The sequence below is a fragment of the Molossus molossus genome, unplaced genomic scaffold (genome assembly GCF_014108415.1).
Source record: "Molossus molossus isolate mMolMol1 unplaced genomic scaffold, mMolMol1.p scaffold_m16_p_2, whole genome shotgun sequence".
Taxonomy (NCBI): Eukaryota; Metazoa; Chordata; class Mammalia; order Chiroptera; family Molossidae; genus Molossus; species Molossus molossus.
Genome location: NW_023425355.1, coordinates 140606746 through 140722134, shown reverse-complemented (window position 1 = coordinate 140722134; position 115389 = coordinate 140606746). Strand labels below are relative to the sequence as shown.

The 115389-nt window shown below is 40.4% G+C and overlaps 4 protein-coding genes and 2 non-coding genes across 19 annotated transcripts; 3 read left to right on the top strand and 3 right to left on the bottom strand.

Moving 5' to 3' along the window:
* The first annotated feature begins 9323 nt into the window (after positions 1–9323).
* On the top strand, positions 9324–18325 carry TCEANC (transcription elongation factor A N-terminal and central domain containing). Its single transcript, XM_036271144.1, has 4 exons — positions 9324–9377; positions 11229–11349; positions 13823–13942; positions 17239–18325. Exon 4 carries the CDS (start codon positions 17247–17249, stop codon positions 18303–18305), a length of 1059 nt encoding a protein of 352 aa, XP_036127037.1. The 5' UTR covers positions 9324–9377; positions 11229–11349; positions 13823–13942; positions 17239–17246; the 3' UTR covers positions 18306–18325.
* Positions 18326–39185: 20860 nt separating this feature from the next.
* Positions 39186–69946, top strand: RAB9A (RAB9A, member RAS oncogene family). 9 transcript variants are annotated; one of them, XM_036270421.1, is made up of 9 exons: positions 39186–39322; positions 56363–56456; positions 57099–57129; positions 60321–61609; positions 64070–64184; positions 65310–65357; positions 65750–65861; positions 68547–68599; positions 69895–69921. In XM_036270421.1, the coding sequence occupies exon 4, from the start codon at positions 60352–60354 to the stop codon at positions 60955–60957; it is 606 nt and encodes a 201-aa protein (XP_036126314.1). In that variant the 5' UTR covers positions 39186–39322; positions 56363–56456; positions 57099–57129; positions 60321–60351; the 3' UTR covers positions 60958–61609; positions 64070–64184; positions 65310–65357; positions 65750–65861; positions 68547–68599; positions 69895–69921. The 9 variants fall into 9 exon arrangements, with proteins under 9 accessions (XP_036126314.1, XP_036126316.1, XP_036126317.1 ...); XM_036270423.1 differs by lacking the exon at positions 65750–65861 and having other exon boundaries at positions 69895–69946; XM_036270424.1 differs by lacking the exon at positions 65310–65357 and having other exon boundaries at positions 65784–65861.
* On the bottom strand, positions 42991–43098 carry LOC118636753. The gene has a single exon (XR_004960738.1). It is a non-coding gene; the product is annotated as a U6 spliceosomal RNA (small nuclear RNA).
* On the bottom strand, positions 66010–78017 carry TRAPPC2 (trafficking protein particle complex 2). 4 transcript variants are annotated; one of them, XM_036270428.1, is made up of 7 exons: positions 77932–77995; positions 75250–75288; positions 72249–72318; positions 71259–71369; positions 67880–68024; positions 67429–67514; positions 66010–66206 (listed from the first exon to the last, which is right to left on the bottom strand). In XM_036270428.1, exons 2-7 carry the CDS (start codon positions 75264–75266, stop codon positions 66108–66110), a joined length of 528 nt encoding a protein of 175 aa, XP_036126321.1. In that variant the 5' UTR covers positions 75267–75288; positions 77932–77995; the 3' UTR covers positions 66010–66107. The 4 variants fall into 4 exon arrangements, with proteins under 4 accessions (XP_036126321.1, XP_036126322.1, XP_036126324.1 ...); XM_036270429.1 differs by lacking the exon at positions 75250–75288 and having other exon boundaries at positions 77932–78017; XM_036270431.1 differs by lacking the exon at positions 72249–72318.
* Positions 78018–78095: 78 nt separating this feature from the next.
* Positions 78096–114968, top strand: OFD1 (OFD1 centriole and centriolar satellite protein). Of its 3 annotated transcripts, XM_036270416.1 has the most exons (22): positions 78513–78760; positions 82658–82858; positions 84597–84665; positions 84752–84782; positions 91902–92009; positions 93583–93719; positions 94040–94213; positions 96317–96423; positions 98257–98376; positions 100013–100086; positions 101832–101923; positions 102306–102495; positions 103471–103601; positions 104328–104439; positions 106108–106680; positions 107210–107333; positions 108950–109050; positions 110079–110198; positions 112857–113005; positions 113746–113898; positions 114480–114547; positions 114839–114968. In XM_036270416.1, the coding sequence occupies exons 1-22, from the start codon at positions 78668–78670 to the stop codon at positions 114879–114881; spliced, it is 2970 nt and encodes a 989-aa protein (XP_036126309.1). In that variant the 5' UTR covers positions 78513–78667; the 3' UTR covers positions 114882–114968. The 3 variants fall into 3 exon arrangements, with proteins under 3 accessions (XP_036126310.1, XP_036126309.1, XP_036126308.1); XM_036270417.1 differs by lacking the exons at positions 78513–78760; positions 114839–114968 and adding an exon at positions 78096–78250 and having other exon boundaries at positions 114480–114777; XM_036270415.1 differs by lacking the exon at positions 114839–114968 and having other exon boundaries at positions 114480–114778.
* Positions 85422–85555, bottom strand: LOC118636841. Its single transcript, XR_004960810.1, has one exon. It is a non-coding gene; the product is annotated as a U11 spliceosomal RNA (small nuclear RNA).
* Positions 114969–115389: the final 421 nt, after the last annotated feature.

Here is a 115389-nt window from a genome sequence, read left to right as displayed (position 1 = left end):
AGGTGGTTTGTTACACAGCAAGGGCTAACTGATACATATGGTTTCAAATACTGTGGTAGAATCTGAAGATTTCCTGTCCATTCAGTGACCAAGGAAATTTGAGACCATAGTTGTGGCTTAGAATAAAGAAAGATAGGGGGGAAACTTGTAATAAAGGACAGTGTCCCAGTGATCCAGATTAAAGGAAGAGATGTTGAACCAAAAATGAAATAGGGAGGCCTGGGAATCATGTTTTCCATAGATAAAAAAAAATCAATGCATAAAGCTTAGCTAAACTGAATTGAATACTATTTCTTATTTCTCTAATATCTGTTGCAGAGACTTCTAGTTACCTAACCAGTATCCATTCTCACTGTTTTCTTTACAATATAACTATATATAAATATAAATGGGGAGGGGAGAGGGCAATGTACTCAACTAAAACACTGCATTTTTCAAAATCTCTTTCAGTTGGAGGAGGCCACTGAAACATTGGTGGGGCTTTCAGGAAGAATCATTAAAGAGGGTTTTTGACTGGCCAGTATGGCTTTGTGGTTGAGGGTCAACCCATGCACCAAGAGGTCGCTGATTCGATTCCAGGCCAGGGCACATACACAGGTTGTAGGCCAAATCCCCAATGGGGAGCATGCAGGAGGTGGCCGATCGATGTTCTCTCTCCTCGATGTTTCTCTCTCTCTCCCTCCCTCTCCCTTTCTTTCTCTCTAAAAAATAATAAAGAAAAAATATTTTTAAAAAGAGGGCTCTCAGCTGGCAGCCCACTTTTGTCATTTATCTTTCTCTTTCTTCCTGCCTTCATTGTGGTTGTGAAGGCAGGAGCTCAATGAGCTACTTTGTGATCATGAGGGCAAGGATCACACCCTATGAAGGAGTGCATAGCTGAAGGAAGCCTGGGTCACTGATGACATTATGGCATCTCTACCCCTGACCCAGACTGGTCACGGCTCAATATTTTATTAAGTGAAAGAAAAATAAATCCTTTCTTGGCCTACCTAGGATTTTAAACAAAGCACAATCCAGACTCAGGTGACTACTCCCCCTGATCCCTGGGGGCTGCTTCTGCCATTTCCACCACAAGACCATAGTTTTGGGGACTAATTTCTTAGACCCTTAAATACCAACATATTGTTTTAAATTCCAAACAACAGCCTGTAGTGTCATGGAGTTCTAGCCTGCACCAGCACTGGATCATATTTTGCTTCCTGTGGGGAAACCTAAGGTCAGCTCATTTAGCCATGACTCCCTTACCTGTTGACCCTGGCCATCATCCAGTGTGCAAACCCCCTATGTCATCCATCCTCTCCCACTATCTCATTCCCACAGTGTTGTAAGCTTCCTGTTCTGGACACTAACTCTCACCGTTTCTGCCCTCTCCCCCATCACTTATACTCCATGGTCTGGTAAACAAACTCTGCTCCATCTTAATCCATGCCAATGATGTCTTCCTCCATCTCTCAACCTTAGCTGAAGTGACCTCTCTCTCAGAACCACTTCTACCCCTGTAGCTTGATCAAATGACTATCATTCATCTTCTACACTGCACACATATCAGGGTCTGGAGTTGAATGTGGCATCCTCTTTTCCCTACTACAATGTCTCATTTCTTGATATCCATGTAAAAGCCACTGTTCAGCCCTGGCCGGTTTGGCTCAGCGGTTAGAGCATCGGCCTGTGGTCTGGAGAGACCCGGGTTCGGTTCCCGCTAAGGGCACGTACCTTGGTTGCAGTTTGTCCCCAGCCCTGGTTGGGTCGTGTGGGTGGCAACCACTCGATGTGTCGCTTTCACATTGATGTTTCTCTCTCTCTCTCTCCCTCTCACTCTATCTGAACAAAATATCGAAAAATGTCCTCGGGTGAGGATAAAAAAAAAAAAAAAAAAAAAAAAAGCCACTGTTCATTGGAAGTGTCATTAAATAGCTTTACAGACCTCTGTCCTTCCTAGCCATTGTCATCAATCTGTGCAAATGACATCTATGCAAATGACCCATCCAATGTCCTGGTCTCACAAGTCTTTGACCTCCTCTATTCCAACTACCATCACCTCCTTGCTGTCACTGTTCTTAGCTGCTGTCACACAACTCTCCTGCTGAATGTGAGACACTTTCCACTTGCACCATTCATTATTCAGACCCTTTCTCAGAGTTCCAGCAGTGCCCCCTTGTGGCAAACTATATGCATATGTGTGTGGTTGCCACCAGGCAAACAGCTAAAGGGACTGTCTTCAGCCTCTCCTGATTCATTTCTCCCTTCTCCCTTCTCTGGTGTCTTGTGAACTCATGCTTCTTTATGGGTACCATAACCTTAGAATTCAGTCACCCCTGAGATCTTGAAGAAGCCAGTATTTCAGAGCTTTCATTCTTTCTTATCAATGCTTACTGGTTCTATGTCCTGTTCACTTTTCTCTGACAAGTGAGGGGAGGCTACCCTTAAAAGATAACTCAAGTATCGGAAAGAAACAGCTACAAGTACAACCTTTACTAACTATTTTTTTTTCTTTTATCCTCACCCAAGGACATTTTTTGTTCAAGTAGAGTGGGAGGGAGAGAGAGGAAGAGAGAGAGAGAGAGAGAAACATCGATGTGAAAGGGACACATCGAATGGCTGCCACCCGCACGACCGACCAGGGCCAGGGACAAACTGCAACCAAGGTACGTGCCCTTAGCGGGAACCGAACCTGGGTCTCTCAGGACCGCAGGCTGATGCTCTAACCGCTGAGCCAAACCGGCCAGGGCCTTTACTAACTATTATTTTGTGTTTTATAATAGTAGCTTCCAATGCCTTCATACATGAGTAAGAAATGAGTAAGAAGGCAATTTCAGCACCATGGTAAGATCGGGGATTCTCTTCCGATGGCCCTCAAATCTCACAGCTACATTAAGATGAGCGCTGTGTCAGTTTGTGTTTTCTGGTAACAAGCAACAGAAACAGATCTCAGCTAACTTACATTAAAAGGAAGTTGTAGTGAAGAAGCAGGACTGTGCGGGCAGGTGGAAAGACCAGTGATCCAGGCTTGGAAATGGGCTGCAGGGCTAGAAGCAGAACTATGGAAAAAAGTCATTGCTGGAACTTATATGCATGTATGCATGAATAGTGGACATGGACAACAAAGCTGGGGATAGAACAGGGAGGAAGGGAGAGGGGGGAATCAGTGGGGGAAAAAGGAGAAACATCTGTAACAAAAAATAATTAATAAAAAAAATTCATTGCTGGTCAGGATGCCACAATTGCCAGAATGACCTCACACCATGTTAGTCTCCACATTACTCTGCCCAAAATTCACATTTCGGGTAGGGTGTGCAATTGGACCAGCCTGGGTCATGTGGCTGCCCCCTGCTAGGGCAGATCAGGGTAACTAGCTTTTCAGAAAGTGGGCTGATGGCTGCTGGCCTAAACCCACCAAAGTCTACGATGTGGACCCTATCGTGGAAAAGCTGAGACTGAATACATGTAATTGTCCCAGCCAACATACCAATCTAAATGATGTACTCTTTTCATAACAAAGCAGTTGATGCCTTCATTCTCTTCAGCAACCAGAAACCTAGGTGATATTTTGGTCAGGTTTGAAACTAAGAACGACAAATAAAAACTATTATATGAGCTAAATGATGCAGCAAGTACAATGTGTTAAGTTGTTATGGAGGGGAAATGAGGCTGAAATAGAAAAATGCTTCTCTTGCTCACCATAAATCAGAACAGTACATTTCTAGCCAAATGTGTCTCCCCTCTGAAGCCTTAGAAGACCTGGAATGAAAATGGTTATCCTTTATATTGTCTTTTTTTGTGTGCATGTAGTTTTTTCAAAATTAAATTTATTGGGGTGGCATTGGTTAATAAAATTAGGTGTCAGGGGTACACTTCTATAATACATCATCTGTATATTGTATTGTGTGTTCACCACCCCAAGTGAAGCCTTCCATCACCATTTATCCCCTCCTTTACCTTCTTCTACCTCCCCCACCCCCTTTCCCTTTGGTAATCACCATACCGTAATCTGTGTCTGTGAGTTGTTGTTTTCTTAATTCCATCACCTTTTTCACCCAGCCTTCTAACTCCCCTCTCCTCTGACAGTTGTCAGTTCTGTTCTCTGTATCTGAGTCTGTTTCTATTTTGTTAGTTTATTTTGTTCATTAGATTTCACATATGAGTGAAATCATATGGTACTTGTCTTTCTCTGACTGGCTTATTTCACTTAGCATGATATTCTCCATGTCCATCCATGCTATCACAAAAGATAAGATTTCCTTCCTTTTTTAACACCTGAGTAGTATTCTATTGTGTAAATGTACCATAGTTTTGTTTTGTTTTTTATCCACTCTTCTACTGATAGACATCTGGGCTGCTTCCAAACCTTGGCAATTGTAAATAACACTGCAATGAACATAGAAGTGCATATATTCTTTCAAATAGTGTTTCAGGTTTTTCCAAATATATTCCCAGAAGTGGAATCACTGGGTCATAAGGCAGTTCCATTTTTAATTTTTTGAGGTAACTCCATACTTTTTTCCACAGTGGCTGCACCATTCTGCATTTCCTCCAACAGTGCACTAGGGTTCTCATTTCTTTACATTCTCACCAGCACTTGTTTGTTGATTTATTGATAATAGCCACTCTGACAGATATGAGGTGATAGCTCATTGTGGTTTTAATTTGCATTTCTCTGATGATTAGTGACATTGAGCATCTTTTCATATGTCTACTGGCCATCTGTATGTCCTCTTTGGAGAAGTGTCTATTCAGGTCCTTTGCCCATTTTTTAATTGGATTGTTTATTTTTTGGTGTTGAGTTGTATAAACTCTTTATAAATGTTGAATATTAACCTCTTATCAGATGTATCATTGGCAAATATGTTCTCTCATTCAGTGGGTTGTCTTTTCATTTTGTTGATCTTTTACTTTGCTGTGCAAAACCTTTTTAGTTTGATGTAGTCCCACTTGTTTATTTTTCTTTTGTTTCCCTTGCCCAAGGAGATAAATCAGAAAAAATATTGCTATGAGAAATGCCTAAGATTTTACTGCCTGTATTTTCTTCTAGGATTTTTATGGTTTCAAGTCTAACATTAGTCTTTAATCCATTTTGAGTTTATTTTTGTGTGTGGTGCAAGAAAGTGATCTAGTTTCATTTTTTTGCACACATCTGTTCAATTTTCCTAACACCATTTATTGAATAGACTATCTTTACCCCATTGTATGTTCTTGCCTCCTTTGTCAAATATTAATTTACTATAAAGCTGTGGGTTTATTTTGTGGCTCTCTATTCTTTTCCATTGGTCTATATGTCTGTTTTTATGCCAGTACCATACTGTTTGGTTAGTATGGACTTGTAGTATAGTTTGATATTAGGTAGTGTGATTCCTCCAACTTTGTTCTTCTTTCCCAAATTTGCTGTGGCTATTTGGGGTCTTTTGTGGTTCCATAGAAATTTTTGGAATATTTGTTCTGATTTTGTGAAATACACCAGTGTTGTCTTGATAGGAATTATGTTGAATCTATGGATTGCTTTGGGTGGTAAGGACATTTTAATGATGTTAATTCTTTCTATCCATGAACATGATATATACTTCTACTTGTTTCTATTTTCTTAGTTTCTTTCTTCATTGTCCTATAGTTTTCCAAGTATAGGTCTTTTTCACCCCTGGTTAAATTTATTTCTAGGTATTTTTTGTTGATATAATTATAAATGGGCCCGATTGCTGTGGTTCAGTGGTTGAGCATTGACCCATGCACCAAGAGGTCACCAGTTCCATTCCTGGTCAGGACACATGCCCAAGTTGTGGGCCCAATCCTCAGTGGGGGGCATGCAGGAGGCAGCCAATCTATGCTCTCTTTCATCGATGTTTCTATTTCTCTCTCCCTCTCCCTTCTTCTCTCTCTAAAATCAATAAAGAAAAAAATTAAAGACTAATAAATGGGATTGTTTTCTTACTTTCCCTTTCTGATAGTTCATTATTGCTGTATACAAATGCAATTGATTTCTGGATATTTATTTTATATCTTGCTACCTTATTGGATTCATTTATCAGTTCTAGTAGTTTTTTGGTGGAGTCTTTAGGGTTTTCTATATACAGTATCATGTCACCTGCTATATTGCCTTTTTTAATGAATCATTCCTTCTGGCAGCATGCCCAGGTTATAATATCATGAAAGGAGGGCTGCGAATGGGGTGTACAGAGTCAGTCCACAAGAATGAGACTTGAAGCTACACGGTACAAGAACAAAAGACAAGGAAGCAGCATGGACTATTAATTTTTAGTTCAGTGCTTATGTTTTGCTACTCCAATGAACTGCTGAGAACCAAAATGAAGTGACTTATTTCACAGAGCAGTCCACACATCAGGATCACTGGCAGACTGCACTCCTCCTGACAAAAGCCACTCTGACAAAATGAAATTTCAGTGGTGTGCTTCAGCTCAGATTTCTTAACAGCAATGCAAAAGGCAATTGAGTAGGCAGGTCTTTGAATAGAGTTGGCATCCTTTTGTCTTATTTCTTTTTGTACTTTTTCTATATTTTTCTTATTAAATGTAATTTTGAAGCATCCCCAGTAACCAAGTAGTATAAATATTGTTTCATTGCCTCTAAATTTCCATCTTATGATCTGCACCAAGAACTGATTAAAGCCAGATGTTCTGGTCCTTCATTTCTCTGGTAATTTGTTTCCATGAATCTATGGTAGAATAATCCACATTCTAGAGAAATGACAAAATGGACTAATGGTGTCAGAAAGGTGAACAAGATGTATGAAATGACCTAAAGATTACTACAGGTACAAGAGGGCATTAAATGGGACTCTTCCTGACTTGGAGTTTCACCCAAGATCCCAAAGCTGAGCACACTGTTAAGTACCCACTGATTCTAAAGAGACATGCTAGACCATCTACACAGGGCTAAGTGGAGAGCCCAAACTACTTCTGCCATCTATGGCTTCTTACCCCTCTTCAGCTTATGTAAAAGAGAAGGCAAGAGTAAAAGAGGGCTGTTAGAATTCTGGAAGCTTCCTCCCACCTTCCAGGCAAGTGGAGGGGACTTTGAGAGAACCACTCAGAAAGATTGACAGGTTCCTCTGTCATGAAAGGGCATAAGAAATGGTGCTTGACTCTCCCAAAAAACTCAACATGTGAGAAGCTAGCTGGGGCTGCCTAAGACTACCTATGGCAGCAAAGAGAGTGGCTGTAGAGGGATTAGTAGGGGTCAGAGCTGCTGGGGTTTTCCAATGGGCGAAGCATGCATCAAGCAAGTAGCGGGGCTTAGACTTTTTTGGAAGGATGCTGCCTAAGAGGCTCATCTGCAAATAAGGTGACCAAACAGAAAAAGGCTGGGTGGGACTTATGGCCAAAAGCAGGAGCTAGTAGTCAACCAGAGAGCATATCATCTGAACCAGAGAATGCTTGGGAAAGGGCCCCCAGCAATGGGGGGGTCTCCAAAAACTGAGCCCATAAAAAGAACAAAAGAGGCAGCCTTTGGACATTAGCACACACAGAGTTCCAATACCAGGTAACAAAATCATTCATCATATTAGTTTCCTGTGGCTGCCATAACTGGGTGGCTTAAAACAACAGAAATTTATTCTGTCACAGTTCTGGAGCCAGAAGTCCAACTTCAAGGGGTTGGCAGGACAACATTCCCTCCAAAAGCTCTAAGGGAAAAATCCCTCATTGCTTCTTCCAGCTTCTGGTGGCTCCAGGAGTTCCTTGGTTCATGGCTGCATAACTCCAATGTCCACCTTTGTCTTCATGTGGCCTTCTCCTCTGTCTCTGCATTTGTTCCTTTTCTGTCTCTTCTAAGGACACTTGTCATTGTGTGATCCAGGATGATCTCATCTTGAGATCCTTAACTTAATTATATCTTCAAAGACCCCCTTTCCCCCCAAAAAATAAGGTCACATTCACAAGTTCTGAGGGTTAGGAAGTATACATATCTATCTTTGGGGAGGGGGAACACCATTCAACCTACAAGACTAATCAAATAAGACCTTTTTTTTTATCACTCCTTTCTCCTCTTCTACACTACACTGCAATAAGCAGAAACAGGGTGCAATAAGGTGAATGAAAAAATTGGCCCATATGTCTTTCCCTTTGCCGTTCCAAAGTTACAAACCACACCTGAGCTGAGGGAAGGTCAGAGCTTAGAATTGGATGAGTACTTGATTTTTTTATATTAGGTTAGAATGGATTTTAATAACCTAAAAAATAAGATGATTTATTTATACCTGTAAGTAATTGGAAAAGTTGTGGGGTTTGCTCAGGCCTCAAGGTCCAGTCCTGGAGGAGCCATCGGGAAGGGGAGAGAGCCTACAGAGTTTATTTCAAGGCAATGGTGGGAAAAAAATATTTAGTCTTACAGACACCCTACAGAGCCCAGCCCATTCAATAAATTAGATTTATAGGTGTCTCACTTTGTTCTTGTGACAGAAACAATCTTATAGTAATAAACTTTTTTTTTCAATTTTTATTAATTTATTTTTGTTACAGATGTTTCTCCTTTTTCTCCCTAGACAACCTCCTCCCCATTCCACCCTTTTGAAATGAAAGTCTCTTAGGTTACGTCCAGAATGGACCTGCAGTATTTCAACAGTTTTTAAAACTGAGTCACTGCGGGGGTTTTTTGTAGTTGTTTTGTTTTTGGTTCTGGGTTTTTTTGTTTGTTTGTTTTTTACTAATTACAGATTTAGTCTTGGTCTTGTCTTCCCTCCTTCTAGGTAAGGTTTATTACATTGCTTCATCATAGAATCACCCTGCTTCCCACAGCATTTAATCCAGAGCAAAGATCTGCTACCTTGAGCCTTCCCCCAAGTTGCCTTATAGGAGATCTGCAAAGAAGGCTGCCACATTTTCTACTCCTACCATCACTTTGGTTTTATTGGACCCTTGCAGGGAAAGATGTGTACAGGTGATTAGTGCAGGATACACATGGCTACTTAATGAATATCTACTGCTTTCACATCAACTGATGCATACTAGGGGTACAATACTTGTGGAATTAATTACTGCAGTAAATAGATAATTAACTTTTCGTCCAAAGTTTTGTCAATATTTAGCTGAGAACTGTCTTGACTGGAAGCAGAAATGGCACGTTGTAGAGTAGTTCCGCAAACACTGCTGCTCAAAAACAACGCCCGCGCTACTTTTCTCAATCCAAGCCCAGATGCTGGACTATTGGCCCGAGGCGGACCTCCTCCAGCGCGATGCTCAGAGAGGGTCCCAAGGTCGCTGATCGCTCTGCGCAAGCGCCATTTCCCTAGCACGCACGCGCTGAATCCGAGCTGTGTTTTCTAATCTGCGGGCCTTGATTGGTTGAGCCTTTGTGGTCCCGCCCTGGAAACCCGGAGACCTGTCTAGACACGGAGTCCACCGAGGGCTTCCCAGCTTCTCCTGCGTTTCTTGGTGAGCCACGCCCTGGTTCGCCTGGGCCTCTGCCCACCTGCTAGGGGAGGGTCTGGAGGGTGTCGCCGGGCGAGGTAGACCTGGGAGTTTCTTTATCCCCTCCTCTCCTCCAGCCGAGGTTGCAAGGGTGGGCAGATCCCTCGGGACCGCCGCTGCTTCTGTGTTGGGTGCCAGGCTGTCACCCCCGGACGATTACAGCAGGCTCTGCTTGTCGCTCCACTCCACTCACTGGAACCCGAACTTGGGCCACAGCGGGCCCTTGGGCTGGTCCCTTCCACTCACTGCACCTTTGCTAGGGATCATCTTAACGTGAGAGGGCCCTAGCGCAGTATTGAGTGACAGTTCAGAAAATCCTGCGGACATTTTGCATTTCTCTCCACAGAGCAAGGGACACCCTGTGTAGCTGGATTCGATTTTAGGGCGATCTAAAGGTCTAAACGGATTCGAGTTACTGCTGATTTGTTACCAACTTTTGGAAATTTTTCTTTGATCTTTCCCCTCTTTTGAGTTTAGGCCAGATGTGTGCGCCTATGTTGTCGTATTAGTCCATAAGTACAAGCTTTTATATGCATTCAGTCAACAGATATTTAGGGCATATCTTGCTGGCGCTGTATAAACTCCTTTTTTAATACGTACGCAGGAGCTCGGGGTATAGGTGTGTGTCTAAGCATTATCTATATTAACATATGCTCTAGAACTGTTGTCCAATATGGTAGCCACTAGCTACATAAGGCTACTGAGTACTTGAAATGCACCTAGCCTGAATTGAGTTGTGCAGTAAATATAAAACAAAAAATTTTGAGAATTTGTATGAAAAAATATCAAGTATCTCAATAATTTTTATATCTAGTACATGTTGAAATGGCAGTATTTTGGATACACTGGGTTAAATAAAATGTACTATTAATTTTACTTGTTTTCTAACGTGGCTGCTAGACAGTGTTAAATCCTGTGGCTTGCATTATATTTCTATTGGACAGCAATGCTCTAGAAGGGGTCCACAAACTATGACCTGCAGCCGAATCCAGCCTGCCTGTCTTTGAAAAAAAAGATTTATTAGAGCAGAGCCATGGTTGTTGTTGCTGCTACAAGAGCAGCAGTGTTGACTAGTGCATACAGAGATCAGATGGCCTGGGAAGCCTGAAATATTTACTATTTGGCATTTTAAAGAAAAAGTTTGCCAACCTCCTATTCTAGAACAATGCCTGGTATGGTAGATATATGTAAACCTTTTCATCGTAGTCCTGTGTAATTGTCAGTCAGGCTTACTGTGTGACAGGCCTAGTGCTAAGAACTTTATAAGGACTATCTAGTTTAATTCTCATATTAATCCTAGGATGTTGGATTTTCTCCATTTAGTAGATGAGGAAAATGAAGCACAGAATGGTCATGAAGCTTACCCAGTATGCTCAACACACCTCACTTTTGGGAACTGTACCTTCTTGACCTTCCTTATCCCCAAATGGAGCCCACTGGATAAGCCCACAGTAGACACCATGCTTCTTTTTTTTTTTTTTTTTTTTAACTAGAATTTCTGCTAATGAGTTTTTTATACTAGAATTGAGATGAGGTTGGTCTCTCGTTGAAGAAGCCGAAGGTGCCCTGAGCTTAGATGCAGTAGGTACAAGCAAGGTGGTCTGTAGTGAAAAGAATGAAGCTCACAAGCAGAGAGGAGGATACATGCTGAATTTAACAAAAAAATATTTGTCGAGTAATGGTGAGCACTGGTCAGGTGTTTATCAGTGAATTAAATAAACGTCATTCTTATGGTCCTGTGGGCAGGACAGACTATAAAAAAATTAATGTGATAGGCACCATGAAAAAACAGTGTTTACTCGATGTTTTTAACAGGTTTCCTCATCTGTAAGATGGAGATTAGCCTGTCTCGGTTATTGTGAGGATTGAGATGACATGAGTGTTTGTGGCATGTAGAGTTGCTCAATAAATATATATTGCCTTCTGCTGTTAAGAGGTAAGTGAGGGAATGAATATGGGGAATTGGGTGCATCATGACACTTAAAACATGGCAGTCACCATTTGTAATTTGTAGAGAAGGTTCTCAGATTAATTGTGTACAGCAGGTGTTTTTAATATTTCCTGATTTAATGGGGCTCATCTAGAAAAATCACAGAGGTTCTGGGCGTTCAGTCTAGGAGCAGGACAGGAGCTGTCTTTTGGTCTAATAGCAGCATCCCTGGGACGGTCCTGACTCGGGAAGGGAGTTGTGCCTGTGCAGAGGTGGCCGCTCTGGTTTAAATCAGAATCACCTGAAGAGCTGGAAAAATACTCAGGCCTACCTTCAGAGGGTCTAATTCATTCTGATCTATTCTATCAAATAATGGCCTGGCATGTTTGTTTTTGTTTTTGCTGCTCAAGTTGGAATTTGCAGTGAGGCTTGAGAACCAGGCTCAGGGAGCTACCAGAGCAAAGGCCCAGAGGTGTGAAGTGGACAGCACCTGTTGGTGGTTCAGCTGGGACACAGAGGAGGCTGGAAGGGGGTTTTTCGATACCTGGTCAAGGACCTCAGCTCCAGCCTAAGAGCAGAAGGGAACCCCTGAAGGGCTCTAAGTGGGAAAATGAGGGAATATCTTGCTAGGATCTGTAGTAGAGGATGACCCCTCTAACAAAGTGCTGTGAAGGCAGTGAAGAAGCAGTTGGAGCTGGCCAGATGACGGCAAGTCCAGATTTGGTTTCAGTATTCCTCCTGTGTGTGTCCCCTAGTGGGTGGTATCTGTCCTTGTGGAGCATAATTGGCTATTTTATTGATTGTATTCCTTCCACTGGATTGGCAACTCCTTCAAAGCAGAGACTGTTTCTTTAGGCTCAGCATCTATCATGTACTCGATACATGATAAATATTTATTGAATTAACTATGTAGAACTTTAAACGGGATACACAGATTACTTTGTCTTTTTATGAAAGTTCTCAAAATTTTGTATCCCAGTTGCTTCCACACTATACCCTCCTATGGTAATAAGTGTTTTATATTCACATGATTGTCCCGTAGGGGGAATAGAAAGTTTGACGGGATTTAAATGCAGTTAAAAATATGGAGGAGAATGAAAAACAGTATGGCAGATCCTTGAAAAATTAAAAATAGAACTACCATATGATCTAGCAATCCTACTTCTGGGTATTTACCCAAAATAAGTGAAAGCGGGGCCTCGAAGAGGTATTTGTACCCCTGTATTTATAGCATCTCTGTTCACAAGAGCCAAAGGCTAGAAGCAACCCAAGTGTCCGTCAACAGATGAATGGATAAGCAAAATGTGGTCTCTTCGTTCAGTGGAATATTATTCAGCCCTAAAAAGGAAGGAAATCCTGACACATGCTACAACATGGATGAAACTTGGTGATATTATGCTAAGAGAAATAAGCCAGTTATGAAAAGATAAATACTGTATGATTCCCCTTATATGAGATATCTAAAGTAGTGAAATTCACAGAGATAGAAAGTAGAATGATGGTTGCCCAGGGCTGTGGGGAAGGAGGAGAGAAAGGAATGGGGAGTTAGTGTTTAATGTGTACAAAGTTTGTTTTGCAAGATGAAAAAGAGTTCTGGCCTGGCTGGTGTGGCTCAGTGGATTGAGGTTTGTCCCATGGACTGAGAGGTCCCGGTTCGATTCCTGGTCCAGGCATATGCCCAGGTTGTGGGCCAAACTCTCAGTGGGGGGCATGCAGGAGGCAGCCAATTGATGTTCTGTCTCATCAATGTTTCTATTTCTCTCTCCATTCCTCTCTCTAAAATCAATAAAGAAAAAAAAATAAAATAAAAACATTTTAAAAAAATGGCCCTGGCTGGGGTGGCTTAGTGGTTGGAGTGTCAGCCTGCGCACTGAAGGGTTGTGAGTTCCATTCTCAGTCAAGGGCATGTACCTGGGTTGCAGGTTCAATTCCCAGCCCCGTCAGGGTGCGTATGGGAGGGAACCAATCGATGTTATTCTCTCTCTCTCTCTCTCTCTCTCTCTCTCTCTCTCTCTCTTTGTCTCTCTCTCCCTCCCTTCCACTCTCTCTAAAAGTCAATAGAAAAAATATCCTCTGATGAGGATTAACAAACAAAAATTTGAAAATGAATGAATACAGAGGAGAGGTAAATAGAGAGATGTATGGAGTGAAGAGCAAAGTGCTTACACGTGAATGCATTAACTTCTGTGGGTTTGCGTAAGAAACAACTTTTGCTGGGATGCCAGACTGCTACTCTCATGACATTGACGCCCTGAAGCTACAGTTAAATTCCCCTTCAGCATCTCCTTGAGACTCTGACCCTTCATTGAGAAATTCTGACCTGAGTTAAATATTGCCTAATCTCCTTGTGGGCACTCTGGACCTGTTTCCTATTAACCAGCTTGCTAACATCCAGCAAACTTCAATCCTGATTTCTTTGGTATTAATGCATATAGAATGAATATTGAATGCAGGCAGGATGAATTTTCTTCTTTGTTAGGAAACTTTCCAGCAAGTGGGGGAGGGCTTGAGACCTCATCATCATAACATGGCCGCTTGAGTTCCTCCAGATCCCAAGATGTCAGGCGAACAATTTTGAAACAGATATCCAGCAATTGAGGTGTGTATTTTTTTATTTTTCTTTGATATCTTGCCTGTTCTTTGTTTACTGAGCCTTTTATTTGGAGGAGGTAGAATCTTAAAAAGGAAAACAATGATCTTGAAGTACTGAATCAATAATTAGAAAAATAGCCACTTAAGATCATGAATTGATGGCCCATTCAGTGACTGTTAAATGACTTTAAAAAAAAAAAAAAAAAAAGACTGCCCAGGTTGTGTATTTACACTGCCATTTTTCAGTAGACACGTCTTACATGTATATAAAGTTTATCATGAAATTATATTAGACTAATAACTTTTCTGATTTTGAAAATAATACATAGTCATCATAGAAAATACAGAAAGCAGTAAGAGACCAAACAATAATCACCTAAATCTTACCATTCAGAACATGCCAGTCTAAAATTTTGTATATCTGTTTTCGGCCTTTTCACATGTGATTTTTAAGTAACTTTTAGTTTAGACTCTATATGTTGTTTTTATTTTTTTAATCCTCACCTGAGGATATTTTTTCCATTGATTTTTTTAGATAAAATGGAAGGGAGGGAGTGAAAGAGAGAAAAACATCGATGTGAGAGAGAGACATTGATTGGTTGTCTCCTGCACAATCCCTGCTGGGACTGGGATTGAACCTGAAACCCACGCACATGCCCTTGACTGGAAATCAAACCTGCAACATTTCGGTCTGCAGGCCAGGGCTCTATATGTTGTTTTTAATTAGCAGCTTTATTCAGATATAATTTGTATACCATATAATTCCCCTATTTAAAATGTACACTGCCCTGGACTGGTGTGACTCAGTTGATTGAGCATTGCCCCATGTACTGTGCACTGAAAGATCACTGGTTCGATTCCTGGCCAAGGCACATACCCAGATTGTGGGTTTGATCCCTGATTGAGGTGTGTACTGGAGGCAACTGATCAATGTTTCTCACATCAGTGTTTCTCTCCCTCTCTAAAAATCGATAAAAATATATTTTAAAAAATAAGCTGTACATTTTAGTGTACAAGATGAAAAGTTCTTGAAGTTGGTTACACAACACTGAATGTACTTACCATTACTGAACTATACACTTGAAAAGGGTTAAGATGGTTAATTTTAATGGTATGTGTGGTTTTTAGTATATTGACAGTTGTACAACTCGCCACCACAATCAACTTTAGAGATTTTTCACTTCCCCCAAGAAAAACTATGTACCCATTAACAGCTATTCCCCTTTTCATTCAACCCACTGGTCCCACCACCTTCCAGCCCTAGCCAACCATCAATTTACTTTGTATCTCTATGGATTTACCTATTCTGGGCATTTCATAGAAATGGAATCATACAATATGTGGTTGTGGTCTTCTGTGCCGTTTTTTTTTTTCTTTCTTTTCCAATATTTTGTTCAGATAGAGTGGGAGGGAGGGAGGGAGGGAGAGAGAGAGAGAGAGAGAGAGAGAGAGAGAGAGAGAGAGAAACATCAGTGTGAAAGGGACACATGAGTGGTTGCCACCCACACGACCCAACCAGGGCTGGAGACAAACTGCAACCGAGGCACGCACCCTTAGTGGGAACCAAACCCAGGTCTCTCTGGACAGCAGGCCAATGCTCTGACCACTGAGGCAAACCGGCCAGGGCTCTTCTGTGCCTTTAACGTAGCATAGTGTTTTCAAGGTTTATCCATGTTGTAGTATGTATCAGAATCTCGTTTCTTTTCATTGACAAATAACATTCCATTATATGGATATATTACATTTTGTGTATTCATTCATCATTTGATGGACATTTGGGTCATTTCTACTTTTTGTCTATTATGAACAATGCTGCTATGGACACTCATGTGGAAGTTTAACTACTTGGGACCTTCTAGTTTCTTCTCAGTTTGAAGAAAATTCTTACATAGACAACCCCTACATCTGTCGTTTCCTTAAAGTAAATTTATAGAAGTAGATTTGCTGCCTAAAGGACATTACATTTTACAGCACTTGTCAGATGGCTTTTGGGAAGACTACATTCATTCTCTCTGTAACTGCTTCATGTTGTTAGCCTGTGTATTTTTAGTGATGGTTATTTAAAACCAAGTGCTGTAAAATGGGAGTCCATGAACTTTTAAAAGACAGGGTTCCTGCCATCAAGATGCTTAGGTTCTCATTTAGACCAGATGGGCACATCTAGATCCACAGGTATCAGTAGGCAAGATTATGTACAGTATGAGGAGAGAAAAATAGACTGGTAAGGTAAACATTTGCCTGCCTAGGATAAGATTCACACAGACATAACCATTTTACACCCAGAAGTTACAAAAAAAAAAGAAAAAGGGCCCTGGCCGGTTTGGCTCAGCGGTTAGAGGATTGGCCTGCGGTCTACAGAGACCCGGGTTCGGTTCCCGCTAAGGGCATGTACCTCGGCTGCAGTTTGTCCCCGGCCCTGGTCAGGTCGTGCGGGTGGCGGCCACTCGATGTGTCCCTTTCTCGTCGATGTTTCTCTCTCTCTCTTCCTCTCTCTCCCTCCCACTCTATCTGAACAAAATATCGAAAAATGTCCTCGGGTGAGGATAAAAAAAAAAAAAGAAAAAGAAAAAAGTTAACAGAACCAAACTCTGGCCTAAGGACCAGTTAGTCCAATGTCATAAATCCTCTGGATCGCTTAGTCTGGACCTTTACTCCTTTGTTCAGAAGACTCAGTTGTTAGCACAGTGGGGCTCATCAGACCTGGCTCCAGTGCCTCCTAACCTGTGCTAGCTCACGACTTCTTTAAATTCCTTGGGATATCTCAATAGCATCCCCTTTTGCCCTGTTTCTCATTCTTTTATATTCAGAAAAGTACCACATATAGATTATAAAATCAGCAAGTAGTTCCATTATATAGCTGAAATGGGAGGAAGTAGTCCAGCCTTGCTCAGCCGTACCCTGTTGATGTTGACACTGGCATGATTTCATCCCCAACATGACCGCCAGATTCCGTGCAAAGGAACTGACGAGTCTTGAGTCATGAAGCTCACTGATTTGTAAAATTAGAGGTGACAAAAGTTATAGCAGATATTCCAGCAAGCTTCCTTTAAGCAGCTATTAATGCAGAAGCTATTTTCGGGGCTGATTTTTTTTTTTTTTTTAACTACTGAGAATCAAATATTTGAAACTAAACCATGGCACCCTGAAGATCTCATTTTCTAACATGTCACACCCATTTTTATTACCTAACGCCTTTAGAAAACACCATGTAGGTAACTGGCAAAAAGTGCCATGCTACTCTCAGGAAGCTGTGACTGGCAAACGCAAGCCTAAGAAAATGGAAAACTCTTTTTTTCTTTGTAGCTGTGAAAATGTCTGACAAGATCGAGATAGCTGCCAGAGCTTCCCTTATTGAGCAACTGATGTCTGAGAGAAACTTTGAGGATCTTGGCAACCACCTCATGGAGCTAGAAAGTCTGCATGTAACTAAGGAGCACCTCCAGCAGACAGATGTGGTCAGGGCTGTGTACCGGGTCCTCAAAAACTGTCCCACAGTGGCTTTGAAAAAGAAAGCCAAGTGTTTGCTGTCAGAATGGAAAGCTCTTTATAAGGATCCTCATTTCAAACCAAGGGACAGGCCCAAATTCTTCCCTGTGGGTGGAAAGGACAAAAATTCAGGACTTTCCGATGACTCAAGTCAAGATGAGACCTTGGGCAGCTCCAGTTCTGATTCTCTGCTATCGTCCCAAGATGTTATGGCAAAAGCCACTGAAAAGAGCATGCTTGAAAATAGTTCTAGTCGAATGGTACCTAAGGAAGAGTATGTCAAGGGTGGTGACCCTAAATCCACTGACAAGGGATCAGGTGAGTTGCTGGATCCTGCAGTTCCCGTGAGAATGAAATGCTCAGAGCTTCTTTATGAAGCTTTAACTGGTTCTTCCACAGAGCAGCCCAAAGCCGAATTGTGGCAAAACTTCGCAAGAGAAATTGAAGAGCACATTTTTACCCTTTATTCAAAGAACCTCAAAAAATATAAAACTTGTATCAGAAGCAAAGTCGCCAATCTGAAAAACCCCCAAAATTCTCACTTACAACAAAACTTGCTCTCTGGGACTATGTCGCCAAGAGAATTTGCTGAAATGACTGTCATGGAAATGGCAAGCAAGGAACTAAAACAGTTGAGAGCTTCCTACACGAAATCTGGCATACAGGAGCACTGCCTTCCCCAAATGATCGAGGGTACACAGACAAAGAAAATAAAATGCAGACGCTGTGAGAAGTTCAATTGCAAGGTTACTGTAATCGCCAGAGGAACACTTTTCCTTCCAAGCTGGGTGCGGAATTCAAACCCAGATGAAGAAATGATGACCTATGTAATCTGTAATGAATGTGGGGAGCAGTGGTATCATAGCAATTGGGTGTGCTTGTGATTGTAAATAAATGTTCTGGCCCTGGCCGTTGTGGCTCAGTTGGTTGGGCATCCTCCCATGCATGCTCAAGTTGCAGGCTTGATCCCCTGGTAGGTAGGGGGCGTGCATGCAGGAGGCAGCCAATCGATGTTCCATTCTCACATCAATGTTTCTCTCTCTCTCTCTCTCTCTCTCTCTCTCTCTCTCTCTCTCTCTCTCCCCCCCTCCCTTCCTCTTTCTCTAAAAAGCAATAAAAACATTAAAAAATAAATAAATAAATATTCTAAACAACAGACAACTGGAGTGATACCTTTTATTTGAATCATACTTTTATGCTTGTTTTTAAAATATTGTACACACTGTTCTTAAAACAACTCTAAGAAGAAGGAAAGAAAGTCATTTGCTGAAGTTCACATCATTATCACTAAAAGTTGGTAGTTAGGCGAGAAAGTGGGTGACTGCATTGTGCTTTGTGGCCACATTGTACTTTGCTATCCTCAGAGTGTTGAGAGCACCTCAACATAACCCACAAGCCTGTTAGAAATACAGACTCTCAGGCCCCAAGCTACTGACTCTGAATCTTAATTTTAGCAGGATCCCCAAGTGATCCTGTCCAAGATAGTTTGAGAAGTACTACTTTAGCAATAGGCAATTTATTCTCAGCTGTGGCTAGATATTATGATCATTTGGGGAGCTTTAAACACTGCCAAGGCTGAGGGCTAACCCGAGAACAATTATATCTGAATCTGTGGGCTGCAACCCAGGCATCAACATTTCTTTTTTAATTCCTCAAGTTATTTTGAGATGCCACCAGAGCTCAGAACTGCACATACCTAGGCTCTCACTTGATCGTTTTCACAGTTCTAAGCCAAGACTGTTATTCTGTATACTTGACAGATGATGAAACAGGTCCACAGAGGTGCCGAGACTTGCCCAAGCTACACAACTATAGATAGCCCAACTCAAACTACTCCCAGATTTTCTTCTTCCAAATTCACTGTTGGAGACTGCCGCAATATTGACTTCATTATTTATTTTTTTAATCCTCACTTAAGGACATGTTTCTCATTGATTTTTAGAGATGGGAAGGGGGGCAGAGAGAAAGACAAATCGATGTGAGAGAGAAACATCAATTGTTTGTCTCCCATACGTACCTGACTGGGGATCGAACCTGCAACCCAGCTATGTGCCCTGACCAGGAGACAAACCCGCAACCCAGGACAATGCTCCAACCAACTGAGCTACACTGGCCAGGGCAATATTGGCTTCTGAGAAATGTGTTCCTGGAGATGTAGGACTAGATGAATAGTGCCTTTTAGGCTCTAACATTGAGTAACTAGAACTTTTGTTATTTTCCTCTCACTTTTCTCACTTTACAGGCCTCCCTTAAGCCACAAAAATTACCCTAAAACTAATCCCACAGTATTTTGTTTTGAGTCCTTGATTAGTTGAAGGAGTTACTTTTGTTCTCTTTGCAGAGTTCTCCAGGCTATATAAACTCTTCCACTATGACATGGGTTTCTGATGTTAGGGAGTCTTCATGTTCTCAAGGGCACGTGTTTTAGGTCTGTAGGGGAGGACAAAAACCCTCCTAGGCTCTGTACCTGGGAGGCTTCAAATTCTACTGACAAAAGACAGATTAACAAGAGAACATTTGCTACATGATTGATTAACATTTGCTACATTATACCCGCAGGAGAAACTCAGTGATGGGTAACTCAAAGGGGTGGTTAGAACTTGGGCTTATATGGTATCTTAACAAAGAATAATAACTTTGTAGAGAATTAACAAGACAAAGGAAAGGGGCTTTAGGCTTCTAGGGGAAGCAAGCTGGGGAAGTAAGTATTTGGGGGACCTAATGGAAGATAATGGTTAGTCAGGTTTGTTCGTGTAGACTCTTCTCAGTGCCATCTCAGCTCCAGATAAGGTTGTTACCCCCTTCCTGGTATGGAATTCATGAGGGGAATTTATGTTCTGCTTTCAGGGAGAGTAGGGAGTTAATCCTGTCTCTGCTTTTTCTCATTTGCTTTCAGCTCAGAATGATCCTTATGCCAGGATGGCATATCTTGGGGTGGCATACATTGAACCCCTCTAGGTCTGAAGTTCCAAATCTACTTATGTAAAAACAGGAATTATTCAGAGGAAGTCCATAGCTTCAGCCTTTGAATCTAGCAACATTTCTCTAATAAATGAATTGAAGAGGAAATGACTTATTTGAGGCCTTGCAAACAGTGTTTAAGCAATCCGTATAATTGTTTAAACACAACAAGCCTTCTGTGTGATTACAGCTGATTTTTTTCTCTTTTAAACATTCATAGAATGTTCCTTGTCACAATTTAAACACGTTTACATCTGAGTTATCTGCAAACCAGATACACATTTTCACAAGTCCCTTTCTCCTAACTTTCTTAACTTGCTCTGCCAGAACCCTGAAGTTCTCATGACAGAATTTCCCCAAAGGTGCACAAAACTAAAATATCTTTGTGCTTTCAAATGGTTTTGAAGAAATTGGCTTGAGGCCATAAAGTATGGATTCTACTTTGGCCTCTTTTCTCCCTCTGACTTCCCAGGGCTGTTTATTGTGATGTGACATGTTAGTCTTTTAAAGAGAAACTTTTGCCCTGGCTGGTTTGGCTCAGCGGTTAGAGCGTCGGCCTGCGGTCCTGAGAGACTTGGGTTCGGTTGCCGCTAAGGGCGCGTACCTCGGTTGCAGTTTGTCCCCGGCCCTGGTCGGTTGTGCGGGTGGCAGCCACTCGATGTGTTCCTTTCACATCGATGTTTCTCTCTCTCTCTCTGTTCCTCTCTCTCCCTCCCACTCTACCTGAACAAAAAATGGAAAAATGTCCTCGGGTGAGGATTAAAAAAAATAAAATAAAAATAAAGAGAAACTTTTGCAAAGTCACCTACAACTAAAGGTTTCACAGAGTATGGTTTTGTGTGACTTAGAATGATCTTAAAAACCATTTAGTGGGTATAAAAGAGCACAGTATGTGAAAACTAAGTGTGATTAATTTATTCACTGTTTGCTTTTTGATGTGTGTGTGTGTGTGTGTGTGTGTGTGTGTGTGTGTTGGGGTTTGGGATTTTGGGGGGTAGTTTTCATTTATACTAGAATTTTGCAAACTAAATTTATAGACAAAAGAACCTGAAATGGAAATTCCTTCACTCTCCAAGACATAAAATCTGACTATTCTTCCTCATTTTGTATTAACTTTTGTAACTCAAATCAGGAAAATAGTAATCTGGGGTTTTTTTGTGTTTTTTTTTTCTTTTAACCAGTGAGATAACATTATGTTTTCTATGCATAGGTAATTTTTTTTTCACATCCTGTGTCTTATTCCCTAAAAATAAAGGTTTTTAAAATTTGCTTATGGGGTAAAGGATTTTTCACTTATTTTAAAATCATTTTTAGCCCATACGGTGTGGCTCATTGGATTGAGCATAGTCCCATGGACTGAGAGGTCCTGTTTTGATTCCTGGTCAGGGCACCTGCCCAGGTTGCAGGCTTGATTCCCAGTAGGGGGTGTGCAGGAGGCAGCCGATTGATGTTTCTCTCTCACATCAATATTTCTGTCTCTCTCTCTCTAAAAAAAATTAATAAAAGTATTAATAAAAAACAAAAGAAAATTATTTTTACAGGAAAAGGCCCCAAGACGGGAGGGTGCCTATCACAGACAAGGTACAGCAAGGATCCACTGGGCCTGAGGTGTCATGGCAAAGGGAAGGATGGTGAGAGGTGGATTCAAAGAGCCATTGGGTTCATGAAGGTCTGGTCGGTCATGATGAGGACTTTGGGTTTTTCCCAAGCCTGACGGGAAGCCATGGAAGCAGGGAGGTGTTAGTGATGAAATCTGAATGACCTTTAGGATGGACCCCTCTGGCTGCTATGTTAAGTTAGATGGAGAGGGAAGCAAGGACAGATGCAGGGACACCAGGTAAGTGACCATAGCAATGGTTCAAATTTCATTTACCTGGATTCAAACATGAGTACACAAAGACAGGTCTCCCTCTATCCTTATGGTTGATCAAGACCTTGGACAGGGTTCACGACATGCTATCCTAACATATGGCACATTGGCATATTGGATATTTTAAGCTGAAGGAATTTGAGAAATGGTAGGTGCAGGAAGGACTCTCTGATCTCCCCCTTCTCCCCTGAGGCAGGTCATAGGACCCTCAAGGGACAGGTGCCCACTCTACATCCAAGGAAAAGACCATTCTTATGTCTACAGATGGAGATACACTGAGAGGAATCTGAATGAACAGGCCTCACTTGGTTTTCCTCAGATTACTACCCTTGGCTCATAACCTTTGTCCTATCACATTTTCTCAGGACTTTCTGCTCTTCATCAAAGCAAGTATAAAGACACTCAGGTTGAACTGTTTCTTTGGGTATTTATTTCCTTATGAAGGCTCCCATGTCACGTAAAACTTATGTTAAATAAATGTGTATGCTTTCCTCTTGTTAATTTGTCTTTTGTTACAGAGTCCCAGCCAATAACCTAGATGGGTAGAAGAGAAACGATTTTACCCCCCCTACAGTGGCAATATTGCAAACGGATGTTTCATAAAATACAACCAATGCCAAATTCCGTACCTGTGGCCCATAATGAAAGAATAAAAACAGCACAGAAACTCCTCACAATGCAAGTGTAGCCTGGATCCTGGTTGCCACGGTTACGGGGAGTAGCTCTGCATTGGGCACAAACATCAGTTGTTATACCTGAATGCAGAAAGGCTCTCTTCATGGATTTTCCCACATCACTCTCCTTTTGTCCATGTCACTTCTTTTAGGTCAAAAGTTGGTACAATTGCAGCTCTGTCTCTTCCCCAGCCCTTCCTGTGATCAGAGGCTCTTTTCATTCCCTATTTCCATTTCCAAGGACCAGTCAGGAAGCCTGCGACTGGCAGCGCTCCACTGCCTTTGCAAGGGCCGGCCCTTCATCTTTTTAGGTCAGATTGCTCTGTTATTTATAACTTACCAGTAAATGCAAAATATTCAATTCAGATATTTTTCTGTCTATCAGTGGTATTTACTGTAAGGGCCTAGAATATAGAAGGCACCTTCTTGCTTTCAGAAGAGCCTGCAGTCTGAAGGGAGAACCCGTGACAACATCCTATAATCTCACTTGCAATATTATTTAAAATTAGGTTTCCAGAGATGTCACTCTGTGTTGCCAGAGAGGCTATGCAGTGACGATTGCACATTGCTTTATGCTTTGCCAGGTGCTGGGGGTAAAGAGATGACCAAGACACTATCCCAGGCCTCGGGACCCACAAATGCAGGCGAAGCACCAATGCCATGTAGCCAACAGTCATTTTACATTGTAAGAGACTGAAGAGGTAGGGGTGCAGGGCACCCCAGGGGAATCGGGGGGGGGGGCTTCACAGAAGCTGTGACCCTTCAGGCAAATCTTGAAGTTAGCCAGGCAGAGGAAGGGTGAAGGCTATTTTATCACCATATTTGCTAGATTCCTGGCACCTTATATAAAGCATTTCATTTAATCTTCACAACCACCCTGCCAGCATTTTAGAAGTGAGAAGACTGAAGCTGAGAGAGATTGTTAATTTGCCCAAGGATACACAGAGACAAAGCCAGGACTATCTCACAAAACACGTGGGGGTTTCTTTGACATATCAGTTTGCTTCTAGAAATGGTCAGGCATCCTGTTAATCCCACACAAGTTTCAACTCTTTTTTAAAAATTGTGGTTTGGGCCCAGCTGGTGTGGCTCAGTGGACTGAGCATCATCCCATGGACTAAGAGGTCCGGTTCAATTCCTGCTCAGGGCACATGCCCCGTTTTGGGCTTGATCCCCATTAGGGGGCATGCAGGAGGCAGCCAATGGATGTTGATGCTTCTCTTTCTCATCGATGTTTCTATCTCTCTCTCCCTCTCTCCCTTCCTCTCTCTCTAAAATATCAATAAAAAACATTAAAATAAATAAATAAAATTGTGATTTTGTTTTTCAATGACAGGAGTGTATGGTTTATAGACTCCACCTTGTCTGTGTATTCCTCCCTCTGATGGAGAGATCAGCCAGGAACACCTGGCATGGGATGCCCCTTCCTAAACCTTCTTGTGGTACCCATATGGTTTTATCTGATTTTCTGAAAAGGAGGTGATTTTTTAAATACTTAAAATTTAAAATATAAAAACAAGTAGCTTTTAAAGGGACATTTATATGTTTATAGTTTTTATGAATTTGAAGACTATAGGTATATAAATATAGTTTCAAATACCATTTCCTATAAAATATAGTGAACTTTATATCTTCATTCTCTGTCTGTATGACCCAGGGAAAAAAATTAACATAGATAACAATAATGATGAAATAGCCAACCTGTCTTTCATCCTTTGTTAAATTATTGCAAGTGTCCTACAGGACAGTAAAAAAAGAGAAGAATTAAAATTAATATGTTGGACATATTCTTGCTTGCTTTTCAAATATAAACAAGGTACAAATAGGAGTAGATTCCAGATAGTCATTAATATTTTCTAATGATGAGCCGTATTTTTTTTTTTTTTTTTTTAATCCTCACCCGAGGATATTTTTCCATTTCTTGTACAGATAAAGTGGGAGGGAGAGAGAGGAAGGGAGAGAGAGAGAGAGAAACATCGACGTGAAGGGACACATCGAGTGGCTGCCACCCACACGACCAACCAGGGCTGGGGACAAACTGCAACCGAAGTACGTGCCCTTAGCGGGAACCGAACCCGGGTCTCTCCGGACCGCAGGCCGACGCTCTAACCGCTGAGCCAAACCGGCCAGGGCTGATGAGCCGTATTTTTAAAAAAATCTAAAACATTCATATAAAATGTATTGATCTAATTAATAAGTAAATTAAACTATTGGTCATTCAGTCCTGGCCGGTTTGGCTCAGCGGTTGGAGCGTTGGCCTATGGACCAGAGAGTCCCAGGTTCAGTTCCTGCTGGGGGCATGTACCAAAAAAAAAAAAAAAATTGATCACTCGAAATGTTCTTATTATTGCCCTAGCCGGTTTGGCTCAGTGGTTAGAGCGTTGGCCTGCGGACCAGAGAGTCCCGGGTTCAGTTCCTGCTAAGGGCATGTACCTTGGTTGCAGTTTGTCCCTGGCCCTGGTTGGGTCGTGCGGGTGGCAGCCACTCGATGTGTCCCTTTCACATCAATGTTTCTCTCTCTCTCTCCCCCCCTCCCACTCTATCTGAACAAAAAATGAAAAAATGTCCTCGGGTGAGGATAAAAAAAATGTTGTTATTATTTTTAGAATATATTCATTTTCAAAATGTATGTAAATATAGACATAGAGAGCTCCCCAGCAGCTGCTTTTATTTATTTTATTAAAAATTGTTTTCAATTATAGTTTATATTCAATATTGTTTTGTATTAGTTTCAGGTGTACAGTATAGTGGTTAGACAATAATATACTATACAGAGTGTTCCGACCTGATATTTCCAGTATCCACCTGGCACCATACATAGTTATTACAATATTACTTACTATATTCCCTATGCTGTAATTTATCCCCCAGTACTATTTTGTCACTACCAATCAGTACTTCTCAATCCCTTCACCTTTTTCACCCAGTCCCCTAACCCCCTCCCTCCTGGCAACCATCAGTCTGTTCTCTGTGTCTATGACTCTGTTTCTTTTTTTTTGTTCATTTATATTTTTCTTTAGATTCCCCATATAAGTGAAATAACATGATATTAGCATAATGCCCTCGAGATCCATCAATGCTGTCACAAATGGTAAGATTTCATTCTTTTTTTTTTTTAATCCTCACCTGAGGATGCTTTTCCATTTATCTTCAGATAGAGTGGGGGGGAGAGGGAGAGAGAGAGAAACATTGATTGGTTGCCTCCCACACGACCCTGACCAGGGCCGGGGATCAAACCACAACCAAGGTACGTGCCCTTGACTGGAATCGAACCTGCGACTCTTTGTTCCATGGGCCAATGCTCTAACCACTGAGCCAAACCATCCAGGGCAAGATTCCATTCTTTTTTTATGGCCAAGTAATAGTCCATTGTATATATATCACAGCATTTTTATCCACTCGTCTGTTGATGCTTCCATACACAGCAGCTGCTCTTAAACCATCACAATGATATCATAATTTGCCAAATTCACCTTTGTAGATGGAAACAAAAAACTAAGACATTTCTAAGGGTGCTCAGTGAAGCCTGAGTCATCTGGCTAGATCCCACCTAACATGCCTATTGGTCAATGACTGAAAACACAGAGCTGCAAACCAGTTTCCATCTCCTTTCCCCACTCACAAGGCTTGTCCCCAACCAGGGCTTGTCCAGCCAGTGTTCCACTGAGCTCTTGCCCACAGTGGGGGGACCACATGCCCCTCTATCAGGATGAGCTGAAGTGCATGTTTACCATGTCTTACAGGGAAGAACTCCCAGGTTGAGGTGGACGCTGTGTGGGCATCTCTGAGTGCCCCAGGCTAGCTTGTGTTGCCTTTAGTGTCTTCTCACACTGAGAACTTCCATCTCTGCAGTTGTGTTTTCATGCAACAAATGGACTTTTATTCCCCTCCCCCCAGCTGTATGAAATCTCACACATTGCTCAGCCTTTTAGTGGATTTTGATATTTAAAAATGAGACAGCGGCTGAAGAGTGTGGGCATTTCTTTTGGGGATATGAAAATGTTCAAAAACTGGTTGTGGTAGTGGTTGGTTGCATGGCTCTGTGAATAAACACCATTGAATTAATCGCTTTGAATGGGTGAATTGTATGGTCTATAAAGCTATTATGAAAAAATCAAATGAACTGAGAGAGGGAACTGGAGACAGGACCTCTAGTGGATATTTATCTCAGTGAGTCATTCTGAATCTTTCTGTATAATTCAGTGTCCCACTTTCCTCATACCTATAATGGAGGAATACGGCAGTCTTCTTCAAAGGGACCTCCCAGGAGGTGCCCCGGCCAGTTCCACTGACAGCAGAGGAGTCAGCTGGCATCCAGTGGCCTCTGTCCAGGCAGTTTACTGTGCCCTGGCCTTTGCATTTCTGCATAGAAAGACCCTTCTTTCAAACTGGGCCAAAGCTTCGATCCACAATCATTGCTTCCCATTTCTCTCTGTTTCTTCCCCATTTCTCAAGCCACAGATTTGAGCTGCACTGTCAATGATATGAAGCCCCTGGTACTAAAATCTTCTAGAATCAACCCAGAGCAGTTGCCACATACACCCCTGGTTAGATCTGTACTCAGAAAAGAAACTGCAGATAAAATCAGCCCTACACTCTCGCTACTCACAGTGAACTCCTGGGAGCAACAGTATGAGCATCACCTGGGAGCAAATACAGAAACGGGGGCCCCCTCTAGACCTATTGAATCAGAATCCCCCTTGTCACAAAGCCCTCAATGAGTCCTATGCATGTTACAGTTTGCAAAATGCTGTCCTGTCCACAAAAATTGGACCTGTGAACTCTGCCTCTCACTTACACCTTTGGATGAAATGCCCGGATTCCTAGCTAGCACTGTTCTCTACACTGGTCTGGGTCACAACCATCTCCACCCTCCACACTGCTAAATACAAGAGACAGTTCTCAACAATGAAACCTATCAGCAGCATTTATACCCTTGCTTCCTTCCTGAAAACACTTTTTTCCACGTGGCTTCCAGTAGGTCACTGACCTCCTTGCTGGTCCTTGACTGTGCCAGGCACACATCTGCTACAGGACCTTTGCGCTGATTATTGCTTCTGCCTGGAATGCTGTTATCCCAGATTCCCAACGACTTAACTTATCTCTCTCAAACCCTAGCTCAGATATCATCTTGGGCAGTGAGGCTTTCCCTGGCTATTTACTATGTCCCCAAGTACCCTTTCTGATTTTTTTTTTTGATAGAGCTTATTCACTATTTAGATACAATGTTTCACTTATTTATATTGTTTATTGTCTGTCTCCCACCCCACCCCCCTTCACTAAATTGTGAACTCCATAGGGCCAGGGATTTTGTCTTTTTGGTTCACAGCTTATCCCCAGCCCCTACAGTTCCTGACACATAGAAAGCCTTCAATAAATATTTGTTGAATTAATGCACTTAAGAAAACCAGAATAGCCAGAAATATTATATATCGATACAAATGTACATTTATGTAAAGGATTAAAAACAAGTTTAGAGGGAGTGATTGTACCTTAGTACAGGCAAAACAATCTGAGAGTAGAAAGAATGGAGAATTTGAAAAGAGAAAACATGTTTTTCCCAAAATATTTTTGAGCTTTTCTTGCCGATGTAGTATCTTTGAGTGAGCATCAAATATAAGTCTTGGGCCATGTATGCTCAAACGCGAGGGTATAGATAATTTTCCAGTTATTCTATGGCCTTTCTTTTCTCTGCATTGTTTTCCATTTCAGTATTTAGTACCATTTTCGCCAGAAACAAATAAGGAAAAGGAGGTCAACATAAAATTCTATTTGTTCATTGTTTTACTTGCCAGAAGACCCTGCAAGTATTTAATAAGAAATATAGTTGAAAGAGTTGGTTGGTGATTTTGTTGTTGTTGTTGACTTAATTATATATGCATTACAGACTAAACTTGTCTATATGTCGGTGAATCAAAAGTGGCTCTTTGAAAATAATCATCCCCAAATCATATATACCTATACACACTGTTTACAACTAATTAGTTTTTTAAGCTTATGTGCATTTACTTATATTTGTTACAATTCAGTGGTTTTTAATGTATTCACACAGTTATGTAACCATCACTGTTATCTAATTTCAGAACACTTTCATCATCCCAAAAAGAAACCTAGTCCCCATTAGCACTCATTCCCCATCCCTCCCTCCCCCCAGCCCCTGGCAGCTACTCATCCACTTTCTGTCTCTATGGATTTGCTTACTCCAGACATTTCATATAAATGGAATCATACAATATGTGGTCTTGCGTGTCTGGTTTCTTTCACATGAGTAGTTTTTTTAAAAAACTCAAACAGTAAACCATGTTTTACTAACTAACCAAAGGAACTGTACCGACCTTTATTTAAAGTGCAGCTTTAACTGAATTTACGTAAATAATTTAACATTTACACCTGTCACAATTACACTTCTTCAAAATTTTGTGTAATTATTTTTGGTTAACCACATGCAAAACTTGACATATTGAATGCAGAAAAACTCAACTCTTATTTACAAGATAAAGGTTATACGATTTTTTTTTTCTTTAAGAAAAAGGAAATATGGATGTTTCCCCTCATTTCTTAATTTAGTTGGCAAAGATGAGTTCAATCAAATTTCATCACTATAACTGCCTTTAGTAAGGACTTATTGTGTTTAGTGAGGACTAAAGTTTGGAATTCTTAGCAACATGTAGGATCAGGTTTTCCTCCCCTGCATATCCTTCTAAACAGACATATCCACTGACATAAAATTATTGTGCTTTTGAATTGTATGGCTTGTTGTAAAGTAGTCCCTTCCTCACATAATTCCATTACATCACTAGGCTGAAGGATTTCACACTTAGCTCATCCGATGAATTATCTGGATTCTATCTCTTCCCTATTTTATCACTGTTTTATATTATTTGTGGACATGTTTTTTTTTTTCCTTTTAATTGTCCATCAAGTTATGTTTGTATCCCACAAAGCCCCAAGGTTAACTCTGGGCAAGGTGGATGCTTACTGCAATTTTGTGAAGTCATTTTTTACTTCAAGTGGGAGTGGAATTTCAATGAGTTCATAGGTGTTTCTGACCTGCATATTTCACCCCATGCTTTGGAAGCACTGCATATAACTTTAATAAACTGGATCAAGTGTTACTATTATAAATGGTTCAAGCCCAATCTCCAGAAAAAATAATTTACTCCAAATCAATTTATTTCATTCATGTTATGGAATTTGAAACTTACCAAATTAATAAAACAAAGCCCTGAGTCATAAGAGCTGGGTCGTTAGATTGTATTATTGATCAAGTATTTGATGACCCTTCCAGTGGGACAATTCTAGAGCATCATAGCACTCAGATCCGATTGGCCATGTGACTTGCAGCCCCCCCCCCCCCCCTTAGAAGGATTGAACATCATAATGTGAAACTTGCTTTGGCCAATGACATATAGGTGGACATGATGGATGTCACTTCTGGGTGGAAGCTTTAAGAGCCAGCAGGGGTATTATTTGGGTCTCTTTCTCTCAGCCAATGAGACCTGCAATATATCAGAGAAGGTTTGCTTCATTTGTTCAAGTTCATCAGCCTGGGTTCAGAGGGAAGATGACATGGAACAAACCACAGCTGACCCATATGGACATTAAGGTGAGAAATAAATCTTCATGTGTGTGTTTTTTTGTTTTTTTTAAGTCACTGAAATTTGGGGAGAGGGGGCGTGATTTTCTTTTTCTACCACAGCATGGCCTAGCCTAAGCTGACTGATATGAAGTGTTAAGAGAGGTGTAATGCCATTTGCCTATATTTACATTATGAATCACAGAAAGCTTGCACTAGATAAGCTATAGGGTACATTCTAACTTTGTACCATTCAGAGTTTGTGGTTGTAAATAAAAACATCAACTCCTTCTGACTTAGAAAGGGAATTTCTTGGGGGAGATAAATGGGTAGCTCTTAAAGGCAATGCTGAAGCACTGAGTTTGTTCAGTAGCAGAAACAACAGGAATCCAGAACAGGATTGGCCTGATTAAGATGCTGTCACTGCTAAGTACTAACTAAATACTGCCACTGGCATCACCACCACTGGTGCCATCCATGGTCACTACATACCAGAGGCCACAATTACCCATGCCAGCATGAACTCTGAGCTGTTCCAGCATCCCTGTGTTGCTTGCCCAAGACTCAGATCTTCAAAGAGAGCATCTGATTGGCCAGTGCTGGGTCCCATGCCTACATCTTTGCTGCCAGGGTTCCAGAAGAGCAAGTATCAAAATATCTGGCCTTTGGGGCTTTTATAAAGAAAAGACTCACAAAATAGTTGGTTCCCTGACTGTCAGAGAGGCCTTCAGATGCTAAGCAAAACCCCTTAGTCCCTCAAAAGACAACCCCCAAACTCTTAGAAGATAAGAAAACTTTACAGCTCCTAATCTGTATTTCTTACTAAGTCGTGCTTCCCTTTATGGGGGTATAACATAAGCAGTGTTAAATGATCATATTCTAATTGAAAATTTATGAGATGAAGGGACATATTCTAGTCCAACACTGTCCAATAGAATTTCCTGTGATGGTGGAAATATTCCGTATCTACACCATCTAGTGGGGTAACCACATGTGGCTACTGGGCACTGGAGATTAGGTTTATGTGATTAAGGAACTGAATCCTGAATGCTGTTTAATTTTAATGGATTTATATTTCAGTTGAAGTAAGCACAGGTAGCTAGTAGCTACATTAGCCAGCACAGTTCTAGTCCTTTGAGACACCACACCTAATTTTCCCCATAAAGCTCTTCACATTTTTTTTGTGTTAGATTTGTTCTTAAATATTTTGTAACTTTGTTAGTGAAACTGGTATATTTTTAAATTTATGTTTACTGTGTTCATTGGTTATAATTTATTTTTGTTAACCATTTTTTAATCTAGTCACTGTCTTAGTCTATTCGGGCTGCTATAACAAAATACCATTAACTGGGTGGCTTATAAATAACAGAAATTTATGTCTCACTGTTCTGGATGCTGGAAGTCCAAGATCAAGTTGCCAGCAGATTTAGTGTCTGGTGAAGGCCCACTTCCAGGTTAATGAATGACCTGCCTTTTGCTGTGTCCTCAGGTAGTGGAAGAGGAGGAGGTGAGACAGCTCTGTGAGGTTTCTTTTATAAGGGCACTATGCCATCGTGAAGGCTCCACCCTCATGACTCAATCATTCCCAAAGGCCCACACTTCCTGGTACCATCATAATGGGGGTTAGGATTTCAACACTGGAATTTGGTGGGGGACACAATCAGTCTACAGCAAGCCACCTTGTTAAACTCTTTGAATAAGTTTTCTATGGAATCCTTTGGATTTTCTAAGCATATCATCTGTGATAAATAGTTTTGTTTCCCCCTTTGCAATCCTTATACTTGATTTTTCTTTTACTACTGTGTGGTAGGACCTCTAATGTTGAAGAGAGTGGTCACAGCAGAATACTTATCTTTTCTTGTTCTAAAACACATACTTATAGATTTTTAACTATTAAGAATGATATTTGGGCCCAGCTGGTGTGGCTCAGTGCATTGACCATCATCCCAGAGACTGAGAGGTCCCAGTTCGATTCCCAGTCAGGGCACATACCCGGGTTGTGGGCTCAAGCCCAGTAGAGGGTGTGCAGGAGGCGAATGATCAATGTATCTCTCTCACATTGATGTTTCTACCTCTCTCTCCCTCCCTCTCTCTCTAAAAAAATCAATAAAAACATATTTTTTTAAAAAAAGAATGATGTTTGGTATATGTTTTTAGTAGCTATTTTTTTTATGAGGTTAAGGAACTTTCCTTCTATTCCTGATTTGCTGACATGATTTATCATGAATGGGTGTTGAATTTTACTTAACATGTTTTTTCTTCATCTGTTGAGTTGACTATATGTTTTTTCCCCTTTCAACTGGTAATGTTGAATTATCCTTGCATTCCTGACATATATCCAAATTGTCATGACATTTTAATTCTATTGTTTTGTTTTCTCTTGATTAGTAGTTATTTTTTGCTGCATCTTCACATGCCTAGTTTTTTGTTGCATACTGGACATTGTGTATAAATGAAACACAAATGCTCCAGATAATACCTCCCACCACTGAGGGTTCCTTCCCTCTGTCCTCTGTTAGGCAGATAAAGTAAGGATTTTTATCACTTAATCCAATCAGGAACTGAGTTTATGATGAGCCTGGCTGCAGCTTGGCCAGGAGTCTGCATCAGCTTGGATTATTTATGCCTATATGGATGGTGGTGATGGGCAGAGAGGAGAGGATGAGAAATTGGTTATGTGAGCATCATAGTGGTTCTAACTCTTACACTAAAAGATCAAGAAAGCTGCTCATGGGCATTAGGTACTAGCACATGGCAACTGGGATGGGGAAGAGCAACACTTGAGCATCACTGTCCTCAGTTCTAGGAGCAGTAGGACATTTTGGATGAGTCTGTGTGGGTTTGGGAGGACTCTAAAGGAAAGAGTTGCTAAGATGACTGTATTTTTGTCTTGCTCTAACCATTGTAGCCTAAGGCAAGGATACATTTGAATGCCATATAAAGTATTTCTAAAGATTGCTTAAAACTTCTTTGTTACAGAGCATTTGAGATCTTGCTTCCTGACATATGTTGTCACTTTGACTCAAATAAACTCTTATAAAAATTCTCTACCGCCCTGGCCAGGTAACTCAGTTGGTTAGAATGTCCTCCCCATACACTGAGATTGTGAGTTTGATTCCTGGTCGGGGTAGATACAAGAATCAATCAATGAATTCATGAATAAGTGGAACAACAAATTGATTCTTCTCTCTTTCTCTCCCTTCCTCCCTCTCTCCAAATCAATGAATCAATAAGATTTTTTAAAAAAACTTATGTTCACACAAAAACCTGCACACAGATGTTTATAGAAGTTTAAAAAGAAAAAAAAAATTCTCTAAAAAAACTTTATTAAAAACATTTTTATTTTTTGCCAGGTGGGTACTGGAAATATTAGGAGGAACACTTTGTAAAGTATATGATTGTCTAACCACTATACTGTACATCTGAAACTAATACAAAATACTACTGAATGTAAACTGTAATTAAAAAATTTAAAAAATGTTTCACTTATTGCCCAAAAGAATATTGTAACATGGAATTTAAAATTTAAATTAAAATTACCCAGAATCCTGGTGCCCAAACAATACAACTGTTTCTATTCTTTTTTTAAAATAAACACTCATATGCACAAACGCCCACACAAATACGAGGTGGGCAAAAATAGGTTTACAGTTGTTCATATGGAAAGACATGCAGATTATGATTATAATAATACAAGAATAAACTGTGTTTTGCATACTCACAACTGTAAACCTAATTTTGTCCACCCCTGTATTGCATGGATATTCTTGTATAGCTATACTAAGAAGGGAGAAAAGCATAAAAAATAACTCCAAACCCATTATATTATATTTTAAGGTAAAGTCAGAGTGAAAATAGATAATGACATATAATGTTCAGTGAAAAAAGATGTTACCAAATAGTATATGGAGGAAATTCCCAATTTGGTGAAGGAAATATTTCTTATATAATTTTTCAGTATATATCGAAATATTTATCAAATATACAGAGCGGGGCAATAGTAGATTTACAGTTGTTCAAATGGAAACTAATACAATAATTAATAAAACAATCTGCATAAAAAAACAATCGACATACCACAGAGACATATCTTGGGGTGACTCAGTCTGAACCTCCACAGTTGACATGATAAGGAGAGCCAAGAATTCTAGGAAACAAAAAGATAAGGGAAGAAAGCACCAACAGGGTACCACTAAAGGGAAGAGAATGAAGCCATTTCTGGCAGTTTTGTCCAACAAGACCTCAGGCAAGATATGGGAACACTCAGCACAATTGGGGAAGTTCCTGCCCAAAGGTTAGAATGGCGATTTAATCAGGACGTGTGTAGGAGAAAAGAAAAGGGTCCATCCTGAACATGTACTGATCTCCTAATGTATTTTTAATCTGCTTTTTAGAATTGTGTACAGGAAGGATTCAGAAGTAATTAGAAATGTTGGGTCCATACCTCCCACAGTCCTTAATGCATGATTGAACAATTTAAAATATATGGAGAAGGACCGAGTTCTGGACTGAGAATCAAAAGAACTGAATATTTGATGGCAGCATAGCCCATAGCTTCTTCCCTTTGTGCAGCCCATTCACCAGTCTGAGCTTTGTTTACTCCATGTCTAAAATAATGACGTGGTACCACGGAGCCTGTGCTATTTCTACAGTAGCCTATTATGGTCAGGATACAGCCTTGTTCTGTGGTCTGGAAATGCATGCCCAGTGCAGGGTCTCCTGGAAGCCTTCCATGGGGTCATGCATGGGGTCATAAGGGGTTCAAGACCACTTAGCCCTGATCTAGCACTGACCCACCTACTTCTAGTCCAATAGACCACCATCTCTCCTCTACTACTATTCCAACCCACTGCCGTGCTCTCCACTGTATATGCATTACTGGAACTCAGAATACAACTCTCCCAGTGATGTTTGACATTCAAATAAACAAACAAACAAACAAGAATAAACTCTGTTTCTTGTATTCTCAACGGTAAACTTAATTTTGTCCCACTCTGTATTTAGAACAAATCTCTTATTTTGGCCAATGATAGCTTGGGAAAAGTATCAAATTTCTGATTATTTAGATATGTCATTTAATAGTCAAATTACCTCCCACTGAGTTCTGTGTTTTCCTTGTATGTCAAAAGTGTAGAGGCTGGCCTGGGAGATATTGTCGGTGGTTCAAGACCACTGCAATAAAGTTGAGTATCACAGTACAGAAAGTAGTAATCTTTTTTTGGTGGAGAGGCTTGCCTTCCATCTGTAAAACACACATTTGTGAAGTGCAATAAAACAGGTCTGCCTGTAATCATTTTAATTTTAAGTATTATATCTGAATCTGGGGCCCACTTGTAGCTTTTCATCAGAGATACCAGAGGTGATTTCTTTCAGACTCTGGCTTGAAATGGGGTATTAACTCCCAGTGCTCATATACAAATAAGTAGGTGTCATTTAAGGAAAGGAATCATTAATGCCTAGCAACCTTGACCTTTTTCCTCTATGAGTGATGCATTAGGTGTTTACAGGGTATAAAGATAAAAAATCCTAATTAGATGAAGGGAGTCAAACAAGGTCAGTCCTTAAATGCTTTTCTTCAGTCAACAAGTTCATGAAACCAGAGAGATAGAGATCATCTACGTATAAAGTGTGTCAGCTTGCCAACCATACACATTCCACCACAAACCCCCCAAACTTGCCCTCCAGGTAAAATCTTTTGATCCACCCTCTACTCTTGCACTGTAAGATCAGTTAGCTAAAGAAGTGAATGGTGGAAGAGAATATATGAGAATTCTTTTTCCCCCTACATAAACACCAGTTCTATTCCAAATAATCACAAAAATTTAAGAATTTTTCTAAAATAGTTAAAAAATAACCCCAGTGTCATTAATTCTGGAAATTGTTTTGCACATTAGTACTACCTTAGTTGAACTGTAACATTCCAAAAATTCCAGCACTTCTATAGATTTTATTTTTAAAGTTAAAAAAATTTCTATTTAAAAAAATGTTCTTTTTTATTTTTCATGATAAATGATGCTACTGAAAACTTTACTTGGTAGACCTTTAGTTACTTTCATGATCTTTGCAATCTTACAAATAAGCAACACGTATATAATATTTATAAAATAATAATAAGCCTGTCTAATGGCTTGCATTGAAGGCCAGGGAGTTGCATTTTGTTAAACCCAAATTGAACAGAGTTGAATTTAGTTTAATACAGGAAAAGAAATGCTCTGGATGTGTTGTCCTTTATATTTCCTGAAGCACCAGATGAAGTGTAAAAAGTTCAAAGAGCTTCTTATTATTCTTGATTTTAGAAAGTTTCTGTAGAATAACACTGAACTTTTCTAGTATTTGAAGATCAAGCTTAGGGGTTCCAAGCAGCTGCAGAGCAAGTACCAAAAAAAAATCAAGTGTTGCTACAGGCTTCCAGGAAAGGCTGCAAGGGTTTAGATTCCACTGTTATCTGGAGCAAACTATCAATGACATTGGCTAAGAGTCCTTTACTGGATATTCTTAGATGATTTAATATTACTGCCCCAGGCTGGGCAGGGCAGGGCTCAGGGAAGTCCCCCTTGGAGTTGTTCTCCACCTCAGCTCCAGCTTTATCTTCCAGCTGAGGAGTCTCTAGACTGTTCCACTCCAACCTGGGGTCCACAATAGGCCACCCTGGGGAAACACGGGTAATCCCCCACACCAAATTTCTGATTCCGGACTGAGAGGACCCTGGAAGCCCAGCCAGGTCAGAGGGTCAATTCAGCCTGGCTCTGGCCCTCCTGGCCCATTGCCTCCACCACCCGGTGTGGGTGAGGGAGAAGTCGGAAGTCAGGTATCCCCGCCATGGGAACGAGGGCACCCCAAGCTGGGGGCCTGGTAAAAAAAAAAAATGAGTATTCTGAAGTGTCAGTTGGCTGGTGCCCAAGTAATAGTTATTTCAGAAAAAGTAACTTTCCTCATTCTTCAGGTGCTGACTATAAACTACACTCAGCTATGTTGCATGTTTCACTTACATTTTGAAAAAGCCTAAGAATCACTTGTAGGACCTGCTTAGAACCCTTTTTTGAAAACTCTTGGGTTTCCCAAGGCTTACTTTAAGCCAAAATACAATAATTTCGTAAGAGCACTTGTTAATAGCTGGTTGGTATTAGCAGTTGCAGAGAGAAATTTCTATGCCATCACTCCTTGATTATGATTTTGATATACGATTTTCAGGTACCATTTCCTTAATGACCATGTGCACTGCTCCTTGCAATTTAGTCCAAAGTACATGACATGTTTGTTTCTTTTAAAAACAATTAATTGCAGTGCTCTTATATGTTTTATTGTGTAGCTTTAATTGTTATGTGTTTTACAATAAGACCCTCCCTATTTTCAACAGATTTGAATTTTATAAACCTTTACTTATATTTTTCTTGGGGAAATATCCTGCATGGGTAAAAAATTAGATTTTTTTCTATAAAAGAAAAATTCATTTAAACTCAAAGTTGAACTCAATCTTTTTTACATGCCTCATTTTCACAAGTGTTCTAAAACTGTCTTTCATACTTGTGAAAAACTCAAACATAACCTGAATGAAAAAACTACATTGGATTCATTGCCTGAAAATGACTCCCTAAAGAGCCAGAGGTTATTTAATGATAACCCAGCAAACCACAAAAGTGAGAGCTTTCTCCTGGGAAACAACCGAAATCTACCAAACAAAATATATTGAAAGGTCACTAAAAAGCCCCTCCGGTCTCCAGGACTCAGCGTGGTTAAGACAGGCTAACTCCACTAAAGTGAGTAATTAAGAAGAGCTTCCCCAATACCCTCCTTTTCCACTACTGCTTTCTATTTAGAGACAACAGAGACAGTATTTTAACAAGATAAAGAAAAAATTTAAATCTAATTCCTGTTATTCCACAATATTCCAGCTGTTTTAATTAATTAACTAAAATTTTTAGAGAGGAAGGGAGCGAGAGATAGAAGAAACATCCATGTGAGAAACACCAGTTGGCCGCCTCCCGCATACGCCCCACTGGGGATCCAGCTTGCAAACCAGGCATACGTCTTGACCTGAATCAAACCAGGACCTTTCAGTCCATGGGACAACGCTCAAGCCACTGAGCCACACCAGCTGGGCCCAGCCGGTTCAATTTAAAATTTTTTTAAAAAAAAATCTCACCTAAGGATATATTTTTATTGATTTTGAGACAGAGAGAGAATCATCGACGTGAGATGAAACATCCATCAATTGCCTCCCCAACGGCCCGACCATAGATGGAACCCGAAACCTAGGTGTGTACCCTGACCCGGTTCCCGCAACCTTTTGGTGTGCGGGCCCACGTTGCAACCAGCAGAGCAACCCGGCCAGGGCGCAGCTGTTTTCGTTTTTCATCTGCCCATTTGATCTTTGCCTCTTCGCTTTCTCATCGAATCCACAACATCTCGTGACGGTGCTTATGTGATCTGTTTATTCCCACATTACGTAAACGTTTGAAGGTAACTATTATGTCGTGTCCTCTCTGGCCCGAACGCAGCTGGAGGACACGAGAAACAGCCGACCCCAAGAAATCCCTTGACTTAACCAGCAGCCCAGGAGTGGGCGAGGCGGGGGCGGGGGCGGGGGCGGGGGCGGCCGTCTACTTCAAGGCCCCTATTTTCCAGGCCCCGCCCCTATTCCCCGGCCCCGCCCCTGCCCGTCGCCATGTTGTTCCCTCGGCGCTGGGCGGGAGCAACTGGAGTCGGACTCAGGCAGCTCTTCAGCCGCCGCGTCCCGCCCGCCGGGTCCAGGTCCCTCTCTTTCTCTTCATTGTCCCTGGCCAGGCCAGAGCTCCCGGACGTTCCCCGTGTGGCCGCGAGGTGAGCAGGGCGCGGACTCCCTGGGGGTGGGCCGGGGCCGGGGGCTGCGTCGTCAGGGTCTGAGCGCGCGCGGGCCGCCAGTGCTGGGCCTCGGGCTGCTGGGGCAGGGGGCGCGCGGGGCCTGCGCGGGTCACTCACCGCCCCGGGAGGGGGGCGGCTTGTTTCCCCCTGCCTCCTGTTGACTGACGCAGCAGGAAAGACGGGTTCCCATACCCACACACCCGGGGACAGGCACACACACAACCCGCGGGACACATACAGACCCTAGCCTTTCCCCCAACCACTCGGGGCACGCATCCACACACCCTAGCCCACCCAAACCACATCTGCCCCCGAATGGTTCGTGTGGAGAAAGCAAAGGCGCTCGCACGATTTGATGGTGGCCACTTGGGACGCGCTCCCTAGGTGAACCCTTGCGAACGGGTCATGAGCACTGTGGTGAGGAATTTGGAATGTAAAGCCAGTTCTGGGGCTGCAGGCGGTTTGGGGTGTTATCTGATTGAGACTGGCTAAGATTTCAGGATCGTGTTCCTTACTTTCTTCCAACTTAGTACGGAAAGTGATGAGATGAGAATTGTGAGTGCGGACCAAATAGTGGTGGTGGTATTGGCTTTGTTGTTTCTTTATAAGTGATGACACATCCCGTGACCATGGTTCTTTTGAGGAATGACTCTTTTTGCTAGTTTCCAAATCATCACGTGACTAGTCGTTTTATAGGCTTTCAGAGTCCCGATGAAACCAATTGACAGAATTTGATTGCTTTCTTGAGAATCAAAAAAAAATTTTTTTTTTAACTTGACTGCCTTTCAGTCTCTGCCACGATGGTAATGGAAAATCCCTAAATTGCCTGTAATCTCAAAAACCAGTTCGTGGAGCTAAACTGTAGACCTGAAGGAAGCCCAGAACTTTTCAGTCAGCGACTTTTAAGAAGACTGTTCTTAGGTTCTCGTTTAGAAGCTTATGTTGAAGTTATCACTACTTGTCTAGAACTCAGTATCTTATTTAGATTTCCAGATCGAAGACAATGGTGTGGCAGTCTGCTGCTTTCAGTATTTTTGTGTAGACACCATAGTAAATTACTCTTGCTTATACTAGAACATTTCTGGCTTGGTGATTTACTTATTTTGGAGAGTTTTATGATGTGTGGATAATTTTGGTTTATCATTTGTGAGGGTAAAGTGGACCAACACAACTAATTAGAACATCTTTGGCCTTGATTCCAACCCCGGTTCTTGGAAATTAGGAACATACTGTAGTGCTGTGCTCTTTCCCAACCTCTCTCTTCTCTTCATTTCATTCTATCTCATCCATTTCTTCCATCTAGATTACGTTACTCTGGAGGCCTGAAGATAAGTTCCTTTGGTTTTAGAGATTAAATTTTAGCCCCCCCCCCCCCTCAATTCTTGGGCAGCTGCTCTGGCACTGGATGTTCTCTGTGTGTAAGTCCTGTACATGCATCATTTTATTTTCACAGCATTTCTGTGTTATTAGCTCCATTTTACAGATGAGGAGTTTGCTGAGGAATTTGGTGATTAGTCTGCTTCCCTTGGTCACAAAGGGCAGAGCCAGGATTCTGAGCAGGTCTGTGTGAGGTTAGAGTGGTAGTTCTCAATTGGGGACTTTGATACTGTCTGTGGGCAGTTTTGGTTCACACCTGAGAGAGAGTGCTGCTGCTATTCAGTGGGTAGAGGCCAGGGATGCTGATCAGTGTTCTACAATGCACAGGGTAGGCCCCACAACAGAGACTTTTCTGGCTCAAAATATAGCTAGTGCAGGTGTGGAGAAACCCTGCTCTACAGCAGTCTATATAACTTCAGAGCTCATGTTTCAGCACTTCTGTAGTTTTTCTAATGCAGTGGTGGTTTCCTACTTAGATACCTCCTTCTCACTTTAAGAAAGAGCAGGGAGGAAGGACCCTGACCGGTTTGGCTCAGCGGTTAGAGCGTTGGCCCACGGACCAGAGAGACACGGGTTCGATTCCCGGTAAGGGCACGTACTTCCTTTGCGGTTTGTCCCCGGCCCCCAGTTGGGGTCATGTGGGTGGCAGCCAGTCGATGTGTCTCTCTCACATCGATGTTTCACTCTCTCTCTTCCTCCCTCTCTCCCTCCCACTCTATCTGAAAATAAATGCAAAAATGTCCTCAGATAAGGATTAAAAAAAAAAAGAAAGAGCAGGGAAGAAATTTGAGACCTTGAAGAGATTTCCCTTGACTAAGAGACATATACATTCATTTGAAAGATTAAGGAATGAGCAAATAACTTCTGATAACAGAATCCATTTTTTTAAGGCAAAAGTGACAAAAGGAGCTTGAGAGCCATTCAGATTCGTAGACTTAGGGTTTTTGTATTATTCCAGTTGTCCAAAAGCATTTTCTGAGTAGCCTGTCATCCACTGATAGGTGCTGCTATGCAGGGGAGCTTACAGTCTAATCACAATCATGAGATCAGGGTTTTACTTGTCTTAGAACCAAATTTATTGCCTGGGTTGCTCAAGGTCAGGGGCCAGGTATCATTAAAAAAATAGACAAACACGCCCTGGCCTGGTAGCTCAATTGGTTGGACAATAGTCCTGTACACCAAAAAGGTTGCAGGTTTGATTCCTGGTCAGGGCACATACCCAAGTTGCAGGTTCGATCCCTGGTTTGGGGTGCATACCACAGGCAACCTCGATGTTTCTTTCTCTCTCTATCTCTCTCTATCTCTCTCTTCTCTCTCTTCCTCTCTCCCCCTAGTCCCGTCTCCCCTTTCCCCCCTCTCTTCTCCCCGTTCCCCCCTTATTCTCTCTCTAAAAGAAAATCAATAAAATCATATCTTCTGGTGGGGATTAAAAATAAACACAACAGATGCACACCCCCACACAGGTACCTGTATTATGGTATTTACTGTGCATGGACTTAGGTGAAATGAGGAAAAATTGATGTGCTTTTGATAGCTTTGTAGGTTGACCACACGTGAATATTTACAGGAATCAAATTGGGTAGCCATTGTTGAGCATAAAATTTCTTTTTAAAAAATATGTTTTTATTATTATTTTTAGAGAGAGAGTCAGAGAGAGAGAAACATCTATGTGAGAGAGAAAAATCCATCAACTGCCTGCCGCACACCCCCTGCTGGGGATTGAGCCTGCAACCTGGGCATGTGCCCCAACCGGGAATCGAACCAGGACCTCTCAGTCCATGGGACAATGCTCAATCCACTGAGCCACACCAGCTGGGCAAGCATAAAATTTCTTAAATTTAGCCTCAGTAAACAGTAGTTATGCATACATTTTATCACTGAAATCAAGAAATAAATGGTGAAAAAATATTTTTTTAAATGATCTCAGCATCATTTTTCAGCCTGTTTTCACCATGCCTATCTAAGACTAGGCCCATCAGTATATATACTGCTTCATTCTGGTGGTAGGTGTAACTTTTAGGTGAACTTAAAGGGCTGGTTCTTGTTTTAGGAATCGGTGAAAGTGTTATTCATGCAGTCAACATGGCATCTTTTGTGGGTAGCTTTGCTTTTTGACTCATGCTGATGGACAGCATGTTCTTTGCTAATGGATAGATTTCCATGCCTCTCATCAGGAGTTGTCTGCTGTGGGGTAGAAGGGATGCTAAATTATACACCTAAAATGATTGCTATCTCATGGGATCTAACAAAGGAATGTGTGTTCTTTTTTTTTTAATATGGAATGCTTCATGAATTTGCACGTCATCCTTACGCAGGGGCCATGCTAATCTTCTCTGTATCGTTCCAATTTTTAGTATACATGCTGCCTAAGCGAGCACTGTGTGTCCTTTTCTTACTGGAGGGGTTTTATTCTGGGAAGGGTCAGGATGAATTGGTGCATTGGCCTCTGAGGAATGAGTCTTGCTGGATCTGTATGTAGTTGGCTTGCTGCTCTGGCCAGGTTAGGTCACCACATTTCTTCTTCTTTTTTTTAATCCTCACCCGAGGATATTTTTCATTTATCTTCAGATAGAGTGGAAGGGAGGGAGAGAGAAAGATCGATGTGAGAGAGACACATCTACTGGCTGCCTCCGGCAGGACCCCAACCAGGGCCAGGGACAAACTGCATCCGAAGTACATGCTCTTGACCCGAACCAAACCCATGACTCATTGGTCTGCGGGTCGACACTCTAATCGCTGAGCCAAACCAGCCAGGGCAGTAGTCTTCTTCTTTTTAAAAAAAAAAATGTTTTTATTGATGTTTTAGAGAGAGAGAGAAACATTGATGAGAGAGAAACATCAATAGGTTGCCTCCTGCATGCCCCCTACTTGGATATCAAGCCCACAGCATGTACCCTGACTAGAATCGAATATGCGACCTCTTGGCGCATAGGAAGATGCTCAACCTACTGAGACACATTTTTAAAAAATGAGATTACATGACACCAAGTAGAGACATCAGATTATTGGTTTCTAAGTAGTTCTGCCCCAGGCAATTTGCTGGTTATGCAGCAGGAGGAAATAAGCCAAATGGAAGTGTGTGTGTGTAAAATGTGTCTCACTTGAAAGCTAGCTAGGTAATAAATTTGTTAGTCAAAACCAAGGACAAGAAAATAGGGCTTGTGATTAAGTAGGTCATCAACAGAGACTATTTATTAAGCATTTAGGGGGGAGGGTTGAACTCACAAAATGCCTCAGGGAGTTTGGAAAGCTGTGATGCAAATGAAAGGTCAGAATACTTGAGGGAGGAGCCTTGGGAGACTGGTGTGCCCTTGGAGGGAAGCTTGGCTGCTTTCTGCTGGGGCGGCAGGCTGGAGGTAGTTCCAGGCAGTGTTTACCAGGGAGCCTGGGGGCACCTGGGCTTTTTCCATAACCTGGAGAAGAAATCTGTTTTCCCAAGTGCATCTTGATATTGTACATGTTGTGAAGTTGTGCTCTGGGTATTTCTACAGTCTGGATTATTCCATTACTTTTTGTTTTTTGATCATGGCATGTCCAGGTTTCGAAATGCTGTAGCTTACGAACATGGAGGGGATGATTAGATGTAAATTAATGTAAGGTAACAGCTACATCAGCATGGGGTGAAGATAGACTGCTGTATGTTCTGGAAGAAATGTAGAAGTGAAGCAGGCATTTGGGGCTTTACTGAACCCCGCTCATTTAATCGTGGGGAGTCTGAACACAGACTTCAATTTCGTCCCAGGCCTGATGCCTTACGAATGTATGCTATTGTTTGACAAGGGATGGAGAAACAGTATGGCACAACCTGACACATTCATTCCATGGCCATATTCATTATCTAAGTGTGAAGGCTAGCAGAGAAATGTAAACAGACAAACTGAACAGCTCAGTGTAAACAGAACTAAAAGTTTTAATTCCAAGTTCTTATGCATTGTATTAGGCTTTTGGGTACAGAGGCTAAGGTAGTTTTTAGAAGGTTAGTTCTCATAAGAATGGTTGTGTTATCAGTGTATGAGAAGCCTGAAAAAAACCTTACAGGTTTCTGTTTCTAGAACTTGCTATGTAAAACTCTAATAGAGGAATGTTTAAATGATGTAACATCTCAAAAAACTTAGAACTCACTGGGCTGTATATGCTGTAAGGCGACTGTGCTAGTCTGTCTTAGCAGCTTCAGGTTTGTGTAATCAGAGCAGTGATTAGATGAACATGCCTTAAAATGCATACATGGTTTAGTTGGAAGTCACAACAGAACAACAGAAGAACTGCTTGAGGATCATATGTTGGTAAATGCAGGGCATTCTCTGAGATAAGTTCCAGTCTTCTTCTTTTTTTTTTTTGAGTTTCTGTCTTTCTTAAATGAAATTCTTTTAATAGTTGTTTTGAATCAAACAGCTGTCACCCTCATATCCTGTTCCACATTCATATTTGCGCAGTACTGGAGCTTTTATCACACCAACCCTGGAAAACCAGCTTTGCAAAGATATGATGTCATCGAAAGGAATGTGGTACAATCTAATGTTGAAACTGCAAACTCCCTCGATTGCCAGTTTGCATGGTGTCCTGAAAATGTCCAGTACCTCTGTGGTTCCCTCAGAAATTTAAAGCAGCTTGCCCTGCCCCTGTTTCCTGTACAGACTGTCCCTTAACCATTCATAGTGTTTCATTCCCATTTTCTGCTGCTCACACTTCTTTAGGAAGTAGATCTGGTTGAGAAAGGAGCCTCTGAGTACAGGGGTGGTCATGGCATCTCCGGCCTTTCAGAAAAACCTTTGCACTTCCATTCAGCCCTGGCTGGCCTGTCTCAATAAGCGTCAAGTGCATTAGATTTCCTTGTCTCTTCAATTGAACTCTAGTGGACCATTTGTTTTCCATCCTTTCAATTTTGTTGCTGTCTCATCTATAGTTCACTCTTGTTGTTCTTTTTGGGTTTGTACATTTTTTAGTCCTTTCTGTCATTTGGTGGGAGTGAAGGTAGCACATATTTGACCTGCCCTGTTTAATTAGACTGGGGACATTGTTTAACATTTGTGAACTTGCATTTATCGATCTATAAAACATGGGTGATAGTGTCCAACTTGCAGGTGATTTGAAGGTGCTGTGTGCCTATCAGATGCAGTAGAACCTTGGAACCTTGGTTCTTGAACTTATTTAATCCAGAAGGCTTTTCAAGAAGCGATTTGTTTGAAAACCAAATCCTTTTTTCCCATTAGAAATCATGTAAATTGAATTAATTAGTTTCAGACTCCCAAATGATTCCATTTTAACCTTTCTTTTTTAAAAAAATATTTTTTTCTTTTTTATTGATTTTAGAGAGAGAGGAAAGGAGAGGGAGAGAGATAGAAACATTGAAGAGAAAGAACATCAATTGGCTGCCTCCTGCATGCCCCTGACCAGGAATCAACCAGCGATCACCTCTTGGTGCATGAGTCCATGCTCAACCACTGAGCCACACCTACCAGGCTTAACCTTTTCTATATACAGTACATGTCTCATGTACTGTTTAATCTATAAACAAACACTTCTTTTTTAAAATTTATTGAACCACCTCCTACTAGACTTAAACCAGTCACTTTCAGCACTGTTTCAGGGTTGTCTTTCAGGATGCGCATCTTCTCTTTTTCACATATCATTACCTCTGAAATGCTGTCACTGGCTAACTGCTTTTCCTTTATTCAAATCAACATCAGGTTTTCTACCTCTTCAGTTGCCCATGATCATTGTTTCTTTTACACTCTTAGCAACATTAGCACTCTTGACAGCCTCTTTATGTTTTATTATTATTATTTTTTAATCCTCACCTGAGGATATTTTTCCATTTTTTTGTACAGATAGAGTGGGAGGGAGGGAGAGGAAGGGAGAGAGAGAGAGAAACATCGACGTGAAGGGACACATCGAGTGGCTGCCACCCGCACGACCAACCAGGGCCGGGGACAAACTGCAACCGAAGTACGTGCCCTTAGCGGGAACCGAACCTGGGTCTCTCCGGACCGCAGGCCGACGCTCTAACCGCTGAGCCAAACTGGCCAGGGCTCTTTATGTTTTAAATTGTGCTAATTGTCCATCTCCCAGCAACAAAAGCAAAAAACAAAACAAAACCAAAAATATTCACAGTACAATTTCCTGAGATGTTAACAAGGCGAGGTTTAGCTGTAAACTGACTCATACTAGCACTTTCTCTCCTTTATTTGTGACCTGAGAGACACTTTTTGTCATGCTGATGTAACAGCATGAAAGAGTTGTCCAGTCAGTTTTTTCCAGGAAAAACTTGGTGGAGAACTGAGTTGTTAGTGATGGAGATGTTGGGAGAACTGAGGTTTGACTGTATTTAGTAAACAGCGGTGTGTAATGTTATTCCAGTCATAGCATTTGTTATTTGAGCAAACATGACAATAGCAATAGGTAGGGAAGTGGACACATTTCTTGTTTTGGTGAATGAAGTGGGTAAGACAGAAGAAGCAAGAATGGGAAAAATAATTAGCTTGGTTTTAGATATGTTGAATTTGAACTGCCAGCAGGGTGCCAGATGAACATATAAAAGGGATTGGAATTCTTCTTGTCTGGCCCCCAAGGGGTGGGTGGGTGGAGGTGGACTTGAGTTTAGAAATCACTGGGTTTTATATCTCAGGGAGATATGGTTTGGGAAGAGGTAAGGGCTTCATTCAGCCTTGCCATTTAACAACAAAAGCTTGTTAGAAAAGGGAGCCACCTAGATTGCTGAAAGCTAAGGGGTGAAAGGGAGAGAAGGCAGAACCTTTTGTCTAGGGTAGTTTTTTAATCATTATTAATTTGTTTTTCTTACAGATGTTTCTCCTTTTTTCCCCCATTGACACCCTCCTCCCCTTCCCCGCTGCCCCATCCCCAGCTTTGTTGTCTATGTCCATTGGTCATGCATACATGCATATAAGTTTTGTGGTTTACCTATTCCCCCAAACCCCCTCCTCTGAGGCTTGTCAGTCTGTACCCCACTTCTATGTTTCTGGGTCAGTTTTGTTCATCAGTTTGTTTAGTTCATTATATTCCACATATAAGTGAGACCATGTGATATTTGTCTTTCTCTGCTTGGCTTGTTTTGCTTAGTATACTACTCTCCAGGTCCTTCCATGCCATCTCAAAGGATACAAAAATCTTTCTTTTTTTTACAGCTGCATAGTATTCCATGGTGTACATGTACCACAGCTTTTTTATCCACTTATCTACTGATGGACATTTGGGTTGTTTCCAGATCTTAGCTATTGTAAATAGTGTTGCTATGAACATAGGGGTACATATATTCTTTCTGATTGGTGTTTCAGGTTTCTTAGGCTATATTCCTAGAAGTGGGATTACTGGGTCAAATGGCAGTTCAATTTTTAACTTTTTGAGGTAACCATAGTGTTTTCCGCAGTGGCTGCATGAGTCTGCATTCCCACCAGCAGTGTACTAGAATCCCCTTTTCTCCACACCCTCTCCAACACTTATTGTTTGATGATTTGTTGATGGCGGCCATTCTGACAGGTATGAGGTGATACCTCATTGTTGTTTTAATTTGTATCTCTCTGATGATTAGTGATGCTGAGCATTTCTTCATATGTCTCTTGGCCATTTTTGTGTCCTTTCTGGAGAGGTGTCTATTTAGGTCCTCTGCCCATTTTTTAATTGGGTTCTTTGTCTTCCTTTTGTGGAGTTGTATGAGCACTCTATATATTTTGGAAATTAACCCCTTATCTGATGCATCATTGGCAGTTATGGTCTCCCATATAGTGGGATCCCTTTCCGTTTTGATGGTTGTTTCTTTTGCTGTGCAGAAGCATTTTTTTGAGTTTGATGTAGTCCCATGTGTTCATTTTTTCCTTTGTTTCTCTTGCCTTAGGTGTTGTATCAGTGAAAATTCTGCTGTGTATGGTGTGTGAAATTTTGTTGCCTGCATTTTCTTCTGGAATTTTTACAGATTCACGAGTTACATTTAAGTCTTTCATCCATTTTGAGTTTATTCTTGTGTATGGTGTAAGTTGGTGGTCTAGCTTCATTTTTTTGCAAGTAGCTGTCCAATTTTTCCAACACCATTTAGACTGTCTTGACTCCACTGTATGCTCTTGCCACCTTTGTCAAATATTAATTGAGCATATTGTCTTGGGTCAATTTCTGGGTTCTCTCTTCTGTTCCATTGATCTATCTGCCTGTTCTTGTGCCAGGCTTTGTAGTATAACTTGAAATCTGGTAATGTGATCCCTCCTACTTTGTTCTTCTTTTTCAAGACTGCTGTGGCTATTTGGGGTCTTTTTTGGTTCCATATAAACTTTTGGAGTGTTTTTTTCTAGTTCTGTGAAATATGTTGTTGGTATTTTGATGGGGATTGCATTGAATCTGTAGATTGCTTTGGGTAGTATGTACATTTTAATGATGTTAATTCTTCCAATCCATGAACAAGGTATATGCTTCCACTTTTTTATATCTTCCTCTGTTTCTTTGTCTAGGGTAGTTTTATGGACAATTAAGTAGGAAGCATTTTCAAGGTCACTGCCAGGCTGTGGCTGAGTCCTGGCTGACTCAAAGAAGGTCTTATGCTTCCAGGTAGAGGTGTGAAATTTTGCAAGACTCTTTTCCAGTTGGGCCTCCATTGCCTTATTTGTTTAAAAAAAATGTTTACTGCCCAGCCGGTGTGACTCACTGGTTGAGCGTCGACCCATGCACCAAGAGGTCGCTGGTTTGATTCCCGGTCAGGGCACGTGCCCAGGCTGTGGGCCCGATCCCCAGTGGGGGGCATGCAGGGGCGGCCAGTCGATGTTCTCTCTCTCATTGATGTTTCTATCTCTCTCTCCTCCTCCCTCTTCCTTCTTCTCTCTCTAAAATCAATAAAGAAAAAAATATTTTAAAAAAATGTTTACTTAGGGGCTTTGGGATGTGGTTGTTGGCAGTACATTTTATGGTGGGGTCTTAAATTCAATGATAAAATTTAAATTAAAACAAGCAAAAAGTAACAGGTTTCTTTACTTTCACTAAACAGGCAATTGAAATACATGGTACAAAAAATGGTAAGATTATTGTGAATCAAAATGGATAGAATAAGTATTCAGTTTAATTTTCTATCTATGATAATTTCACAATAAAATCATAGTTTACTTTGTAAAAAATAAGCAAGCAAAAAAAAATGCCTGAGCACCCTTTTGAGATTTTATATCATGTACATCCAGATACATGACTACATCTGAGAGAATTCACTGTCTACTATGTGGACCTCAGGTGGGGACACTGGTTAAGCATGAGGGTGTTTTCTAGAAGCATACACTCTGCAGTCCTAAGAGAAGCACTTTTTTCTTTATTCACTTTAGGGGTACATATGCCATAGGCCATTTAAGATGACTGGGGGAAAGTCTTTGGATTGGCCATTAAGCGTTGTTGGGGGACTTTTGCATATATAGGAGTGGGGAGGATGAAATAGGGAGCCTATGTGTAATGAGCAGAGTGGAGGGTTGATCAGGCATAGACGTGAAATGGGTAGTGATGACCCAGCAAGTTCAGGTTTGGAATGTTTTTTGTAAGCAAAGTCAGCCTCGTTACCTTGGTGGGGGCAAACAGGCATCCTTGATGGAGAAGTTTGATGAAGTGAACTTTCTGGGAAGCTACCTGCAGCATTGTTATGTTCTTCTCATTTTGACTTGGTGACAACTTCCCTGCAGAATGGTGGCCTTTAATCTAGCTGAGTCCTATGTGCCAGACATAGCTGTCCTCTTCAACTATATCTTCTTGGGAAATTTCCATTTTCCTTACTTAATTTCTCTGATAGTCAAGAAGTTCCCCTTGGCTGTGGCTTCATGCTTCGTGGGCGGTGTTTGTATACTAACTCGTCCCTGAGTTTATTTGGAAGTTCTCCAGACATCTGGTTTCTTATCTAACTTGAGAGGGGTCAGAACTGATGTTTCCTTAAGTTACAGCAGACTTTGCAGATCATGTTTAATTTGTGTTTAGCTGTTTTAATGTATTGTTCTAACATGCATATTCAAATTCATTTCTTTTATAATGCAGTCTTCTTGAAATAACCATCCTAATTCCCAGTACTATATCCCTATTCTGTGATCTGTATCTATTTCTTTTATTTTAATTCTGTCCCCCAAAATGAAACCTTAAACTACCCCACTCTTTTCTTTATTGTCAAGCCTTTTAAGTGCCTATTATGGGTACTGTCTTAATACAGGTAGATACATTTATGCTGGTTTCTGTTAAGGACCTCAGTTAAACACAACAAAGAATAAAACATTGTCTTCACTTCCAGAATTAGCAGTTTCCCGTAAGTCTGTTCACTGAGCCATCACGGTTCATGGTTGTAATATTAATAACATCTCATGATTGAGGGAGAGAACATGAACTAGTGATGCCTAGTAAAGATGAAAGTCTTGAGAGTGTTATGAGTTACACAAATGGATCACATGTAATGTACGAATGATGCAGACATGTATTGATCATTTCTTGATTCCAAGTTCCTTTTAGAATCTGCTGAAACTTTTTTTCACTCTTTCCAGAGAAAAGCTCAAGCTCACATGCTTCCATCCATGCACTCATCCTTATTTCACATGTGATTCTACGTGCATTTTCCCCCTGCAGCTCCTTCATGGACTCCCAAGCACACTCTATGTGTACACTGTCTGATGCAGTACTCATGTAGCAATTTAAATGTAAATCACTGAAATGAAATAAAAGAAAATATTCAGTTCCTCAGTTGGACTAGCCACATTTCAAGTGCTCAGTAGCCACTTGTGGTTAGTGACTACCATATTGGACAGCACAAGTTGGTGTATTCCTTGGTGTTTTGCTTAATTCTTCTTTTTATGTTTCCTGGTAGACCTCTTGTAATAGAGATAGACTTAATGACTTCCTTGATTTGCCTTTTACTTATACATTTTAGGAAGACTAGAAACAAAGAGTGGAACTAATTAGGTAAGTTAGACACCTATATTAAGATACTGTAGGGAAATAAATATAGCTCCAGTAAAAATTGAAATAATTTAGAGATTATCCATGCTTTTATTCATTGGTTAGTTTCTTTGAGCCTCAGTTTCTCAAGCCATGAAATGAAATAAGTGGTATGCCTCTAATTAGGACATTCAGGGTGAATGCAACAGGTATGTGTGATTTCGGGGAGAAAAAACCCAAAACAAAAACAACAACATTCTTACATTTAAACCAAGAATGATAAATTCACTTAAGTGTTTGGAAGTGAGAACTAGTCAAGGGATCACAGAGCATGTGTTTCAAACTCTGAAATTTTGAGAAAAGCATTTTACAAACCCAATCCATTCTCCCTTTAGGTGTTTGTTAGAAGAATGTTTTTTTTTTTTTCAACCACCAGTTCCCTGTTGTAGTCAATAAATAGTACTTATTTTAAAGTGGTTTTCTCATTAGACTTGCAAGTAAGAATCAATTTTTTTGTCCCTTACCATGTATTTTAATAGACCTCAAAAATAGAATGGGGGAAGAACTGATTGATTAGAGAAACAAAGAATTGTAAGTATGGAAAATACAAATAGAAAAATAAGAATCGAATAACAGGAATAAAGGAGGAGGTAATTTACTTTCTGGTACCTCACCATATGTAAAGATTTTATAAGATGTTGCAGAACAGAAAAAGGACAAATGAATGATGGCATTAGGTGTGGTGTGTCCCTCCAGGGAGTTGAAGAGACTCACGCAGCTGACTGGTTAGAGTGTAAGTGAATGAGAGCTGTAATAGAGGTGGAAATGATTAGAGCAAAGAGAAAGATTAGGAAGGTGAGGCATAGAAGTGTTCTTGGATGAGGGATCTAAATTATTAGCCTTTGGATGACTAAGCTGTCCAGGTGTAGGAAGGAGCCTCTGAGGCCAAGATAAGGGCCTGAGCAACGGCTGGACGGTAAATGCCTGTAATAGGTTTGGGGATGGTGACTTGTAGAGATATAATTGGGACAGGCTTGTAAGCATGGTTGGATAGCTCTTTGAACTCCATGCTCAAAATCCTATGTAATAGAAATAATGAAGAAATAAGTGGGTTTAGTTATCTGTAAGAATGGAGACCATTAGTTCCATGACCAATAAAAATGTCTACCCTTAATTAAACATTCCTGTTAGAGATTTATATTCTCCATGCTTGAGTCTGACTCCCTCTTGGTTTATTGCAAGGAGTTGGAGAAGGCCAGAGAATAGGCTACTACTGGTAAAACTATCCATAAACAATTGATAGTGCAAGATCAAAGTCCACAATGGAAGAGCTGCAAAAATAGTATTATAAAAAGGAAAGGGTTGACATACATTTAGTTTTGAGCTATCTGCTGAAAACATGGTTCACTTTCTTTCTTGCCAGTGACCTACTTAATCCAGATCTATTTTCTGTCTATGGATTTGCCTATTCTGAACATTTCATATAAATAGAATCATAGATGTGGCCTTTCATGTTTGTCATCTTTCACTTATAATGTATTTGGGGTTTATCCATGTTATATGTCCTAGTACTTCATTACTTTTTATGACTGATTAATCTTCCATTATATAGATATGCCTATTTTATTATCCATTCATCAGTTGATGGACATTTGAGTTGTTTCTACTTTGGGGTATTATGAATAATAGTGCTATTTTTTATTTTTTATTATTGGGTTATTTGTTTTTTATTGATGAGTTGTAAGAGTTCTTTATATATTCTGGATATATGCTTCTTATCAGATATTTGGTTTCCAAATATTTTCTCCTATTCTGTGTTGTCTTTTCACTTTCTTGACAGTGTCTTTTTAAGCACAAGTGTTGTTTTTTACTTTATTGATTTGAGAGAGAGAGAGGAGGGGAGAGGGAGAGATAGAAACATCGATGAGAGAGAACATCAATTGGCCACCTCCCGCATACCTCACACTGGGGATTGGGCCCACAACCTGGGCATGTGCCCTGACCAGGGATCGAACCGGTGACCTCTTGGTGCATGGGTTGACGCTCAACCACTGAGCAACAGCGGCTGCGTTTTTAATTTTGGTCAAGTTCAATTTACTTATTTTTTGTGTTGTTGCTTTTATATTTTTGGTGTTATATTGAGCTATTTTTAATATAATCAGAGTTACAGAAATTTAGGAAGCAGTTGTCCTTGAGGCCTGGTGGATAGCAGTATTTAAAGAAAATTTAAAACATGATTTTAATTTCACTTAAGTGCCAAGCTGGACTTTAAGTGAAAATGAAGCTTTTGATTGATTTATATACTTTTGATATTTAAAAAAGTATGACTTTGTAACCACATCAGAACTTTGAAGATTGAACTTGGTATTGATTATTCTAGTAGGTTTTCTTACAGACTTTAATATAAATCTGTAAGCTTTTACACAGCGTGATCACGGTGTGTTACTATTTGGGTTTATCACTCAGTATATTTCTACAGTCCTATGTCTCCAGTTAGGCATTTAGGTAATTTCCAGAAATCCTTCCTTAGCTTATATGGCCCTGCCTGTTCTAGGCTTCTCTCCAGTCCCATCTGCATAGAACCCTCTTCTCTTTCTGGACTCCAGCTCTTGGGTCTACCTTGGACGCTCCCATTACATTCCAGGCTGTGTTGACAGGGCCATGGTTTGGACTGGTCCCTCTCCCTGGTTCCCTCCTCTCTTCTGTTTTCTCCTGCCGAGCTTAGCTTGTGGTCAAACCCACTTGCCCTAGGTCAAATCCACCTGTAGTGGAAGCCGACCTTGGTGAGGCTGTATGCTAAGGACAGAATACAGGTAAAATGATCATTGAGACATTGCTTTGGAACAGCCCACACTGGAAACTGGTAGATTGTCTCGTACCAACACTGTTGACACAGCCAGTTTTCCTCTGGCCCTAGAAGTTTTCTTTAACCTAGCTGCAGGTGAAGTAGCTGGCTGTGTTACAGAATCATGGTGTGTGAAATTGATGTCCCCCTGGTGGCTGGAGTTACACACAGCTCTGAGCTACCCTGAGATGCTCACACAATGGTCCTAGGACTGACTGTGAGAGCCGCAGGCTTACCCATCACATGTCTCACCAGGGGAGATGCTACACTGTTGAAGTTATTTTTGGTTTTTTGTTGAATACAAATAGTTGTATTCTTAATTTTTTATTCATCCTTACCCGAGGATATTTTTCCATTCATTTTAGATAGAGCGGAAAGGAGGGAGGGGAAGAGAGAGAGAAAGAAACATCCATGTGAGAGAGACACCTTGATTGGCACGACCCCGACCAGGGCCAGGGATCAAACCTGCAACCCAGGTATGTGCCTTTGACTAGGAATCAAACCCTGTCTGTGGGCCAACTCTCTAACCGCTGAGCTAAACCAACTAGTACTGAATAGTTGTATTCTATACCAAGTATAGACTCTCATTTGTAGGACTTACCACATTGGATTTGCATGGCTTGTCACCTCCCCCATCTACCAGCTCCATGAGACGGGATGTGGCTTGTATCCTCAGCATCTGGCACACAATAGGCACTCACTAACTGCTTGTTGAAAAACTGCTTTCCCACCCAGTCCACTGAACGCTAGGCTTCTGGGGTGGTGCTTTTAAGTCTGCAAACATTTGCTTTATGTTTCATTTAAAATATGTTTAAGCTATTGAAACTCTAATAAAACAGGCACACTCAGATGTTACTGCTACTTCTGTCAGGTTAACTTGGTTTTGTGCAGATCTTGAAATAAAGTGAGCATTCAAAAGACTCTCACATTGCAACTGCGTGTTTTCATTATACCCACGGCAGCAACAGGAAAACCCTCAGAAATAAATGCAAAGGCAGCTGAGCCTACTGGTTAAGGGCTGGGGTTTAAAGTAGCCTGCTCCATTTTTACCTCATTTCCATCTTTTGCTAGTTATGTGCCCTTGACCAAGGAAGGTACATAACCACTCTGAGACAGTGTCCTCATCTGCAGTATAGGGATAGAAGACTTGTGAGGAGTGAATGAAGTGCAGCAGAGTAAATGGCTTACCAGGGCTCAGTCAATGTTGGTGTTGTTATTACAAGCATACCTAATTTTATTTCATTTTGCCTTATTGTACTTTGAAGATATTGCAGTTTTTTACAAAATGAAGATTTGTGGCAACTACTTGCAAAAAAAAATTATGACTTGCTGAAGGCTCAGAAAATAGCATTTATTAGCAATAAAATATTTTTAAATTAAAGTATGTGCATTGTTTTTTTAGACATATGACATTGCACACCTAATAGACTACCGTATAGTGTAGACATAACATGCACGGGGAAACTAAAAAAATTTGTGTGACTTGATCTGTGATATTTACTTTATTGTCGTGGTCTGGAACTGAACCCCCAATATTTCTGAGATATGCCTGTATTATTACTATTTTATCTTTAACTACAAAATGTCAAGGTTTTGAAGAGTCTCATTAAGTTAAGAACTGCTATATGTAAGTGCCACAAAAATGACCTTCACTTTAAGGGGGACAGGGGTTTGAAATCATTGGTTGAGAAAGAGAGGCTAGTACTTGAGCACAGCTCCACATTCATCACTGGGAAACTTTCACATTGAATTTGATCTCTAGGGCTAGTATCCTTTGTCTTCCTATTGTCTGCCTGCGTAATTATCTTTTTTCTGCCCATAACTCCTACTGAAATTTGACTGAAGAAATGGCCATAAAAGAAGCCTTTCTGTAATATTGCCCATAAAGACTTCTTGTATTCATTCCACAGAAACTTCCTACACTCCTGTGATGAGCCTGGTGCAGTGGTGAATCACTTCCCCCTGTTGTCCACGTCTGAGTGAATCTTCCCAAGAGTCCGAGGGGTAGGTACTATTGTCACAGTTGTCCGGTGAGCTTCAAGATGTCAAGTAGCTTGCCAGTTGGTCTGCATTCTTGGCTTTCGACACCAGGAACCAGTTCTCCTTCCTCACAGTGGGCTTTTATTTGGTCACAAGAAAGTTTTCACCTTGACCTTGGCTGCCTGGAAAGAAGCCTCATGACACTCTTTGCTGCCTTAGACCTACTTTTCCTATATCCCATTTGTGCCCCTCCCTCGTGTGGCCCTTCTTTTTTCCTTATTTGTGTTAGCTTTATTTTATTCTCTGGAATATGATTATTCTAAGCCACTCAGAATTTGGGCAAATGTTAAAGAATGAATGAAATATTTTATATTTCATCTTAACAAGATTTTATAGCTGCCTGAGTGTGAAACTTAGAAAAGAAGGGTGGGCAGGTGAAAGACTTCTAGAAAAAACTGATTAAAGTGTAGTATTTGATTCTAGGACTTTTTTCAGGCTGAGAAGGGTCATGGGCAGCTTTCAGGTGTGATTTTCCTTTTAAATTAAGAATTTGGCTGCTAATAGAAGTCAGATATATTTTTTTTTAATTCTTGTGTTTACTCTTAAAATTATGAAAACAAATTGAATGTTCATTGCTAAGCTGAGTTTCACATTTTTTCTTTGCAGATAATGATGATGCTTGAACTGAACAACTAAGGTGAGATTTATGGCCTATGTAGTAGGCTTTTCTTATTCAGATTTCCTTATAGAATTTAGCTGAATTGCTAAAATTGTGTATTAACTTGGTGAAATGGGTAGTCATTCCAAATTGTGGATTATAAAAGACTTGACATTATATTTTAAGGTAAGTTCTGAAAATAACATAGTAGAATACCTTTATCCATTCAGCTTACACTAAAGAAGTTTCAAAGGATTTTACTGTTTTTAGAAAAGTACAAGGAAACATTTTTAATATCTGTAAGCCCGTTGTGGTTATGTTAATATATAGATTGCATGAAGCTACTTTTTGTTAGTGTCTTTGGAAGGCAGCTACGTCACCACTATACCACCAACGCTGTTAGTGTCATTGGGATATGAGATGGTTTATACAACACTTGTATCACCCTGTATGTTTATATACAACTCTACAGTTAGAATTAGAGAGATGTGTATGTACTAGCTGTTCTAGCAAATGCCAACAATACTTCCAAATAGGGTATCTGGAAGGCCCCAAATTACTGATGGGAATGTAAACATTGTATCCTGTTTTCTGGTTTGTGGGTCTAGCATTCCCCAAATTTGTTTTATCAGAATAATGGCACAAACTAGGAAATCCCACCTTATTATGAAAAAAGAAAACTGTCAATGTGTCTTGGTAAAATTATAAATGACAAATCCCATGGAACTTCTAAGACTTAATTTGGCAGATGTATGCAACCAGTCCTCTGAGTGGAGGCTGTTAGATTGTATAATCTGGGTTATGATTTGATGTAGAGATTCTAACAATTTAGTTGTACAGTAAAACTTTGTGGCTGGTAAGGCAGTTAGAGACCTATTAAACTACTGGGATAAATGACAGACTAGAATTACACACATCTGTTCCACCCTCTTAACACAATGTGGAACTTTTGTGTTCACATATCTTAGCATTGTGCGAAAGGAACAACCTTGGGGTGGGGGCTTCTGGCGAAGGTTTCCAGTGTTGGTGGTGACCATGCTGAGCAATTCCGAGGGCCCAGTGGTTAGTTAGTGGTGAGTTAGGTGAAGTGGTGTGGGATCACCAGCAGAGGGAACAATGTGTGCCAGGGCGAACGCAAGGGAGAGTATGAGCTGGGCAGATGGAATTGAATTTCAGTTCTATCTGCCTGTGCTTTTCCGAATGACTGAAGCCAAGAATGGGGAGCAGGGCCAAGTGTCTTGCCTTGGAAGTTGGACTTAAACTTGAATCTGTGGAGAACTACTGAAGAATGTTAAGGAGGTATTCAACAGATACTTTCCCTAAGTCAGAATAGTTGGTATGCTTTTTCAGTTTTGTTAACCCTTTTTCTTAAGTTGAAGTTGTTTAAGCAAGATTGCAAAGAATTAAACAAAGGAACCAATTTAGCACATCGTTGCATATATCAGGACATTAAGAGGCTTGAGATTATTTCCTATATAACATTAATTTAGTCTGGGCATTGGGCACAGTGACCCATTGGCAGTCAAAAGTCTCCAAGAAGTATACCTTGATTGCCTCATGCTTTTATTGGCCAATTTAAATTGTATTAATTATAGCAATAATTACTACAGTAGTAATTTAAAAGAGCCAGTTGTAGTTAGGGGCAAATTGCTACAGGTTTTACCAGAACAGTATAGCATGTAGTTGGAAATACAAAATTCTTTCATGTTATAGGAAGTGTTCAGTTACATTACATTGGGCATATTTGCATATAACGAGGAGATAGCCAGACAGTGTTTATTGCAGTGATTTTGCAAATTCATCCTAGTAATATCCCAATTATTGTTCATGTCTTAATTACCTTCCCATTGAGGGATTCACAATATCTCTTATCATGTTAAATTTCTATTTTTGTGCTAGAGCTGTGTTGTCCAATAGAGCTATTGGCTCTCTTAATATGGGTATTCAAATTAGTTAAAATTAAGTACAATTTAAATTCAGTTCCTAACTCCCCCCAGCCATATGCCAAGTGCTCAGTAGCCACACGTGGCTAGTAGTATAACATGGGACACTGCAGATGGAGGACATCTCCACCATTGCAGAAAGTTCTGTTAGTGCTACTCTAAAGGTTGACTTCTTTTACAAATTTTAATATACTAAAAGCCACTTACTACTGAAATAATTACAGATTAAGTGATATAATTTGATTCAAAATAACTGAGGAGAAGGGTGAATGGGGAGTTATGGAGGAAACAGGATTTGCCATAAGTTGACACTTGGTGAAGCTAGGTTTAGGGCCCATGGAGTATCATTATATTATTCTCATTATTGGGAAATTTCGAGGATATCTGAAATTTTCCATAATAAAGAATTAAAATAGAAATTTAAATAGGAACAGTACTTAGAAGCATTTGTCTATAAATGAGCTGCTGCCTATAGTATAGGAAGGTTTTTAATCCTGCCCCAGGGTTTCCCCTAAGGGGTACGCATAACACCATGTTTTTATTCAAGGGTTTACTTCATTCCCCCTTGAAACACACAAGTAACAGCACAGGCTGGCGCTTGTTAAGTTGGAACTGCCCAAATGAGTCTTATGGGTAGAATGTGATGTATTACAATATTGTATTTAAAATTCCATTGCTGTTGACGTTAATTTTGGCAGACTCAAAGTAGTGTTCCCAAAGAAGAGAATAGAGTTCATTTACTCAGTGGTTGGCAATTTTTGTTCACTGCCAATTCAGTCAGCTTCTGCCTCTGGTTTCCTGGTTACCATCTCCTATGGTGATAGCACTGGAGGAGAAGTGGGGGGTCATGGTGGAAACTTTCCCCTGGCAGGAGAGGAAAGCCAGCGGTGAACACTGTTACTGTGTCACCATAGGGCTGTTTGAAGTTGTCATGCAGACTTGCCTACTTCAGTCTCCTACTGCACCTCTAACAAATGGTGGCAGGGCTTATTGTGAGTAGAGAGAAACTGTTGAGAGCAGGGTGTTTGGGGTCAGACTTGGCCTTGAGTGCCAGCTTCAGTCAGCTGAGGCTCAAGGAAGGGCAAGACTGAGCCCTCAGCAGCTGTCACAGGGGGTAATGGTAGGGTAGTGCCTGGAGCAGTAAATGATAGCTCTTACTGTTAGGTATTCTCTGTGCAGAAAGGAATTGGTGTTCTGTGTTCATTTTCCTTAAATGCTGATATTCATAAATCGTGTAGAGTAGTGTATAGGTATGAAGGAATGTAATGGTACCTTTTTATTTTACAGAGTTGTGAAGTCAGAGATCTTCAGATTAATAATGGCAGGAAAATCATCACTTTTTAAAGTAATTCTCCTTGGAGATGGTGGAGTTGGGAAGAGTTCTCTTATGAACAGATATGTGACTAATAAGTTTGATATCCAGCTCTTCCATACAATAGGTGTGGAATTTTTAAACAAAGATTTAGAGGTAGATGGACATTTAGTTACTATGCAGATTTGGGACACGGCCGGTCAAGAGAGATTCAGAAGTCTGAGGACGCCCTTTTACAGAGGTTCTGACTGTTGCCTGCTCACTTTTAGTGTTGATGATTCTCAAAGCTTCCAGAACTTGAATAACTGGAAGAAAGAATTCATATATTATGCAGATGTGAAAGAGCCTGAAAGTTTTCCTTTTGTGATTTTGGGTAATAAGATTGACATAAGTGAACGGCAGGTGTCTACAGAAGAAGCCCAAGCCTGGTGCAGGGACAACGGCGACTACCCTTACTTTGAAACAAGTGCAAAAGATGCCACGAATGTTGCAGCGGCCTTTGAAGAAGCAGTTCGAAGAGTGCTTGCCACCGAGGATAGGTCGGATCACTTGATTCAGACAGACACCGTTAGTCTGCACCGAAAACCCAAGTCTAGCTCCTCTTGCTGTTGATCCTGAGAGAGGTTGCCCAAGCATTCTAATCAGCTCACACGTACACATGAATAAACACGGGGGAGAGGAGAATTAGGGTTTGAAGCAATAGATCATGTACTCATAAAATTAAACTAACCATATTGCTGCTTCCTTCATAAGTGGGTGGGAAAAGGGACACATTCACCGAAAAATCTATTTACTCAATAATGGCACCTTACATTTATAAATTGTAACGGTTGTCTAATAACATTTAATTTAAATGTGTAAGTTACAGAGCTAATGAGATGATCAAGACTTTAAATTGTGATTAAAACAAAACACTTGAGTATTCTAGAAAACATTGTTCTTTTCCTGGGAAAATGGAGAACTACTTTTTATATGTCTGTATTTTTATGTAATTAGCATATATTCCTGGTTCAGGGGAAAATTTTCCTAAAGCAATAATGTTAGATATTAAAGATTAAAATTGAATGCATTTATTTGCGCTGCAGTGATTTGATTACTTCCTCATTCTCTTTAAAATTATTTGTTCACATTTTCATTCTACATATCAGAATTGATCTCACCAGTAATCGCTCGTCATTTATGTGCCACACGTTTGCCACGCCCAACCCCAGAAGCCAACTTTATCATAGAGGAAATGCGAAGAAAGATTGTACTTTGTGTGAGGGTAAGAGAGGACATCTGTATTTGGTTGTGTATTTATTTAGTGTCTTCTCTTTCACTGAACATTGTTTAGTGATTTGCTCTCAAGATTTTTCACCTTGCTGCAATGACCAGACTTACTGATAAAGCAAATGGTGGTCTTTTGTGGGTAAAGTTCATGTGCTATGCATTCATGCCAATTCCATCCTTCAGAGGCAAAACAATGCCTAGACTGTGTGTCAGTGAAGACAGGATGCTGGCTGTGGAGCGGTGGGTTATCAAAGGACATGCTTGGGGTGGCAAGGGTACATTTTGAGAAGCTAAATAGATATATTTCTTACCCTGACTCCACTCATTGGAAACCACTGAAAAAAAGTATCATTACAGAAAGCTAAGCTTTTTAATTATTTTGTTAATCCTCACCCGACTATATTTTATTCCATTGATTTTCAGAGAGAGTGGAGGGGGGGGGGAGGGAGAGAAACATTGATGTGAGAGACAGAGACATTGGTTGCCTCCCTCAAGCACCCTGACTGGGGTAGGGATCGAACCTGCAACCCAGGCACATGCCCTTGACCTGGAATCGAGCATGGGCTGATGCTGTGACAGACCACTGAACCACACTGACCAGGACTAAGCTAAGCTTTTCAGTCTTATTTCCTAACATAGCAATTTGGCTATAAGGAAAACATTTTAACATTTTTAACTTGGAGAAATGAAATGTCTTCATATTTTCAGGTTAGAGCTCTAGTTTTTATTATTTATAATCGCCCGCCCCCCCCCCCCCCCAAAAAAAACCCACCTCCTCCGCCCAAAAAAATAAAATTGGAATCCACCATTAACAGATTGGTCTAGATAACTAGAACATAAGAAAAGCATATTGTATTAATTTGTTAGTCTGGCATAACATGTTAGGCTGGCATAACAAAGTGCAGATTGTGTGGCTTCAACAATGGGAATTTCTTTTCTCACAATGCTGGAGGCTAGAAGTCGAGATCAAGGTGTTAGTAGGTTTAGTTTCTCCTGAGGTCTCCGTGTGGTTTGCAGATGACCTTTCCTCTCCTGAGGTCTGTCCCTATGGCTTGCAGATGACTTTTCCTGTGTTCTTCCCCATCTACGTCCAAACTTCCTTTTACAAGGATATCAGATTGGGTTAGGCCCACTCAAATGGGCTCATTTTAACTTAATCACCTTTTTAAAGGCCCCCATCTCCAAATACAGCCACATTCTGAGGGTTGGGTGGGGGTTAGGACATCAACATATAAATTTGGGGGGTAGAGGAGCAATTTGGCCCATAATGTGTGTATAGGTATTTACAAAATGTAATTTTGTTACTTATATAGATTTTACTAATAATACCTTAGTGTTCTTAAACTTTTTTTTTTATCCTCACCCGAGGACAGTTTTCCATTTTTTGTTCAGATAGAGTGGGAAGGGGAGATTGAAAGAGAGAGAAACATCGACGTGAAAGGGACACATTGAGTGGCTGCCTCCCGCACGACCAACCAGGGCCGGGGACAAACTGCAACGGAGGTACATGCCATTAGCAGGAACCGAACCTGAGTCTCTCTGGACCACAGGCTGATGCTCTAACTGCTGAGTCAAACTGGCCAGGGCTAGTGTTCTTAAACTTTTAAGCATCTTTTCAATGAATCTATTTTGAGATAACTAAAGATTAGATTAGTTGGCATTCAAGTGGTCTAGAGTTGGGCAGCAAAAATGATCAAAGGAATAGGTCTTCATATGTGTAGACAGGCTGACAGAAGGGAGAGTAATCCAGCTTCACATCATGACTTAAAGGGATCCAAGAAATAAGGGTTAATATAGCAAACATGGTACTGAAATGTGATAACTAAGAACAAAACCTGACTGAAGAGCTTTGTCCTTCAAAGAAACTACAAATAACTGATGGAAAAGCTTTTCAACCAGCAGCATAACATAGCTGAACATCTGGTTCTTTTGAAGAAAATAAAGGTGATTTAATAGGTTGGTGTTACCTATACAAAGATGAGAGGTATGGGAAAAACTAGAGTTCGGGAACAAAGCAGTAGGTGCAGGAGGGGCGCCAATAGCTGCGGAGCCCCAAAAGCAAGTGAAAGGACTGGTTCCAGGAGGGGCCTGCTATTGTACTGTTGCTCACCACTCGGTGTTGGGCCATCTGTGACTGTGCTTCCATGCTGCCTGAATGTAAAGCCTTGGAGTTCGCTGTTAAAGGCAAACTACTGACCTCAGAAAATGGACAAATGTACATTTGACTGCGGAGATGGCAGTTATAGCAGGCTGTGTGGAAGATGGGAAGGTACTTCATCAATGGGTTACTTCAAAGTTGTCACCTCCTTCACCCTTGTGAAGAATTTCCTAGTTGAAGTTAAAACATCCTAGATGTTCCTTGTCTTTAAAGAAAACCTTGTTTTCCATTTCTATAAAAACTTGCGTACGCTTTCACTGTAGTATGACACTGACGCCAGTTCTCTCACAAAACCAGTGGCTTGTGGGACAGTGAAATGTTAAGTAGAAAAATGGACCTGTGGATTCTGAGAAGTCACCACTGTGGACTGCCAACCAGGAAGTGCTATTGTGACTGAAGAAAAAGATCACAGGTATATTGGACAGAGCAGAGATTGATGGGTCTCTGCATATGTGGAAAATGGGGCAACAATGCAGCCTTCTAGGAAAGGACAAAACCAGATTGGTGCATTTTATTTGGATCACTTAGGGAGTGCTAACAATTACAAATTAAATACCTGTGCTCAGTGGAGCCTAATGCCCAGGGTGCTACTGATGTCCCTTCACTGCTCTTTGTGTTCTGCGACCTTCAGTAACAGCTACTACCAGATCTATGCTTTTCCGACTCTAGCGTTTTTGTCAGCCTGTGGTTTTCCCCTCACACCAGTCCTGCTTCTGTCCCATCAGCTGTCCTATCCCCGTGTTCAGCCTGCTTTTTTCCATACCTTTGTGCCCAGTATGCTTTCCCCATGCAGCCACCCACCAGCTCCTACACTCATCGCTGGACTTGCTTTAGAGCTCCTTCAAAGATGCAGGCATACATGAAATTTGGTACTTAACTACAGTAATATGTTCACACAGGGCTCTTGTTACTTGTTCTCATCTCACCCTCACAAGCCTAGAGAAAAGGAATGCTGTTTCTAGGGCACCGCTGTTGTGTGGCTGAGCCAGGAGTGGATGGGTCACCACCCCAGAACTTCTGCTAAAACACTGGCTGTGTTCACCACAGCCCTCTGTGCTATATGGTCATTGAGGGCAGAGCAAACTACATACAATAAATATGTGTTTGGGTCTCTAGTGAGCATGGCTGAAATTACTCCTAGATTTTCAGCTGAATATCTTTTTCTGCTCCCAAAGCTTCAGCACCTAACTCAGGCGATCCAAGTTCTGTAAAATGGGTTAAGATATATATATATATATATATTTGCAGACTTTTGATAGGAGAAATAAAACTAAAATGGTAGTGATGGCAGGGTGAGCAGCACTTCAAAAATTCGATATTCAAGTTCCATAATCTTGGACAAACATTTTTATTTAAGAAATCAAATAAATAGGGTGAAAAACTATGATAGCAACTTCACACAAAGATACAATACCAAACCTAGAGTTACTTGCTCAAGTTATTCAGAATGGAACAAAATTATTTAAGTGCTCACAATTAGCATAGAATGTATGTGGTTACATAACTTGCTTTTTGATTGACATTCACTCGTTTACAGTAAGATCCCACACTGTTACAGTACAAGAGACCACTCCTGCCCCCTCCGGTATACAGCCTAAAAGGCTAGGAATGCAAATGTTAATGCTAATGTAATACAAGCTTTTCTCTGTTTACAACTCTAAAATTGCCTTACAACTTTTTACTAACACAGATACCAACAGGTTCATTTCATCTTTAGGATACTGTCTAAGGGAAAGGAAATAACAGAACACAACCTGGCACTTTGGGACCAGTCTCCCATTTTACAGACATGGATCCCAGATTCCAGAATGACAGAAGGATCACTGTCCCGTCTTAGGGAGAGTCATGTGGCACTGCAAAAGCTGTTTGCTTTGGCTTATTGGGTAGTGCTATGCACAGTGCCCATACATTTTTATATCATCTCTAGATGTATGGATAAGTCCATGTACGTGCTACAAGCTTCATTCCCCACTGCAGGCGCTGCGGTTCTAAATCTACTAAATCTTGACAGTGACATTTGTTTCTGGATTTTTCATCAAGATCAAGCTATCTGAATGAGGAAAGTCAAAAGCTTCTCTTATTTTTAAAGGTATTTCAAGGTTATTGATAAATAACTCCTTATAAATAAACTATTCGTAAGCAAATATTGATCTACCGTTAATTCTAAGAAACTGAATGTACTATTTTTAACTATAAAAGGAATTGCATTAGGTTTAGATAAACTGAGACTACAAGTAAAAGTATTCCAGGTTATTTAATCAAGTAAGTTACAATGTACACATTCCTGAGTATACCCCATTGTAGCAACATTGTTTATTTCTGAATTTTTCTGCATTCAGCTTAAAAGGTGTTTCTTCCCAAGAAATTGAACTTTTCTGTCGAATGCACTGGATCGAATAGGAGAATTGGGTTCATAAAATGGGTTCATTGCAAACTAGGAAAGAAGAAAGTTTTAGTGAGTCTGTCAGAGTAAAAAGGCTGACAAATCATAGATCTCTAAATTATTTTAAGTTTTAAATGAAAAGACCATCAAAGACATTCAAAACAGAAGTCTGAAGACCACATTTTTAAGTTTCCACGAAAATGTACCATTATTAAATAGCAACTTCCCCTTATGGAAATTTTTGTCTTGGTATTTTCATTTTGAGCAATACCTGTGGCAAAACTGATGGTGGTATGATAAGTGTTGCCTATGTAAGCAAAATTAACTTTCAGGATTCACTCTGTGTGCGAATTACTAATGTACTTACATTAATTGTAAACATATGGATTAGTCTGTAAGACTCTTTGGCTACATAAAATACAAACTAAAAATCTGCCATATGCTCAGAGTTAAGAAAAAGTTATACCACACTGACTCTCGTGTGGTTATTTTTTAACTCGGGTTTTCAATACTCTCCTTTAACACAAGGCTAAATGATCAGTTTCTCAGATAATGTAAGGAGTGTATCATAACATGTCAGAGAAAATTGTTAACAACAAATGTAATCACTAAAGAGGAAAAGAGTTATCAATTTTTCCACCTTAATCACTTTGTCTATCTTTATAAGAGAGCTAAATATTCTTATTTGGTCCTGCTAACTAGGAATATTGATTATTAGCTGTGCTACTATGCAAAAAACCTTGTTCAAATACGGAATATTTAAATTATTAAATACTGTTGTCAGCACTGCAGTTTCACCACTGATGTCCTATTATTATTTTATTTTTTTCCAATTAAGTATCAAGAAATGCGGTGGCACCATTCTCCTTGGGTAATTATTTGATAAACCCGCTGATTTATGATCGGTATTCACTGCATTGTAACTTATTTGTAAAGTAGATGGAAAACATTTTAGATTAAAATTATAAAGCAATTTCTCCTATGGAGAACACTACATTCTCTCTCTTTAGGGTTCCCTAGTAAAAGCAACTCTATGTACCAAAAGGAGGAGAATGAAATAGATTTTAAAATGACCATGAGTTCTTTTCCTAAATATGTGTTAACCTGATGGTGAAGACTTGCCTGATGAGGGAGCCGCCAGGGATGGTTCTGACTGAGGGAGAGCTAGTCTGAGATGAAAATTAGTATAGAGGTCACTTCAACAGGCAGGTTCCCTATCAAAGTTCAAACCCTTTTTGATGACCAGATTTCAAAAGTTACAGAACATACATACCTTTATGTATAAGTCATAGACATCAGTAAAGAAGTTCTTTATTCCATCTTCTTGCCTTATGTCATGAAGCATAATAAATCTCATATGTGAAATAATTAAGGTATAATCTTTCTCAGAAATGAAAACCAAAAAGCAACCAGTTCAAAGTTAGGTTAGTTTTATCTTAAAGACAGCATAATCTTTTAAAGTTAAAAATATCTACAAAATAAAGTAAAACCAACCTTGATAGGGCTCAGACAAACTTAAGTTTTATATACGAGACCTGGTTTTAAAATGATAGTAAAAAAAATGTATTTTTTTCCTTTAAATAAATAAATAAAAGTAGCCCCGTAAATGGCAATTTTTACCTGACACTTTGAAGTCCACAGTCTCAGCCTGGCATCTATGTCTCATGGTCTAGTTTGGTACCCCAACTTTTAGTTAGATATCTTTATTAAAATAGTAAGGATATGACCTGCAGTAACAAAGGCTGAAACAAACCACTCATTGAACTTGTCCACAGTTTTCAAGTACATGTTGTTAGACAGCCACATATTCTCATCTACTAGGTCGAGGGCAGCATGAGCTATGAACTGGTTCAGATGACGATGATCATCCTAGATGACAGTGTGAGCAGCACCAGATTAACACTTCCATACAGCATCAAGAAAGCCAAAATTTAATTCTGTAAATCCTATACATAGTTCTTGTCGGGGGGGGGGCACTTTCTGCTTTTCACTTGTTATTGGCGTGAGACTTATAAAAGATCTTCCGTGTTTTCACATCATATTCTACTTTAAAATTTGGTATCTAAAACTCAATAAATAGAAACAGCCAATTCTAATGTATTAATTACAGTATAACACTGATTATAATGTATATTAATAAATGTGTTCAAGAAAAGTTACCAATATCTGTAACCTTTTAAGCATAATGGGGGGAAAAACTAGTTGAAAAGAAATAGATCCTCCTTTCAAGAAGCTGTGTCTTTTTTTTTTTACTTCTAACCACTTCGATTTCTTCACTTTTTTAAAAACTTTGCTTTTTATTTTTTAATTTAAAAAAAAATTTATCTTGTTGAAAGTTTTATAGATGTCCCCCATTTCTCCCCCACTGACCCTCTTCTTGTATCTTTTTAGAGGAAAACAGGAAAAAATACCTAAGAGGTTGTGGATAAAGGACAGCAACTTAGGTAAGCTGGGGCTGAACAGGTGGTGAAGGAGACCTACAGAGAGGTGTCGTTGGCACAAGCCTCGAGGTGGGAGTGAGGGGGAGGCTTCCTGCAGTAACCCTTGGTGAGCAGTGAGGACAGGCAAGGAGGTGGTACTCCTAAAGGGTTGGCATATGCCTCTTTCAGGTGTAAGGAGTTTACATGGCAGGGGACCTAGGAGTGGCAGGAGGCCATGATTAAGCCCTGTAACAGTCTGTCACCTGTGTGACAGCAGGAGACAGTCCCATCAGAGCTGGGAGTATCCTTTACATAGACTGAAATAGCTTAGCTGGAGGAGAAGGTAGGAATGTCCCACCATGATGTGGAGAGGGAATTCACAACCTGAAATGCAGTCTTACTCCTATGAAATTCTTACTTTCAAAATGCATTTTTCAAAGAATACCTCTGTTATGGGTTGAATTGTGCACACCTCACCATTTCTACGTTGAAATCCCAACCCCCAGTACCTTAGAATGCTGCCTAATTTGGAAAGATGGTTGTTGCAGATATAATTAGTTAACACAAGGTCATGCTAGAGTGGGTTCCAGTCCAATATGACTGATGTATTCTAAAAAAGGGGACATTTGCCCTGGCCGGTCTGGCTCAGCAGTTAGAGCATTGGCCTGCGGTCTGGAGAGACCCGGGTTCAGTTCCCGCTAAGAGCACGTACTTCGGTTGCAGTTTGTTCCCGGCCCTGGTTGGGTCGTGTGGGTGGCAACCACTCGATATGTCCGTTTCATGTCGATGTTTCTCTCTCTCTTTGTCTCCATCCCACTCTATCTGAACAAAATATCAAAAAATGTCCTTGGGTGAGGATAAAAAAAAAAAAGAGAAAAAAGGGGGGGACACATTTGGACATACACACACCTAGGGAGAAAGCCATGTCAAGACTGGAATTCTGCTGCCACAAACCAAGGAACTACCAGAAACCAGGAGAGAGGCTGGAACAGGCCCTTCCCAAGCACCTTCTGTGCCCCAGGAGCCACAGCCCTGCCCACCCTTGATCTTGGACTTCTGACCTCCAGAACTGTGAGATAATACACTTCGGTTGAGCTAAGCCACCCAGTTTTTGTACTCTATAATGGCAGCCCTAGGAAACTAATACCGCCTTTTTGTTGAGGAGGCTGCTCCCATGACAGGGCTGGAGGGAGGCTACCAGTTGCCTGGAATCCCTCACACAGCTAAAGCATGTTTACCGTGATGCAGATAATTTAATCCTTAGAGAAATAGATGTATTTTGTGTCTGGCTTACAGCAGCATTTTCCATTACTTTACAGTGATGATCAATCTTAAGAGATGAGGAGAAAACTGTAGAAATGCTTTTAGAAGGTAAGTGGTAATGAGTTTTGTTTTGTTTTTATCCTCACCAGAGGACACTTTTTTTTTTTTTTTTTGCATTTATCTTCAGATAGACTGGGAAGGAGAGAAGGAGGAAGTAAGAGGGAGAAACATCGATGTGAGAGAGACACATTGAGTGGTTGCCACCATGACCCCAACCGGGGCCAGGGACAAACTGCAACCGAGGTACGTGCCCCTAGCAGGAACCAGGACTCTCTGGTCCGCAGGCCGAAGCTCTAACTGCTGAGCCAAACTGGCCAGGGCAATATTTTTATATGCACTACTCTACGTATCACCAGGCCACAGGAGTGCACAGGAACTATATTTAAGTAGCTGTGTACTGTAACACAAAGCAACTACTGCTACAGAAATGCCTCAAACCAAATTTTTAATGAGCAGCATGATCACAGGAATGTGGGAAAATAACACCTGGTAGGATAATCACTTAAATTTCTATCTTATTTTAGTGGCAAGATCTGAATAGTTGAAGAGTATCCTACACTAGACTGGATATTATGCATTACAATTAATTTCAAAAATCATTTCCTGTCTTAAAGAACATTAAAGCTTATTTTTGGAGGTTGAGAGAGACACAAGTTGTCTAGTACATGGACTAGTACAGAAAGATGGAAGGCACCCAACTATTATCATCTCAAGACTCTACGTCTCTGTTTACTCTGAATGGAGACATGTTCCCCAACCAAGCCTGTTTTTCTAGAAGCGTTTTTGACAACAAGGAGGTTGAGTGTGTCACTGGGGAGGAGAGCATGTGGGCACCAGCCAGTAGATAATATAGGTCACTGGAAACTACTGTAGTCTCAGGGACAGCAGGAAGACATGTCAGTAAGGGTCCCTTTTAACCCTCCCAGGTGTAAATGAGTTTACTATGTATGTCCTGATGAAAAATGTGATTTGCTGGGACAGGATGGGCTTTCATGCCATTTCAAGACAGCCATGACTGTTTTTCCAGACCCACTATGGGTGGACCATGTTCCATGTGCTTAAGGAGTGGCTTTTCCTAGTTGGGTGGCACAGTGAACTGAAGACCAAGGAAAAGAGGCCCAGAGCATCCTGATAGTACATGCTGAAGTGTATGCTGATAAAGAAGGTTATAAACAATTCAGAGGACGTTCCCTGGCTGGTTCCTACCAATCCGTAGGACTGCAGAGTAAGCCTTGTGTAATTGTGGTGGATTCCCATTCCCTCATCTGTCCAGATCTCCAGTTCCAAAATCATATCACACCATTATCTACAACAGCATGACAATTCTTATGAGATTTTTTAAAAAAGGTTCCATACGCACTTTGGATTCTGCTTTTCCAGCTGGCAGAAACTCCATTTCAAAAACTGGATTATCATGGTGGCCAACAATTACAAAGTAGAAGCTTCCAGACATTGTCCTCAATATACGCTCCTAATTAAATGAAAATAAGACATATTTTTAGTATTCAATACTGAAAACCAAAAATTGTCAACAGGAAGTCTAGAATTTGTTTTTTTAAACTTAAACCTGACATTGTAGAGAAGTCCACTAAGCTTGGACTGATTTTCATTATACTAACATAGATATATGGCTTTTGGACTATACCTGGGATATGCCCTGTAGAATCCACTCCTATATTTTCATAGGGAAATTGGAAGACCTCTAATATAAAACCATAAAAAACAATATTATTATGATCTGAAAGTTCAGAGCATTTAGAGCAAGCTGGGCTATACTTAGACTGGACCAGTAGTTAGCATTAGCACTAACACCTGGAAACATTAATAAAGGGTGCTGATTAAGAAATAATTGGCTTGCCTTAGGAATTTTCAGGAGATGGTTCCAAGGAAGCTAAAAACAACTCTACCTCATGTCATTTACACAAAGGAGACATACTCATAGCATTTAATCACAGCCATTACCTGTATTTTTCTTCTTCCTACCTGAAGCATGTATGCTACAAATAATAAGTTTCTGCAAATAAAAGAGCCTATGATATACCTCTTCTGACAGCATTTATGAGAAAGGAAGAAGGTTTTATAGTCTAGAAAAGATGGAAGAAATCTTAATCCAAAAAGGAAGATGTTCTGAGGCAATAGGGGGACTGGGAACTAGGATTAATAGGTTTGCTGAAGAAATAAAACTAAGAGAAAGTGGTAGGTATGGGGAGGAATCAATGATTCTGTGGCTTTTAGCATCCACAATCAAAATCCGGATGTAGGGATGGACAGACAGATTTATGTATGTATTTTTAGCACAGGGTGTTTGGAATCAGACAAAGCTAGGTTCAAGTCTTGCTCTGCCACTTACCAGTAATGTGACCACCCAAGGGTCCTTAATCTCCCACTCCCAATGTGTTTCCTTCTCACAGTGCTGTGTCCTGAGTAAAACAGAGATAATTGAGATAACAATCATAGCTTCCTTAGGGTGAGTTTGAGGATTACAGAACCTAATGCATGTAACGCACCCAGCACAGCTCAGTAAAGGTTATCTAGAACAACTCGAAAGAGCATATGCAAGGAGAGATGTAGTGACTAGTAAGGTCTCCACATGGGGCGGAAATCTGATTAACTGGGAGCGTACAGTCCCAGTCCTGGGGAAAGTACAACTGAGGTGTGCCAGAGTCCAGGGCTCATCAAGCCTCACTAGGGCTCCTGCTGATTCACACAGAAAATGCAACAAAGGCCAAAGAAATCTGAAATATATTTCCTAATGAATACAACATTTTGTAAAGGAAATCAGGGCACAGCTGGAATTGGAAGGCCATGCCTGGAAAAAAAAGTAGGCAGCCAGGGCCTCATGATGAAGTAAGTAGAATTTAAAATGTTATTTGGGGCAGGGGTGGCCACACTACAGCTTGCAGGCTACTTTTGCATACAATGGCAGAGTTGAGCAGTTGTGACAGAGACCACTTGGCCCTTTACAGAAAAAGTTGGTTCCTGTTTTAGGGGAAAAATGAGAAAAAGGCCCAAATAGTAAAACTGGATAACAAAGACAAGCAGGAATGATAGAAAAGCTATGCCAAACTAGAAGAATTGGCCATAATTCTCAAGAGAAAGTGAGGGGAAGAGGGATGGGAGCTTGAAATTTTAACCAAGTCAACAATGATATAATTCATTTTTGCTGGAATAGGTTTCCTAGCTGGAGTTTGCCAAGGGAAGGGCTTACTTTCTTCAGCACAAATATTTAAGCAGCAGCAGCAAAAAAAAAAAAAAAAAAGGCAGACACCTCTCCCCACGCACATTTAAGAAGTTGCAGAAGAATATATATATATATATTATCTATATATCTATCTATCTATCTATCTATCTATATATAGATATAGATATATATATATATATATAGATAGATATATATATATATCTATCAAAGTTACCACTCCTAACACACTCCCCCCCCGTATGGAAATCCATGACTGGGAGAGAAGCATAGTGCTAAGTCAGAGTGAGAATAGACAGAACGGGCACTGAAGGAAATACTGCATAAAGGTTGTGTCACAAAGTACACAGCTGGGCAGAACTCGAGCTGCCAAGAATTTCATTTCACAAACCGCTGAAGGACAGTAACTCTTCAATTCTGACAAGGAAAAGCTGAAAGGTGAAGTGGAAGGAAACCATACAACCACATTGTCTCAGGAAGGGGATATCTACCATCATTTAATGTTTGATGGCTTACTATGCCTAGGGAGTGGGCAAAGGGGAGACATTCTCTAGAACACTGAGCTGTCCTACAATTGGAACTTTCTTCAAGAATGGAAGTGCTCTACACCTGCACTGTCCTGTCCGATGTGGTAGCCACTGGAGGCTAATGAGCATTTGAAATTTTATTTAATTGTAATTGATTAAAATTTAAATAGTCATGTGGTTCATGGATACTGGATTGGACAGTGCAGCTCTAGATCAATGATTCCAAACTTTTTCTTTTTAAGTTCTGGGATCTCCTCTAACTTCCCTCCACCCATGAAGTATTACTTAAACTCCAATATGTAACACAAACAATACAAATAAAGCAACTGCTGTGTTTGTGTGAGTTGTGTATATCTGCTCAACTTTCCCATAATCTGAAACAGGGGCCCTTCAAGCATCTCCAAGGAAGACTGGGTCTTGAGGTATGGAGGAGGGAGCTGCACAGAACTTAGCAATGGATTAAATGGGGAAACTGAGGATGTTTCCAAATGTCTAACCGAGGTGATCAAACAGAGTATCAGGATGCAATGCTATTCACGGAGAAAAGAAATAAGGGAAGGAAAAGGGATGAAAATGAACATGTCAGTTTTGAAAATGGAGTGGTAGTCAGAATAGCCACCCCCCCACCAAGATGTCCACATCCTAATATCAGGAACCTGTGGATGTTAATTTATAAGGTAAAGGGGAATTGAAGCTGCTGGTAGAAGGTTGCTCATCAGCTGACCTAAAGACAGGGAGATGATCCTGGACTACCTAGATGGGCCCAATGCTTTAAAAGTGGAAGGGAGGCACAAAAGGACATCAGGGGGGAATGTGACTACAGGATGGTCACGAGATGCAACGTTTCTGGCTTTAAAGATGAAGGGGCCACCAGTCACAGAATATGGGTGGCCTCCAGAAGCTGGACAGGACAAAGGAAGATTGTCCCCAAGAGCCTCCAGAAGGGAATGAAGCTTTCCTGATACCTGGATTTCAGCCTAATGAGATCCATGTCGGACTTCTATGCTAAGAACTGTAATGTAATGCATTTGTGTTGTTTTAAGCCACTAAATTTGTGGCAATTTGTTATGGCAGCAGTAGGAAACTAACACACATGTCAAAGCTGAAAATAAACCTTGCAGGCATGAGAAAAAAAGGAAATACTCAAGGAAGTGTCAGCAAAAAGGTAGAAAGTGCATTCTGTGAAGAGTAGGGACAAAGGGAGTTCATTTACCATGGTACATGGGTTTCAAAGCATTGTGGGAAAGGTTGGAGTGGGGAGGTCATAGGTGTGTCAAGATGAAGCTACTTAGAGCAATATGGGAATGACAGCATGGAAAAGAACAGGGGTTGTGGTTTTTTCCAGCCTGAGTCCCTGCCAAGCCCAGTATATAATAAGTGCTCAATGTTTGCAGAATGGAGCTGCGATGCAGAATGGAGCTGCGAGGAGGAGGCTGTAATTTAGACAGTGTGAGATGACCCTGGAATACAGGAAAGGGAATGCAGAAATGAGGCATGGTGGGATTAACTAGCCCAGCTGAGGTCCTGCAGGGGTGTGTGTGGGGGAGGTCTCAGAGGCCTGGTGGCTGAAGTCTGTGTTCAAGTGACTCACTGTGAGAAGCCGCTGAAGTGGTTAAGATACTTACATAAAGAAATCCTCCATTCCAAGGGACAGGGCTTGTCGCCTGAAAGTAAGGGAGCCAGGACTCTTACCTGTGGTGAAGACAGCAGCTGTCTCTGGTAGCTAGGGTGACTTGAGCTGCTTTTGGGATAGAGACAACTAAAGAAATCAAGGTGATGCTACAGGGAACTCTGGACTACCTTGAACTCAAAGAGGACATGTAAGAAGTAGGGCACTAACTAGTCAGGAACAGAGAAATGGGACCTGGCATCAGAAACCTGTGAGGCTAGCATCAGAAGGGCAAATGCCCAAAATGAGCTGAAATGTGTGGAATATGTTAAGAGAAACAAAGCCTTTTCAGGCTACAGTCAGAAAAAAGCAAGGGAGAAAGGTCAACTGCTCCTGGTGTACCAATAACAGAGGACACAGACCTGCTGAACTTCAGTTTTCTCAGAGAATGATTTTCAAACAGCAAATGTGGAAGACACAAGGTTAAGCAGGCTATCAACCACAAGATGGAAATATTTTTAAAAATCCAGACATTTCAATAAATACAAGTCTTCAGGTCTCAGCAAACTACATTTATCTTGGATTAATAAATGTGATTATATATCTACTAATCAGTGAGATTTGAAAAGTCACAGGAACAGAAAAGAGCTATCTCATCAGACATAGGTAAGTCTTATTCCTATTTTCAGAAAAAAAAAAAAAGAGGAGTATCTCCTACTCTATAATTGGGTACTTTCAAAGAAATTAAAACACCAACACAAATATGTATTAAATGGCTTTCTTTGGTCAGACACCATACTAGGAGCTTTTATTATATATTGTCATTTAATGTGAACCCCCTAGACAAAAATAGAGTAGGTTATTCTTCATTCATGTACTCCTGGTTATACTGAGATCAAGTCACGCCAAATTTAAATTTTCTGTTTTGAAAGGGAAATACAGGAGACAGTAAGTCCTTTTGGGAAGTAATTTGGTATCCACCTAAAAACAACTAGAGACCTTGAGCTAGGATGATAACAGTCTGTGGTATCCTCAGAGCTACAACAGTGCAGGGGCCCAGGAAGCACTCATTATATTTGAATAAAGAAGGCAACTCATAGCTGACTTCAATGTTAAAGTGTTTACCATCAGTAAACAGCATTGGGTCTTCTGGGGAGCCTTTGATGTTGATCTTAACCTAGTCCAGCTCAACATTTGAATCAATAACTGTGAAATGAAGCCAACTTATCACATTCAAAGACAACACACCAAGGGCCGCGAATTTATTAGAAAGCAAAACTCAAGATTTAAAAATATCTCCATGGCTAGGTGAATTAGGTGTGAAATTAACCAAGTAGAATTTAATAGGATGCAAAATAAAGTGCTGTACTTGGGCTTAAAAAATGAACCGCACAATAGGGTGAGGAAACCTGTTTAAGAGCAGTTATCTACAAGAACCCAAAAGTTTTTATTTATTGCAAGCTCAGTACCAGCAATCTGATACAGTGGTCAAAAAAAGCTAATGCGATTCTAAGCTGCATTAAGAGAAGACAATGTTCTCTTCACTAATAATTCATCTCTGGGGAAGTACTCAGTTCTGGGAATCACATTTTAAAAGAATCAATAACTGAACTGTGTGTGTTGGGAAGAGGGTGAGGTCTAGGCCAGGGAATGCTCTGGACAAAAGCTACTGAAGAAACTGAGGGGAAAAGACACTTGGGGAAGGGGGGTGTACAGCACAATCTTATCTGTAAAGATGATATGCTGTCTAATGGAAGAGGGCTTTGACTAGGGATGGCAAATAGGTTTCCTTTCCTGTGCCAGTTCTAATCAACCGGTAGTGGCTGCCAGGAACTGGCGCTGAGAAAGACCTGAGTCTAAGTGAGGCCAACAGGAAAGATCGGGAAAAATCGCTGTGATCAATTATCCACTGTCATGGGTTTGGGGGACAGCAGTGCCTTTGTTAGTGCCAAGTAATTACTCTTTTAGCCACCATCCAAATCATATCCCTTAAGGCCCAGATGAAGTCACAGTTTTTCCCCAGAGATGTCCCTGTCGGTTTTCATCTTCAACCACCTCTCCTTTTTCTAAACTCTAGCCAGTGTACAGTGCACCATAGTTCTTATCCAATTCTCTATGTTTTCACACTGCTTCTGGAGAGGCTGCTTCCTTCTCTAATTAGATTTAAGCATCTTGGGGACCCAGCTCATCTTTATCTTCCTCACAGCATGCCAAACGGCTGTACTCAAAGTTTAGCTCGCCGATTTCCAACCAGTGAGTTCTGCCTCCCTAGGGCATCTGGCAATGTCTGGAGACATTCATGACGGTTAGAACTGGGGGGGGGGGGGGGGGGCAGTTGTTGGCATGTAGTAGGTAGAGGCCAGGGATGCTGCTAGCCACCAGTGCACAAGGCAGCGCCCACAACAAAGGCTTTGCGGGCCCCAAGTGCAACAGTGCCGGGTTAAGACGCCCTGGGCTGGCTGAGTGACCTAGTGAAAGGGAAAAGGAGCAAAGCCCCGGAGCTGGCGGACGTCTGCCAGATGCAGCGCGTGGGCTGTGATGGTATCAGTTGGCCAGGGGCTAGTCGGGTTGGGCCCGGCGCCCCAGGCCGCAACAAGATAAAGAAACAGCCTCTACACCGGGTCACGCAGGGTCCGGATGTCCCCCGGAGTGCCCGCCCCCCAAGCGCCCTCCCTCCAAACCTCGCTCTAACCCCTACCTGCGCCGAGACGTAAGTACACAGTGAGTTCCCGCGGCGGAGACCCGCGCTCCACAGCTTCAGTTAGGACGCCTCCTCGAGCAGCTCTCGCGAGACTCTGAATTGACGCTCTCGCGATATGTGGGTGGGGCTTCCGGCGGTTGGGTGGGGCGCGCTCAGTCAGGCGTCCTAACGCTTCACACTAGGATGGCTCGGTTTGGCGGGCTTCTGGGAGAGGGCGGGACCGGCTCTCAGCTGTGGGGACTCACGTGGTGCTTCGCATCCTAGGCCCTCGAGGTTCCCGGCTTCTTCCCTGGAAGTCGCTACACTGCGGTTGCCGGTGAGAGTCGCGCTCGCGCCGAGTACACGACTCCACCCACCGTTAGGAACCCGCAGGAAGGAAGTGCGTTTTCCTGTCAGAGTTCCTAGTTCGGAGTGGGCGGCCGAGCGTTGAGTATCCTAGTTCCTGCCGCTTCCCGGTCGCCCAGGTTAGACTCCCAGCGCAGGGATTCCCCTCGTCCCCGCCGCGACGCGGTGGGCGGGGCCGGCTTGGCGGCCGGCGGTCGCCGGAGGCTTCACCCGGTAGAAGCGCGGCCCCGCAGGGGGCCCCGGAGGGGAGGGAGCCGCTGGTTGGTTTTCCTTAAAGGGCCCGTCCCCGCCCGGCCTTTTCGGGCTTTCCCGAGACAGGCTCTAGTCGGTTTCCCGAAATTCACATCCCCCTGCCTGCCCGGTAACCCGCCAGCGTCCTCGACCCACCATGCCCCCCAAATATGACGTGTTGAGTCAAGACGAACTGCGCAAAAGGCTGTACCAGACGTTTAAGGACCGGGGTGTCCTGGACACGCTCAAGGTATCGGATTCAGGCCTCTCTCTGGTCTCTGACTGGGACAGGTCCCCTGAGCACGGAGCCCGCCGTGAAAGCCTCCGCGGCTCGGTGGGGGAAAGAATGGGATCCGTGGACGGACTGGTGAGGACGTGGGACGCTTTGTGTGCCTCGTGGTCCCGGGACCGTGTCTCCAGTCCTTGAGCGTTGAAGGGGCTCAGAAATGCTCCAGCACGGGGAACTGACAGGAGGATGGGAGCCAGTCACTTTGGAGCAGGAACACATTGTAGTCAACTTAGGCTTGTTTTATGAAACTGGTTTATAGGTTCCTGAATAGGTGGTTTTCTAACAGTCACGAATGAGGGAAGGACATTGGCACCTCAGAAAACATTAAGTGTACTGCTTACCGTAGAAGAGTTTGACCAATGAGAAGTTTCTTCTTTAAAATATATTAAAAGGTGTGAAGATTTCATTCAGGCAGCAAATGAATTAACAGCAAAGAGTAGGATTAACAGCAATGAATAGGATTACCTCAGCCATGTTTTCATTACGGTATACATTTCAGAAGTATATTTTACACGTAAAATGGGAAATTAAGGAAAAGTGAGCTTGTTTTGATTTTTTTCTTCTCCCCCATTGTTTTTGTAACTCATCTGAAAAATACTGGACATAAAGGAGGAAAGTTATCTCTAACACAGCCACTCATTGGCATAAGGGTGTGTGTATGTGTGTGTCTTATTAGATCAATATTTTATGGTGAGTATTTTCCTGTGTCCTTCAAAGTTTCTCAAAATCCTCATTTTCAATGGCACCAGGCTCATGTTTGGATGTATGTGTAATTTATGTAGCATTCCCCTGTTGGATATATTTAACTTGGGCAGCAATTATTTATGAATACATTGTATATATAAACTAACAACAAGGAGTAGGATTACTTCAAACGTGTTTTCATTACTATTTATATTTCAGAAGTATATTTTAAACTTAAAATGATGAATAGGTTATGTCCAGGTGTGCACAACCTTCAGTTGCATTTCTCATTTTTTGCCTAGGATAGATTAAGTGGCATTACTTATGTTCGTGTATGATTCTTTATTCTGGAAAATCAAATCAAAGGGCCTGAGCATTTCTTTTTAAGGCTCTTAGTGTCTTGTTCTAGAAAGATTGTAATAGTGCACCAGCAGTTTGAGAATGCTTGTCTCACTCCAATATCATTATCACCACATTTTAAAAACCAATCTAAGATTGAGAAACTCTTGTTTTACTATTTATTCCTTTAATTATTAATGAGGTTGCACATATTTTCTGGCCATTTGTCTGTTTTGCATGTCTCTTGCTCATTTTTTTAGGGTGTTAGTGTTTTCTTATTAATGTATAAGAACTCTTTTAATAGAAACTATTAATCTTTTTTTCCATTTTAGTGGCAATACTTTTATCTCAGTGTTCGATTTTAATTTAGCTCTAAAATATTAGTGTAATATTTTTATATGGTCAAATCTATTGATTTTTATTTTTGCTGATTATTCTCAGTAAATTGTTCTCCACTAATAGCATGAATATTCACTTTTAAGTTTTTATTTATTAAAAATTTTTTTTCCTTTATTGACTTTAGAGAGAGAGGAAGTGAGAGGGAGAGAGAGATAGAAACATCCATGAGAGAGAACATTAATTGGCTGCCTCCTGCATCAGTAAATTGTTCTCCACTAATAGCATGAATATTCACTTTTAAGTTTTTATTTATTAAAAATTTTTTTTCCTTTATTGACTTTAGAGAGAGAGGAAGTGAGAGGGAGAGAGAGATAGAAACATCCATGAGAGAGAACATTAATTGGCTGCCTCCTGCATGCCCCCCACTGGGGATTGGGCCAAAACCTGGGCATGTGGCCTGACCAGGCATCGAACCATCAACTTCTTGGTGCATGAGTAGATGCTCAACCATTGAGCCACACCGACTGGGCCACTTTTAAGTTTTTAAAAAGGCTTCAGTTTTTATAGTTAACACTTTAACCCATCTGGAATTAGTTGTAGTGAATAATGCATTAATACACCTTCTAATGTGGGATGCTCATTCCTGGACATGGCAATTTTTCTTTTTTGGTGTTTCTGGATTAGATTTGATAGTGTTTTGCTTCAGATCTGTAGTCAGAATTGACACTGACTAATTATTTTTGAGCTATCCTTGTTCAGCTTTGGTATTAGGATTATGTTAGCCTTGTTCAGTCTATAGCTGTCGTATATTCTTGGGAGAAATGTTTCCTGTTTGCTGCTGGCTGTTGTTTCTGGAATTCCAGCTTGATCAATATCAGGGCAGAGTTTTAATCTTGCAATCTGAGCTAATTTTTATTTTCTCAGTTCAGTGACAGTGGTCTGGGTGACTTTTAATTTTTTAAATTTATTGAATGTTTTAGTGGCCTAACTCATATTCTATTTGGATATTTGAAAAGAATTTGTATTTATGGTTAAGTACAAAGTCATAGATCTCTATTAAACAAATTTTATAAATTTTTTTTTATATTTTAAATCCACTCAATCTGTCAATTTCTGAGAGGTGTGCTGAGGATCCCCAAGTCTCTTCTCTTCCACTTCCCCTCCCCTCACAATAACTCTACTTATTTTTACTTTAGGGACATTGCAAAGTTTAATTCTGAATGGGTTTTCCTCTTTGTTTTGGCTGCTGGAAAGCCCCCAGACAATCTTACAGGTTCTTCCAGCAAGTGCTAGATGGCATGCTTTTTGTATTTGTTCAGATGGGAAGTCATCTATAATGTAATTTCATTTTCTTTACTCTTATTTTCTTTTCAACCTGTTTATATCACTCATTTATATTTTATCCTATTTCAGTACTTGTTTGCAAGACACCCTGAATCACTTTTATCAATTAAGCTGGATTACATATATTACTTCTTTAGTATGTTACAAATCTCATTAAATCACCTTTCAATTTTACTGATGGAGCATGCTGTAGTTTCTCATTTCTTGTTTTATTATTTCTGCTACTGAACTGTATTAGATGAGGCAGAACATGTATATTCTGCTCAGTGTAAATGTCTTTTGTACTATAGGATTTTCAATGTATAAATCCTGTTCTGTACCGGTAGTTATATACTGTTCTTCTATCTAGCTGAAGGATAGAAGATGGAGATATAGCAACTCTGTTTCTTGCTTATATTCTGTTGATACGAATACATTAGATATTATTTAGTATTGAACCCCATGGATGTAAGCAATATACTCTTAAACTCAACCCAATGATATGTTTCCAGATTATATGCAAAATAGATTAGAACAAATATCCAGTAGTTCAGTTAATTTAGAGATCTTCTTAAAACTCAGAGGAATAATAACACTAGCTATAACCTTGAAAAAAATTGCTCACCTTGAACCTAAATTTCCTTATTTATAAAATGTCTTGAGATGTAAATACTGTATATAAAAGTGTATCTTTTTAAGTTTTCTTTGGATTTACTGATTTCTCTCTTGCATGTTATTTTCTTTTGGGGAACCCAATTTTATTTTGATCTATATGCTCAATAAACTGGTTTCACCCAGTATTGTTTTCATATCCACAGAGAAGGGAGGAGGCAGTGGAATTTTCTCTTATACTTGCTCCTGAGCAAAAGCTGCTGAAATGGGCTCATAGAGAAGACAAGTTAGAGTCTACATCTGTTCTGGTGAACCACCCAGTTCACTTGGAAGCTAGTGAAAACAGGCTTCTTTGGCCAGAACCCATGGGCTGCTTGTCTCACAGGATAAGACAAAGTGTGCAACAAATAAGTTCTAACTTCTGGTCATGGATCTAGAACTGCTGTGGAAATAAAAGGAAGGATTCTAATTCATGTAGCAAATCTGTTACCTCTGGTGCTAACAATCCTGCTGAAAGTTATTTCCCTGTTGTTTCTTGTCTCTTTTTTGTCTTTGTGATAGACACAGCTGAGAAAGCAGCTTGTCCAGGAGTTGATGCAGCCTGTATTGAGCGGAGAAATGCAGCCCCCATCCATTTCAGTGGAAGGGAGCGCCCTCTTAATAGGCGCTTCTAACTCTCTAGTGGCAGATCACTTGCAAAGATGTGGCTATGAGTATTCACTTTCGGTTTTCTTTCCAGAAAGTGGCTTGGCAGAAGAAAAGGTAAAGTTTTTCCTTCCAATTACTGAATTTTCTATTAACAGCCTGTTTGTTTTTTTTTCCCAGATGATAGTAAAGTGCTGCACAGTAGCTGAGTGCTCCTTGGCTGACTTGGTCCATTTCTCAGTCATCTTATGTGTAGTGCAACAAAGGAGGACTCAATTTGATATATCAGTTCCTTGGAATTTTCATTAGTCTTTTGTTAAGTTGTGATGTGTAGAATCACAAAATGTTTCACAACTAGAATTGATCTTATGTCCCATACTTGACTAAGACTCATAACTGCCATTTATGTTGACTGTTGGGAGCTCAGCACTGGGTTGGTCACACTGCAGTTGTATGTGTGTTCCAGATGAGGAACCAGAGTCTGCAGAGGTGGGTGATTTGCTCAAGGTCACAGGATTTCGAGGTGGAAACACAGGGCTGTAAATGTAGATGTCTAAAATGTACTCTTTTTACGATGCCATGGTCTCTATCTCTAGATAGTTCTCTTCTTTGTGATCATGTAAGAGGTGTGAGGAATAGATTAATTTTTAAAAAATTTGTGGCATTCTCAAATATTAAAACATGTTTTAACCTTTTCTAATTATTTAAACTATATTCCTCCATTACTGTTGAACATATAGGCACACTTTATTATTTTAAAGGCAGATACAACAAACTTTCCCTATATTTTTTAAATAGACTTAATTTTTTTAGAGCAGTTTAGGTTCACAGTAAAATTGAGCAGAAAGGAGGAGTTCCCGTATGCCTGCCCCCCTCATGTGTGCACAGCCTCCCTCATTGTCAATACTTTTAGAGTCAATGAATCTGCATTGTGGCATCATTGTCACCTGAAATCCATAGTTGACATTAACATGTACTCTTTGTGTTGTCCCTATGTTTTAACTCTCTATCTTATCTGTAATTGCCCAAAAGTTTTATATTCAGAAGTTTTGAGAAATCATGAACAGTGTTAGTATCTGAAAAACTTAAAATTTAAATATGCTACCTTTATTCATTAGCAGCCAAATTTTATTTATCAACATTAGGAATTATTTTTTGGTCCATCAGTCTCTAAGACTCTAATTACATTTCATAATTTTGTTTATCGCATGAGCAGTGGTCAATTATATAGTGATTACAGCAGTAATTAATTTAGTTCACACACTTAAAGTTTTAGTTTACTACTATAAAATACCATGTAGAATATTTTCTTTTAAAGGAAAACCAGTAGAAAGTAAATCATTAATGTTTTCAGGGTAGATATAGTAAATGATACATACTATACTGGGAATATATATTAAGAATAGCTACCCAAAATGTTTGTTTAAAACTATTTTCAGTATACTTAGTCATTCATAGTTGTAAAGACAGTAAACATTTAGTTTGTTTACATTTTGGAACAATAATACTTTAAAAAAAATTCATTGCAATTAAAAGACCCTGGAATTCACTCATGTAGTCATTGGTTCATCAGATATTTGAGTGTTTCTCGTCTGTAAGGCATTAACCATTTCTGTCATTTCTGTTAGACATATCAACTTCATTGTGAAGTATTTGTAGGCTAATTACATGATCAAGAAAAATATTTTATCCATTTGATCTCAATATGTTTATTGTAATTTATTTAATAGTATGAGCACAGTTATAATCTTATTTAATCTGAAGATGGTTCTTAATCTTATATTCAGAAACATCCTAATTCATCATTTAAACATTGATGTAAAAATGTCTAATTAATTAATCTTTTTTTCCTAAGGTATTTACTTTGCAGGATCTATTACAACTCATTAAAATCAAGCCTGAATCCAGTCTCTACAAATCACTGGTAGGATTATTTAGTTTTTATAACCTGCTTTGGTTTGTTAATGATACCTGAATAATTGAATAAAAGTAAAAATTATTTTTTAACAGGTTTCAGGATTTGGTAAAGAAAACAAAAAAGGTAGGACCTTTCATCTTTATAGAGATATAGTAACATTTTTGTATGAAACTAGTAATTTTTAGGGGGAAGAATAGGGAATCTGATTTGAATTAAATTATGATTTTTTGTTGTTGACAATACCTGACCTTTTAAGTAAACATAACAATTCATCTAATGTTTTGACAAATGTAGATCATTTCCTCCAAACTTCTTTTTAATGGCTCTTAAATATTCAAATAAGAAAACTGTAGACAGTATCAGTAACCCTACAGATAGATTGAAAGATTCTGTTTGTAAAGATACCCATTGTTTGGAACAGTTCCACACACACAAAAAGAACAAACTAACGTTTGTCCAAGTATCTTTATATTGTAGATATCCCCCTCAAGTACAGTTTATAGAGTGTTATATTAATACTTGCTTACACAATGAAGTATCTGTTCAGTGACGTGTTATGTATTTTATTCTGAAGTGTTTAGATAGATCTGACAGATTACTTTAATTTTAGCCTTGATAATCACCTTCATAGAGTCCATAACTGCTATGAACTAAAAGAAAAAATATATATTGGTCTCTACCCCTGGTTGCTGGCACAGAACTCAGAAAACCCTTGTAATTTCCTTGGATATAGGATTGTCTTTTGTTCTCCCCCCACCCTCTATGGGCATCAGAACCAGTGATCACCAGGTGCCCAGGCACTAAAAAATCATGCTTCCAAAATCTTTTGCTGTGGATTTTGCACATAAAGCAATCAAGTTGTCATACGTGAGCCACTCACAATAGAAGCCCTTCTTAGGAGTGTCTTTTGTTTTAATGAAGCACCTCTGGATGGATTCCTGATGGCTCCTATATGAGGGCTGGTCTCTGGAAAGACCAAGCCATGATTAGAAGCTTGGACTTTTCATCCCCACTCCCATTCCCTTGAGAAGGTAGAAGGGCTGAAAAATAGATGATTGATCACACGTATGTGATGAAGCCTCCAAAAAATCCCCCAAACCTGGGGTTTGGAGAGCTTCTGAATTGGCAAACACATGGAGGTGCTGGGAGAGTGGTGTGCTCAGACAGGGCATAGAAGCTCTGTGCCCCTTTCCATATACCCTTTTACCCTACGCATTATTTCCATCTGCCTGTTAATCTCTGTCCTTTATAATTTCCTTGAATAAACTGGTAAACATAAGTAAATGTTTTTCTGAGTGGGACTGAGCCCTTTACTATCTGATGCTATCTCTAGACGGTGTAAGAATTGAGTTCAATTATAAGACATCCAGCTGATGTCACAGAGAATTGCTTGTTTTGGGGAAAAACCCCACACATTTGGTGACCAGAATTTTGAAAGTGCAGTGTTGTATAGTGTTCTGTATGAAAGTAAATGAAACTCCAAGGGAGGAGAGATGTAGTAAGGAAGAGCTGGGTGTTTTCCTTATACAGAAGGCAGAAAACAGTTTTTTTCCTTCACAACTGCTGTGGGTGCCAGACCGTGGGCCAGATTTGACAATGGATTTTGTAACATGAGTATAAGCTGGTAACTTGCCTGAAATGCATAATTATTCTCTCAGTCTTTTAAAATGATCTGCAACATTATGTAATAGTCCTTTTATGTTGTGTACTCCCAGATTTCATTTGTTAGCATTGCTACCACCCTCACTAGGACATTCATTCAGAACTTGCCATTCTGCAAACATTTGTGTACCTACTTTCTGCCAGCCACTAGTGTGTGATTTAGTTGCCTGGTCTCTTGGGAGTAATGTTAGCAGAGAACAGGTAAATTGGATCATGAGACAGCCTGTAGGTCATTCATATGGAAGTTCAGTTTGGTAAGTGATCCTGTACTCTGGATTCTAAGCCAGTGCTGTTTGGGTAATTCTCTGGGTCTCTGCTGTCCACTGTGGTAGCCACCAGTCATATATGGCTGTTGAGCATTTGAAATATGGCTAGCGTGACTGAAGAACTGAGATTTAAATTTAAATAGCTGTGTGTGAATAGTGGTTATCATATTGGACAGCACAGGTCTAAGGTATATAGCTAGTGTCTGTAGCTTAACTGTTATTGCAGAAAGAAATTTGGGGCTTAAAGGGATATTAAATAATCCACTTATTATAGGTATTTATATTATCCTTAAAAATAGCTTTTTACCTTTTCACATACTTTCTTTAAGTGCTTCTGGTTCAGAAAGACATCTGGCTAACAGCTCTCCCAACTTCACCCAGCATCCTAGTAAAATTTCTGAAACTCAGAAAGACTATGAGTAGCAGACATGTCAGGAATTCTAGTGGCAAAGTTTGGATAGAACTCTGCGCTAACAGTAAAATAGCCACTGTTAAATTGAAGTGGTTTTATTTTTATTTATTTATTTACTTTTATTCTTAGTGGGGAAGGTAAAGGTGATATGCTTGAGGAGAGGGGAAGGAGGAGGGGAAAGGTGTGGGCATGCTCCCAAGAGGGACAGCCAAAATTAAAGTGGTTTTAGAAATCTATATCTTCCAGTTCAGAGATTAAGACCATCACAGAACATGTAGGAAGATATTTTATACCTAACTGTTGTCTCTCCTCTGACAGGGACCTATGGTCTTACCTTCCTATGTCTGTACTCCAAGGGTGTGGATATATTGAATGGCCATAGTACTTTTCCTCTAGATTCCACTCACCCATTCTTCTCACCCCTAATTTTTCCTTTCTGAGATAATGATGCCCAGAAAATAGCTAGGCAAAATTTTAATGAGGACAGGAAACTTGGACACTGGCTCTTTGCTTTCTGGAAGTTAAAATCCTTACCTGTGATTGGCAGAATAGATACATAGTTCAGTGGGACAAAACAGAGCCCAGAAATACATCTATACAAATAGAGTCAACTAGTTTTTGACAAAGGTCAAAGCCAGTTCAGTGAAGGAAGGATACTCTTTTCAACAAATAGTACTAGAATAATTGGACCTCAATGTGCACAAAAATTAAACTAGACACAGATCTTACACCAAAATTAACTCAAAACAATTCACAGATCTAAATGTAAAATGAAAACTATAAAGCTTTTGGGAGAAAATCTATGTGACCTTGGGTTTAGTTGATGAGATACAACACCAAAAGCATGACACATGAAAGAAAAAATGGATCAGTAGACTTTATTAAAATTAAAAACAGCTGCTCTGTGAAAGACACTGTTGAAAAAATGAACAGACAAGGTATAGGCTGGGAGAAAATATTTCCAAGAGACATCTGATAAAGAACTTATATCAGAAATATACAAGGAACTTTTAAAACTCAATATTAAAGAGACAACATAATTAAGAAATGAGTAAAAGATCTGAACAGCCATCTCACCGAAAGAGATATACAGATGACAAATAAATATATGAAAAGATGTTCCACATTTGTCATTAGGGAAGTGCAAATTAAAACAATGAGCTGCCACTACACACCTATTAAAATGGACAAAACCCAGAACACTGAGGACACTAAATGCTGGCTGGTATGTGGAGCACCAGGAACTCTCATTCTTTGCCGGTGAGAGTGCAAAGTGGTTCAGCCACTTTGGAAGACTGGCAATTTCTTAACAAAGCTAAACATAGTCTTACCGTATGATCTACATTCATACTCCTAGTTATTTATCCAACTGATTTGAAAACTTATGCCCTGGCTGGTTTGGCTCAGCGGTTAGAGCGTCGGCCTGCGGTCCCGAGAGACCCGGGTTCGGTTCCCGCTAAGGGCACGTACTTCGGTTGCAGTTTGTCCCCGGCCCTGGTTGGGTCGTGTGGATGGCAGCCACTCGATGTGTCCCTTCACGTCGATGTTTCTCTCTCTCTGTTCCTCTCTCCCCCTCCTACTCTACCTGAACAAAAAATGGAAAAATGTCCTCGGGTGAGGATAAAAAAAAAAAAAGAAAAGAAAACTTATGTCCACAAAGACACCTGCACATGAATGTTTGTAGCAACCTTATTTGCAATTGTCAGGAATAGAGAGCACCCAAGATGTCCTTCATTAGGTGAATGGATAAACAAGCTGTGGGACATCCAGATAATGGAACACTATTCAGTGCTAAGAAGAAAGGCGCTATCAAGCCATACAAAAATAGAAATGAATCTTAAATGCCTGTTGTTAATGAAAGAAGTCTGTCAAAAAGGCTATATGATTACATTTGTTTTATCCTCATCCGAGGATATTTCTCCATTTATCTTCAGATAGATTGGAAGGGAGGGAGGGAGGGAGGGAGAGAGAGAGAGAGAGAGAGAGAGAAACAAATATCGGTGTGAGAGACATGGACAGACTGAGTGCCTCCCGCATGACCCCAACCAGGGCCCAGGACAAACTGCAAATGAGGTAAGTGACCTTGACCAGAATTGAACCTGCGACTCATTGGTTCATGGACTGACGCTCTAACCACTGAACAAAACTGGCCAGGGCTATAGGATTCTATTTATATGACATTAAAAAAAGGCAAAACTATAGAGGTCGGTAAACAGATCAGTGGTTGCCAGGCATTTGGAGGGGAGGCCTAGGAGGTCGAATAGGTGAAGCACAGGGTTTGTTTGTTTTTTTTGGATGGTGAACATATTCTGTATGATACTGTAATGATACAGTACATGGCACTAGACCTTTGTCAAAACCTATAGAACTTTACAGAGTGAAACTTAATATATGCAAATATAGGAGGTCAGGTGATCCCAGGATGGAGTGCAGACAAAATTATCTAACTGTAGTAACCTCATTGAAGGGAGTGGGAAAAAAGAGGTGCTGAGTAACTAACTTTGGAAGTGAGTGGAGACTGGAAGGCTAAGGGAGAAGGGATTGTATATAGATGATAAAGTTATTTCTCATGGGGATGCTGGTGATTAAACAATTTAATAAATGGATAGTTGATAGCAGAAGCCAGGGTTTTCATAGTTGGGATGGGAATTTACAGATAAGGGGAGCAGGCTAGAATGATCCATGTGGTAGTAGATTAGTTGGAGACATCAGTATGAACTCATGTTTAGCTTCATATAGATACAGATGAGATATATATATATATGTGTGTGTGTGTATGTATATTTATAGACATGTATACATACCATTTATTTCCTTGCTCTGCAGGCTGAGAGGGGCTAGAAACAATGATAGTCCAGTAGTAGCAAAATGAGCACACTTACTACCCAGTTTGGGGCACTAAGATTTGGTTTGTGAAACCATCCCATAATAATAGGAACCAGGGCTCCTTGGAGAAATAGCTGACTTCAGAGCTGGGGCAGAGAATATGTACACAAGATGAACCTGGAGCATCTTACAGTGCCAGAATTCTGTTCAAGAAAAAAAAAAAAATCCATCCCTGACTGGTGTGGCTTAGTTGGAGCATCATCCTGTGCATTGAAAGGTTGCAGGTTCTATTCTGGTCAGGGCACATACCCAGTAGGGGCGTGTAGATATATTTCTCTCACATCGACGTTTCTCTCTCCCCACTTCTCTCTCTCTAAAATCAGTTGTTTAAAACAGCTATCATTTCTTAAACAAAAAAAGCCACAGTGAAAGAGCTCCCAAAGACCAAAGCTGGGGCTATATAAATAATGAGCTATATGATAATATATGAATTACAACCCAGAGTATAAGGTAAATATGCATGAGTCCATACTGATAGAGCTAAGTGGTTGAATAAATCAACGAGACTAGACAAATCTTTCTTAGAGGGGGTTCGTGTGGGGGCAGGGGATAGAGGGGATGTGGCTGTAATAGGGACCTGTGGAAGGGACTGCAGAACTGAGAGAAGGTAGCAGCATTAGAAAAACAGGCTGGAGAGCACGTCTCTAAAAGATCACTTACTGGGGGAATCTGAGGAACATTTCTGCCCATTGTTTACCTTTCCCATAGAGGGAACCAAGACATGGCCTCAGCATAACAGTAGCCAAAAGGTGTGAGGAGAGACCAGGCTGACTGGAAAAGGTCAAGAGCAGATAGATGGATGAGACAAAGAAGAACTTCAAGGAAACCAGTGTGAAAGAACAGTTTATTCGTACTGTAGGAGAAGTAAAAAGCTGTCTAGTTTCAAGTCAAAACAAAAGAAAACCCTTAACTTGGCTGGTGCAGAAGCAGGAGTCCATCCAACTCTTTTAAGAAACTAAAAACTTCTAAAATAATTGATACTCATGGTTTAGAAAAAAAGTTTCCAGCTATTCAGAGGGGTATAAAATAAAATAAAAGTAGACATTTCTGGCTGTATTCTCTAATCTCACTTTCTGCCGATAGCTGGAATGAATCGTTTCCTGTGTATCCTACTAGAATTTAGTTTACGAACCTGAAGTCCAGGTCTATGTAATAAAAACTCACATTCACAAATGAGGTCATATTATAGATAACTATTTTCCAATTTGCTTTCTTTAGCCACCAATATATCTTTCTGTAGCTATATATTTAGACTATTTTTAAAGAATGTATTTAATTAACTACCTATTGAGGTTTTGTTGTTTTATTGTTTGGGTTTTGCCATTAGAAGCATTGTGCAGTGTACACCCTTTGTGTCCCTGTGGAAGTATAACTGTGTATATTCCTAGAGGTGCAATGACTAGGTTAAAGGATGCGTGCATTTTGAATACACATAAACATTGACAGATTTCCCTCCTGAGTGATTGAGCCTGCAGATTTCCCCACTCCCTTGTCAGCACTTCAAGGATGATCAGAGTGTGTGTGTGTGTGTGTGTGTGTGTATGTTTTCAGAGTTTTGATCTGAGCAATCTTACTGGGAAAATAGGATCTTTCTGTTGTATTAATTTTCATTTATTTATGATTTTGTTCATTTATTTGACATTACAATTTTTTCTATAACTCTTTGTCCATACCCTTTTAAAAATTTTCTGATTGATTTATGGGAGCTCTTTGATGTTATGAAAATTAGTGCTCTGTCTCCATATTATAGCAAATATTTTTCCCAGCGTATCATTTGTCTTTTGACTTTATTTCATGCTATATATAAGTTCTTAATTTTTATGTTGTCAGATATTTCTCTTTATCGCTTCTAGATTTTTGTGTCATACTCTGAAAGAACTTCCCTCAAAAATTATTCTTAAAAGATAACACAGTGTGAAAAAGGATAATGTTATAAACCCAAAATTTATAGAGTGACTGAGCAATGGTTGGATGAAAGAGAGTTGTGAGATGAAACTATATACAATTTTTTTTTAGGTTTTCTCGTGGAGTTTCTAAAAGAAATGGCAGAACATCATCAGGCTAAAGAGACTTGTGACATGAACACACAGACAAATCCAACATTTCCTAACAAAGACTCTCTTGGTAATTTCAGGCTTCTTTCATAACTTCGAGTTTTCTGTTTTCTTTTTTTGAATGAAGGAAATGACCTGCTTTCCTGTGTTGTGTGTGTTCCTAGACTGAGAGGGATGTAAGCTGCAGGCAGGGTGCTCATTTCCTTTGATGTCATTGCTGGAAGGGACCAGGCCCTGCTCTCCAGTGCTGTCCCTCCCTCCAGGACCACCAGGGTGGCACTTTGTAAAACTCATGAGGATACAAAGGTCTGCGTTCTTATTTGTTGAGTCGAACCTCTCAACTGAGAGGCTCTTCCCTGTATTTCATCTATTTTATAGCCACTAACGTGAGAAGATCCTAGACTATTTGCATTGCAGAGAACTAGAGAAGTCGGTAGCCCATCACTTCATTTTATAGTTGAGGAAACCAAGGTTGCCAGAGGAAGGAAAAGCAACTTGGAAATACCAAGTGTGGGTCAGAACTGATATGAGTCCAAGTTTTCTGGTCCATGATCCAGAGCCTTTTCCACGTGTACAGCCTTTCTACAATAGCATCCTGCCTTTTCATTGTATGCTCAGGAGAGAGGGGAAACAGCTGGCCAAAATGCTGTGATTAATCCTGGCCCTTCCTTACTCTTAAGGAGCAATAGTGCCTTTAACTTGTTAGACAGTAAGTTCAAATACCTTAATCTACTTCTGCTAGCTTTTTACTCCTGTGCATACTTTTTAGTGGGCACTAGTGTTTACATGATTGACATTGTACTCCTGTTCTGGGTTTGCATTTTGCTGCCTGATTGATTCTGATCTACATTTGGTTTGAGGGCCACAGGTCTGCTGGAGAGAGACAATCAGTAGACCTGGCTTTAGTCCCAGTTATGCCATTATGTAGTTGGTTAGACTTCTGGGAGTCACTTACACTGTATGGGCATCTGTGTCCTCTGTAAAACGGAAGACTTGAAACTCATGATGTTTGATTCACTTTAGGTCAGTGTTTGGACCATGTGACTCAACTTTCACCAAAGTCCAATAAATGAACTCTCTGCTTTGACATTTAGAGAATGGAAAGAGATGGCAGTGTTTTCTGACTTAAACTTTGCTTTCTTTTTCCCTGACATTTTATGATAAGTTCCAAACATTCAAAAAGTTGGAAGTTTTACAGTTCACCATTAAATTTGTACTGTACTTGTTTGGTCACTTTCTGCCCATCCAGTAATCCATCTCAATTTTTTTGAATTATTTCCAAGTAAACTGCAGACATCCCTGTACGCTACCTGTACTCTCTGCTTTTTAAAAAATATATTATTCACCTGAAGATATTTTTCATTAGATAGAGTGGGGGGGGGGGGAGAGAGAGACAGAGAGAAACATTCATGTGATAGAGACCCATCATCTGGTTGCCTCCTGCATGACCTGAATGGAGCGCAACCTCAGTACGTGCCCTTGACCAGAATCGAACCCATGACTCATTGGTTCACCGGCTGATGCTTCACCACTGAGCCAAACTGACCAGGGCTGTACTCTTTGCTTTTGAACATACCTCTGGCCTTTTGCTTACCTGACCACTTTTGTCTACCCTAATTTCCAGTGTTCTTTTTTTTTAATAGCTGACAAGCTTCAGGATATTGACGATCAGTTTGCAGGTGCTTACCCTCAGCATCCAAAGTTAGAATCTTTAGAAATGAAGTTAAATGACTATAAGAGAGAAATAAAACAGCAGCTTCAGGCAGAAATGCATGAAAGGGTAAGTTTATCTTGTTGCGGTTAACAAAAGTAATATTTTTGCTTGTCTTTTCCTTCTTAATCTTAGGTATGTAGGAAAATATCTAGAATCTTTATTAATGAGTGTGATACTATATTATTCATGTTAGTTTTCTTTCCATTTAATGTCCTTTCTTTTTGCCTTTTGAGTGAATTCCTGCAGGTACAGTGAATGAAATGTAACTAAAGATGAATTAAACTAAATTATTTAGAGCATGAATGTTAAACCTAACCATGGAGAATTTGTTACTATTTTCTTTGTATTATTATTGGTATTTACAATTATTTGTGATCAATTGGCAGTTCAAGCATTTTAAAAATACTGAAATAGTAAAAATTAAAATGGAAGAGAAAAGAAAGTCAGAGAAGGAATTAGAAAAGTTCTGGAATGACGTTGAGAGAACTTGTCAAGCAAAATCTGAAGCCCTCCTTTCTCGGGAAAAGATGTCCCTTGAGAGAATTCAAAAGCACCAGGAGGTAATAATTTAAAATTATTTACTGGGTGGCTCTTTTCTGCAGCTGTTAGTAGATTGGCTCAAAGTCCAGGAGGAGGATGGGGCATTTTGCTGGAACAGTCCATGACTCAGGCCCTAGAGGAGCAGTAGGGACTAGGGTCAAGAGTGCAAGTGGAGGACTTGGCCTTGAAAAGGATACGCAGATTCCCTTCCTCTGAGACTGCTGAGAGGAAAGGGGATGTGAATGTCTGTGTCAGGAGTGTGAGAAACTTGCATTGAATTAGCGGGAGATGTGAGGATTAGGTGGCAACCTCGAGGAGAGGGCCAGAGCTGTGGAATGACTGCTGGGGGTCAGGGAAGAACAGCAGCTCTCTGAAGCAGGCAGGACTGCCTGAGCTGTTTTGGGGGCCCTGCTGAGGTGGGAAACCTGGAATTGAAGTAGACCAAACCAAGTACTTGTAGGTGATTGTTCTGTTGTAGCTCTTGGGAGAACTTGGAAGGTCAGTGAGGGCAGAAAGATAGTTGTGATTGGGGAGTGGAGCTTTATAGAGTCGAATTTACTTCATTTGAGAAAAGCAGCCTGTTTAGTTGAAGACACTGGGGTTTGGCATGGTGGTGAAGGGAACCAGAGCAGAGGGTGAATGGCTACTAACCTAGGGTAGAAGGGAGAGCTACGTGGCAGTCTCCGACATCAAGGAATAGGTATGGGGGATACTGACAAGTGGAAGAATAAGAGTGGACCAAGAGGACACAGTTGCAGGTTGAGGTTACTGGTGACGTTGGAAAGCAAATGCAGTGTGCTTCCATCAAGCACAGGTGAAGGTCCCTGTAGTAGAGGAGTCCGGGGCTGCAAGCATCATCCATGTGGCTATTTGATCTTGTCACGCGGGAAGGTGACTAGGCAGGAGGTTGGAGAGGTTGAATGGCAGGGGGTGCATGTCGGCAGCGGGGATTGGGTCCACTCCTTTAGGAAAAACAGGTTCCTTTCCCAAGGGTGTGTCAGACCAGACTGGATTTGGGGCACGGTTTCCTATGTACAGCCAGAACTAGGAGATGGTGGAAGTAAGAGGCTTTCTCCTGGTGTCAACCCTTGCCTGGAGCTTTTCAGTAAGACCCAGTTATTGATGGTAATTGCAGCCCCTCTACGATTTTGTATAGCATTTGTGGGAAGTTGGCTCATTTTAGCTATAAATAAATATTGGAAACATTGATCATTGCGATGATTGGAGTGTGTTCAGACTAACACTTGCATCTTCAAGATAGTTGACTGACTAGATCAGATCACCCAGTTACCAACATGAGTCCCCATTTAGTCAATAGATTCTCTGAAGGCTCTGGAGAAGATTGCCATCTTTGTAAAAGGCACCATGCCTTTATTGCACCATCTTGAATGTCCTTCCCCTTCTCTTCCTGATAAAACGGTTCTATCCTTCAAATTCCAGCTGGAATGTCGCCTCCTGGTGACGCCTTCCCTGACTCCCTCTGATGGACTCACTTAGGTGTCATTCCTGCCATGGAAACTGGACTCTGTGAAATCATCACATTGTAGTCTGATTGTTTCTCTCACCTTTAGTAAATTGTGAATTTTTTAAAAGATAAGGACTGTATCTGTTCATCTTTTCATATCCAGTTCCTAGTGTGCTTTCTGACATGATATTCAATAAATCCTTGCTCATTGAACACACAAATGGAAGTGTGGCCTATTCATTCAGGGCTTCATTGGAGCTTGCTAATACTGAGTTAGAATGACCTGTGACTCAGACAACAACTACCCAACCATGGGGATTCTATTTTGTTAAGTTTTATTGCTGAATGTGCATTTTGTCTCATCTTTTTTGCTGAAGAACTTACCAAAATTTTAAGTATTTAAGAGATGTTAATTAAGTAGAATAATTACACAAGGCGTGTTAGGAACATAGGGTAATATAGCTTAACAGTCATTGGGGCAGGGAGTAAATAGTTGTGTTAGTAGAACAGGATAAATGCATATCTCAAGGTGGAACCTCTTGAAAGTGAAATCATTACTCTAAATGTCTGTACTTTGTTTTCTGAAATTTAGGAAGCAGTCTGTTCAAATCTTGTTTTATTTAGCTTGCTTGCTAAAAATTAATGCTTTCCTGTGCAGATGGAAACAAGAGAAATTTATGCTCAAAGACAGCTTCTTCTAAAAGATATAGATTTGCTAAGAGGCAGAGAAGCAGAGCTGAAGCAAAGAATTGAAGCTTTTGAAATGTAAGTAATAACTTTCATTTTGGATATTCAGTCTCTGATATTAAAAAGAACTAAATAAGTCCAAGAATTCTTATGTTAATTGTCAAGTAGTTCTTGGTTGTAAAGGTGCCATCAATGAGACACCGTCATCAGGCTGCAGTGAAACCAGACAGGTAATTCGAACAAATTATGTTGCACACTTTCATTCAGTCATTGAGATCTGATGGTTGCATGTATATACAATGACTGAATTTCAGGTACATTTACCTGCTCTGCTGTCACAGGAAATGAGGTGGCTTGACTTGTACTGGGTGAAACTGTCTTGTGATGTGTGTATACTTTATCTAAGTGCTCACCAGTGCTTCATTCTTCACATCTCACCTGGGATTAATAGCAAGCTCACCAGTCTAGTTTATGGAACAAGCTTTCTATGGAGTAGGTTCTACTATTAGTTGACACTCACAGATACTCTTATTTCATTAAAGGATTTGTCTCCATCTTCATTTATGTTGTCTTTCATTGATACAGGATCGATTCATTTGATTTCTCCTCTCTGCCTACCTTACTCTCTTTTTGGCAGTACTAAAATGGTAAATTGAGCATGAGAGAAAAGGAAAGTGACAAAATTTGGGTGGAGATAGCTCATGATTATCTCATCACTTTACCTCCACTTCCCCTAACTCTTCCTCCCTTCTAAGCATACTGTGTAGCTAATAAATGTAGTTTACTGCTCCTTTGCTTTACTGATTAGTCATTAGAGGGAGCTAACACGTAGAGCTTTTATCCTTTGTTTGGAATGGTTATTGTTCCCTAGCACTTCTCATGGCTTGATCTAATTCCCATGAACCTGATTCCCTGGCTCTGGGATTGATTTATGGTTGATTTAAGGTCTCACTTGAAGACCATTCTGTTCTTCTGTATTTGAAAGTTCTTATTGATCCATCTATCTTGTGCTCCCTCTTTCAGCACTCTTTAATATTCAATCACTATATTATTAAATGCCAAAACAAATATTCTATCTTTAATACTTATGGGCTAATTAAATCTCACAGAAACTATCTTACAGAAGAAATAAGCATTAAAATACACTAACTTAAGTTAGGCTTGTAGCTTTATAACTTAATAACATTATTCCTTCATGTCTAAATTGATGATGGCCATTTATCACCTGTATCTGTTTTTTTATTTTTTATTTTTTTTGTGTGTATGCATGTATATGTTTTTAATAAAACAGTCATCAAAATAAAAAAAAAAGAAAATATAGTTAATACAGGAACCTAGGAAGATAAGTGAGCACTCAAGCTGGCTCTCACTTAACAATAACTTACTGGTGACCCTGGAGACCTCAGCATCCCTGTGGGTGGCTGACAGGTAGTGAGGACAGAGGATAAAACCCAGGGGTTACCCCAGGAGAGGAGTTTGATTGAAATGCCTCATAGGAAGTAGAACCCCAAAAGCTATACCCTCAGCATAAGGATGAACAAAAACATGAACATGCAAGGCAGAAGAGGACACAAAAGAGACTTGCCTGTCTTAACCTTTACACTGGTGTAACCATTTTTTAATTGTGAATCATCTTCTGTGAAAAAGCACTTTGGTCTCGACACTTTCACACTCCCTCTAGCCTGGTGCCACCGTATAGCTCCTCCATCTGCTACTTCAGATCTTTCAAAGCTTGGTCTGTTCATAAAATAGATGGAGTACTTCTGGCTCTTTCCATTTACTTCCCAGCAGTGACAGTCACATAACCTTTTAGTCTGTGGAGCTAAAATCACATGTTATTTTTTTCTTTTAAAGTCTTTACATTAGATATTAGAGTTTCTTATTTGCTTTTTATATTTTTGCTAATTTCAGGGTTCAGAGGCTACAGGAAGAAAAATACAGAAGTGTGACTGATGCACTTAAGAGACGGGAGCTGAATATAAAGAGCATGGAGGAGACCTATGACCAGAAGCTCAAGAATGAAATTCTGAAGTAATTGTTTGGCATTCTTAAAGGAGTAATATGTTTGAATTAAGTTGATGGAAACATGACAACACTAATGAAGTAGATAAGACTAACATTTTTTGGTGGAAGTTAGTGTTTAAAAAAACATATGTTTTCATTAAAAGTCAAGATAGTTTTAAAAAGATACAATACAGAGACTAGCATTCTCTGCTCGTTCTTACTCATAGTGTCTCTAACATGTATTTAGGGCCTGTGATTTGCTTTTTTTTTAAGGGCACCTTGTGGCTTGCTCAGCTTGCACTGCTGATAAGCTATAAAAGTGGAATTATAATCACTTTTGGTTCTCTTTTCCTCTACCCCACTCATACTACCTCTATGATGGGGGTGTCTAACAATTTATAAATTATTCTACCTAGTGATTATAGTATTTGTCAGTGGGTATGAGCCTTGTATACCTCAAGATTCTGTGCAAAGCCACAATCAAAAGAAACAAACTGAAATGAACTCTATGAAGCAAAATATACAGAGGTAACTGTGGTTACTATGGCTTTCCTGTAGTCTGAGTTTTATTGTGTTACAGTGACTAATACCTTAGTGCAAAGACATTAAACTCATATGGTAAATTTTCTCTCTAGTGCTCAATATAGTGTCTGGCACATAATAAGTGTTCAGTTAATATTCCTTGAGTAAATGAATTGGTGAAAAGATGACTCAACTGAGCTGCTCTGGTATTTCTTAATTATTGGCCTCTTTCTACTACCTTGCCCATAATTTGTCATTGATATTTCATCACGTTGTACTTGCAAAGGTTTCTTGAGCTTATTCTTAAAAGAATTCTAATAAAAAAGAAATATAGTACCTTTCCATGTATTGATTTTGAAATGATGGATGTTATCTCTACATGTTTTATGTCAGCTCCTCGGATATAGTAGCAAACACTGACGTATCTGTAGTTGTTAAACTTTTAGGAGTAAATGAATAAGTGTGTATATTAACTTTCCATCTCCATGGAGATTGTGAAGTGTTTGGTATTATTTGTCTGCTTTGGGTATCCTCTATGACTTTAGTAAGTGTTTGAGTTCGGAGGATATTCACCACAGGAGTGCTTCTCTTTCCTGTCTCCCATCTTTGAACCAAAAAGTCTTTAGTAGCAGTTGATGGAGATGAGTAAAACTGCTCGAAAGTGTGCCTTTTGGTATTGCTACCCTGGACATTAAGGTGTTGGTAGTTGGCTCTCAATACTGTGCCCAGCCCCTGAAGCAAAAGTTCTTCTGGTAGGGGTTGGGGGCAAGGCAGGTGGATTAGACATGACTAATTTCTTCTATTGGGATTTAGAATCAGTTGTATATGGTGTAAATTTAACTTAATTTACTTTTTTTTTTTTTTGGTCAGTCCATGCTAACATGGAATAATTGTTCTTAGTAACCTCACAATAACATGAGTTTTGGGGACCCAATTTACAAGATTAGAGCAGGCTTTTACTAGACCTTGTATATTCAGAATTTGGATCTCTGACCTTAGTACTGAGAGCTCTTGAAGTTATGCATGGTCATGTTCAGTGCCCTTAGGCGTATGGGTCCACAGATAAGGATCTGTCCACACATTGATAAGGATCTGTCCAGGAAAGTGACAAGAAACTCATTTTAGTCATTCTGATTCTCAGGTATCAACTTGAGATAAAGGACAACTACATTGCCAGAACGAACAGACTGGTTGAAGAGGAAAGGAAGATTAAAGGTGAGTCATTGTTACTACAAAATTAGATACTTTTTGTCCTTTTAACTTTACAAACTTTAAAAAGTAATCATTGTCTTTTACTATGTTTTTGCAAACATTCCTGTTTGACCTTTTGTATATTCACAAAGGTCAGTGATTCACTGGCAGTATTTTATCCAACTTTGTATATTTTTTTTAAATAAGAAAAATAATATGTCGAAAATGAACTTTAACCTGAGAGGAAGGAGGATATTCAGGACTCCCCTCCCCCCCATCTACCTACCTCCTTTACCTTTGGCAACCATCAGCTTGTTATCTATTTTTATGGATTTGTTTTGTTTATTCATTTGTTGTTTTTAGATTCCACATATAAATTAAATCATACAGTACAGTATTTGTCTTTCTCTGTGACTTATTTCACTTACCATAATACCCTCTAGGTCCATCCATGTTGTTGCAAATGGCAAGAGTTCATTCTTTTCTGTGGCTGAATAATATTCCATTGTGTACATATACCATAGCTTCTTTATCCATTCATCTGTTGGTGAACATTTAGGTTGCTTTCATATCTTGCCTGTTACTAGTCATGCTGCAATGAACATAAGTGCATATGTATATCTTTTCAAATTAGTATTTTTGCTTTTTCGAATATATGCCAAGAAGTGGAATTGCTGAAGGAAAATGGCAGCTTTTTAATTTAATTTAATTTTATTTTATTTTTTCTGAGATATGTAGAGACATTTTTTATTGAAATGAGGGTATACTACACATACTGTCTTGAAGCCATGGCAGCTTTATTTTTAATTTTTTGAGGAAACTCCATACTATTTTCCACAGTGGCTGCACCAGACTGCATTCCCACCAACAGTGCACGAGGATTCCCCTTTCTCCACACACTTGCCAATATTTGTTCTTTGTTGATTTATTGATGATAGCCATTCTGACAGGTGTGAGGTGATATCTCATTGTGGTTTTTACCAGGAGACACTTCATGTTGTACTTATGGAAAATTTTGCTTTAATTTTTCTGTCCCCTATCACCTGGTTTCTTATTTCTTTTATTTCTAATATATTTTTATGCTTCATGATATTTTCACTTGACATATAACCCCCTAAACTGTTATATGCATTAGCCCAGGACTGGGAAAGTTGGATAATTTTTCAATCTCTAGGTATTTTACATTTTAGTATATTTCTAGGAACTTGCCTGTGACAAGAAGTTGAACTTCAGTGGAAAATTGGAAGGAATTCTTGGAGTAAACCAGGGCTGGGTACTTGATATTAACCTGTAAGGTCACCCAGTGGGTGGCTGCTCCTTTGTGACTATCTTGTGGTGACTCATACTTCTTTAGGAATTAGTACAATAATGTAGCCAGCAAATTATCTTTTGATGATATATCTGCATAGACTTGTATTAGATGAAGTGAAAATGACAAAATAGTGACTATAAGATCACAAGACAAATCTTTGTGTTTAAGGAAATTCAGATCTGTTAGTGTGAGGGCCCTGAGCACATAATATGACTCTGGTTGTTGTGTGTAGCAGAAGGAAGTTCACCACATATGTGACCGTTATAACTAACTTCCCATTACCTGTTGGGTAACGGCTTAGTTCTTACTTGCCCTGCTGATTTTTGACTCTGACATCTGCTATTTTAGGATTATGAAATAATGTTCATTAGGTCTGACATACTAGCCATACATTCTTAAATAAGTTTTGTATTCACTAGAAAAACATGATGTTTACTTGGTTGGCTCTCTCTTTCAGAAAAAGCTATACTTTTACAAGAGCAGCTCACAATTGTTAATTCAAAAAAGGAAGAACTCAGTGATTCTGCAAATCATGTGAAAGATCTTGAGGTAATTGCTAAGCCTATTGTTTTTTTTTTTTAATTGATTGTCAGCAATATATGAAATTTTAGTTTCAGTTATACATAATTTAGCTTGTTATCCTCTTGATGTGTTTGGACTATTTACTGTATGACTAAGAAGGTGATGGCCCAACTTAAGTTAATTCAATAGTTCTTCATTTCAGTCTCAGTCTCTTAGGGAAGCATAGAAAGAGTATGCTCTAGGGCAAAAGGATTTTCATGGTTGTAGTCAGGCTTCTTACTACAGGGAGCCAGACTTGTTGAGGGACCTGAATTAAAGCGGGACACCCAGCTTAAAGCAGCTGCCCAACTTTTATGGAAGAAGTGTTGTAGGTAGAGCTCCAATACAGGTTTTGCTTTTTCAATTCCAGCTTGAGCTCGAGTCTCTCAAGGCCCAGTCTTTGGCATTAACAAAGCAAAACCACCTGCTAAATGAAAAGGTGAAAGAAATGAATGACTATTCACTTCTAAAAGAAGAGAAACTGGAGCTTCAGGCACAAAATAAATTACTTAAACAACAACTGGAAGAGAGCAGAAATGACAACTTGCATCTCTTAAACCGTATGTCTTTTTTCCTGATTTGCATGTCTTTGTAATTTGTATTAGCTCAGTATTATGAAACTGCTTTGTACCTGTAATTTAAGATCTGAATTTTTAGTTACTTGCTTTTTGCTTGCTATTGCTATTGCATGATTACTAGTGTCACTAAGAAGAAATATTTTTAAATTGTACAAATTTGCCTCTACGGATTGTCCTGGTCTTCCCTTGCCCTCTGCTGCTCAGGTTTGGCCAGTGGGGACATCCTCAGCGCTGGGAAGGAGGGATGAGCATGAGATTGAGGTGGTTGTTATCCCTCCCTGTCACCCCCCTCCTGCCTCTACTTTGGGCTTTGGGCTGGCCCTTTGCCTCTCAACCAGGCAAGATCCTAGCTTGCAGGATGGTCTCTCATGTGCGCCCTGCACCTATGCCAGCTCATTCTCTCCAGTTTTGGGAATTCTTCCCTTCCTGACCCTCTAAGCCCAAGGAGTGTTACCAGTAAGTCCCCTCTACTAGCCCAGGGAACTATACCATCCTTTGTGGCTACCCTACGTGAGTCACCTTTTATTAGAGGGTCCTCCAATGACTGAAATGGGGGAATTCCATCTGCTGTCTGCCCGGACCCTGAGTGCCGCTGACAGATGCACAGATCGTATTGGACTTCGGGTAGTCATCAACAGGTTTGGATGAGAGCTTTTTCTATGCCATCTGTGCATGGCAGAGGAAAGAGGTGGGCATTCAAGTTAATTTGAGGATTGGAAAGAATTTTTTCACTTGGAGTGGGACTAGGAAGAGTAGTGAAGTTTGCATTTGCATGCATTAAATTCTTAAATTTGTGAGTCAGGATTGCTCTTAGTCCATTTCATAGAATTATTATGATATTTAACTACATGTGTACAAAGAAAAGAAAGAGCAATTTAAAATCTCTTTAACTGCTTTTGCTAAGTGAAATGAGAAAACTTATGGTTGGTAATCACCAGGCTTTTTTTACCTTCTTAGGCATAGCTCAGCCATCTCCTGAGCTGCTAAATTTTCAGAAACAATTAAAGAAAGCAGAAACTGCTATCATATTGGGGCATAAGGAGTTCGAAACCCACAAGGAAGCTCTGCACAAACAGCTGCAAAGCGAAGTGAGTACTGCACTTTGCTTGCCAGGTGTTAGGCCAGTCCACTTTGTACACGTGTAAACTTGGCATATGTCACACTAGCATAAATCAGATTGATTTTCTCATCGGAGAAAATTCTGGAGTGATATGACTTTATATTCATAATAGTAATAAAATCCAGAGGAAAGCAAACACACATCAACACAAAATTGTCCAAGAACTGATAGTGCCTACCATTAGTATCTCTTGATCCTCACCCTGAGACTTAGAAATATCTACACTCTCTTTATGGTGTCTGCCTCATGCCCCACAGTAGTTGTTCTTTGAGACAAGTGAATAAGGAGGTGGAAAATGTGTTTGTGTGCTCTGTTGTTTTTTTAGGGACCTGTGGATCACAGGCATAAACCTGCTCAGAATGGGCAAAACAGAAAAAGAGAAAAAGCCCGATAAGAGACTTGTTCCTGTTTTTAAAAATATTTTTTCTTTATTGATTTTAGAGAGAGAGAAGGGGAGAGAGAGAGACACATCAATGAGAGAGAACTTCGGTTGGCTGCCTTCTGCATGCCCCCCACTGGAGATCAGGCCCACAACCTGGGCATGTGCCCTGACCAGGAATTGAACTGGTAACCTCTTTGTGCATGGGTTGATGCTCAACCACTAAGCTGCACCAGCTGGGCGAGACTTGTTCCTTTTGAAGTTAGTTGGCATTTCTTTTACATTGATTTCTTTTCCTTCGCTAAATCTTTTCAGATTGAGCATTCTGCAAAGCTGAAGGCCCAGATATTAGATTATGATGCCTCTGTAAAGACGTTAACTATGCAAGTGGCTGATTTAAAATTGCAACTGAAACAAACTCAGAAAGGTTAGAGACATTTTTAACCTATAACTGGGAACATGTATGTGTAAAACTTCTGATGTCTGTGGAAATATAATGATCGTTACTCACTGAAATTTTAGTAATTCTCATAGTAGGGGAAAAGCCATAGAAATATGTCATCTTAGGAGTAAAACACTGTATTCATATCAGGAATGCCAGCAGTGTCATCAGCGAACCTGACTTGCTTTTACAGGTGCCCCATGGCATGGGAGAGCCTCATACCCCAAGTAAGAAAGGTGTGGTGATGATATACCTCAAACTCATTGTGGACCAAGGTTTTTCTTTTGTATTTGTTACCCCCGATAAGATCAGTCTGACCCTTCAGTGGTTTTTCATGTTCCTTGAAAGATGAGAAAGCATAAGGGAGAAGCAAGGTGGCTTATGTCACATTAGCATAAATCACAATGATTTTATATAGTGTTTTGTTTTTATACCTCAATTCTGAAATTAGGTGATTGACCTTAAGCACATTTAATTTCCTTGGACCTCAATTTCCTCATTTGTAATGGAGATAAGAATACCTCCTGGGCCATGGTGAAGAAGATGAAATGAGATGGGTCCCATTGGAGCACCTGGGACACATCAGACACTTGGAAGGGTTGCTGCTATCATGTTATTGCATGTCTTCATTGAGGATGCATATCTGCTCCTTCCTACTTCATACAAAGTGTAGTGAAGCTTAGATACCTTCTTTTGCTGCTTTCAAGCTTGAAGGAAGTTTCCGTGTGTTAGCATTTGAACTGGTTTCTCATGCTTCCTGGTGCTGAGCCTTCCTCAGTTTCCATTTGCATTCTTTCCTCATCAGTTCTTGTTCCCTTCTCCCACACTAGTTTTGTTTTTATCTCTCTACTAATTTTCTGTTCCTTCTTTTCTCTCAACAAGTCTTGTTTACCAACTTCCCACAGCTGAAATCATGGTGATCTCAAACGATGAAAAGTAGTTTGAGGATGAAACTTTTTCAAACACATGCATTGTCCTGGAGGCATTGCTGGAGAGGAGCGTCCACATGGCCTGGCTTTGTGTTAGGGAGTCTCAGTGTCTGTACACCTTGCTACCTGTGTGACCCAGCCTCAGCCCCCATCTGTAATGTGGGAGGAGGGAGAGTTCCCAACCTTGTTATAATTGTAGGTCCTCCCTCCCTTATCTGAAACTTGGACCCTACAGTGGTTTTGCCACAGCCCTGGGAGTTCTGGGGCAGCATCCTTTAGTGAACCATGTAAGCAGTCAGATGTATGACTATCCAAGCCAGGTAGAATAAATAAAGATTATGAGCAGGTTTGCATCAGTTCAGGTAAAGTTTATCAACCAAATGAGTTCAGGGCTGCTTGGGCTTTGTGACCAAATAAATTAGCAATAAATGTTCAGTTCTCAGAGCTTTTTGGATTGCAAGATTGTGTATGATAGATTGGGAAATAATATCATGCATTAAGAAAGAAGGCCTAGAAAAGGGAAGGCCTGTGAAACTGTGACTGGTACATAAAAGCTCTCAATAAATGCTAATAAGTAATTATTAGTATTACTGTGGCTTCAGAAATTGTTTAATGTGTATGTTTGTTCTTATTATTACCTTCTTTCATTTTTCAAAAAAAAATTCTCAAGCATATTTGAATTTTATTCTTCACTCATTTGTCACATTATCTCTGTAACTCACAGCCCTGGAGAATGAGGTGTATCGCAATCCAAAGATGTCTGTGTTCCATCGTTCTGCCAGTGGATTCATGATGCCTCCTGATGGTGAAATAAGCGGAGATTCATTGAAAAATCCTCTCAAACAGGAAAAGCTTATGACAGGCATAGTCATGCCAAGGATCATAAATTATCCATATGCAAACATGGATGGTAGCTCCCCTGATTCTGACCTTGAATTTGTAGCCAACACCAAGGCAAGAATGAAAGAGCTAGAGCAGGAGGCCAAATGCTTAGAAGATGCTTTCCTAGATTACCGTCAGAGAGTTAGTCAATACCCTGTTGCTAGAAACCCACTAGTATCCAAGAGCCCTCCACCCCTGCACTTGCGAGGACCGCTTAAAAACATGACTTCAAGTTCTTCGGAAAGGTGTCTTTTTGCAGAGGAAGGAGCTGTGCCCAAGCAGCCTCTGGTGGGCAACATGGAAGAAGTGCTGGGCAATGTAGCCTCATGGATACACAGAGGCACTGGCAGACGCCTCTCCTCCACTCCTGTAGAGAAAGCTAAACAAAGCCTTGATGATGAAATGGATCTGGAAGGTAAGCTTCTGCAGAAAGGGTTGCAGGATGCTCTGGACTTGGATTGTCCTTAGTGGACCTCTTATCCGAGTCATAGACAGCAGGAAGGAGCAGAAAGCACATGCTTAGCTGGGCCCAGGAAAGCCCTGGGCCTGGGATATCTCTAGCCTGAGCAGTTGAGTCCTCGCTGCACTGGATGTGGCCTGCTTACCAGTGGCTTCTCCCCTATGTCACAGGATTGGTATAGGATCCAGTGGGATAGAGTGGCAAGCTCCCATTTTGCCTGGCATGCAGACGTGTTCAGAGAGTGATAATCAACGGCTTTTCCCTTACTGCAGATTAGTTTTATACATTTTATTGTAATCACTGCAGTTTCATTTAGGTGCTTGAATCGTCAATGCTGTGGATCATTTACGCATCATACTCAATTATTTGCAAGGATAATAGAATTTCTTTTCAAACTAATAGCACTCCTTAGAAACCACATTGTCTTTTTTTTTTTTTCTGCGTAATTTGTAACGTTCTTGCCTTGATATCTTCTGCCTCTTAGGTCTGGCCCAATTCCACATTGCTGCCCCCAGTCCTTCTGAAAGAATGCTTCAGCCTTCACCAACTGAATCTAGGCACAGCCTTTCCATCCATTCACTCTCTGGCCCTCTGGAGCAGAAGGCTGAGTAAGTCCTGTATGCTGGTGGGCCCCAGCCAAGTCTGGTGAGCTTCATGGGATCTCAGCCTTGACTTGTTTGGTGTTTTAAGGTGACACTCAAGACCACTTGACAGTATAGAATTTGCAGTCAGGTTGTAAGATGAGGTGTGATATTTGAGAATCATCTGAATTACCTAGGGAAAATTCCTTTTAGCAAATAAGTAATTTCTCCTTGTTTGCTAAACCTGATGTGTACAATATGCACTATGGTAGCAATAAGCATCTTCCTAGTTCCATGAATAGACTTGGTTTATAAAGATCAGAAAGCGACATACAAAATCTGCAAAAGCAAATAAATTCAGTTTATTTTTAAACTTGAAGTAGTTTCACACATCATTAAAAAGTCATTTAAGAAATATTTTGCATTTAAGTCCAAACAAACGAAATTTGAATTTGTCTATTGAGATGAATTCTGAAGTGGTAGTGGGTCATAGAGTCTGATTGTTGAAGCAGGACGGAGTAGACTTATGTAGAAGCTTGGCAGTGGGTCCCCAGGCTGGGATTTGAGTAACATGTGAGACTCCTGCCTGTGCCTGATCCTTATGGTGGGAGACTCTGACTCCTTAGTTCTGAGCTCCAGGCTGGACATCTGTCTGCATATGATTCAGTCCTACTGTACAGAGTTGAAAACTGCCACATGTGCCTATCATGGTCCTAATGCATGTAATGTGTGTGTATGTGTGTGTGTGTGTGTGTGTGTGTGTGTATATATATTATTTTCTTCTTTTTTTTATGTTGACAGTATTACAGATGTCCCTCATTTTCTCTCCTTTTGCCCCCTCCACCCAGCCCCTGCCCCACCCCAGACCTTCCCTACACTGTTGTCTGTGTCCATGGGCTATGCATATATACATACATGGTCTTTGGTTAGTGTCTTCCAGTCCCCCCATTCCCCTCCCCTCTGAGATTTGTCAGTCTGTTTCATGTATCCATGCCTCTGATCGTGTTTTGTTTGTCAGTTTATTTTGTTCATTAGATTTCATGATCCCACTTCTGAGAATAGATCCTAAGAATCCCGAAATACCAGTCAGAAAGAATACATGTACCCCTATGTTCATAGCGGTGTTATTTACAATAGCTAAGATCTAGAAACAGCCCAAGTGCCCACCAGCAGATGAATGGGTGGATGGGTGTGTGTGTGTGTTTTATATCACTCTCTCATGTGATAAAGCCAAGAGGAGAGACAGAACACACACACGGTGAGTTAGGGCACTTTGATGCATGTGGGGCTTGTAGTATTACATCTTCAGCTGACTCACGCAGATGGTGTGCAGAATTTGTTTTTTTCAAAAATGTTTTGTGGTTCTTGAAAAAATAAGATCCTAGGAATAGCACTGAGTGCAACATTACCTCTTGTTTACAATGGTATTACCTACTTGACAGTGTAAGGTCGCTCTGAGGAGTACCTGAGCTGGAATGATGCCTGGTGCATGGAGAGTGCCCAGTGCAGGGTAGCTTTTATTCTCAGCACAATTCATTCTCTAAAGCATTTTCTTGAGTCACAAAAGGTATTTTATTATCCTGTGCTCTTGGGTTTTACGTTATTATAGCTTCACACTCATAAATTTTATTCTTCCAACCCAGTCTTTACCAGAGACAAACTGAACTTCAAGATAGAAATGAATTTTCAAATGTGGACAAGCTATCTTTTAAGGATAATGAGGAATCTGAATCATCTTTTGAATGTAAGTTCAAATATAAGTACCAGTTTTTGTAAGTTGAAAATGTAGAAAGCTAAGTTTTGGTGAAACATATTGTTATAAAAACCAAAGCACTTACAAATTAGGGCATTTGTGTTTTGTGATAAAATCATAAATAAAGATGTATTACCTCATTTTTCAATCACAGAGATTTTCAGGGTTACAATTGAGTTCCATTTTAAAAAAAAATTTCAGGATAACCAGTAATTTCAGAGTGGGAGCTAAGCCCACAAGTGAACCCTTAACTTAATTTATCATATTTGGGATTGCCTCAGATTTGAAATAAGTGATTCTTTAGTTTATTTCCTTTCCTTTTTATAGAATATGAAGATGCTAAATTATTTTCTTTTAAGTTGTACAGATTCTGTCAACTGCCTCAGATTTAGAAATCCATTCTTTCTCTTTTTTTTGGTTAATTCTTACCCAAGGATGTTTTTCCATAGATTTTTGGAATAGATTGGAAGGGAGGGAGGAGGAGGTAGAGAGAGAGAGAAATATTGATGTGAGAGAGAGATATCGATTGGTTGCCTCCCACATGACAGGGCCGAGGATCCAACCTATAATCCAGGCACGTGCCCTTAACCAGGAATCAAACTTGTGATCCTTATGTCTGCAGGCCAATACTCTAACTGCTGAGCCAAACCAGCCAGGGCAGAAAATCCATTCTTAGTGAAAGAATGGAGGCAAAAGTATGTTAGCTTCATTGTCTGGAAACTGGAGTTCAAATGATTATCAGTAAGCCAGGTGGATTCTTCTGTCACTTTCTTGTTGGGTTATGAATCTAATTTAAGAAACAAATTTAATTCTTTCAAGTATAAGAACACTTTAAGAAGCGAATACATTGGCAAGCAGTTATGCTGAAAATGTTTTAGGATTAATTCTTCAGGGAAAGGTCTGGCCTGGTTGCTTTGGCTGAGACTTGAGCACTCCATGATGAGTTACCCCCACACTGCACTCCCGTTCTTGCTGCTGTTGTTAAGGACTCATGGGACACTCATTTGTACCTCATGTAGATGCAGGGGACATGGCAATGCAGTTTGAAATGGAGGGCCTCCATCCTGCCGGTGACATGCCTCACTTGGACGCTGCTGCAGCTGCTCTTCCTGCCAGACCTGTCTCCTCTCATCACCCAAGTAAGTTTTCCTTGGCTGTAGCTATAGGGAGTATGACCACGTTATGAATGCCAGTCTGTGCCCTGTAAATTATTTCATGTATTGTTGGACGATTGTTTGTAAGCATAAATTATTCAAACTCTTAGAGTTGCGGTGTTGCCATCATTAATGACACTTCTGAAGTAACTCCCAATCTGAACATGTAAAGAGGAGAAAATTAGGAAGCTAGGGCTTGTCATTTAGTCTTCCCGGGCCAATGGCTTTTAAAATATTTTCTTTACATGTCCCAAGTCTGACAGAGCAGTTACCTTTTTGATTAAGACACTTAGGCAAAACCCATTCTGTCCTGGGAAATCATAGTGTAAAATTGAAATGGTGGTTAATACCCATATACATCTTCAGTGTGATTGTAGCATGTTAATATTTTGTTATGTTACCTTCCTTCATGTATTTGAAAATTAGGACAAAACACCTTTATATATCAGTTTTTGGAAGAGCTGATGACACTGGAGGAAAACTGGTCATCAGACTTGCCTGGACCACTTTCTCCTTCCTTTTACCTTCTCCAGATTACCCACTTCCCTCACCACTGTGGATGCATGGGGGAAAGCGGTAGGGGGAGACTAGAGCTTCGTTCCAGCTGAGTCCCTTTCTCCTTGAACCAAATTGTTTAAGCCTCAAGCTTGAAAGGAAATTCCTCAAGTAAAATCATTTCTTTTCCTCCCAGTGTTTGGGTAGGACTATCATGCCCACAACCTGTGTATATATACACTGTCATATATGCAGTCCATTGTTGACCGAAATTTTGTTATGTGGCTTGTGACTGTGTACCCCACAGCAAAGAAGTAGCCCCATTTTCTTCTTTATCTTTAAAAATCAGCAAGCAAACAGCATTTCTGTTTTGAGATTGCTATTCCATATGAGAAAAGTGATGGCATTTGGGAATAACCGTTTTTCCACCAGCAAGGAGGAGATTGCACTTCTCTGCCTGTGGAAATGATCAACTGCTTGCTCTGGTATTTGAATTTCATGACCAGGACCAAGAGACAGAGAAGCCTATGTTGTCTCTGTCCTGTTAGTAAAATTAACTCAGTTCTTGACAGGGACTTAGAACAGGGCAGAGCAAAAATGTTCCAGGTCTTTGGGTGAACCTATGAGTTTATCTCTTAGCACTGCTGGGGGGAACAAGTTTATCCTACAGAAAGTTTGGGCTCCTCCAAAGCCAGAGGAGAAAGGTCAGCACAGCCATTTGTGGAACTGAGATTGAGTTAAACCTGTGAGGTATAGGGATTTGTGCTGCAAGCTGTAGGGAGTAGTAAGCTTATTAAATCTGGAACGACAGACATAGGACAGATAGATACACATGGTTTGGACAAGGCAGGTACAAAATACTGTGTGGGTGTGGTAGTGGAGAGGTAACTGTCTCTTAAGGAATTGGGAAGACCTCACCGAGGAGGAGGTGCTTAAGTGGGGGCTTGCTCGGAGGTAGAGTTTTGTTGGGGAGGTGGGAGGAAGGGAGCATATCAGTTAGGGAGAGAGTGAAAGTAAAGGTACAGAGCAAGGAAGGTTCAGCTATGTTCAGCTAACAATGAGACTGCTGCTAGAGATGCAGTGTTTGCAATGAAGCAGTATGGTGCTGTAGGAAGTCGGTCTGAAAAGAAACAGGCAGATTGTCAGAGCAGAGACAGCACACAGCAAGTCCAGGTCTTCTCATCAGGAAATGACAGGTGCTGATGAAGAGGGGTTGCTTCAAGGCAGAGAGATTGATGTCAGGAAGAGCTTTGACTAGGTTATTTCAGCCGCAGCTGTCCAGCTAAATGGTGATGGGGACTCTAACTGTAGCAGCAGGAGGAGTTAGAACCTATAATCCCTGGTGGCCAAGTGAACGTAGCATAGAAAGAGCATGATTAAAGAGACAGGAATGATACCTTCAGGTATGAAGCTGATGCCATGAGATTTTCATGTGTTAATGGCAGGGAGCCTGCCAGAAATGTGGATGTGAGGCTGGCAGAGAGGTCAGGACAAGAGAGAAAGATGTGGGAATGATCAGGACAGAGACTCTAGCTAAAACCTCAGGAAGGGATCAGCCTGGAGGAAGTGGGGAATGACGGCAAGATGACTAGGAGCGGTGCAGGGGTAGGGTGCTGGTTTTTTACTGTTCCGGGCAGGAGAAACTCGAGTGCCTTTGTGGAAGTCAGTGGAAGAGTTATAAAACTGTAGTGGCAGCCCTAGCTGGGTAGCTCAGTTGGTTAAAGCATTGTCCCATACACCAAGGTGTGGGTTCGATCCCCAGTCAGGGCACAGACAAGAATCAACCAATGAATGCATAAATAAGTGGAACAACAAACCAATATTTCTCTCCCTCTTTCCCTTCCTCTCTTTAAAAGTCAGTAAATAAAAGTTAAAAACAAGATTGCTTTGGCAAAAAATATGGAACCTGCTGAAAGAAAAGCACAGAGAGAAAAGAAGGCAAAGTAAAAGGCAGGTGCCGTGCTAGGAGTGGGGCTGGGGGCTGCAAAACCGTGAAGGTGAATCAGCAGGCCAGTACAGTAAGCTAAGTATCCAGCTAAGAATCGAGCAGTCTCCCCGAGTCTCAGCAGGAGTGCCTGTAAACCAGTCCCCCATTGGTTTGAAAAATGATGCTGAAAGCTACTTGCTCTTTATTTTTTGCCCCTTCAGGCATAGATGAGAAAGAAATTGGAGAAGAGAGTGAAGAAGAAAGAATATGGAACCTGCTGAAAGAAAAGCACAGAGAGGAAAGAAGGCAGAGTGAACAGGAAGCTTTAGAAAGGGAACGAAGAGATCTAGAAAAACTGGATCAAGAAAGGGTAATAACTATAAGGATAGCTCAATTCTCCATGCTAGCTTCTGCATGGTACACCTTCAGTAAGTACCTTGATCTCAGGGAAGTCAGTCCATAGTGTGTCCCGAAGTCATGGGGTAGGTAGCTTCTGAAAAGCCTGCTGTAAGCATCAGGATCCTCCTCTTTGTTTAAGCGCGCTGAGAAGGGCTGCACATACACACCTTAGGAGGCTCGTAGGAAAGACGAGCTTTACAAACCCGTGTGCTACATCCTCATCTGATCCTGACAACATACCTGTAAAGGAGGTGGGCCATGCTTTTCTGTGGATCTCCCCTGTATAAGGGATGTTTCCAGGTTAGCTAGCTGGGGCCAGAGGAACCCTGGAGAGGTGACTGCCAGTCCACGGGGGCTTCCTCAGGCTCTTCTGCCCTCCTTCCTGATTCTCTGGCCTTCTATGTCCTGATTCTGGTCCTAGACAGATGGATTACTCTGCCACTTCACACGCCTGCTGGACCTTACATAAATTTATTTTCTGTATCGATGTTCCTTAAACTCGTGGTTCATTTGGTCCAGAGCACAAGACACTTCAGACAAAGTAATCTCTTCCTTCATTGACATGACATGTTTGTCCCCCTTTGATGGTAGCAATGACTTCAGGACATGGTTTTCTGGCATGCAGGTTTTACGTAAAGGATGAGTTATAGTACTATGTGTTTTTAAAATGTATGTGTATATTTCTTATTTTGGTGGTCATCTTTTTGACAGCGGATTATTGAAGAGTCTTTGAAGACTGAAATGGAGAAAGCGTTAGAAGTGAGTGTTCAAGAAATGGAAGACAGATCTGTTTGTGGTGAAAATCCTTTGGAGAAGTACATGAAAATTATTCAGAAGAACCGAGACGAGAAGAAGGCAGATAAGGTGCTGATGCTATGGACCAGCAGTCTGTGGCCAGGGGTGAAGTGGGTGGGGTGGGGTGGGGTGGAGGGGGTGGCATGAGGGCTTCTGTGGTTTGTTAGAAAACCTTGGGACAGGAGTCTTTGCCTTCTCCATTGGAGACCAAAAGGTAAAAGCAGAGGAAATCCAAAGTTCAAACGGAGCCTTGAGTCTTTTAAGTAAATTACATTCTTGACAAAATTTTATCGTTTTTGCTTGGGTAAAAGATTGAACAGATTTTGATTTGTCAAAGTTTGTAAAGGTTGAGATGTCTCTTACTATTTTCAGAACAAGAATGAAATATAATGAAAGTCCTATCAATGAATAACGAATGTATTGGTACTGTCTGAGACATTAATATGTTACATAAACAAGTCTGAAATATGACTATTAAGAATGCACACTGGATAGTTTGATGTGCTTGCTAAATTTCATGTTTAAAAGTCACCTCCTTTTTAGACTCTTAAATGATATAAAAATTTCAAAAGGTTTTTAGAGAAATCAGAAGTGTCTGATAAAGCTAATACATATCTAATTTCAAAATGATTCTCCCCCCTCTGTATCAGAGCTCAATAAAGAGTGTCAGAGAAGGTTCACAAATGGACACACTGCCCTCTAGTGACAAAGACGAAAGGTATGCTCTCCCCAATACTGTTCTTAAGCAAACCCTTATCATATTGCTGGCTTTGTTGGCCAAGGGAACCCTTCAGATGTTGGAGTCTGCCTGTAAGAAATGATTTAATTAATCAAAATTACTGACTTTAAAACAAATCTTGCATTTTTAAGTTGTGATACTGGTACTGATACAAACTGTAAGTGAGGGCAGAAACCCCACAGGAAAAAAATGAGAACATTAGAAAGGTCCCCGAATAAACGGGACAAGAATTTAACAAATTAAAAAAATTTCTGTCTTTCCCTAATTTAGTTTTGCAGGCCTTTTTCATGAAGAACCAGATGACTTTTGGTAACCACATGTGCCACCCAGCTTCTTTCTCATATAACACAACGAAAGGCCTATGAGTTCTCTGTAGTAAAATAGAATTCTCAATAAAAATTGTTTGTGCATTCCAGCGTGGTTTCTTTTTTATAATTTTATTTGGTACTCTAGTGTATAAACCAAAAACAATCTAGTCAAGTAACACCTTTTCAGAATTCCTCACTATTAGGCCTTTCATTATACTAGAATGAGCTGCTATGCCCCCCCCCCCCATGTTTGTGTTAGATTATATTTCTTTGAAAACTTATTGGTCAAATTCCAGTCCTGCATTTTTTTATCCTCACCCAAGATTATGTTTTTTATTGATTGTAGAAAGGAAGGGATTGTCAGTGTGTACCCCCCCCCAGAAGAGGGGGTTGTGGGGGAGCGATAAACCACAGAACTTGTATGCATGTATGCATGAACAATGGACATGGACAACAAAGCTGGGGACAGGGCAGGGAGGGAGGGAGAGAGGGGAATCAGTGCGGGAAAAAGGA

What these genes read in the sequence shown, in the direction of transcription:
- TCEANC (XM_036271144.1), top strand. Translation starts at nt 17,247, where the DNA reads ATGTCTGACAAGATCGAGATAGCTGCCAGAGCTTCCCTTATTGAGCAA.
- RAB9A (XM_036270423.1), top strand. Translation starts at nt 60,352, where the DNA reads ATGGCAGGAAAATCATCACTTTTTAAAGTAATTCTCCTTGGAGATGGT.
- TRAPPC2 (XM_036270428.1), bottom strand. An exon ending in CTTGGGTGGTCACATTACTG is followed by an intron (nt 71,370 to 72,248) that starts GTAAGTGGCAGA and finishes TCATTTAATTAG; the next exon opens with GAGCGTATATTGAGGACAAT. An exon ending in AGCCTTTGTTACTGCAGGTC is followed by an intron (nt 67,515 to 67,879) that starts ATATCCTTACTA and finishes TAATTATTTCAC; the next exon opens with ATATGAGATTTATTATGCTT.
- OFD1 (XM_036270415.1), top strand. Translation starts at nt 78,668, where the DNA reads ATGCCCCCCAAATATGACGTGTTGAGTCAAGACGAACTGCGCAAAAGG. An exon ending in GTGGCTTGGCAGAAGAAAAG is followed by an intron (nt 82,859 to 84,596) that starts GTAAAGTTTTTC and finishes TTTTTTCCTAAG; the next exon opens with GTATTTACTTTGCAGGATCT. An exon ending in CTCAAGAATGAAATTCTGAA is followed by an intron (nt 98,377 to 100,012) that starts GTAATTGTTTGG and finishes TCTGATTCTCAG; the next exon opens with GTATCAACTTGAGATAAAGG.